At 35.1% G+C, this 133,439-nt stretch overlaps 12 protein-coding genes, 2 long non-coding RNA genes and 1 pseudogene across 27 annotated transcripts; 7 read left to right on the forward strand and 8 right to left on the reverse strand.

The window, feature by feature from the left end:
- Nucleotides 1–6,519: 6,519 nt before the first annotated feature.
- Nucleotides 6,520–8,472, forward strand: LOC125220431 (pentatricopeptide repeat-containing protein At2g03880, mitochondrial-like). The gene has a single exon (XM_048122599.2). It carries the CDS (start codon nt 6,601–6,603, stop codon nt 8,281–8,283), a length of 1,683 nt encoding a protein of 560 aa, XP_047978556.1. The 5' UTR covers nt 6,520–6,600; the 3' UTR covers nt 8,284–8,472.
- Nucleotides 8,473–8,587: 115 nt separating this feature from the next.
- On the reverse strand, nt 8,588–9,139 carry LOC125223507 (mitochondrial import receptor subunit TOM9-2 pseudogene; annotated as a pseudogene).
- A 1,115-nt stretch (nt 9,140–10,254) lies between these two features.
- LOC125219237 (6,7-dimethyl-8-ribityllumazine synthase, chloroplastic-like) lies at nt 10,255–13,053 on the reverse strand. Its single transcript, XM_048121151.2, has 8 exons — nt 12,796–13,053; nt 12,506–12,618; nt 12,147–12,242; nt 11,666–11,761; nt 11,390–11,468; nt 11,216–11,262; nt 10,943–11,002; nt 10,255–10,524 (listed from the first exon to the last, which is right to left on the reverse strand). Exons 1-8 carry the CDS (start codon nt 12,986–12,988, stop codon nt 10,483–10,485), a joined length of 726 nt encoding a protein of 241 aa, XP_047977108.1. The 5' UTR covers nt 12,989–13,053; the 3' UTR covers nt 10,255–10,482.
- A 1,915-nt stretch (nt 13,054–14,968) lies between these two features.
- On the reverse strand, nt 14,969–21,546 carry LOC125217773 (Tetratricopeptide repeat (TPR)-like superfamily protein). 7 transcript variants are annotated; one of them, XM_089064403.1, is made up of 15 exons: nt 21,465–21,546; nt 21,319–21,382; nt 20,994–21,051; nt 20,906–20,907; nt 20,642–20,854; nt 20,293–20,400; nt 19,951–20,133; nt 19,218–19,727; nt 18,853–18,948; nt 18,585–18,758; nt 18,016–18,243; nt 17,530–17,673; nt 17,260–17,448; nt 16,207–16,326; nt 14,969–15,797 (listed from the first exon to the last, which is right to left on the reverse strand). In XM_089064403.1, exons 1-15 carry the CDS (start codon nt 21,476–21,478, stop codon nt 15,399–15,401), a joined length of 2,502 nt encoding a protein of 833 aa, XP_088920529.1. In that variant the 5' UTR covers nt 21,479–21,546; the 3' UTR covers nt 14,969–15,398. The 7 variants fall into 7 exon arrangements, with proteins under 7 accessions (XP_088920529.1, XP_047975264.1, XP_047975263.1 ...); XM_048119307.2 differs by lacking the exon at nt 20,906–20,907 and having other exon boundaries at nt 20,642–20,823; XM_048119306.2 differs by lacking the exon at nt 20,906–20,907 and having other exon boundaries at nt 20,642–20,823; nt 20,994–21,054; nt 21,465–21,537.
- A 4,977-nt stretch (nt 21,547–26,523) lies between these two features.
- On the forward strand, nt 26,524–29,240 carry LOC125220430 (fatty acyl-CoA reductase 2, chloroplastic-like). The gene is made up of 9 exons (XM_048122598.2): nt 26,524–26,806; nt 26,888–26,988; nt 27,065–27,264; nt 27,367–27,467; nt 27,547–27,745; nt 27,825–27,986; nt 28,066–28,147; nt 28,230–28,582; nt 28,859–29,240. The coding sequence occupies exons 1-9, from the start codon at nt 26,524–26,526 to the stop codon at nt 29,022–29,024; spliced, it is 1,647 nt and encodes a 548-aa protein (XP_047978555.2). The 3' UTR covers nt 29,025–29,240.
- Nucleotides 29,241–42,234: 12,994 nt separating this feature from the next.
- Nucleotides 42,235–42,660, forward strand: LOC148934089 (uncharacterized). Its single transcript, XM_089062179.1, has one exon. The coding sequence runs from the start codon at nt 42,235–42,237 to the stop codon at nt 42,658–42,660; it is 426 nt and encodes a 141-aa protein (XP_088918305.1).
- Nucleotides 42,661–46,600: 3,940 nt separating this feature from the next.
- On the reverse strand, nt 46,601–51,795 carry LOC125217802 (la-related protein 6B-like). 2 transcript variants are annotated; one of them, XM_048119344.2, is made up of 11 exons: nt 51,179–51,795; nt 50,813–50,894; nt 49,939–50,033; nt 49,749–49,820; nt 49,474–49,553; nt 49,288–49,369; nt 48,249–48,296; nt 48,086–48,154; nt 47,793–47,831; nt 47,554–47,709; nt 46,601–47,202 (listed from the first exon to the last, which is right to left on the reverse strand). In XM_048119344.2, exons 1-11 carry the CDS (start codon nt 51,533–51,535, stop codon nt 46,924–46,926), a joined length of 1,359 nt encoding a protein of 452 aa, XP_047975301.2. In that variant the 5' UTR covers nt 51,536–51,795; the 3' UTR covers nt 46,601–46,923. The 2 variants fall into 2 exon arrangements, with proteins under 2 accessions (XP_047975301.2, XP_047975302.2); XM_048119345.2 differs by lacking the exon at nt 47,793–47,831 and having other exon boundaries at nt 51,179–51,793.
- A 2,002-nt stretch (nt 51,796–53,797) lies between these two features.
- LOC125220427 (arogenate dehydratase/prephenate dehydratase 1, chloroplastic-like) lies at nt 53,798–59,204 on the forward strand. The gene is made up of 10 exons (XM_089062180.1): nt 53,798–53,807; nt 54,929–55,101; nt 55,239–55,439; nt 55,499–55,579; nt 55,839–55,934; nt 56,925–57,005; nt 57,134–57,211; nt 57,335–57,402; nt 57,509–57,596; nt 59,023–59,204. The coding sequence occupies exons 1-10, from the start codon at nt 53,798–53,800 to the stop codon at nt 59,080–59,082; spliced, it is 936 nt and encodes a 311-aa protein (XP_088918306.1). The 3' UTR covers nt 59,083–59,204.
- Nucleotides 59,205–60,201: 997 nt separating this feature from the next.
- On the reverse strand, nt 60,202–64,307 carry LOC125219580 (aldehyde dehydrogenase 1-like). The gene is made up of 8 exons (XM_048121598.2): nt 64,058–64,307; nt 62,939–63,081; nt 61,923–62,306; nt 61,466–61,729; nt 61,261–61,398; nt 61,033–61,170; nt 60,716–60,777; nt 60,202–60,631 (listed from the first exon to the last, which is right to left on the reverse strand). Exons 1-8 carry the CDS (start codon nt 64,161–64,163, stop codon nt 60,358–60,360), a joined length of 1,509 nt encoding a protein of 502 aa, XP_047977555.1. The 5' UTR covers nt 64,164–64,307; the 3' UTR covers nt 60,202–60,357.
- A 12,901-nt stretch (nt 64,308–77,208) lies between these two features.
- On the reverse strand, nt 77,209–79,467 carry LOC125185408 (uncharacterized). 4 transcript variants are annotated; one of them, XR_016134418.1, is made up of 7 exons: nt 79,298–79,467; nt 79,136–79,189; nt 78,499–78,692; nt 78,393–78,418; nt 78,188–78,255; nt 77,663–77,768; nt 77,209–77,566 (listed from the first exon to the last, which is right to left on the reverse strand). It is a non-coding gene; the product is annotated as an uncharacterized LOC125185408 (long non-coding RNA). The 4 variants fall into 4 exon arrangements; XR_016134416.1 differs by having other exon boundaries at nt 78,499–78,728; XR_016134417.1 differs by having other exon boundaries at nt 79,136–79,467.
- A 2,649-nt stretch (nt 79,468–82,116) lies between these two features.
- LOC125223932 (aldehyde dehydrogenase family 2 member C4-like) lies at nt 82,117–86,807 on the reverse strand. Its single transcript, XM_048127242.2, has 8 exons — nt 86,551–86,807; nt 84,459–84,601; nt 83,892–84,275; nt 83,435–83,698; nt 83,230–83,367; nt 83,013–83,150; nt 82,638–82,699; nt 82,117–82,553 (listed from the first exon to the last, which is right to left on the reverse strand). Exons 1-8 carry the CDS (start codon nt 86,654–86,656, stop codon nt 82,277–82,279), a joined length of 1,512 nt encoding a protein of 503 aa, XP_047983199.2. The 5' UTR covers nt 86,657–86,807; the 3' UTR covers nt 82,117–82,276.
- Nucleotides 86,808–89,010: 2,203 nt separating this feature from the next.
- LOC125219543 (uncharacterized) lies at nt 89,011–91,985 on the forward strand. Of its 4 annotated transcripts, XR_007176159.2 has the most exons (5): nt 89,011–89,155; nt 89,873–90,085; nt 90,489–90,574; nt 91,319–91,364; nt 91,709–91,985. It is a non-coding gene; the product is annotated as an uncharacterized LOC125219543 (long non-coding RNA). The 4 variants fall into 4 exon arrangements; XR_016137281.1 differs by having other exon boundaries at nt 90,489–91,364; XR_016137283.1 differs by having other exon boundaries at nt 89,873–90,011; nt 90,489–91,364.
- A 2,946-nt stretch (nt 91,986–94,931) lies between these two features.
- On the forward strand, nt 94,932–95,555 carry LOC125220426 (uncharacterized). The gene has a single exon (XM_048122595.2). It carries the CDS (start codon nt 94,932–94,934, stop codon nt 95,553–95,555), a length of 624 nt encoding a protein of 207 aa, XP_047978552.2.
- A 2,106-nt stretch (nt 95,556–97,661) lies between these two features.
- LOC148934090 (protein FAR1-RELATED SEQUENCE 5-like) lies at nt 97,662–100,598 on the forward strand. Its single transcript, XM_089062181.1, has 5 exons — nt 97,662–97,671; nt 98,265–99,027; nt 99,144–99,216; nt 99,271–99,367; nt 99,430–100,598. The coding sequence occupies exons 1-5, from the start codon at nt 97,662–97,664 to the stop codon at nt 100,596–100,598; spliced, it is 2,112 nt and encodes a 703-aa protein (XP_088918307.1).
- A 3,026-nt stretch (nt 100,599–103,624) lies between these two features.
- Nucleotides 103,625–105,542, reverse strand: LOC148934091 (uncharacterized). The gene is made up of 3 exons (XM_089062182.1): nt 105,494–105,542; nt 104,178–104,989; nt 103,625–104,014 (listed from the first exon to the last, which is right to left on the reverse strand). The coding sequence occupies exons 1-3, from the start codon at nt 105,540–105,542 to the stop codon at nt 103,625–103,627; spliced, it is 1,251 nt and encodes a 416-aa protein (XP_088918308.1).
- Nucleotides 105,543–133,439: the final 27,897 nt, after the last annotated feature.

Below are 133,439 nucleotides of genomic sequence, written 5' to 3' on the forward strand. Positions count from 1 at the left end.
CAGGCCTAGGGCCAGAGGAATGATGTGTCGAACTATCCACCGCTGCCCTAGCTTGGACCATAAGGTCCTCTGTCGACTGAAGTTCAGTCAACAATTCAACAAAGGTGTAGTTCCTCTTGTTCATCTCAAAATTGAGCTTGAACTGCTGAAAGCTAGGTAGACTTTGAATGATAATAGTGACTTGGGACTCGAGATCGACGTCCCTCCCAAAACCTCAATTTGGAACGTGTTTTAATGTATTATAAGTAAAGTAAGAGAGAAAGAGAAAAAGTAGTTGAAATTGTGTAGTGGATGGTGGGGCCCATAAATGATAAAGTAAAAAGAAGGAGAAAAAAGTTACCATAATGGATATGGACAATTTGTATGGGACGGACGAAAAAAGAAATATGACCTATTTCTATGGGGCGAAGGGAGTATTTATTATTCATAGAGTAATCAAACTCCAACTAGCTAGGTTCCGAATAATAAAACCTTGTTTCGCGCTCCTCTTGAGGACATTATTAAATGAGACTCATCTCGCGCACGATTCGATATAATAGCAATCCTAGCACCCCTAGATATTAATCACCACTACCCAATATATCAAGATTATTGGGTTCCGAAAAACTCACACCATTTGATAAGTCAAAGTAGTGCATAATCAATACTTTATGTTCAATTCTAACGTACATTGATTAAGAAATACTCCTTCCGTCCGCCATTGGGAGTCCCATTTATGGGCGGCACGAGTTTTAAGTAATGTTACGAAAAGTGGGTGGAAAAAAGTTAGTGAAATAGATGTCCCACTTGTATATATTAGTTTTAAATAAAATGTGAGTGAAATGAGTTAATGGAAGGTGAGACCCTATTATCATTTATGGTAAAAGTGAACCGGGAATCCTATTTGCGAGTGGACTAAAATGGCAAAATGGAACCCCTATTCGTGGACAGAGGGAGTACACATTTATCAAGACCTCGTCTTTCAGTAGATAGCATAAAGACTCGTCTCGCTGTTAGATCTGTTCAGTACTCTACCACACCAATGTCATCTTATTTCAGTAAGGTTTAGAAATATGCAGACTGACATTGCAACCTTTCACGATAGGTAGTTAGGCCTATCAGGGTTGTGAAATTCTTCTTTTTCTTTGTTCAGAACTGGCCGTGTTACCTTAAAGTGGACGTCGCCCATAACCGATCTACCAAAACAAAGACTTAGACTTTGTTAAGTTCTTTATACATTTAAATATGCAAAAAACATACATTAAATGTAAAACACAACAATATTATGACAAAAATAATCAGTTTTATTCCTTGGAAAATAAAATAAGAATTTTTACAGTATTCAATCACTTGAAAGGTGATTTGTAGTATACAAACTCTAACAGGATGGAGTAATTAGGAGTTGGTTCAATTCATAACCCCTTCTTAGAGTTAGACACATAATCATATCGGTTCGCAAATACAATAATACTCCCTCTATCCGCGAATAGAAGTTCCATTTTTCCATTTTAGTCCGTCCATGAATATGAGTCCTGGTTCACTTTTATCATAAATGGTAATAGATTCCTACATTCCACTCACATTTCATTTAAAACTAATATATATACAAGTGAGACCTTTATTCCACTAACTTTTTTTCACTTACTTTTCTTAATAATTCTTAAAACCCGTGGCATCAAGGAATAAGACTCCTAATGACAAACATAGAGAGTATTAGTTAACATCACAAAATATAGTACTATCAATTTCTGTCTCGATATAAAAAAATATATACTAAATTGATATAATTTTTAATTCTCAAAAAATTTTCATTTAACAAAAAATTACCATCCCTTCATAACTATGCTTGAATATTTGGTTGGAGCAATAAAATTTCCCAATATATATCTCATACGTACCTTACAATTTCAAATTTGAAGAAAAGGTGTTGTGAGCAACACTAACTGCACCCCTATGCTTAATCTAATATACTAAGAAGGAACGAAATTAGTACAAAATGATGGTAATTTGATTAAGTAACGATAAAAAAAAGGTGAAATCTAGAGACATGTAGAGGGCATAAAAGCCAAGAAGAAGAGAAGGGCGAGAATGAGGATAGGCAGCAGCAGAAGCAGAAACGGCGGCGGAGGCAGCGGCGGCAGCACCACCGGCAGAATGAGCAACGATACCGTGAGGCAAGCGAGCATCACCACCGACTCCAAGGTGAAATACCGCCGCAATTTACCACTTTTGTAATCATCAGCTTCCACATTCACCACTTGCCCCCACATTCCCAATCTCGATCGCCTCCGCGCCGGACCACTCATTTATTCCTCTTCAATTCTACTATATGATCAATTTTTGTTAGATGATTTGAAGGTTTTATTGCTAATTGCTATGCCTATACAATATATATATATATATAGTATATACACAAATTTAATAAAAATGGTGGGATTCAGTGAATGGGCAGAAGACAAGGTGGGCTCCTGACAAGAAAATATATGATGGGTGAAAATATTTGAAAATCCCTTTTTTTCCTTAATTTTTTTGATTCTTCTCCCCTACCTCTCTCTCCATACTTTTTGGTTTGGTGTCACAATATTTACATATCAAAATGGAAAATCTTGTACGCAATATATTGACAAAACGTGAAAACAAAATGAATCATCAATTCATCATGAATCATGTTTCTTGCCTGAATTTCGTAATGAAACGTAATATTCAAATGAAGAAAATTCACATTCAAAAACGTAAGTAAAACCCATTAATTATTCTTTACATACTCTATTTGCATTTGACGTTTCAACTTTGTCCACCCAAATTATTTCAATACTTCCCATTTTTTTTTCAATTAAGTTCAGTGTATCATTCACACATGCCACATGCTTTCTGCCTTTTTCATCAAATCTTTCCCTCTTTGGGAATCCTCTCTTTCTTGTATGGTTAGATTGAATCATAGTAGTAGTATTCAATAAGTGGTTGCTTAGCTTTAAATTGAAATCATCAAATATGTGAAATGAAACCAAACCGTCCTCGAGTATGTATATTTTTTTTCCAAATGCCAATAGTATTTTTTTTTAATTAGTTTTTCGAAGTAATGTTTGACTTGATTGGAATTTTTAATATATGATTAGTTTTTGTGATATTTAATACTTCAGCTATGTTATATTAATACGTTACATCGACATTTGACTATTAATAACTGAACCAGATTAATATATAAAGTAAAGCTTTATGCCTTTAATGACTCCATTATAAAGCAAACATGACATTAGCTCAATGTTTGAATTTTATATATTCCTTAATCCATACGGATAAAATGCAATGAATATAATTTTCCCCCAAGTGCGATGTATAAAGGAGAGATATCATATCCATTCTCCTTTGCTCTTCATCATTCCTAATTAGAAAAATATTCCTTCTGTCTATGAATTGGCACAAAATTTAAGAAGATAGTTAAAGGGCATTGAGATTGTTTAGTATGGATGAGGGGTATTACTCTCTCGTCTCATTTTAGGAGTCCCGGTTGAGTTCGGCATGGTTATTAAGAAATGTAAAGGAAAGTTGGTGAAAAAAGATAGTGAAATGTGAGTTATACTATTTTATATTAATATTATAATAAAATGTGAGTGAAATAATGTTAGTGGAATGTGAGGCCTATGGAATATTCTAATCAGGACTCCTAAAATGGGACACTCAAAAATGGTAAACCAGGACTTCTAAAGTGGGATGGAGGGAGTACTATAGATCTTATTATGCAAATAAAATTAAATGAAGCAGGGTGCATAATCACATACTAAAATAGAAATGTATAGGAGTACTTTTTATATAAACACTAAAAAGTAAAATTATTATGTACTGTCTGTGAAGTAATAAACCTTCAAACAACAAATAAATAACTGATTTTGTTATCATAAAAATATCAAATTAGTAGTAATACGTTTGTGTAAATTGTCATGTAAAATGTGTCCTATTATCAAATTACTACAATCATAATAAAAATCTCTTCTCAAAATCTCGAATTTAAAATTTTATAAATATTCAGGCGTATCGAGTTTGATTTTCACCGACCACAGTAGATACATACGTGAATGGAGATGTGTGACATTGTGTTGGACCAAAGCAAATAATGAATTAATGAATAGAATAAAAATGGGCACATTGAGGAGCATCTCATGTGTGATGTTGTGTGCCCTCTCTTTATTCAATGCATACTCAATATTTCTAATCCTCGTACAAACTCTTCACCAACTCTATATAATTACCCTCCCATAATATTTACATACATACAAAAATATGGAGAAAAAATTTCTATTTCAAAATCATATATACTCTCTAAAACAAGTTGATTAACTTTTTCATCACAAGGCAAGCTAGTTCAACCCGACCTGATCAAATCTTAATTAGTAAATGAAAATATGTTAAAATAGATTTATTTTTATGGTTAACCAAACCAAAATTATCATGGACTCTTCTTAAATGTCAATTTCGTGATACATGGGTCTCATAAAACTAATCATTTTTTTTTTTGAAATAGTTCAAAATATAATGTAGTCTTTGTAGTATTTGTTATACTCTACTTAAATATTATTGTTTGTAAATGGCTTATCGAGCGATTGTAAACCTTTGAAGGTAAAATAAATCTCACATTCATCAGTCTAATCAACAGTATAAGATTCGATTAGATGAGTTATTGTGCCCCTCCACCAACTAATATAATAACCATGTGTACCCCTCGTATTGGAGTTGATGCCAACAAAATCACATTTCTTAGGAAATATTTCATTACTATTATTACCCTCAATTAAATGATCAGTTCCCTATTTTTCTGACACAATTAGACATTTCACCCTCCAAATAAGGTTCCAAATAATTGAAATGACTTGTATTAAATTAATGAGTTGCATTGGCCATTAGGGGCCTACTTCATTATCTCTCCACATATACACCATACACTGGTATTTTACATTTGTAGTCAATGAAAGGCATGTTACACTTGATCATGCGATTTACATTGTAACTTAGTGAGTTACTTGAAATTCCTTTCTTTTGTTAAAATTGAAAACTAAATCGTAATTACTTCGTATTTTTAGATTAGATGTAGTTGTTATTTTTTTAATTAATTGGTGTTTAGCATTTTTTCTAGTCTATATATATAAAGCTTTTTATTTTATTTTAGAGATAATTTTCATAATTTAGTCCATAAAGATTTTCTCGTTTTCTCTCATTTTCTTCTTCAGCGGATTTGTTTCTTTGCAACTTTCATCACCTATTTTCATTTTATTAAATAGTCTCATTTGTGGACGGCACGAGTTTTAATGAGAAATTAATATAGTAAAATATAGATGAGAAAAGATAAAATAAGAGAGAAGAAAAAGTGAGTAAAGTATGAGAAATATGAGAAAAATAAGGTAAAGTATGAGAGATATAAACTTTCTACTTACTTTTAAAAATAAGATTATTTTTTGTGGACATCCCAAAATGACTAAATGAGACTATTTTTGGTGAATCCAGACGAGTATACAGCAATCAAATTAAAATTTAAATGTCAACTAAAACTGATGAGGCAATGAATGTGATCAAATGCAAACCCTAAATATTATACAAACTCCAAACTATGATTCGGACCATTAAAAAATATCAACGGATGACTAAATAGTAGTAGCAACAGAAAATGTTAATACAATGTCAACGGTTGATGTTGTGTTGACATTTTCTGTTGCTACTATTTTGTCATTTGTTGATATTTTTTAATGGTCCAAATCATAATTTGGAATTTGCATAATATATGAGTTTGCATTATATCACTACCCGAGGAGGCAATCAGTCAAATTAGTTTTAAGTTTAAAATATTTTAAAATAAATTACATCCGATCATCTTCCACACCCTCTCTTCTATTTTCACTTTCTCTTTTTGAAATGTGGAGCTCTAAAAGCATTAAAAAATGATCCTTTCATGCCATGCCTGATACATTGGCTTAGTTTTGCTAAAATTTCAAAGCTCTTAAATTAATGTTGTACTATCGCCTTAATAATATTTTGTTTACTAATTCATCGCAGAGTGAAATAAATAGTCATGTTCTATTAAATATGAAATATTTGTTTTTCGGCACGAAATTTTATATTGTGTTGTATTGTGAGTTAATGAAAAAAGAATAAAGTATTAGAGTGAAAAAAATAGAAAAAGTGTCGTTTTTATTTAAAATACGTTTCATTTTTAATGGGACAGATGAGGAATAAAAAATTAATTGAATATTCGTTGATAGAAATCTGGGAAAAAACAATAAATAGAGTAAAAGAAAACGAAAGAGAAAGGGGAGAGTAACATATGAGAAGATGATAACATGGTATATTTAAAAAAAAATTAACATAAATAATCAAAATGAATTGCCACGAAAGTTGTAATTTGGCACATTAGTATTGATATTTTATTTTAGGAAAAAATAGAAAAAAATATTGAAAGTTCATATACTTATATACAAATAACCTTTTTATTTCTTTTTTAATTTCTTAATTAATACTAATATATACTCCATAGCAGCACAGCTTCTCCTAATTCTTGGCCCAATAGACAGGCCCAATTGAGACTTAATTGGGTGTGATAACTGAGAAGTGGCAGCGGAGAATGGAGAATGGAGAATGGCGAGAGCGATTGGAGATCCCCGCTGCGCACACGCACAAGCCATCAAGAAATTCGTGACGCCCACTCCCCAAAACATATCTTTCTTCAACAACCTCATCACTCTCTACTCCAAGTTCAACCTCCATTCCTCAGCTCTCCTCCTCTTCCACTCCATTCCCTCTCCCAACACCGTCACTTGGACTTCCATCATCTCCGCCTCCGCCTCCGCCTCCCCCCTCTCCTGCTTCCGCCTCTTCCTCTCCATGCTCCGCCACCCTCTCCGCCCCCGCCCCAACTCCCACACTCTCTCCACTCTCCTCAAAGCCTCCGCTTCCCTCTCCGACCACCCCATCGCCCCCCAGCTCCAATCCCTCTCTCTCAAGCTCTCATTTCACCGCCATCCCTTCGTCGCCTCCGCCTTCGTCTCCCTCTACTGCAAAACCCGCGATGTGGACTCCGCGCTCAAGGTGTTCGACGAAATGCCTCACCGGGACGAGGTGTGTTACGCCGCGCTCATCAACGGCCTGGCTCGGGCCGAGAGGCCCCTCGACGCGCTGCGCTGCTTTGTCGAGATGAAGAGGGAGGGTGTGGCTTCGACGTGTCACAGCGTCTCTGGCGCCATCTCGGCTGCTTCTAGGGTGGCCATGCTGGAGCAGTGCCTGATCATGCATTGCCACGCCCTGGTAGCCGGTTTTGACTCTCATGTGTACGTGGCGACAGCGTTGATTGATGGATATGGCAAGTGCGGGGTCGTGGAGGAGGCGAGGGTTGTGTTTGATGAGATGGGGACTGAGGTGAATTTGGTCGGGTGGAACGCCATGATGGCAGGGTACGCGCAGCAGGGGAGTCATGAGCATGCGGTTGAGCTCTTCGGGCTGATGGAGAGTCGAGGTATTGAGGCGGACGTGTTCAGTTTCTTGGCAATTCTCACAGCCTTCTACAATGCAGGGATGGTTGAGGAGATTGAGATTTGGTTGAATAGGATGAAACTAGAGTACGGATTGGAGCCATTGATTGAGCACTACACATGCTTGGTTGGAGCAATGGGGAAAGCAGGGAGGTTGGAGGAGGCAGAGAGGGTGGCTTTGACGATGCCAGACAAGCCCGACGCAGCTCTATGGCGCGTGCTGCTATCGATTTGTGCTGATCAAAGGAACCCTCGAGTGGCTCGGAGGATGAGCGAGAAGTTGCTGGAGATAAACCCCAATGACGACTCAGCCTATGTGATCTTGGCGAACGCATTTGCAGGTGCTGAGGAGGCGAAGAAGGTGTGGACGATGATGAGAGACAATGGGGTGAGGAAGGAGGCCGGGAATAGTTGGATCGAAGTGCGTGGGAGGACTCACGTGTTCTTTGCTGGGAGGGACGTGAGGCACCCGAGGAAGGATGAGATTGAGGCGAAGCTGGCAGAGTTGATATCGGAGAGTGAGAGACTAGGGTACGCGTTGAGCGAGGATGACGAGAGGAAGGAGATGCTTTGGTTCCATAGCGAGAAGTTGGCCGTTGCGTTTGGGCTATTGAGTGGAGTGACACCAGAGGGTAAGGCGGTGAGGATTGTGAAGAACTTGAGGATCTGTAGGGATTGTCATGAGTTTTTCAAGTGTATTAGCAGGGTGAGGAAGAGGGAGATCATAGTTAGAGATGCTCATAGGTATCATCGCTTTGTCAATGGAACTTGTAACTGTGGCGATTCATGGTGAAGAATACACTACACATCCATCCATCTCTTCCATAACAAAGAAGAGAAACAACTATTTCCATCTTCAACTACAGGAATTGGTTGGAAAGAGACTGTATACATACAATAAATTTATACTAGTATTATGCAAGAATCCCAAAATAAAACATTGCCAAAGTAAACTTCTAAGATGAACAAAGACCAATTATCTTGCATAACTGTCTTTATATGTTGCAACTTGGAGAGTGGAATCAAAACTGAGCTTATCAACTGGCAGAGGCTCAATCAAGCAACAAAAGATGAAAAACACAATGAAGGTCATAAGATGATAACAGAACATATTCTTCTGTTTAAGCAGAAAGCAACACAATATTTTTTACAAATCAAAGATAACAGAAAAAATTTCATAGAAAATAATATCTGGATCGCAATTAAAGCAACTCAATCAACAGAATCCAAATACAGTAAAACATAAAAGGCATTAAATTCAATTGGAAACCCTAGATCCATGAAGGAGGAATGAAATCACTGTGGTTGGTGCATAAAGGCAGGAGGGGCGCCGCCGAGGAGGGAGGCCTGCTGTAGCTCGGCCTCGTTGAACTGCGCCTCGCGATCCATCTCGATGATGAGGGGGATCCCTAGAATGATAACAGTGGTGCCGAGGATCCAGGCGGCCTTGCCGGTGCTCTTGAGGAGGCGCGTGGCCACGTACTTGGCGTCGGAGGCGGCGCTCTTGCCCTTCCTGACGAGGGAGTGATCGGAGATTCGCGATAGGATTCCGTCGTCGCTGGAGAGAGAGGGGCGTTTGGAAGCCATGTATGAATTTGGGGGGGCGGTGGAGGCTTCTCTTTCTCGCTGAATCTAAAACCCTTTTCGTCAATTTAAACCCTCCTCCTGCTCATATAATTTTAGCAATTAAACAAAATATTAAATTCACAATATATAGTAGATACAAAAAAATTAAATTCACCAATTTGCCTATCCAATGATAAGTTCATTCACAGCCCCCATTATTTAATCATTTATTCATTATATCATCATTTCTTATTTAAGAAACACACCTTTCATTCACTTTATTGTTTATGGGTTCTAACTTTTATTCTATCTTTTCTCCAATTTTTTCTATCTATACTAATTTCTTTATCATAATTTAATTAAAATGTTAAATATATTAAATCCTCAAATTACATTTATTGAATGACTAAAAATACATAATGTTCATCATAAGTTACATGTTATTGAAAGTGATAAAGTACATAACCCAAATTGTAATCACACATTATGGACAAAGTTTACTCCAATGTGTTCGACTAGCTCTTGTTGAAGTATATTGTGGTTGGCAAAATCGCGAGACAACTCATGATGGTGTAGGTAATTGCGGTATGGTGACGTTGCACCTTGACCTAAAACGATTACGAAACATGCTTGTAGGCATATTTCCCGGCAAAGAACGTGTTTGCGGTCTTGTGGGCAAGAAAATGATTTCACAAAGGTCGGACACTTCAAGTAGATACCATTGGCGAAATAGTGATTCGCGTTGTGGTGCCGATTGTTGGCCGTGAACATCATTACCGGAGCCTTAACATTTAAAGCATCGTTGAAGACGTTCGAGTGGTGGATATTCAAGAATGGTCCGCACAGATGGGAGAGGACTTGAGAAGAAGCTGAAGCGATGTTTGGAAGCTGAGAATATATTAATCCTTAAGTTAAGTAAAATGGAGTACTTATATGAGTCTATGACCATATTTCTGTCACAAAATTATGTGAAATCGATAACCAAGGCAAGTTATGCAAGACCAACTAATGGTGTATTTGTAGTTTTATCGATGCATAATTATATTTAGATCAGCATATAAAACCATAAATCAAAACCTCTCAAGTTTGAAACTCACCTAATATAACTAGGATTTTATGGTGCAATTTGTCTCTCTGTTGTGGTTTACTGAGTGTCCACAAATGTTAAACAGGGATAAAAATACAACATACTGTACAATTTATGTGGATAATCTCTCATTTATTATCAATTCCAAGCCTTGGGAACTTTCAGGTCTCAAAGAAATCAAATGGAAAAGTAGGGTAACATACTTGGATTATTATAGGTTCCTATCGATTCAAAGTTACCAAAAACTATTGTAACCGAAGCCTGCAAGTTGAAAGGTACTCCACAACACAACACAACACAACACAACAAAGCCTCCTTGGGCGCAACCAGGAGCGCCCCTCAAAACTTCAGATGATGCTCAAACAAAGATGCCATCTCAATCTGCCAATGGAGATAGATAATAGATGAGAAACGTGCAAATCCAAGACAATGCTCACTTTGTCGACAATGCATGTTCTATGGCTAAAACTAGAGAATGACAATAATACTCATGCTGAAATCCTTCCGATAGGGAGACTACATTGTGTTAGTAGAGTACAGAAACCAATGCCGGTGAAATATTTAGAGGTTTATGTGACTCGTGCCATGGCTGATAGCAGCCTCGTGAAATGGAATGCAACTCTCACAAGATATATATGCAGTTTACTTTATACCTTTGTGTTTAATATCTTATAAAAACAGAGAAGGCAGAGTTACTCCAGTATCAGTTATGATAATATCTTTACAAAGGATAGTGCCATTTCGAATACGAACACACCAACTGGAGAAAATTAAGAAATGATACGTATAGTGAACTTACAGCAGTCAATGCAGTTTCAGAGCCCTTGTTTCCTGCCTTACCACCGGCTCGGTTTAAAGCCTGCAATCATTGTGTTATTCCTGTGTATGTTAATGGCTTTGGCAATGCAAAAAAAAAAAAAATATAGATTTACATTTTAATGAACACAAAATTTCTAAACAAAGCCTGCTCAAAAGCATAGAGCATCCTGAAACCGTTATCTTTGATTCTTAATTAATGTATGAAAAATGAAGTAGTCGGAAAAACACAGGTCAAACGAATCTAATAATTTACCTGGTCCATGTCATCACACGTCAGAACACCAAATATGCAAGGGACACCTGCGAGAGTTATGAAACAAGATCCCATATTTAAGAACCAAATAGTTTGAAAGTTGAAATTATTAATATATTCCACATTTGGGTTAATTATTTAAACAATAGACAGGCCGAGCAGAGACTCGACTACCTGAACTTAGACCAGCAGACAATACTCCAGAAGCAGCCGAATTCGCAACAGCATCATAGTGGGATGTATCACCTCTAATCTGTCAGGCGAAAAACGGCATAATAAAAAAATCTTTCCTAATAGTGAGCACTACACACATTATTGACACAAAAAGGTGTTTAGAATTTGATAGCCTCCACACTCCATAATTTAATCATAACATATTAGCATGTACCGAAAACAGATTATGAGAATGCATTGAACTAGAGAAGCTATAATATGTGAAGAAAACCTTACCACAGCCCCAATACACAAGACCGCTTGATATTTTCTTGATTTCCCAAGCTTCTCAGCAACTAGGCCGATTTCAAAGCTACCAGGAACCCATACAACCTAGTGCAAGATAATCAGAAGAATACATTTTCTTTAGCATGAGAGTTTCTAATTGCAAAAAAAGGAAGAAATTTCTACTATGATAGATTTATCTTGACAGGTCAAATAAACAAAGAGCTATTCAATATTCTTCCTTTTTTTTACTCCAGGTTTATCCACTCGTATTTTCTCCTTTTCAATGCCTATGCATGCCATTATAGATAGGGAGACACTATATCTTGCAGATCGGCATTCTAGTTGTTTAAATGCAATTAGTAACCAAACTGTGCACGTAAGAAAACAAATATTTTCCATTTAGACAGCCTAAAATCTTCCTATTGACAAGCGGGAGCACATAAAACATAAAATTAAATCACAAAAAACGTAATGCAGCTAGATTACTAACATCAATATCTTCCTCTTTTACTGAGTATCTCTTGAAAGTATCCAAAGCTCCCTCCAAAAGTGGCCTGGTGACGATCTCATTGAAGCGTGCCACCACCTTCATACCCAAAGAAATCATCGTTGTTAGAAAGAGAACAAAAACACAAATGCTTCCCCTCAAATCCCAAATTGCAAACCAAAACAAGATGCCTTGATTTTGACAAAACACAGGAAAACAAATAAAAATACGCAGCATGAGCATGTGTAACTAGGAATTAAACCGCAAACAAGAAAATTCCTAGAAAATTGCATCCCCAAGAGACAAGTTTGCAAAACAATGAAAGCAAGACTCTAAATTTACAGTAGGGCAGCATCACAGACTATAGCAAAACGGAGCCCCTCAGCTGAGGTAAGCGATCCGGTCAAATGTCTAACAGCTGAAGTCTGTGAGAATGATTCTTTCTTTCCAGCCTTCTCACTCCATAATCCCAAACCTGTAAAAGATAAAAAAAAAAAAAATTAAAATAGCCAAAATTGAGAAACAAAGCATAATCTATTTGAAGAACTTCAATTGCATTTACAGTCAGGCAATCGGGTCAAACATTAATAGGAGTTGATAGAAAAGTAAAAAAGGAAGAAATTCTGTGTGTGAAGAAGAAGAAAAAAGAAACCTTCGTGAGTCTGGTGGGACGACGAAGAAAGGGGAAAAGCAGTAGTTGCAGCTAGATTTGTTGGTTTGTGGTTGTTGTAAAATGAAATGCAATTGCAGCGGAAGGGTGAAGAAGTGACAGAAGATTTTGCTGTAGTACGGAATGAATTCGGAGAGAGCAGGGATGAATTTGCAGCAAATGAAGCCATTTGCATTGAGAAACTGCAACAGCGGTAGTATCTGTTTTCGAAGTAGTTTAGGTTTTAGTTGAGAATTTTGCTGAATCATACACTTCTATTTACTTTTGTCCTTTTTAAATTTTGATTTGCTTTCTATATTAGGACATTAATTTTAACGTTGTGTGCCCAAATTATTGTTAAGAATTGTGGAGTACTTTTTGGTATCGTATTATAGCTATGGTATAAGCAATAGAGGTGGCTAGAAATGGATGATGATAAAAAAAATTATCAGTGGATAATCAATCTATATATATGTGTATATATAACAAAGGTCTTATTCTAATGCTTAAGCACCCTAATCCAAAATCAAGACTAAATCTCTACCCTTGGATTTTAAAATGAGTGGATGAGATTAAAGCTCACAAATCTCAATAAATAGTAGACAAAATATCAACAAAAGGGTAATATCGTCATTATGTTATCATATGATAATTTTCGTGGGTGTTTTTTTATATCAACATTGTGTATTACAAATATCAACAATATGATATAAGAATATCAACATTAGTACAAGAAAATATCAATACATATTTATTGAGATTTTTATATGGTTTTATTGAGATTTTTTGGTGTATTTGTTGATAAAAATCTGGGTATCAACATTTACGAAAACTAAAATAAAAAATATCAAATTTCATCATCCGAACGTCGTCAGAACATATGCAATTGAGATCTCGCTGGAATCCTTATTAAATTATCTTTAATTTGATATATTTTTTGCGAAAAAATAATTTAAATTGAGAGAGTTACGTAAATTTAAAGATTTGAGATGATTTGACATTAATACCCTTTTAATTTAATTAATAATTATTTAAATTTAAAATATATTACACTTGGCATTATATTAACCACAAGATCTTCTAATCTAATGGTTGAAAATTGGTCTCAATTTGGGATTGGTAATTAGTTAGCAATTGATTACATCCCTATATAACAATAAACATTGTGAAAAAAAGAAAAAATATTAAACATTAAAATAATCAACTTAGAGGCTAGAGCATTCCCAATGGGTGCCGATAGCGAAATAATTCATTTTTTTTAAAATGTATTTTTTTCCCTACCCCCATATGTACACCCCGTTCCTTTCCACTTGTATAATTTTTTTTAGTTATAGATTTGTGTTTTTTTAAGGAAATATGTTTGGTTTTTATCAATATTTTTTGCCTTCAATTTATTTTGCAATTGTTTGTTGTATTTAATAAACACTAATAATTAAAATAAATTATAAAGATAGTGATGTGAAAATTGAGATGTGTTGAGGATGGGCTAAGAATTGACTGAATGATAAAATGTTAACGTGATAGGAGGAAATTGGAGATGATTGGTCCACTACTGCAAATGGTCTTATGCCAGTGAATCATAGATGGAGCACGTAATAAATAGGTGAATTTAAAATAGATTTTATAAAAAAAAACATAGCTTTTAAAATTTAATTTGTTGATATTAATAAAGTTACACATTTAAGCGTTCTTGATATGAAACGGAATAAGGTAAATAGAGGGTAGAATGAAATCAAGACATTATATGATATGGAATTGAAATCAATAAACGACATTTTCATCTGAAAATAGTGAAAAATATTTGAAATTATATTTATGAACTATAAATATCAATTCTTTTACAAGACCACCGATGCACAAATAGAATAGTTTAGATGCTAAATGAAATTGAAATGTAATAAAGTTACGCATTTAAAAGCCTTCTTGAAATGAAACGGAATGAGGTTAAAATAGAGGGTAGAATGAAATGAAGACATCTAGAGTACATGATATGGAATTGAAAACAACAAACGAATTTTTAATCTGAAAATAGTGAAAAATAATTGAAATGATATTTAAGAACTATAAATATCAATTCTTTTACAATGACCACCGATGCACAAATAGAATAGTTTAGATGCTAAATGAAATTGAAATGTATAGCAAAACACATTTTTACTTTTCAAGTACTATAAGATTAAGAATAAATAGACTTGTATTAGAAAATAAATGTATCAAAATAGTAAACAAAGTGAGGCAACCATTTCGCCAGAAGGAAGCAAATGCTCATCTTGGCCTCTATGATATACAAAATGAGTTACAGAGCTGCAGAAACTACTTTTGCTTACTGCAGACATGTAGGTTTTGTTAGTTGAAGAGTCGAATGGTCTAAAACAGCACGGTCTTGTCTGTCGGGAAGATCAAGCATATCGGGAGTACCTAGTGCATCCACTCAATTCCCAGGAGCCTTATTTATCCTCTAATTCTACAGATGCAACTTGTATTATGTGTACCTGATTGTTCATCCAGCATCTCACCCAATGCAGAAAGATACAAATCCCCTTCTCAGTGATTAACAGAACGAGCCGGGCACACATATATTCACCAAAGAGAAGCTCAACATTCTGTTAGCCACTGAGCCTAGCTGTATAATTACTGGAAAGCCTCTTTGCCCAAGGACTTTGGTCTGGTAACCAAGATGGTGGCGACACAAGAATGGCGTACCATTTTAAATTCAGCAGGGAAACGACAAGATCGGGCGAGTCTTTGAAAACCGCAACTATTTCTGATTCAGCATCCGATTCCTCATCCAATATTAGATTCTCATACTTCAACCTGTACTCTTCGAGAATATCATCTTCTTCAGAAATCATTCTCAAACTCATGACTTGCAACGCTTCCATGGCAGTGCTGTGGAAGCCATTATCTGCATATGCAGAGAAGACATGGCGGCAGGTCGACGGATCTGGTCGGATTTTCAGCCGGTGCATCTTCTCTACAATCAGCTCAAGCACGCCAATTTTTCCCTGACAATTTAACTTTACAGGTTTAGAACAACCAATAAACAACTTGTTTTTTAGGTACTATTCAGCTTTTGAATTACTTCTAACTATCCAACTCATGCTTGGTTCAGAAATTCAGAAAGCTCCTCTTCTCTTAACAAATTATCATGCTGGCATTCTAAATATTACTGCAGGTGTTCATCAAGAACCCGCATGTATGGATGAAAATTCATGTTCCATAAAATTAGTAGGCCATGTTCCACGGCCACCAAGTTCAGCAACAATAATGTCATATTCAAACAAAAGCAACAGAAGAACATTCACTAGATATTGTTACGTGATATTCTTTATAGCCAGTCAATTCTTGATTACACCATATAAGTACTATTTCATCTATATGCTATAAAACCACAAACTGGCTCAAGTAAATTACCTTTTGACTAGCTATTTTTAGAATAGCATTGTACAGCAACAGATCGGGTTGAATTGCTTCTGTGATCGCCAGATCAAGTAGTCTAAATGCCTCATTGAATGCTTCACTCCTCGACAGGATCTGACACAAATAAGGGTTTTTTGTAAGATCGTAAACTATAATATTTCATCTGCCATTCACAGGTCCCACTTGCGCAAACGAGATGGTTCTACACAGACGATAAATGCCCATACTATATATGTCCTGTATACTCTACATTCTGGATAAAAAAATTAAGAATAAAAGCTTTTTGTCCAAATAATATGTAAGCCAGACCTAGCAGAAAAAACTGAGTCAGCACCAAAAGACCACCATCTGAAATTAAAAAAACCAAATGCTAGATCTGCTGCAACTAACAATAAGAACTGAAAGTGCGTAACGAAACTAATAAACGGGTTGCTTTCACGCCTTAAAATGGCTAATGCACGTTCAAGACCTCCCAATGGATACCTAGACCAAAATTGTATCAGAGTGCCGCATCTTGCTGTCAAGTTCAACGCACGAGATTCTTATTTAATACTCCCTCCATCCCATAATAGAAGTCACACTTTCCTTTTTAGTTTGTCCCATAAAAGATTTCACATTTCCTTTTTTGGAAAAAGTTCCCCCTCACATTAATATAAATATATTATTTTCTCTTTCCACCTAACACACAAAACAACATCTCCTAAAATCTCATGCCATTCCCCAAGTATGTCATCTATTATGGGACGGAGGGAGTATAAGAGATTGGTTTTTGATATCCATAACTCGCGATCAAAAATAATTGCATGGAATTAGTGGTCTCACAAAATACATAAGAGTATTCTCCCTATAGAAAGGAAATTTTTAAATGTAACAATGAATTATATGAGAATTCACCATAGAGAAAATGATGCCACCAAAAAGTGGAATACAAAAGTTTTGAAATGTAAAATTAGAATCAACAAGCGAAAGGGCAAAGTAATTCCAACACTTATATTTCAATACACATTCAACAAAACTTTTGGATGAAAATAGAGCATGGAAGAATACCTTCACCAGGCCTGTATAAATTACCACATTCATAGGTAAGCCATCACGGATCATCCTAGAGATCAGGGCACAAGCAGATGTATAGCAATTTATAATGCTACAACAGTCAATCATGATACCATAAGTTGAAAGATTTGGTGAGAGTCCACACGAAATCATTTTCTTGAATATCTCAATTGCCACGTGACTCTAAAAATGAAAATGAAAATCTATTATCAGTACTCTTGACACACATTTATATGAGAAAGCATCAAGCACTGACATACTTACTTCCTTAGCCTCAACAAGAGAGTGCAAAAAAGTGTTATAAATCTGTACTCCAAGATTTGTATTTCTATATACACACTGCTCCTCTGCAACGCGTATGTACTGGATCAGCTCATTGATCATTTTCTCCCTACCAAGAGCTTTCAGCTGCAGAAACCAGGAAATTGTAAATAGTAAGGAATTCCATAAGAGTCAGCAAAATTATGGTCCACAGATGCAACACTAGATCTACAGAAGGATAATTCTCTATTCTCAGTATTCAAGTTCAAAACTTGAAACTCCTAAACCGAAAACAGTAGCAGGGCAACCTGTCAGAATATACTTTTGAACTCTTATAACACCACAAACTTCTACTATAAACTTTGACGCTCTGAATATAGAGGATATGTCATTAAGTATTACTTATCCAATGTAGACTTTATAAACGTGGAAAATTGTACTTCAGAATTGTGCTGAAACTACCAAGAATCTTAATGATGCAATATTTACCAGGTTTTGCAGTGAAAAAAGATTGTGCTGGATGCCATGCCTTGTCATATCCATTTCTATAGCCTTTATCCTTTTAGCAGCATCAGCTTGGGATACAAGATTTGGATTGTCATAAGGTGCATTGACGCTGCCAAATAATGAAAACAACAGCTCATATGTTCTGATATCTGGCTTAAGATTCTTATCTTTCATTCGGGCCCATACCCTAATAGCTCGTTCAGGTTTATCCTGCAACATTATAGGCCACGTATAAGCAGAGGCAAGGTTTTGGCAGCCCAAAAATAGAAAATCTTCATCAGGATACTCCAAAACACATGAATTAAGGAAATAAATTAAGAATACAAGAGTAACTGATTTCCCTACAATCTACCTAGTATGGATTTTTCATTTTGAAAAATTCCCATTAGCTGGCTAAGAAACACTGAACAATGGGTATTTGTGTAATTGCATTGATGCAATCAATGTGATACTAAAACACATTCTACAATACTTTAATAATGTTAGATTCATAGGCCAGGTCAATTTCAATTGCATGATACTGATATGAATGCAGTACGGGGTCTACTCACCACTGTATCACATGCTTTCAGGAACTCATTGAAAATATTGACATGATTACATTTTGAAACTTGATCCAGGAATGTTTCAGCCAAGTCCAGTTGCAAACCCCTACTGCAGCTAACAGATAGTGCAGCAAGAGTAGAATCAGAAGGCTTCATATTTTTCTGTCGCATGATATTTAACTGCAAAAGGCATGAAAATGAATGTATAATCATAAATCAACTATAAATTCTACTACCCAGCCTCTAAAAGACATAACTGCAAAGATTATTTTACCACTTCCATGCCATCATGAAATGTCTTCACAGAAACCAATGCTCTTATGTAGCCATTATAAGTACGAGAAGATGGTTCCAAGCCAAGAACTCGCATCTGAAAAGAGGAAATAAGCGGAAACCATAGGTCAACTATCAACCATATTTCTTTTACTTTTTTCCTATTTACTACCACATTCGCTCCCTCCCTATCTCCTATGAGGAATGCTTCACAGCTGACAGCATTACGTACATATACTTAGAGAACCACTGGAGAATACTCTAAGTAATTCACACCATTCACTGTTTATTTCAAAAGATTACTCTCTTATACAACAAATTACATAAGACCTCTTGACTACAGATCAAGTAACAAACTTGTCATACCTGTAACATTAATTGCTCAGCAAACATAATATTCCGAGAATGAGCACAAGAGGAAATGATGTCATCGAAGGAGCACATTAATAATTTAATGACAGGTCCAGAGAAAGGCTGCTCTGACAAACTTATAGCAGCATGTGCAACTCCCGTCTCTTGCATTCCAAATCTAGCCCCCTTAGTCGAATCATTTTCTTTGTTATACACGGGACTATAAGATACAGAAGTACCACTACTCCTAGTGTATCGATCCCATGCCAAATCGCCGCTGAAAGGGATAGGAACATCCAATCTTGAAATACACAACATTTGCTCATAAGTTGCTGTGGTACTAAATTTATGCTGGGAAGCTGCAGCAACCATTTTCTGCAATGCCATATAAGCAGACTCTAAATCTTTCAATCTTGTGAAAGCCCATACGAACTTCCGAAGAGTTATAATGCTCAGAGAATAGTACTTAATACAGTCCTTCCAAATTTCATGAACTGCTGAGAGGTTCTGCTGCAAGACTGCAAGCTGATAAAAATACATATAAAAATAGTTTAAGCTTCTTACTTAATCACAATTGAATCCCAACATAATTTAGTTTATGTCCCTCCAATTAACATTTCAAACTAATAATATCCCAGCATAATAATCCCAACATAATAATGTTACTCAAAAAAATGATCCAGTAAATGTAGCAGTGCTTATGTTGTAAAGTACTTGCCAACAAATATAGTACTAGGATTCTGCATACCTTGAGAAGCTGAGAGTACGTAATAATGTCTTTGAGCATTCCTTCTTGCTCCATCAAATACAAGACTTCATTAGCATGATTTAAGCTATTCATTTGAACGGAGGCTTTTAACAAACAATTATACACTTGTAAAGTTGGACATATTTCCGCATGTGCCCTTTGAACGCCCAGTATACTGAATGCCTGATGTTTTGAAAAATAAGAAGATATTATCCAGCTCATCAAAGACAATTTCTATGACCTTACTACAATATAAAACTGATTAGATGATTCCTGCATGAAGTGAAACACAACCAAAAGATGGACATGAAACAATAGCAGAAGAGTACAACATGTAAATACCTCATCTAAATAACCACCTTTACAGAGAGCCTTAATTGTAAATAAATAACATTTTCCACTCAATTTCACATCCTTCTCCACCATAAGTTTCCAAGTTTCCATCGCAAACTGCAGAGGAAGATACATCAGTTATCAATATGTTGAAACCAGGTGATGATCCATATCACCATCCTCCCACCGTTCTGCATACACACAGGCATATAGTATTTCTTTCTATATACGAGATCTTTTTTATATTTAATCACTTTAAGGTCGTCACAGTGAGAGACAAAACAAATGTCTCAAAAACTTAAGAAAGTCAGAAATGAAGGTGATGGGCAACACAAAGCTTCAGAGAGAAGATTCCTACCAATGGATCAGGTGCACTCGCACAAAACTGAAGGATAGGAAGGAAAGAATGCACTTCCGATGCTCGATCTCCACTACCAAGCTCAGTCAGTAGATTAGAAGCTCTACTTCTTTGCCCCGAGTGAAGTGCATTAATTACTTCCTCCCCTAATTTTCTCGCAATCGGCTTTGTCAGCAGATATCCTTCACCGCCCAGATTTGCCATTAATAAAATCTTTTACTATACTTTCTGTAATGCAGTACAGCTGAGAAACGATAAAAAGACTTCTACTTTTGAGCATAGGTGAAATGCTCAACAACATATGTATTCATCTTTGCAATCGTTTAAAAAATCAAGTATAACCGTCTCTTACCATCATTAGAGGTCCCAAAAAACCTCCCTCCCTGGACAAAGACAGCCTCCTCCTTCCCCTGCTAATGATTACTTTATATAGTTAAGCAGTGTTGAACAAGATGATCACTGCAGTTACATTTCACTTTTAAATAAGCTAAACATCTTTCTTCAGCTATCAAGCTTCGATCAATCCACATTCTTGGCGTAGGATTGGATTTCTAAAAAAAAGACCAACTTATCTGAACTGAATTCTAACACAATAATCTTAATCGAATTAAAATTTTCCAATTTCTCTCAATAAAAAATACATAAGACTGCTAAAAATGTTAAATGAAAAAACGTACTATAGTATCAAATGCTTTCCATTCTCGAAACGAATTGTTCGTGCATTTTAGTCGGAAAAGCAGCCTGTTCAATTCAACTCCAGTAAGCATGAATTAGAAAAATCAATAGAAATAAATAGCAATGCGATTTTTGAACGACGGCTCACCTCTTGACCAACATCGCCGGAGCTTCTTCGGCCGAACCGCGTCAATACTTCAATTTTCGGAGAGAGATGTAGTCTGTATTCCATTTCCAGCTGGGCTGTGATTTTCTAAAGAAATGGGCCGTTAGGTGAAGGCCCATTATGTGGTGCGGACTAATTGGGTTTTTCCACTAAATTAACTTGGATATTGTCAAGTACCTCAAGATATCAATTTGAAACAAAAAAAAGAGAAAGACTTGGATATTGTAATGCTGATTGAATGCTGTTTCTAAAATGTGCGTTCAAAATGAAAAATGTACTTTCTGGTTAATTTTAATCATTTTAAATTCACAATGGATTATTTAACACCTAAACTGTATAGTAGTACAATTATATTACCGCTAGAGCAATATACTATTACTACTCTATCCGAGACATGAGACTTTTTTTTTTTCATTTTAGTACGTGTCATAAAAATAGTTTATTTTCTATAATTAATAATTTCTTCTCTCTAATAAATAAAATGACACAAAATTTATGTATTTGCAGATAAATATTTGTACTTAATTTCTTTTTTCAGTTTAACTACGTGTATATCGAATCCGTCTTTCACGAAATTCGACTAATCCTGCTCGACCAGGTTTTTGGATTTAGGCCCGAAAGTCTCCCAGTGGGTGGCAAATCCGTGACCTCAAGGTCACCACAGCCAGTGGCGGAGCCAGGAATTTTATCATGGGAGGTCCAAAATTAAACTTCAAAAAAAAAATTAAACTATAAGGTTCAAAATGTAAAAGTTAAATGTAATCACGTCATAACATTTGTCTTCTATTCTTCATCTTCTGGAATCGGTGCATAATAGTTTTATTAGTAATTAACTTTAACAAACACATCTTTTTCGATGTAAGGAACTAAGCAATCATTCAATAGTTGGTCTCCCATGCTATTACGTAGAGAAGTCTTTATGATCTTCATTGCTGAAAATGCTCTTTCTATTGATGCAGTGGCAACAGGTAAAGATCAATGACAACTTAACTAATAAATAAACCATTGAAAAATATTTGATATTTCTATACTAAGAATAGCAAAATATAAATTATACACAAAAAGGATAAAGTTTATATTATATACTTATCAACTAAAACAATAAAGAGTAACCGAAATATACAATCTGCTCAAATCTAAAAAGTTGCAATTACGAACAATAATTAATAAGAATAGTATAAAACTATTAACACATACACATCAAATAAAGAATTGGGGTTAAAGAATTCCAACGACAGAACCACCATAGCCATTGAATTACATAAGCTTATCTTCTTTCTCCTCCTTTGAATTTTATGTGTACCGATTTAGAGCTTGAAATATGATTATTTAGGCCTCAATTTACATAATTATTGCCACCGAACAAAGAAACAACATATGTAGAAAAATCAATTGAATTATATTTAGTTTTGAAATATACCTAGTTCTAGATAACCAGATTTCAGATTACAGACTTATAGAACGACAAAAGGAGAATTCAGATTGCACATAAAACGGCAAAAAGAGAAAGCTAAATTAAAAGGAAATGATTCATATAAATTTTGCTGAGAAGAAACAATTCATACAAATTTTGCTGAAATCTATATGTAATAATATATACTCCCTCCGTCCCACAAAAGATGTCAAACTTGTAGGACGACACGAGATTTTAGGAGGTTTTATTTTGTGTGTTAAATAGAGAGAGAAAATATAATTTTTATATTCATGTGAGAAAGAACTTTTTCCAAAAAGGGAAATGTGACATCTTTTGTGGGACAAACTAAAAAGGAAAGTGTGACATCTTTTGTGGGACGGAGGGAGTATATATTATAAATTATAATAAATATGAAATTACTAAAATACCCCTGGCTTTTTTTAAGAATTGGTGGGGGGACCATGGGTCCCCTGGCCCCACCCTCCCTCCGCCCCTGACCACAGCTCCACGCTGCCATATTTGTACTTATTTTAATTAAACAAAAAATTAAACAAATACCTCAATTAAAATACTCCATCCATCCTTGAAAATTTGTCACTTATTTCTATTTTCTTTCGTCCCTAAAAATTTGTCACTTTTCACTTTTACCATTTTTGGTAGTGAACACACTTTCCACTAACTAATTCTCACTCACATTTTAATGTATAAAATTAATATATAAAAGTAGGATTCATATTCTTAAAAGCTAGTGTCGGATCAAACGGTGACAAATTATAAGGAAAGGAGGGAGTCATTAAAATATACTCCCTCCGTTCCATAGTAATAGAAGCGTTTCGTTTTGAGCTCTCATTTTCAAAAAATGATAATAAATAGTTAAAGTGGAGAGAGAGTAAAGTAAGAAAGAGAATAATGTAGTGAAGAGTTTTATGTACAATATTCTTTCTGTCACTTTACTCTTTCTCCACTTTAACTATTTATTTTATGTTTTTAAAATAAGTGCTCAAAACGAAATGTCTCTATTACTGTGGAACGGAGGGAGTATATCGCAATAAATTCTATGGACCAACTACCTATAAAACATATTAATGATATAATTAAGATTTTAAGAGAAAAAGAAAGAAAACAAAAGAAGCAAACTAAAAATAATTTACGCTGTTTATTTATTTGACTTTTTTTTAGGAAAGATGATTTATGACTTTTTTCCGAGAATATCCACCAAAATAGATAAGTGCAAAATGCTTGTTGCAATAATGTGAACTTTCAATCAAACACGCGCTGGACAACCTTCTGCGTTGAGCTAACAATTGAAGTAATGTTTTTAACTTTTAAAGTTCCCTTTCACAATATATTTAAAGTACCCTTTCACAATATATTTATTTATAACTTTCATCAAGAGTGTCTTAATAATAAGTAGTTGTAATTTAATTACTCAAGTGTATTCCTCTTTAATAGAGTATAAAAAATTCGTGGTCCAGCATTAACGTTAACGGTATACTATTTTTTTTTTAAATTCCTAATTTGCTAATTCATCAATACAATATATTAAAAATGTGAATACAGTGTATTAAAATATTAATTAAGTTTATATTAACAGTTAATATATTTGTATTGATATTTTTAATATACTACTTTACCGAGCAAATAACTCAAAAAAAGTTAGTAGTAGATCACGCCTCCCCCTTCACCATATATTAGTTTAATGATTATAGTTTCTTCTTATACATATGTGTATACAATGTTTGAGTGAAAGTGGGTATATGAATGAAATTCTTTTTGCTCTATTAATCTATGCAATGTTTACACATATGAATGAAATTCTTTTTGTATATATACAATATTTTAAATATTTAATAAGATTAATTTACTTTTTTATCTCTTCTCACTTTAATACCGTATGCTGTGCGCTGTTAATTTATTTCTTCTCACTTTAGTAATGAAAACACAGATATGGAGATCGCCTTAATTTAGGGTCTGAAACGACATGGGAAAATTAGTCTTGTCTCTATCTCAGTTGGTGAGTTCAAATAATTTCATGGAATCATTCCCCAAGACTTAGTTTTGTAACTTGTGAGAAATATCCGGAAGACTGAGTTTCTTTCTTTTTATAAGCACAGAAGACTTGGTTTAAATTCTAGTTTGACGTTGTTATGCAGTTATAATAGTCGACAGAATTATATTTTTCCTCTATATACATTGCACTAATATCATCCACGGCTACCTTTATTCTTTAAAAATATTAATAGACGTTTATTGATATTGGTATAATATCGTTAAAATACTTTTTAACACTTTTTAAGACTTTTTTTACTAAAATATTACTCCACCCATCTACGATTTATAATCCCACTTTAATTCGATGCAAATTTTAAGAAACGTGAAGAAAAATGATGATAAGAGCATCCCCATCTGTACTCTTAAATAAGAGCACGAAGGTGGGCCCAACCCACTTTTACTCCTTGTCCTTAGGCAAGAGCACAACACCCACATCTGTGCTCTTCCGCAAAGACAAACTCATAGGTCACACCATTCTATTATTTAATTTAAATACTTCAATTACTAAAAACATTTCTACAATATTAAAATACATTAAAAAATAAAAGTTACATAATTAAAATCCTAAAAAATAAAAATTACATAAATAAAATCCTAAAACATAAAAATACATAATTAAAATCCTAAAAAATAAAAATACATAATCAAAATCCTAAAAAATAAAAATTACATAATTAAAATCCAACAAATTAAAAATTACATAATTTTTAATGTTGAAGTGAGAGTATTTATAGATGAAAATGTGAATTTTGGGGAAAAAATTGAAAAATAAATTAAAAGTGTGTAGAAAACGGATATATTTTATTGGGAAGTGGGAAAATATTTTTTTTTATTTAAAAATGATTTTTAAATTAAATTCGAATTTAAAAAAAAGAATTAAAAAAAAGAATTTCCAATTGCTAAGCCGTTGGCCAATCACAGCCCGCCACGTCGAGCTGCTCAGCGGCACAGATGTGCTCTTAGCTAAGAGCACCGCCCTGCCGCTGGCAAGGACGGACAAGCTGCATTGGCGGACGAGCGGTGTCCCCGCCGCTGGCACGGACGGACGGGGCACCAATGTGGATGCTCTAAAAGTTAATCGATTGTAAGTCCCAATTTTATCCTACAACTACTATTAATTTTATAATAGAATGTGATAGTAACTAAAACTATTGATCTCTTTATATTATAATAGGTGAGGCAACAGGCTCATATGCGAACCCAACTGGGAAACTTGTTAATACTCTATATACTACTCCTATGTAAATTAACCTGTCAACCCTTAAACATTCAAGACTAAGTTTAATGTATGAGACTAACAACTCTCCAATTAATAAGTAATCGTTAGCTAATGATTAATTAACATTTTCAGCTTCTAATGTCGTCGAATCCAACAGATAAATGCAAACGACACGCTTCTTCATCCTTCACTGTCTTGCAGTTGCATGTATTATTCATCATATCCACTTTCAACTATATATATAGTACTATAATTCATGAGTATATTAATTAATTTAGCTAAGTTTAATTTGGTTTCTGTAAAGAGGCCATCTCCGACCTTTTGCAAATTAATTCCACTTAAACACAACAAAAACCATGTCGCTCACTCAAAATGTATTTTTCAGCCCTTTAGTAGAATTTTCTCATACAAAACTTAGCAACAAAAGCAAACTTGGTAATCCAATGCTCAAGTCAAAGACTAGAAGAAGTGGTAAATTGGGTGTTAGCTATAATGGCTATCCCTTCTTCACCCGTCCCCACCATCCTCTTGAATCCGAACTGTCGTTTGAGACAGAGTCGGGTGGCGGGATAGGGATTGATAGCTTCTTCCAAGGGAAGAACATTTTCATTACCGGTGGAACTGGTCTTCTTGGAAAAAGTACGATACTCTTTCTTTTCAAATTAAATCGTTCCTTATCGAATATTTTTTAAAACTAAATGAAACATGATAATGATGCAGCTCTAATTGAAAAGCTATTGAGATCGACATCTCTGGGAAATATCTACGTACTAGTTAAGGCAAGTGATAACGAGGCTGCGCTTCATAGACTATTGAAAGAGGTATGTTTTCTCTTTAATTTGTTTATCCTTATATTATGATCATACTAATTAATATGCTGATTTTATTTTTTCTTAGATTATGAACTCGGAGTTATTTGTATGTTTACGAGAAAAATATGGGAGCACATACGAAGAATATGTGAAATCTAAGCTGATACCTGTGGTTGGAAATATTTGTGAACCAAATCTTGGAATGGATATAAATTCAGCAAACAAAATTATGGAGGAAGTGGATGTGATAGTTCAATCTGCAGCTAGCACAACATTTTTTGACAGGTTGTTAACATACATCCAAATTTTTTTAATAAAGTTACCTTTCTTGAAAAATTCTTATATTTAATTCTTTCTTTATATATATATATATATATATATATATAGGTATGATTTTCTACTTGATATAAACGTGAATGCGCCTCTACGGCTAATGAGGTTCGCCAAGAATTGCAAAAATCTCAAACTTTTTGTGCATATGTCCACTGGTATGTATGTGCCTAAATTTAATTAGAATACGATTATGCTATATATGAAAAATGTGGCTAAATTAGTAAGAATGTGCAGCATATGTTAATGGAAGAAGAGAAGGGATAATCTACGAGAAGCCGTTGATGATGGGAGAGAATGGGAGAAAGCATGATGAGATATGTTCCTCGTTGTTTTCTCTAGATCCGGCAGATGAGATGAACTTGGCTATGAAAGCCTGCATAGCCTCGACTGGTCGTGACACCACAAAAGAACTCAAGAGGCTCGGCCTAGAAAGGTACTTATGATGCAAAGAGAAAAAATAGTTTAAATAAAATTAAAAAAATTTATTGTTCTGGATCCGTCACCGCCTGCAGGGCTGCGTACTATGGATGGTACAATGCGTATCATATGACTAAGGCAATGGGAGAAATGGTCCTTAACGAAACTAGACAAGACGTCCCACTGCTTATATTGAGGCCATCCGTGATCGAGAGCTGCTATAAAGAGCCTGTTCCTGGATGGATACAAGGAAATAGGTCAGTGCATTTCTTGCCCTTTTATTCATGCTACAAGTTAAAATGATTGTGAGTTGATTAATTTAATTATGATTATCAGAATGTATGATCCGGTGATTATTTCTTATGGGAAAGGACAACTTCCTGCTTATCTGGCTGATCCTGCCTTACATACTGATATTGTAAGCAATACATATTCAAGTAATTTAAGACAATCTGATTGTATTTAATTATACTTGAATATAAATGTATAAATGCATATAGGTTCCAGTTGACATGGTGGCGAATACAACGATTGCAGCTATCGCTAAGCATGGCATTATGAACAGGGCAGGAGTGAATGTGTACCATGTGACAACTGGCTTTGTGAATCCTCTAAGATTCAATGAAATGTTCGAATATATTTATGAGCATTTTAATGCAAATCCTTTAGTTGAAACTGGAAATGTGAGTGAAATGAAGTTGTTCGACCAGTTTTGTAACTTGTCCGAATACTTGAGAGAGCAAAATTCAGTAGTTGGTGCGGAAGCAAAGGTTCGGAAACAAAACAAAGCAAGGGTTGCTTATGCAGAGCAACTTTGCAAGATGTACGAGTTTCTAGGATTCTTCAAAGCCAGGTATAGGATTAATATAAATACTTCCTCCTTCCGCCATTACTTGTCACGAGTTTTTTCTTTTTGTTTAGTTCATCAATACTTGTCAAATTTACTTTTTTAAGTAGTAATAACTTTTTTCTACTAACATTGTTCTACATTTTTAAATTCGGAGTCGGGTCAACATATGACACCTAATGGCGGATGGAGGGAGTAGTATGCAATTATTTATCGTGATAATATTTTATAGTATTAATTTGTGGTTGCATTACCAATGAGTGTGTTTTTATGTGGGTGCAGGTTCCATTGTGGCAATACACGGGTGTTGTTGGAGGAGATGTCGGAAGAGGAGCGAGTTGTGTTTGAAGTGGATGCAACAAAGATAGATTGGAATAAGTATTTTGTCGACATTCATATTCCGGGATTGAGAAAGCATGTGATCAACGACACAGCGCTGCCTGTCTAAGCAGAGACCATATTTTCGCCATTAGCGAGAATATTGGATTGCAGTTCTTTATTCCAAATTTCTTCAAGGATTCTTCTATGGACTTTTCTTGTGATATGTGTATTTCTTTTCCATATTGCTTCACTTGGATTCCAGGAAAATACTTTATGATTCTCAAATTTGTCATTTCAAATTCTTCTATAACTATTGTTTAAATTTTTTCCACTATCCACTTGTTATTACCCAAATACATAAGATTATCTGCATAAATGCAAACAATCATTATATTATGATTTTATTAAGTTGTTCAACAAATACCTCTTCCTTTTAGTTGATATATCAAGTTGAAATACTTGAAGCTCGAGCTATGTTGCAAGAGCAAGAGCAAGAACAACACAGCTTGTCTATATTCTCACAACTGAGCGTAACACATATGCAAAAGATTGTTAAGTATATCTCAAAGGCATTCAAGATCTGTCTCTTTATTAAACAACTTGTAGAGTTTTTCTTGTTGAATGTTAGTTAATTACCTCAAAATATTCATACAAATATCAAAGTTAGTTGTACCTTTGCTACAAGTTTCTTTTTCTGTTTTCCCCTTCAATCTTAATGAAATGTTCCACTCTCGATTTACTTCTCCATTCTTCTCTAATGAGCCAAAAACTCCGGCACATCTTGGTGCACACACATTTTAAATTAACAAAAATAGAGAAATATTTTCACAATAAAAATTGAGAAAACTACATAATTGATCCATAGCGATCAACAATATTCTTCAACTCCAGAGATACTAATTAAGCTTGAATCACACTCACATATGACACATCCAATAATTGAAAAACGAGTAGTGTAACGATTAATTAGTACTAGTACATAAGATCATTAAAAAGAAAAAAAACAAAGAAAACAGAGTACTTAACATTTACGCAGCACATGATAAACACGAAACCATTCTATAGCTCCGGAACCTCACGAGCCTCTTAGGCTCGCATGCGTCATCCACTGCATCAAAGCTCCTCGTGTGGTCGACCTTAAGAGAGCTACACCGCCTGTTCCGGCCCCCATCTAAATGATCATCGCGACGATCATGAATATGATCTTGATCATGATAATCGAAATCTTTGATGTTGTAGGCATGAGCTGCGCCCGACGATAAGCATTCGTAGCGTCGTCGGATTTTGTTCCTCTTGAGAGATCGGTAGACCACCGGAATCAGTCCTTCCATTTTTCTTCTCTCTTTTTTTTTTTTTTTTTTTTGTTTTTGTTTTTGTCTAATTTTTCTTGGAATGGTTTGAGAGCAAGTGACTTATTTGAAGACTTATGTGTAAAGTGGGTTTGGTGGGAAATTGATGTTTTTATTAATTTTTCAAACTTTTGGTTTGTGGTGGATGGGGTTGGAAAATTGGAATAGGTCGCGTCTACTTTGACTTGAATTATCAAACAAGATATTTCGACTTTAGCTGGTATGGTCCCTTCAACAAATTTACTTCTTTGTTGGATCAATTGTAATTTAAAGGTGGTACATATGAATTGAGATGCAATAAGTGTCGGATAAAGTTGAATGACGCGAAACAAAACAAAAATAAATACAATAAAGTAGCTGGAATTGAAATGTTATTGTGAAATTTTGAGATGTCATGAAAATGGATTTAAAAGTGAAATTTGAGAAGTGATCTACAGAAAGCGCAGTGGATTTGGAAGCGGCCGAGCCATATGCCTTCAAGTGGAGTTTTGAGTCTTTTTAATTTTTTTGCGTTTCTTTCTGGTAAAATGATTGTGAAAAAGTTGTAATTTTTTTTCTCTTTTTCTCTTTTTGTGATTTTGTATCTTAAATAAAACACTATTTTTACAAAAGATTGTTTTAAATTTACTTTAGTAAATTCAATTTTATAAAATCGCTGATTAAAACACAAGTTCGACTTGACGCGTTTGTATACGAATCTTTTTCACCTATGCATTGGCCCGCATTAATTATTGGCGACTAAATAAGCTGAGTTGACTCTATCAAAAACACGCGCACAAAACTCAACTCAGCTCAACTCGAATCATAACTCAACCTAGCACGAGTTAAACTCAACCTCAACCTCGCTTGAGTCAAGCTCAACTCATCGCGACTCGAATTGAATTATTTACTCTATTTAATGGCGCGATTCAAACTCAATATCGTTTAAGTCAAACTCAACTTAGCACGACTCGAATCAAATCATTTACTCTACTTAATGGTCCGATTCAAACTCAACCTCGCTTAAGTTAAACTAAACTCAGACCGTCTCGAATCGTATCTTATTTACTTCTTAATGCTATAATACTCTCCATCATCCATATCCCAAGTATTAACTTGTATATATAGAAATCAACCAGAAGATTATGTCACATATCATTTACAAGCATTTTGTCTATTCACCTCATTGTTCCATCATCTTCGGTGTTACAAATACATGTTTGTATAGTGAATCAATCATCTCAAACTTTGGAGATTGGGTTCACACATCCTCTATATATAGAGAAATGTTGTGTTACATATTAAATTCACTTGATATACACAAATGATTCTACATCTTTGCGTTTGAGAAAGAAAATGGAAAAAAATAAACATACACTACACAAAAGAGAAGACAATATCATACCATAAAATAGTGCATAATCGAGCGCAATTAGAGCGAATATCGATTCTTTTCGTGCATGAATCTAAATTAAACATCCATAAACATGACTTAACTCGGCCCAGTTAAACTCAAAATCAAATCAAGTTAGTTTTTAATAAATATGAATTAGTTAAATACTATATAAATTTGATAACTTGGGATAACTAATATGGAGATTGATCAATTAAACCAAAGATTTAATTAATAATCAAGCCAAACAGCTCATTAATGAAAGCTAAATGATAGCATGCTCATACTATCATTAATTCACATCTTCTGAATTCTTATTTTCTATATTATCATTAGAATTTGTATTCATTATTTAAAAATCTTATGTTCCGTGCTAGCACGGGTGTTAATACTAGTTTAAATAAAGTAAGACTAATTTGTTATGATTTGGTAGCATCATTAATTGCATATTTCTATGACTAATTTGACCCTTTTTATAATTGTAGAAGGAAAATTATTATTATTATTATTATTATTTTATTATTATTATTATTATTATTATTATTATTTCTATTTTCATTTATATTTTTAACAAATATATAATTGAATTATCTATCCTGACTTGTACAAAACAGGCCCACAGCTTCTTGGCGAAAACTAAATGATAGCATGCCCATACTATCATTAATTCACATCTTCTGAATTCTTATTTTCTATATTATCATTAGAATTTGTATTCATTATTTAAAAATCTTATGTTCCGTGCTAGCACGGGTGTTAATACTAGTTTAAATAAAGTAAGACTAATTTGTTATGATTTGGTAGCATCATTAATTGCATATTTCTATGACTAATTTGACCCTTTTTATAATTGTAGAAGGAAAATTATTATTATTATTATTATTATTATTATTATTTTATTATTATTATTATTATTTCTATTTTCATTTATATTTTTAACAAATATATAATTGAATTTATTCTCACTCTTATTACAAGATTCACAATAAAATTTTAGATAGAATAATTATTCATAGTATTTTTATGGAATACGTTTTTTATTATTTTATTTAAACTATCATAATGATATGAAGATAAATAAATTGTTCATGTTTACAAAGTAAAAATTGGAAAAATACACTTTTATTTGGAAATTCTCTCGTATTACGTTTTACTTATAATTTTTTTAACCTATCAGTACTTCCACTGTTTTCTTTTTTGTTCTTTTTTACTTCATTTACTCCCTACGTCCGCGAATAGGAGTCCCGGTTGAGTTGGGTGCGGGTTTTAAGAAAAGTTTGAGTGTAATAATTTAAGTGTGTGATAGTGGAATGTGGGATCCATTTATATTATTATTTGCTTTATTCATTGGAATAATGAAATCTAACATTAAGAGAGAGAGTGAGAAATTGCAATCAAAGTGGATTAAAATTAATTGCAGCTTCTAAATTAAGGGAAAAGTGTGGTCATTTTTTATACTCCCAAGATAAAATGTCTAATCGGGACTCCTAATGATGGACGGATGAAAATGGTCAACCGAGACTCCTATTCGCGGACGGAGGAGTAACTTATTTCAATATTTTTTGTTAAAACTTGGAAAAACATGATGTAATTTATTTTAAAATATCTGAAAATAAAATATTTTTAAAAAAATAATACAGTACACATTTTCTTTTTGAATTTTAGTTGCAAATATTATTTATTCTTTAATCCAGGGGCTATAATGTAAAATTAAAGTATAACTAAAATAGGTAATTTCCTTAACTTTTGCATAGGACTGAAAATGACTAAAATACCCCAAAATTGTATATATAATTTTGTTAATTTATCACTATTCTTAAAACAATGCCTCAATCATAAACCAATGTGTACGAACTTTTGAATATTATGAAAAATTAAATGGAAACAAAATTAAATTTGATATACAGTATTCAGTTGATAATTTCAAATGTTGTAAAGATTAGGGCCGGGTAAATATACCAAAAAAGGGTATATTGATCGTATCGTACTGAAAAATATCGAATTTTCGGTATATTGAAATTTTCGGTGCGATACAATACCGTATCGTAAGTTTTCGATACGATAACGATAAGGATTTTCTTATACCGCGATATACTGTTTTATATCGAATATACGAAATATATCGAAAATCAATACGTAATGAATTATCGATACATACTGTTTATACTGATTGTAATAATAATATACTCCATCCGTCCCACAAAAATTGTCTCACTTTAACCGGACACGTGTTTTAAAAAATATAATGAAAAGTGAGTTGAAAAAGTTAGTGGCATGTGGGTCCTACTTTTATAAATTAATTTTATAATAAAATGTGAGTAGGAATGAGTTAGTGGAATACGAGGTCCACTACCAAAATTGGTAAAAAGTGAAATGAGACAAATTTTGTGCCTTGTGGGACGGACGGAAATGAAAAAATCGGACAATCTTTGTGGGATGGAGGGAGTAATTTTTTTTTTAAGATTAAGAGTTTAAAATCATACATAGATATTCATTTAATTTATTTATATATTCAAAAAGTATTTATTGGAAACCCTAAAATCATAAATAGATATCCATTTAATTTTGATATACCATTCAGAATGGTATACCGAAGTTTGGTACGATATACCGAAATTTCGATATGGTAACGATATAGATATTATCCATATCGAAATTTCGGTATACCGAAACTTTCGATACGGTAATGATATGAAATTCTTTCATATCGATATTTTCGATACGATAATGATACAAAATTTTCGGTACAATATACTGGATTGACCCAGCTCTAATAAAGAATAGGGTAGCAAACAAAGGAGTTTTGCATAGTTTTTGATTTTTTGACGAATAACATTGATTTAATCTAGTTACATTTCTAATATGAAACAACGATTTATCTATCAACAAAACCTAAACAAGGAGAAATATAGCAAGCAAACAAATGAGAACTAAAAAACCAGCACACATCACTTCTTCTTCCCTCCACGTTTCTGACGAGCCTTGTTCACCGTCCACTCCTTGGAACTCCTTATCTCTGATCCAGAGACGAACCCGAGATCCATCTCTGAAAACAGTGGCGCGGCGATGGCACGAGGACGAGCGGCGGCGGTCGGAACGACGACCACCGCAGAATCCTCGTTGATGACCGCATCAGGAGCGACGTCAACGACTACCGCCGCAGGAGTATGAGCGACGTCGACGACCGACGCAGGAGGAGGAGCGACGTCGACGACCGCTGGTTAGAATATACTCCCTCCGTCCCATTAAATATGCAACATTTGGGAATCGGCACGGATTTTATGGAATGTTGTTTTGTGAGTTAATGAAGAGAGAGTAAAGTAAGAGAGATGAAAAAGTAAAAATGAAATGTTTCCATTTTAGGAAACGTTTCATTTTTAATGAGACAAAGTAAAAAGGAAAACGTTTAATTTCTAATGGGACGGAGGGAGTATAAGATATTTGTTAGAGGAGTAATTTAGATCGGAGGAAATTCTTGAGAGGGAAATGAGTGGAATATGTGGAAAAGGATTTAGGAGATGTTGCTAATGTGGGGAAACAAAGGAACATTTTTATTTCTCAAACTTTTCAAGTTCTCAACCAGTACAAAATGTTACAACTCCCCCTATTTATAGGCACTCCTTACTTATTCTATAATATTGTACTTAATTCTTTAATATTTTATATCTAGATTTTTTCTCCATAAAAATCTAGATATTTTTCTAACATTCTAGGGAATTCTACTAAAATATCTAGATATTTGTATCTTATCTATGATAATTCTATTACAAAAATCAATTTTATTTATTTTAATTCCAACACCTCCCTAAACTTGATTTGTCATTCCGAGCGACGTCCTGATCTTGATAAAGCCATCGTACTTGAGGGGCTTTGTGAAAATATTGGCAACTTTGATCCTGCGATTTCGCATACTCGACTTGAATCTCTTGATTTGCAACGCATTATCTGATGTAGTGGTAGCGGGTGTCGATATGCTCAACTATAGATGGTTTTCTCTTGATAATATAATCCGTAGTCCATGAGTTGTCATCTCCATATTTCTTTATGTACCATATTATAATTACATCATCATCTGTCATGAAATGCTTTATCCCGTCAAAGCATTCAAAGATGGCGGGATCTTACTCGCCTTGCATGTATCTGCTCGACTATTTTACTGCTTAGATATGACTAAAGTTACTTGAGAGATCAAGAAAGAGAGAAACCATGCTAGATCATTCATAGTCTGATTTTGTTTCACTCAAATTCTTGGTGAGGTTTAAGTTGCTTTAATTAGGATTTTATTATGGCCGTATAGTGTTTTGTTTGTTAGGATTTTATTTATATATTATTGTTTGTTAATTATTTCTCTTGATTATTAGAATTTTATTTATGGTTTCATAAATGTTTTTATGTTGGATTATTAGCACAAGTGTAATCCAGTACTTATTATAATAGACTATCTATTTTTTATGTTGTGTGAATGTAACGAATTAACATATTATTAATTTGATTGTGATGGATATGAATCCCAAAGAGAATAGAAATTGAGATGAGGTTGGAAATTTAAAGGTGCTACATATGAATTGAGATGCAATAAGTGTCGGATAAATTTGATTGACGCGAAACAAACCAAAAATAAATACAATAAAGTAGCTGGAATTGAAATTTTATTGTGAAATTTAGAGATGTCATGAAAATGGATTTAAAAGTGAAATTTGAGCTTCCAGCTGCTCCAAACGCTCGTCCGGCTTCTTCACCGGAGCAGCGTACATCGGCGGCAAGGAAGGAGCATTGTAAATCGGCCACAGTAGTAACGGTAATGACTAGCCTCATACTGTTTTCACTGTGTGTGCCATTGCCAACACCGCATAGGTACCACTTTCTTCCGGGGTTGCGAGGGTAATTTTGTCATTTCCACTTCTCAGAGACTCCCCCGGCTGGCACCGTGCATGATTTGAAGTCACTTCCGTTCACTTTGTACACATTATAATCTCTCACAACATATATGAAAGCTGAAGAAAAGTGGTACTAATATCCGTCTAGTATAAATTTCAAAATAACGTAGGCTGATGAATTTATTGTTAGGACATACTCGGTATTTACGAATAATCGCAATCATTTCCAACATTTATAAAGTAGACGTACTAATTGTGTCTCCGATATAGAACACTTTGTCTTGTGAATTACATAATGCGCAGTGGATTTGGAAGCCGCCGAGCCATGTTGCGCAACCCTCTCTGATGCCTTCAAGTGGAATTCCTGATAAAAGTTACAAGAGAGAATTAAACATGCAAGTAAGGTAGATAAAAAAATCTCTGTGCGTGTCATATCATAGACTCACTTGAAAAGTTGGTTCATGAGGGATGCATAAATTCTTCACTATGAACATATAAAACTGAACAATGCATCTGTTAACAGCCATAATTAATTAGTGACCGTTAAATCAAATAATAAATGTAAAATCTAAAAAAAGCGGAGCACACGCATAGCAGCACTCATACAATCAACAAAGAGAGAAACACTAATAATTTCCAATGTCAGATGGCAAAGCAAAAGGAACAAACAAATTAAGCATCAAGGCGCAGTTGATTACGAAAAAAAAAAAAATTAAACACGCAATTAACGCACAATAATATTTATTCCTCGATGACGAGATCGCTCAATTTCTGGCTGAATCATACGGCCTTGACGACGGTGGAGGAAACGGCGGAGGCTTCTGCGTAATCGGGGTTGAGAGGGGCACGAACGGCGGCGGCGGTGTCGATATCGTCATCTGGATCGTAATCGGGGTTGAGGTTGCGATCTATGGCTTCGCGCCCCTTCTCCAGATAGGGCTTGCACGCGATCTCGATCGTACACCATCCCAGCGCCACCGCCGTTATGGCTATCAACGCCGTGGTGTAATAATTGAGTGTACAATTACATAAAGCTCTCTATGATGATTAACCGAGAACGACGGAGAAGGAGAATAAACTGTAGAACGGAAGCGTACCTTGATCCATCTAGAAATTGAACGGTGGAATTGCTTTACAATGGCTATGATACAATACCGTATCGTAAATTTTCGATACGATAACAATATGGATTTTCTTATACCGCAATATAGTGGTATATATCGAATATACGATATATTATCGGTATACTGAAATATATCGAAAATCAATATGAATTGAATTATCGATACATACTGTTTATACTGATTATAATAATAGTATACTCACTCCATCCCACAAAAATTTTCTCACTTTGACCGGACACGTGTTTTAAGAAGTGTAATGAGAAGTGAGTTAAAAAAGATAGTGGAATGTGGATCCTACTTTTATAAATTAGTTATATAATAAAATGTGAGTAGGAATGAGTTAGTGGAATATGAGGTCCGCTACCAAAAATGGTAAAAAGTGAAATGAGACAAATTTTGTGCCTTGTGGGACGGACAGAAAGAGAAAAATGGGACAATCTTTATGGGATGAAGGGAGTAATTTTTTTTTAAGATTAAGAGTTTAAAATCATACATAGATATCCAATTAATTTATTTATATATTTAAAAAGTATTTATTGCAAACCCTAAAATCATAAATAAATATCCATTTAATTTTGGTATACCATTCTGAACGGTATACCGAAGTTCGGTACGATATACCGAAATTTCGATACGATAACGATATAGATATTATCCATATCAAAATTTCGTATACCGAAATTCGGTACACCGAAACTTTCGATACGGTAATGATATGAAACTCTTTCGTATCGATATTTTCGATACGATAATGATACAAATTTTTTGGTACAATATACCGGATCGACCCAGCTCTTAAAAGCAAACAAAGGAGTTTTGCATAGTACGGTAACGATATGAAATTCTTTCATATCGATATTTTTGATATGATAATGATACAAATTTTTCGGTACAATATACCGGATCGACCCAACTCTTAAAAGCAAACAAAGGAGTGTTGCATAGTTTTTGATTTTTTGATGAATAACATTGGTTTAATCTAGTTACATTTCTAATATGAAACAAGGATTTATCTATCAACAAAACCTAAATAAGGAGAAATATAGCAGTAACAAATAAACGAGAACTAAAAAACTAGCACATATCACTTCTTTTTCCCTCCACGTTTCTGGCAAGCCTTGTTCACCGCCCACTCCTTGGAATTCCTCATCTCAGATCCAGAGACGAACCTAAGATCCATGTCTGATAATAGTGGCGCCGCGATGGCAGGAGGACAAGCGGCGGCGGCGGCGGAAACGACGACCACTGCAGGAGCAACGTCGGCGACCACTGCAGGAGCAACGTCGACGATCGCCGCAGGAGCGATGTCGACATCCGCCGCTGGAGGAGGCTCGACGTCTACATCCGCCGCTGGAGGAGGCTCGACGTTGACATCCGCCGCTGGAAGAGGCTCGACGTCGACATCCGCCGCTGGAGTAGGATCGACGTCTGCTACCGCAACTGGTAAAGTGTTGATCAAAAAAATTATTTTTCTGAGATATTTCAGAGAGAGAAAGAGCAGCTTAGAGCATCCACAATAGCGGAAGTCCGACCGACGAGTGGTTTTAATAAGTTAGTGACATGTGAGGTTCACTACCAAAAATGATAAAAGTGAGAGGTGATTAATTTTTATGAACGGACAAAAACAGAAATGAGTGATAAATTTTCAGAGACGAAGGAATATTTGCGTTATTGAGAATAAAACTTTGAACGCATTATTTATTTTTTTCTTTACGTTTTGCGGTATACTGAAAATTTTTTTCGGTATGATACAATACCGTATCGTAAATTTTCGATACGATAACAATATGGATTTTCTTATACCGCAATATAGTGGTATATATCGAATATACGATATATTATCGGTATACTGAAATAGATCGAAAATCAATATGAATTGAATTATCGATACATACTGTTTATACTAATTATAATAATAATATACTCACTCAATCCCACAAAAATTTTCTCACTTTGACCGGACACGTGTTTTAAGAAGTGTAATGAGAAGTGAGTTAAAAAAGATAGTGGAATGTGGGTCCTACTTTTATAAATTAGTTTTATAATAAAATGTGAGTAGGAATGAGTTAGTGGAATATGAGGTCCGCTACCAAAAATGTTAAAAAGTGAAATGAGACAAATTTTGTGCCTTGTGGGACGGACAGAAAGAGAAAAATGGGACAATCTTTGTGGGATGAAGGGAGTAATTTTTTTTTTTTTTTTAAGATTAAGAGTTTAAAATCATACATAGATATTCATTTAATTTATTTATATAATTAAAAAGTATTTATTGCAAACCCTAAAATCATACATAGATATCCATTTAATTTTGGTATACCATTCTGAACGGTATACCGAAGTTCGGTACGATATACCGAAATTTCGATATGGTAACGATATAGATATTATCCATATCAAAATTTCGTATACCGAAATTCGGTACACCGAAACTTTCGATACGGTAATGATATGAAACTCTTTCGTATCGATATTTTCGATACGATAATGATACAAATTTTTTGGTACAATATACCGGATCGACCCAGCTCTTAAAAGCAAACAAAGGAGTTTTGCATAGTACGGTAACGATATGAAATTCTTTCATATCGATATTTTTGATATGATAATGATACAAATTTTTCGGTACAATATACCGGATCGACCCAACTCTTAAAAGCAAACAAAGGAGTGTTGCATAGTTTTTGATTTTTTGATGAATAGCATTGGTTTAATCTAGTTACATTTCTAATATGAAACAAGGATTTATCTATCAACAAAAACCTAAATAAGGAGAAATATAGCAGTAACAAATAAACGAGAACTAAAAAACTAGCACATATCACTTCTTTTTCTCTCCACGTTGCTGACAAGCCTTGTTCACCGCCCACTCCTTGGAATTCCTCATCTCAGATCCAGAGACGAACCTAAGATCCATGTCTGAAATAGTGGCGCCGCGATGGTAGGAGGACAAGCGGCGGCGGCGGCGGAAACGACGACCACTGCAGGAGCAACGTCGACGACCGCCGCAGGAGCGACGTCGACATCCGCCGCTGGAGGAGGCTCGACGTCGACATCCGCCGCTGGAAGAGGCTCGACGTCGACATCCGCCGCTTGAGTAGGATCGACGTCTGCTACCGCAACCGGTAAAGTGTTGATCAAAAAAATTATTTTTTTGAGATATTTCAGAGAGAGAAAGAGCTGCTTAGAGCATCCACAATAGCGGAAGTCCGACCGACGAGTGGTTTTAACAAGTTAGTGACATGTGAGGTTCACTACCAAAAATGGTAAAAGTGAGAGGTGATTAATTTTTATGAACGGACAAAAATAGAAATGAGTGATAAATTTTCAGAGACGAAGGAATAGTTGCGTTATTGAGAATAAAACTTTGAACGCATTATTTATTTTTTTCTTTACGTTTTGAGCTAATCATGTTTTAGAAATGATACCAACAATGAATTGTTAATTCTTAGCTAATCATATTTTAGAAATAATAATAATACTAATAATAATAATAATAATAATAAATTCCTAACTAATCATATTTTCGCTAATTTGTCCGTGAAAGAGGTCGGAGCGGAGTAAGAATTGTGGAGTAGGGAATCCGTTCTCGAAAGGAGGTGTTGTGGGCCCAATGGCAATGCAACAACGGTGGTGTGCGCGTGTGAGTTATTGTATAGAAAGAGAGCGAGAGAGTCTGAGTCAGAAAGAGGGAGACAAGGGCCCCACCTTGATCCTCAACCTATTCATCATTAGCAATTTCACTATTTGGTGGCATAAACTTTAAGAAATGTTAAGAAAGTAGGTGGAAAAATATTAGTGAATATGAATTCCACTTATATATTAATAGTTTTAAATTAAATGTGAATTGAATGAGTTAATAGAATATGAGACCCTATTACTATTTATGATAAAAGTAAACTAAGATTCCTATCTGCAGACAGACTAAAATGAAAAAAAAGGAACCCCTATTCAAGGACGGAGGGAATAGTAACTTGCTATTTTAAGAAAAACGGTATTTGAATGTTCAAAAGAAATTACTCTCTCCGTTGTCACTTTTCCAATTTTATCTGTTCCTAAAAGTTTCTCACCTTCTATTTTTACCATTACAAAATTTAGAATTACAACCTTAATCCTGTTCTATATGGAAATCGATGATCTTCCACAAGAAATCATCATCGACATCCTGTCAAGACTCCCTGTTCAAACCATAATGATCTCCAAGTGTGTTTGTAAGTCATGGCGCGATCTAGTGGAGTCCCATTACTATGTGTCGTTGCATTCTCATCATGCGGCCTTGAACTCCACCCGCCTCCCTGCCTTTGAAGACCTCAAATTCTCATGGGCTCATAGCCTCTCGGGGTTTATTGGTGGCAATCAAGTTATACAAAACCATCAAAAGGTTCGGTTCTCTACACTCACAATTTTCCGGAGCCTAATAAGCCATGCATACATAGCTCGGTTAATGGTTTGCTCTTCATGATCGACTTTGAATCCACATCCGAACTATTCATATGCAATCCCATCACTCGAGAGTACGTCACGATCTAGATGGGTCCTGATTGCTATTTATATCAATATGCATATGGGTTTGGAGTGAGCAAAAGTTGGGAGTACAAGCTTGTTAGGGTTTATGCTCATGGTGACTTTCCCCTTACCTGTTCAAGTATACAATCTAGGAATAGGGCACTGGAAAAGCATCATAATTGAGAGCCAAATGGCGTTCTGGTATCAAAGGGGGTATGTGCCTCCTTTGGTGAATGAGAATCTTCACTGGCTTCTACTTACTATTGATGATATTTTCTTATATCCTCATAGTGTTTATTGTCTTGATCTTGAAACCGAGCTATTTGAATCTTTTTCTTGTCCTCATGATATTATTGTTCTCAATCGCGGTAAAGGTTTGCATTATTCACTATCTGCTTTGAGCGGACGCTTGTGCTTCAGCGACAATGCAAATGATGATGTGATTATAATATGGTGCAGGAAGAAATATGGAGATGACAAATCATGGACTAAGGATTATGTTACTCAAGAGAAAACCACCTATGCTCAGACTTCCTGAACTTCTTCATAGCCATTCCGTAACTTATATTCGTTATGATTTATATAATGATTATATTTCGAATAGAGAAAATCTTGATTTACTTATATATTTCCAAAATCACTGTCATGAAATGCTTTATCCGTCAAAGCATTCAAAGATGGTGGGATCTTACTCGCCTTGCATGTATCTGCTCGACTATTTTATGATTCAGATACTACCTAAGTTATTCGAGAGATCAAGAAAGAGAGGAACCACACTAGATCCAACCTAGTTATTCATAGTCTGAATTTTGTTTCACTCAAATCCTTGGTGAGGGAGAATATGAGGGTTAAGTTGCTTTAATTATGATTTTATTATGGTTATATAGTGTTTTGTTTGTTAGGATTTTATTTTATACTACAATAATATATTATTGTTTGCTAATTATTTCTCTTAATTATTAGAATTTTATTTATGGTTTAATAAATGTTTTTATGTTGGATTATTAGCACAAGTGTAATCCAGTACTTATTATAATAGACTATCTATTTTTTATGTTGTGAAAATGGAACGAATTAACATATTACTCCCTCCGTCCGGCATTAGGAATCTCATTTATGGGCGGCACGGGTTTTAAGAAATGTTAAGAAAAGTTGGTAGAAAAAAGTTAGTGGAATCGGGGTCCCACTTATATATATTAGTTTTAAATGAAATGTAAGTGGAATGAGTTAGTGGAAGGTGAAACCATATTACCATTTATAGTAAAAGTGAACTGAGACTCCTATTCGCGAACGGACAAAAATGAAAAAAATGGGACTTATATTCACGGACAAAGGGAGTATTATTTTGATTGTGTATGGATATGAATCCCAAAGAGAAGTATAAATTGAGATGAAATCAAAAGAAAAGTTAAAATGGATGGATTGAATGCGCGGAAATATTATTTTATCAAAAGTTGTGAAAGAATCAACGGACCACAGCGTAGTTGGCAGTGTGGAGATATGGTGATTTTAAGGTTACGGGTTCAAACCCTGCCACATAGGAGATTTTCGGCCTTAATCTGTAAACTCGATTAAACAGGATTAGTCAGCTTCCGACAAAGGTTTATTCAGTAAATCTATGGTCAAACAAAAAAATAAATAAATTGTGAAAGAATATACTATAATTAATAAGATTAGATTCACATTTTGCAAAATGTGGCTTTGTAATCACAACTTTCACTATAGTATCTTAATAATGTTACAAGGTTGATCAGTTGATCTTACACAATCAATTTCAAAATTTTAAGTTTGTTTAAAACTTAGTGAACCTTTGGACGCTTAAGAAATGAGTCATCTTTCTTGAGACGGAAGGAGTAATAAATAATATTCCCTCCATTTCTTTATAGTTGAATCATTTTATTTTATTTTCATATCCCTCCGTACCTCTTTAGCCGAGTCGTATTTCTTTTTGGGTTGTCCTCTTTAGCTGAGTCGTATTCCTTTTTGGGTTGTCCCACTGTAGCTGAGTCATTTCCTCTTTTGGCAAAAAATACTTTTCTCTCTTACTTTTCTCTCTCTGTATCTCTCTACCTTTTTCCTTTCTATTTTATTCTCCTTATACTTAACTCATTTAAAACAATTTTTCTTAAATTTCATGCCGAAAAGAAATGCTTCTACTACAGAGGGACGGAGGGAGTACTCCCTTTTTCTTTTCTTTTTTACTCTCTCTTACTTTATTCTTTCTACTTTTTTCCCTCTCTTACTTTTTTATCTATTTCTTTCACACACTCAACATTTTTTTCTTAAACTCTTTACCGAAAAGTTTCGTCTCAATTGTGGTGAAACTTGTGATTGCACAATCAATTCAGCTTTGGTCATTCCACAATTCAGACGTCTGCGGGCTCTCTCCATCCAATTATCTTCAAAGTTCACTGGGAATATGGCTGCTTGGAGTAATTTCCCATTGAAAACTCATTCATCTTTGAATTCTATTTTCAGTATGATGTAACAAGAATTTCAATCACTGAATTTAGTTATCCTTACAACTTATAAGTACCTTTTTTTGCTCACATCTAAGTTCTTTAGGAAAGGACCAAATTGAGATGATGTAGATTGATTTTTTAAGTTATCGACTACCATACATACAGCCTAGAGGTACATAATATAGATTAGTATTGAACAGCAACAAAACCAAAAATTCTAATACATATTGACCGAAAAACTTTAGAAATTTATTTGAATTCCTATAATGATTTAACAAATACTAATGATTTAACAAATCTGTTTAAAATGAATAACTACAAATCGGGATTGTAAAAGAATATCTTTACAAAAATTGTTTCTATTCTAAGATAAATCTAATCAGCTTAAAACCATGAAGCGCCCGTGGCCTAAGACTATGTTTATCGGTGGGGTGGGTCGACCGCCACCTCACCCCACCTTTAAAAAAAAAATAAAAAATCAATAATATTGTCTCAATCTCAAGTAGACCACGGTCTCTCTCCACCCAAACACCAACCAGGCGGTCTCCATTCCATCATCCAATGAGATTGTGCCAAATGGCACAATCTCATTGGTTGATATATATATACTTTTAAATTAATATATCTTTAATATAAAATATTATAAAATTATAAAAATTATATCAAAATTCATAATTTTTCTTCCTCTATAAATAGAGACCACATTTGCTATAGTTTGCACACAAAAAAAAATATCTCTTTCCTCCTCCTATAATCTTCTTGTTTGATAAAATTTCATATTTTTAAGCTTACTTTGTTGCTAACTATGGATGATGATGAGAATAATATATTCTCCGATTCCCCAAATTTCTATCCTTCCCAAAACTACAACCCTTCCCAAAATTTTAATCCTTCTCAAGATTATTTCCCTAGTTTTGATGATTTTCCAAATTCTGATCAATTCCAAAATTCATTTCAAAACCAACATTCAAGCCAAGTCATATCACCAACCAACTTGAGTGCTTCAAACACTCCACATGATTGGAGTGAGCAAGAAGACATGAGCACCAATTATGTATTTTAAATTTTATATTTCAATTATTGTAATGTATATTTTTTTTTGTTTGTTTTTATAATTTTTAGTTTGTCATTTATTACGTTTTTCTATAAATTTACAATAATAAGTATTTCATGTATTAATAATATTATTAAAAAATAATATAAAAATAAATATATAATAGTGTGGTTGGGTGGTTGGGGTGGTCATTGATAAACCATGAAAATGTGGGTGGTTGGGTTGGATAAATATTGATGATGTGGAAGATGATGTGGAGGAGATAGAAATAAATTAAATATTGAAAAAGTGGCTGGTTGGGTTGGGTTGGGTGGTTGCTGATAAACATAGTCTAATGGATAAGGCGTTTGACTTCTAATCAAGCGATTGTGGGTTCGAGTCCCACCGGGCGTGTTTCTTTTTCTGCATTTTGTGTGTTTTGTATATGCTCCCTATGTCCCTCCAGTTCGTGTGGATTTCACTAAGTTCTCCCTTGGCTGGGGCTAAACACGATTTGGCGAGACAGATACGTTTCTTTCGACCTCATTTTAGAAAACCCTTCGCAACCACGACGGTTGTCTTGGGCCGAAATGTAGCCTCGGCGTGAGAAGAACCTATGCTTCAACTGTGATGAGCTCATACCGAACGACGATAGAGGACACGAGAGACTCGCCAGAATTAGAGAAGACGAGAGAGGAAGAAGGTAGAGATAAAAGTTGTATTGCTATTTGTTGATAAGATTGCACATTTGTAAATCTATAATGACTTAGCACCTCTAACTACTTCTTGGCAATTCGGTTATAGCTACTTCATTTCCAGTCATCAATCATCTTCCACCGATCATGGTCGTCCATAATCTTTCTTCATTGTCAGGCATCGTATCATAATCAAACGTGCGCTGAACTCGAGATATAATGCCAAAGGTAGTGCAAGCTGTTGAAGTGGAAGAGCTATCATAGTAGCAACTCAATTTAGTAAACATATCCACGAAGACACAATTCGATTTCATATAAAAACAACTGTTTGAATGTTGTGTTGGCGGTTGTCATTGAATACTGTTGTTCTCTCAAACAAACAAGTGGTAAAATCAATAGCTCGTCTACGGCTGTTGATTTATATATGGATGGAGAGGGGAAAGTTTGGCTATCTACAGTGAGGGCCCCTCTAAACCTGATTAGGGAAACACCAATGCTACTATAGCTCCTTTTCTAGGTCAGCAAATCATATTATTCTGTTACAAGCAAGGCATAGTCTGATCCAAATCAACAGACTACCTGTTAAGCCGATGACGATTAATCAGCTTGCATTAAGCAGTTTTTATGGCTAACGGCTTCCCTCGACCCATAGAGAATCCCTTTGTGCCGTCTGGCATACGAGGAACAGGAGGCGCCTTGGATGAGTTCAACACTGGAACATCTAATGATGCCGGTCCAAAACCACCTCCTCCATTAGCTGCGTGATGAGGGCGTCTACGTGCTTGTCCCTGTCCCTGCCCCTGCCCCTTCCCTTTTCCTCTGCCCCTGCCACCACCACTACCAGAATTGCGCCCCTTCTTCTGTCCATTGCCTTTTGTGTAATCCTCCAACTGCACACATGGAAGATATTACTATTATTTGCATGACAAAAACTTGCATACATTGGGTTGTACGGAGCATCTAGTATAATTAAATCCGATTAGGATTCATTAATCATCATTGGGGGGATGCAAGACTTAGACTGGGTTATCAAACATCTTCCAGAAAATAAGTAGGTAAAATTGGAAGTAGAAAAAGGTTATAACACTCCACCAACTTGGCCACTTAAGGCAAGGGTAACTTCATAGAATTTGAGAGATATCGAATTTCTCAACTGGATTTGAAAAACCATCAGCACTAGAATAATCAACTCTTGAGTTGAAACGGAAAAAAATGGTGATCATTTGAATTAGGCCCCTCACCTGAAGCTCATTATTTCGTGCATCACAGTTCCACACTGACTCTTCCAAGCGATTCTCCTTGAAACCCTGCGTCTCTCTAACGGTTGCCTCGTCTTTCTTACCAGAGGGCTGACCCTCGTGACCAGCTTTCTTTGTTCGTGCTTGAGTAGATTTTACCTGTAGATCTAAAAAATAAGCATACAGAAATAAAACTTATGCCAATATAGAATCAACAGAAATGGATGACAAAAAAACTTAACACAGTAAATTTGACATGTCGCTGGCCGGCTTAGGTATTGCTTTGAAAAGGAAATAGAGGACCATGACAGAAAAATAGAGGACAGAACAAACATAGGTTAGAGATCAACCATAACCAAATTCTACAATAAATATAGGCTCTGTCATCGATACATATTTATTATTTACAAATGCATCCCTGAAAAATTACCGATAACTATTTGACATATGAGCGGAATTTATATTTGAAGAGATTAGTTATTTTAACTTTACAGGAAAAATTGCTTGTGTAGATAAACAAAACTGGTAGACATACAGGACTATCAAGCAGCAATCGAACTTTCAGACCATTCCTCCAGTTGCTCTCATCTTGCAGTTCAGAGACCTGCATATAGAGCCAGCAAATATCAATCAGTTAAGAACTCAAGGTGTCAAGCCAGACAGGATTATACATAGTTTATGGATTCAAAATGTCATACCGCTTTCTCGGCATATTCAACAGATTCATACTCCACAAAAGCATGAAACTACATGAAAGTATTAAATTAAGAGGTTAGCAAGGTTTTCAAGTATGGGAATAAGTTATGCCATTAACAAAACTTACATAGAAGTATATTCATCAATTACAAGTAGGAAAATCTAGGAAAATCACGAGAAACATAATTTTATACTGTAATAGCTTATTTGATATTCAGAACTTGTTAAGAAACCCATTTCGAATGGATTTTCAACTACATGAGTATATTTTTGTTGGTCTTCCAAATAGAGAAATCCATTTGAAGGTGATCAATGAATGCAAATAGACTTTTGGAATAAATGATTTCTCTAAACCCATCTTGCAAAATGTTGTACCTTATAATTTCAGTAACAGTGCAAAATTCAACACGGAAAGGAAATATATAAAAGGGTACTAGAAATATATAAAAGGGTACTAGAGCGAGTTTTTCATTTAGCAGATATTAAGCTCATTTTCTCTTAACTAATACCAATTCTTCACATTACTGTCTAGTGTCCTTGTCAAAACCAAAAGGGCCAGATACTGAGGGACACAGAACTTTACATGTTCATCACAAAAATAGGATAATCTTAAGAATCAAGACAATTTCCTTTGACATTAGTTCTGGCGAGCAGAACATTATCATAAGAACCGCAATGTTGTAAGCTATTAAGAGCCAGAATTTCCTTCCAGAACCATCATTAATTCTTTAGTGTTCTCGTACACACTATTTAATCCATGTGAGATTGTGCAGAAATCTAACATCAAGGTTTTTTGTCAAACTTTTTCTTTGAAGCAATGAGCAGCTGGTGTAGATTTCCAAGTAAGTGAAGTGCTACATACAGAGTGAACAATAAATCTTAAATTCCCTTGACAAAGATCTATGTAGCACCATGAGGCATGAAATAAACGTTACCTTGAAAAACCAAGAAACAAGAAAATAGTTGCTTTAGGTGATAAGCATCTTCAAAGATCTAAGTAGCCTCACGAGGTATGAAATGAAACTTTAATTAAGTGAATACCTTGCCAGCACACTGTGATCTGTCACCTTTTCCTGTTTTTCCATTTAAATTCTGAGGTGCACAGGTACGGATTGACTTAACACTGGAAAGAAATATCATCAAAAAAGTGTATAAAAGATACAATAATGGAATAATATATTTTTTTGTAATTTGTATTAGTTGTGCAAAAACAGGGTAACCATGTACCTTCCTACAGATGAGAATATTTTCATGAGCTTCTGGTGGGAGTGATCCTCGGGCAAGTTTTCAGCAATGACTATACGAGACTGTAGAAAAAAAAGTGATATCATTGAGGATGAGACCAGAACAATGAAATTATATTTAACTTAAGGTAGAAATATAAAACCTCAAAATAATTAGAGCACAGCAATACAGCATAAAAGATGTCCGAATTTTGCAGTTTCTAAACTAGAATTATGTTGCAAACATAAGAAATGACAAATAAAAAATATAACACATACTTGCAGCTCTTCCATATCTGATTCAGTTAATGGATGCTGGCGTTTAACATTGTTTCCGTCTTCACTTACTAACTGGAGGCCAAAGGACACCACAAAAAAAGTAACTCCATAATGTAGTTAAAACCTGCAGAACTAGCAAATATTATAGAAATAGGTTGGGGGTTGGGGACTCTGGTGATTGCAAAATTACCAGTTTATTTGAGCTCCGCAGGATACTAGCAAGCTGTGTGATGTTGGTAATGGCACTTTTCACCTTCTTGAATGATGCAACAACAGAAAGTGGCACTGCATGACAAAATATTGGACCAACATTTAACAGCCGTAAATGGGTGTAGTAATAACATAACTATACTCCCTCCTCCTTAGTTTCTGATTAAGGTGTGGCTACAGAGTCCAAAAATGCTACCATAAATTTATTAGTAAAGGTCACAACAGTGTATTCACACATTTTTAATCATATGGTCAACATTATGATTTCTTTTCAGTCTTAGGAGCTTAATGCATAGTAATCTAAATCAACTTTGCTACACCTCCTACAAGTCATTCTAAGTCATAACCAGTAATAAGGTGACAATTTTCAAAAGGTCAAGTGACTCAAGACCTCAGCACTATTCTACAACAATCTGTTTCTCCTTTTAAATCAAAAACAAGAAATTGGCAAATAGGAACTCCCAGCGAATGGGAGGGTGTCTAAACGAAAATTCCATATCAAAGTTATGCCCCATATGTTACACAATGGTTAGGAGGTAAGTTTAAGACATCACCACCAAAGTTTCTACCACTCTTTATAGTTTAGAGACACAAGAGGGAGCATTAATTAGGTAGCAATAATTGTGTTTATACTCCTACATTACAAGATCTCTACAGATGGAAATGAGAATGTTTTTACTCCTACATTACCTGCTTCTACCCTTTCATTATACAGGCTTTACAAATGCCAAACCAAAAAACAAAATGAATGAAACACCATCAGACATCATATTTCTATAACACCAATAATTTCAATTAAGGAAGCAAAAGATTAACACATCATATAGAATAAACAGTGGTAAGAAGACCCTCACCATAACCTTCAGGATCTTTGCACATAAACCTAAATAACTGATCAGTTGTTGCCAAATTGATATCACTGAAATAGAACTCGACCTGCAGCAATTACATAATTTGGTGATGTTATTTATATTTACAATAAAACACAAACACTCGACAACTGATTAAATTTTTATGTAAATACTAAGCGACTGTTATATATGATCCACACTAATGTATTCATTTACAAATACAGTAAGAGAGAGCTGATAAAGAAGCCACTAGGAATCGTGCAGGCAAAAATAGCATCCATACTAGATCATCTAATACATACAATAGAAAGAATTTTAAATCGCGGATACAAATTGCAACTACAACGAAAGCGATACATAAAACCTAACCTGGCGGACTACTTTCTGGTGTGCATCGTACAATCCATTCTTCGCCGAAGAAGCCGCAGAGCTAGCAGTGTTGGCATCGGGCGATTGCTCTCCCCGGCCAACTGGATTCACGTTATACGCATAGAACGGCGCCGCATCTTGCTGGTAATAGGCCTCGTATCCATAGTAAGGCGGCGGCAGAGGCGATACAAAGGACGGCGGCCTCGTGTACACAGGTTGAAGCAGGCGCGGCGGCGGAGGTGGTGCGACGGCGGAGGAGGAGGTGCGGGGCACGAATTCAGCAGCCTTGGCGCTGAGCTTTTTGCCGATTGCAGCTGAAGGTGAATTTAGGGCATCAGAAGCTTGCTCCTGATCCATCAATGCGGAATAGGAGTATCGAGTTTTTCGAAATGATTGGATGATCTGCAGATCAAGTAAATTAAATTTGAGAATCTCTCTTCTTCTGTGGAGAGATGGAAGGCGGAGTAGAGTGAGAAGATGAGTAAAGTCTGCAGCTGAGAGAGACAAACAAGATTTCGGGTTTGGAAATGGAGGCCAAAATATGGAGGATTATTCTCAGAGAGATTTTAATTCTATCTTATTTGAAAATAATGTTTTCCGCGACACATTTCCTGCTTGGTTGGTTGGTCACTAAAATGAATGATATTGACGTCGAGTCAATTATTTAAATCCTCTATCCATTCACGATATTTATGATAGGAATCTCTTACTCCCTCCATCGCATAAAAGATGTCACATTTATGAGACGACACGAGATTTTAAGAGATTTTGTTTTGTGTGATAAATGGAGAGAGAAAATATAATTTTTATATTCATGAGAGAGAGGACTTTTTCCATAAAAGAAAATATGACATCTTTTGTGGGACAAACTAAAAAGGAAAGTGTGACATCTTTTGTGAGAAAAAGGGAGTATAACATTATTTAAAAAAATATAATTAACATTTAATATAAAATTCATACCGCCTATGTTCCCCTAAAAATAGAAGCTATTTCCATTTTTGATCGTCGAAACTTATGAACTTTAGTATTTTAGAGCATTCACAATAGTGGGTTAACTCCCGCCCTAGCCACCGGCTAGCGGCTCGGGCTTGGCGTTAGTCCACTATTGCGTTAGTTAACGCGACGGACGAGTGGACGACGGATGAGAGGTCGGGCATGGACTAATCGGCTAATCGATCATTGGCCGCCTATTGTGCGGCGAGCGATTGGCTAGTTGAATTTTTTATAATATTTTTAAATATTTTTTTATTTATACTCTATATTTACAACTCATTGCACTTCATTTTTTTTAATATTCGATAAACACCAACAATTAAAATGAATTAAATCGTATTAGCCAATTTATTTGTTGGCCTAAGGCATTACCTAGGCTGTTGTTCGATTAGGCTATTGCTAGGATGTGGGAATGACATGATGATGTGGCAGAGGAGTTTTTGGCTAGGCTATTGCTAGTCCGATGCTATTGTGGATGCTCTTAGGACGTGAACTTCACAATCCATTAACACTACCTCTACTATACTTTTTCTCTTATTCTATCTTACTATTTTTCTTTTCCTCTCTCTTACTTAACAACTAGTGTTAGTACCCGTGCTATGCACTGTACAAAAAAATTTCAAATAATGAAGATATATTTACCGCTAAATAGATTAACCTAAAGTATATAGAGTAAATAATATAAAAATATTGAATTTACTATTAAGAATATTAACTAATTAAAATAAATACTCATAACATTAAAAATGATTAAAAATATTATAAACAAACATAAACGCAAAAATAATTGAGTTCAAATAAAGAATAAAAAATACTAGTACATTAAAAATGAAAAATTTATATATAAATATAAATTATGAAAAAATAAATAAATATACCGGAATCATCGTCTATAATAATAAAACACTTAAACTTCCATCTACATCACCTACAACACAAAAATGAAATTTGTAATAGATAATATAATAATCATAAAAATCTATCAATATAAAAAAGATATAAGTATATAGACGGAAAACAACAAAAAATAATACAATTGATATAGATGAAAAAAATTAAATAATAATGGATATAAATATAGAAAACTAAACAAAGGAAAAAGACCATTCAACAGACCTAGATATTTTTCAAGTACAAAAATGAATGTCCATTACATTAGTCTAATTATTTCCCAAAAAAATACTCCCTCCGTCCCATTAAATATGCAACATTTGGGAATCGGCATGAGTTTTTATGTAATGTTGTTTTATGAGTTAATAAAGAGAGAGTAAAGTAAGAGAGATGAAAAGGTAGAGATGGAAATGTTTCCATTTTAGGAAACGTTTCATTTTTAATGGGACAAACTAAAAAGGAAAATATTTTATTTTTAATGGGACAAACTAAAAAGAAAAATGTTTCATTTCTAATGGGACAGAGTGAGTACACTTTATAGAACAATAAAAGACCTTCCATATCATAAATGATTTTTAAAAAGATTTAGGCTAAGATGAAATTAGTCATGTAGTAAAATATTTCAATTTAAATAATAATACCGTATATATGTGAAAAAAAGATTGATTATTTCAAAAATTCGGGAAACTAATATAACGTATAAAAATATGCAAAAAAAGAATTAACTTTCCTCAAATGAAAAAGGGTAAGTATTAAAATTGATCAAGAAAATTAACACCATTCCTCAATTTATGATTACTAATAGTTAAATAATTAAAATAAACAATAGCAAAATACTAAAAATGGATAAAGATAAATTTTCCCTCTTACTTTATCAATTATTCACTAAAACTCGTGATTTTCACCCAATTCTCTTTTCATTTTCCCATTTTCCTCCAAAAAGGGTAAAAGTGTCTTTTCACCCAATTGATCTTACTTTATCAATTTGCATTAAAACCCGTATTTTTTGCAATTGAGTCAGCAGACACCTTTTCCTTGCTTTTACTCCTTATTTTCCGCTTTCGTGCTACTATTTTCTTGGTAGATTTTTTACATTATTGCTTTTCCCAAGTTCTCTCGTAGATTAGTTCACCCAAAGCTAAAGCATGGCTGCGTAGCCAACCCCCTTAGCTTGGGCATGTGAAATCACCCAAACATCGCAATCACCATTCTCTGTGGGTTCGACATCCCAACATACCACGTATTATGTCTGTAATATATTGGAAAGAAGGGAACTTATAAATGTTACGATCAGGCGAAAGAGTTGGAACACGACACTCAGTCCAGAGCCTGTCACCTCCCAAATTAGGGGAGGACTAGTATAATACGAGTGATATGGAGTATAATGATGATCAGTTAGCAGATTTTACAATATAAAGTAGCATAACACATTATATTCATTATATACCATAACACCTGTACTATCTGCCCACCCCTAATTTGGGATTAGTGGGATATCTAGAACTGCTTATTTTGTCTCCAAAATTAAATTTTAAGGTGTGCTATTATTTTTAGGCGTACACGATAAATTTTTTGAATAGCTCATGATGATAACGTGCCTCTTTTTAGTTTTTACTATTCCTTAATCATATGTTTATGTATATCTATATGAAGAGGAAGGTGTATACAAATTTACACTTAATCAAAATATCATACCACTATAATATTGGTTGTCTTGTTTTAGAGTTTAGAATGTTAGCCGTGCAATTCGCATTCACCAAGAGGCTCTCTGATACCCCTCTACACAAAATTGCAATATTAAGCAGCCGCAGCCATAACAAAATTTCAATGATGTCTGGTCATCTCCAAAACCATTCCATTCCAAAGCTTCGAATAGCCTACCAGGTCGTCCCTACCTCTGGGTCTCGGTCTATATCTTGGTTTTGACGGCAAGTTGGGTGGTGCAGGGTGTCCCGGGAGCGTATGGAGAGGATGCAGCAGTGAAAGCCTACCCGAATTGCGAGACAATCCCGTGCCATGATTTTGTGGATGCCATACAAGTAATTATATTCCTTTCTCCGTTCGCCATTACTTGTAAAACTAATAAAATGCATATTTCATTAATTTTTTCCACCTATTTTTTTTAGACTTTCTTAAAACCTGAGTCAGATCAACTAGTGACATTACTTGTTTGCAGGCGGTGGAGAAGGGTTGCGCGGAGGAGGCAGTTATCCCAATAGAGAACTCGATTGGCGGCAGCGTACACACAAACTACGACTTGCTGCTCCGCCATACGCTTCACGTCGTTGGCGAGACACATCTCTTTGTCGACCACTGCCTTCTTGCACTGCCACTTGCTGCCAAACACCACCTCACCTGCGTCTTCAGCCATCCACAGGTCTCTCTCTCTTTCTCCATGATTTATGAATAGAGAAATAAATGATCATAAAATTGCAGGCACTTAGTCAGTGTGAACTGTCGATAAACATGTTGGGAGTGGATGCAATTCCTACTCAAAATACTGCTGTCGCGGCGCAGGTAAATATATTTTAACCAACAATTACGTTTTAACATCCAGAAAATCTATGTATAGTACTAAAATGAAATCATTTTGGAGACAAATTAATGTATCTAAGTTGGCGCGGATATTTTAAACAGTACTATATGTACTGTTGAGATCAATTCACCTTTTAATTTCATTTGCATATCTAAATAAATTGTGAATAGATTAGATATTTTCAGGTTAATTTTAGCATTAGTTAGACTAGGCGAAGCTAATTAACATCTCAAATTTAAGATGGTTGCCTCCCGAGGCGTGCGAGAGAACGGGGCTATTGCTAGTGCTCGTGCGGCGGAACTCTATGGCCTAAACGTACTTGCTCACAAATTTCAGGTAATTTTTTATGGTTATTCTTAATAAATTGCCTTAATTTTAATCCATTTAGTCTAAATTTACAATGATGGAAAATGTTTATGGTGTCTCCAAACATACACACAAAAAAAAAAAAAAACCTATTTTAAGACAATATAGAGATTGAAAAAAATAGCAAAAAATTGGGGGTGTGAAAAAAACCATTAAGAAGATTTTTTAATACAATTAAGGACGTTAATTTGTACGTCCTTATTGTTGGTGTCCCAACTAAAATTAGACGGTGCAAATGGAGCGTCCTGAAAAAACAAAAGATTAAGTTAATTTGTCCTTACTTTAGGAACGCTTAATTGTTATTATTTTTAAAAATTTTCCAATGCGATCGCGTCTCAATTTATGTCCTTAAAAGATAATTTTTTGTAGTGATGGATGGTCATATAAATCGATTGAATGGCTTGATCCATGACAGATTAACAGATATGACGGGAAAGCAGTAGTCCTTTCGTCCCACAATAAAAGTCCACATTTGATTCAGCAAGAATTTTTAAAATTTACAATTTACTAAAAATAACATGGAGCATACTTTTTTGCATTATTAATATTATTAATATTAATATTATTATTATTATTATTATTATTATTATTATTATTATTATTATTATTATTATTATTATTATTATTATTATTATTATTATTATTATTATACAAACCAAATAGATAACTGACCACACATGCATGATTCAAATTTATGGAGATGTCATTGAGATTGGAATTATATACTTATATGTCTGGTCTTATATTCACTAACTACACTTTGTTCACTTCAACAAATTTTTATCATACATGAGTTCTCCGTTCACTTGTACAATTAAAATCTTGGATATAGTGATCTTCTTTTCATTTCATGAGTTTTAAATTCACATCTATAAAAAAAAATCCATTTCTTAAACAAAATTGTAGTAGCATATAATTAAGTCGATATTTTTGTTTTAAAATTGCTTTATTTGTAAGCAGGACCGATCTAGTAACGTTACCCGTTTTGTAAAACTTGCAAGAGAACCTCTAACTATCCCAACAACATATACACGTTTTAAGGTACGTTTATTAATTGTGATCTTACTCACTTAACCATTTTTTTAACATAAAAAATTATAATAATAACTTTATTTTTGTTTTTAGACAAGCATAAATAATTATAATAATAACTTTATTTTTGTTTTTAGACGAGCATTGCATTAATTCTAGATGAACTGCACAAGGCTTTATCTGTGTTTGCTGAGACTGGGATTCACATTTTCAAGGTATATATAATTCATCTTATTAATTTTGGTAACACTGATTGAGTTCACTTTATAGCTGATTTCCATCCAATTTTTAGAATTTCATTAGGATAACTCCAACACTTTACTGAAACTTATTGTAAGATTGAGAGCAGACCATTGGAAAAGCATTCAACTATTGCTGTCATTGGATATAAACATGGGAGTAACATGTGAGTTCATTCTATTTATTGTTTAAATTCTTCTATTTATATTCATATGATTTTTCAAGTTCAAAACACTAAATCATTTCAGATTGCCTCCTAATATAATTATCAGACGCAGGTATTTTAGGTGCGTCTATTTCATCGACTTTGAAGCTTCTGTTATCGACCCCAGGGCTCAATGTGTTCTACAGCGTCTCCAGGTCAGTTTCAAGGGCTCTATTTGGTAACTATGTTTTAATAGGATAAAAAGAATTATGCCAGTTTTACATGTGTATGCTAAATAAATTAATCTACCAAACAAGAATTTAGTTTGTGCTACTTATTTAACATATCAAACACTCCTTATAAATTATATTAGTACAATCTAAAATTAAATAAATTAACTTGTTTATTAACTAACTAGGCAAATCCCAATCAAACTACCAAACTAGTAGTTTTGATGTACAAAGCGGAAAAATAATCTACTCCCTCCGACCTATAGAAATAGGTCATATTTTCTTTTTCGTCCGTCCGATAGAAATAGTCCATACCCATTTATGAAAATCTTTTTTTCCTTCTTTTTCATTTATCAGTTATGGGCTCCACAATCCACCACACAATTTCAACTATTTTTTTTTCCTTCTCTCTAACTTTACCAATTATATATTAAAACTCGTGCCGATCTCAAATGGCCTATTTTTATGGGACGGAGAGAGTATATAAAATTCACTTAAAAATCAGACGATGTGATTTACTTATTTTGTCAACAAATTTAAAATGTTTGGTATAAATCGAACATTATTTAAAGTTGAGACTGTTTTTCGAAAATGAAAATGTGAGTTGAAGATATTTAAAGGTAAGATGTTGAAAGTTGGCAACACAGGATTAGAGCATCCACAGCGCATCTTCAAGTTGTCTCTATCTCGTCTCTCAGAGACGAAACAGATAAGAGACAGCGATGCAAGCTCCGTCTCGTCCCTTATCTCTTCCGGAAGAGGAGGTTCGCGAGCTGTCTCTTGGCGACATGTGGCTCTCCCATTCGTCCGTGACGCCCACTCGCCGTTTATATCCGTTAAAATTAATTTTTTTTTTTTAAATTCAGAAAAAATTCAAAAATTAAAATTAAAATTAAAAAAAATCCCAAAAATTATACTACCGTTTATAGCCGTTTTTTTCAAATTTTTATTTTTTTTTCAATTTTTTTAAACCTCCAATCATTTCTATAAATATCAAATCATTCCCACAAATTATCTACCATAAAAAAACTCTCTATTCTCAATCAAACACTCTATTTTTTATTATGTATTTTTTATTTTTATTTTTTTGGATTTTAATTTATTCGTATTTTTATTTTTTTAGTATTTTAAATTGTAATTTTATTTTATTTAATGAAGTGTGTTTTTATTAATTGATTTTGTTGAAAATAAAAATAAAAAATGAAATTGAATGAATAGTTAAGGAATAAGATGGTTAAGAGATGGAGAGATGCAGGTGTTATCTCCTAGTTAAGAAATGAGGTAAAATGTATAATGGGATCCATGAATAGTGAGGAGATAAAAGTGTTAAGAGATTATAAGAGATAGCGTTGTGGATAACTAATTAGCAATGTGTCAGTATTATTGTTGAGATTTGACACTTAATTCTCAGGAATTGGCTACTTATGTTCGAGTTTTCGGTTGCTATCCTATGGACATCGCCACGTGGTAGAGACATTCTTATTTACTCCGTGTCATATAGTTTATTTGTTTTTTGGAATAATTCTAAACTTATGTAGTTGTAGTATTGCTAAGTAGATGTTTATTTCGAATTTGATAAAATTAAGAACTTTAACGGTTAATTATATTTGAACTTATTTGAATACTAATTAAGTGGAGTATTTTTTTATTTTTTATTTTATCAATTTATCATAGAGCTCAAAGCAAATATCTATAGATGCATCTATTTGTTAAAGATGCACTAGCTTCTTGAACTTCAAATTTGGATCCAAATTATTTAATTAAGAAAATAAGACTAAAATTCCATTTTTAAATATAAATATATGACCATTTTATGATTTTGATTCAAAATATTATATATTGATAACTTCGAAACCTCAACATTACTGAAAATGGTACGAATGGTTAAATTTTAACAGTCAACTCCCAATTAGTCCCCCTGACATTATAGTTTTAGTTAAATTGGTTTTCTACCACATCAACTTTTCCTGAACTATAATAACATATTAGAAATTGCTCACTCACCCCTTAAGTCGATGATGAATGGCTCCTTTCTAATATGGTATCAGAGCGGACTAAGTCGATGATGAATTTTATCTCTTTATCTCTTCTCTTGTCTACCGATGTGATGGAAGTCCGATGTGTCATTCTAGCCTACACGTGAAGGGGCGTGTTAAAACTCTTAAATCTTGTCCAACATCGACTTGGTGATGATCCTAGCTCATCTATATAAGTATGGATAACCCTCCCTCTTATAAAGCCTTTTAAGGGGTGAGTGTCTCATTTCTAATATAGCAAATAATGAAATAACTGTTTATAAAATATACTCCTCACTCCTAAGTCCTAATTCATAATTTTGAATATCTTGGGGGGAGTATATACAATACCAAATAAAGATGATGTTTTTTGGGCACATATACATTTTGGGTCGGGTGATGATGTAGAAAATTAAAAAATGCTACTTATAATCTAGTAGTAGTGAAAAAGTGAGGCTTGATTAGGATTCAAATTCTATTTCTCTCTCCTCTCATATGTAAATATCTTTCTAGACATTAGACCACAATCTCATTGAGGAAAGTGACAACAAAATTTGGCACGTGAAGACACATACTAAAATATAAACATGCAAGTTTTATCCCCCAGAAAAGGCACAACATACACACAGGACGTAGCATCAAGATTAATTACAAAAACAGATAGTGAAAATCAAGACATGAGATAGTGTGTTATATATGTCCCAAAAGCAAACCCAAAAACTGAAAAGAAATCAAAGCCATGGAGAATTATATATGGGAGTGGCAACAGATTTAACTTGAAGATATTTGTGAAGGCCGTTGATCCCCAAATCCTTCCCAAATCCACTCATTTTATAACCCCCAGCTGGTGCATCATTGTCAAACCCAAAATAACAATTGATCCATACTGAACCAGCTCTGATCGACCTCGAAACTGTGTTTGCAGTGTTAATGTTGTTGGTCATGATACCTGCTGCCAATCCATACTTTGTGTTGTTCGCCCTCATTATAACCTCTTCCATACTCCTGTTGTTTGGTAGACAAGATAGATAAGAAAAAACGTGAAAACAACACACATTGTAGGTCATATTAAGGCCGTAATACACTTACTTAAATTTCATGATTGACATAACAGGTCCAAAAATCTCGTCCTTGGCGATTGTCATATCATCCTACCACCCAACACAAAAACAAAGCTACATTGTTGTCTTTTGGATGGTAGAAACATTTACAATACAATATATACATATATATTTGTAGGCCGGATTGTATAAAGGTAAAATAGATAATCATGAGATATAATATAATATTGGCATATTGAAAAAATGAGCTAAGATAAATTTCAATGGGCCAAGCTTTTGAGAACATAAACTGATTAAACATGACCATTAGTCACAAGTAAACATAACAATTGAACTGCTTCATACCTTGACATCAGTGAATATAGTGGGCTCGATATAGTAGCCCTTCCGATCCAAAGGCTTTCCACCCGTCAACAACGTGGCTCCTTCCTTCTTGCCAAGCTCAATATACCACATAACTCTTTCGTATTGTTTCTTAGTAACCTGTTTATATAAAAAAAAGTCATTTACTTACTTAATTATATTCAAATCAATACATATATATGTACTAGAAGTAGAAGCTGCAAACCATACTTGTGGGCCTTGATTAACATGTGGATCAAAAGGGTCACCAACAACCCATGTTTTCAGCTCTTCCAACAATCTTCCGATAAATTTATCATATATCCCTTCTTGGACGAACACACGAGTCCCAGCCACACATATTTGGCCCTGATATTATTTTTGTGAGCACAAATTAAACAATGAAGACAAATTAAAGAAGAGATTGTTAGTATACCTGGTTAAAGAGACAAGCATTGAGAGCAAGAGGAGCAATCTTATCAACATCCACATCATCGAACACGATGAAGGGAGACTTGCCTCCCAATTCTAGGCAAACTTGCTTTAAGTTGCTTGTTGCTGCTGCCTCCATTATCCGGTGTCCCGTCACTGTCGACCCCGTGAAGCTCACCATGTCAATGTCCATATGTGAGCTGATTGCAGCACCAACCGTAGCTCCATAGCCCGTCACGACATTGATCACCCCATCGGGCACACCGGCCTAATCAACATATGATTAATGTTAAAAATCTTTTCAAATTTGTCCCACATTGACTTGATAATGATTCTGTTTCATCTATATAAGTATGAATATTTCCCCTTTTATGAGTTCTTTTGAAGGGGGTGAGTGACTCATTTCTAATAATATTAGTCAGAATAAATTTTCGACGTGATGGATGGGCATGCATGCCTACCAGTTTGGCCAAATGAGCATAAATGAGGGCGGAAAGGGGAGTTTGTTCGGCCGGCTTGACAACCATGGTGCAACCAGCGGCCAGCGCAGGTGCGACCTTCATGCAAAACATCTGAGTCGGAAAATTCCATGGGATTATGTGTCCAACCACGCCCACAGGCTCAAGCAGTGTGTAGCCGTGCAGCTCTCTCGACATTTTTAAGGTTTCACCGTGGATTTTGTCGGCCGCGCCAGCGTAGTAGCGGAACAGTTGGGCTCCACTGCTGATAGACATCATCTTCCCCAGACTATATAAGTTGCCAGCATCCATTGTGTCTATAGCAGCTAGTTCTTCTACATTTTCTTCGATAAGGTCCGCTAATTTCAGCATTATTTTCTGCCTTTCCTGCGTACGACATCAATATTTTACTCCCTCTATCCGTCATTAAGAGTCTTAGTTCACTTTTTACTATAAAGCACGAGTAGGCCATACATTCTTCACTAACTCATTTCACTCACATTGGATTACTTCCCCGTCCATCAATTAAAAAGTCATTTTGGCGTGTTTGTGAGTTGACCAAGCGGTAGAGAGGTTAATGCCTGAGGCCAAAGGGTATCAAATTTGAGTCCTCTGTGGCACAACCTTTAAATTTAAATTCATTTACCCATAAAAAAAAAGTCAATTTGACTCGGTTACGAATTTTAAGAAATTATTTGACTTTATGAAGAAAAGTGAATGACAAAAATTAGTGTAATGCAAGTCTCAATATTAATTTTATGATGAAATGTGAGTGAAAAAAAGTTAGTGGAATGTGAGGTCCGTATACCAAAAATGAAAAAAAGTAAATGATTCTTTAAGTTGTGAACCCACCAAAATGATAAAATGATTATTTAAAATCACGTGTTCAACTTAAAAAGGTGTCATCTTATTCAGGATATAGGAGGAATGCTATCTTTTTTTCCACCTATTTTACTTTTCTTATAACTCGTGTCAAACTCAATCGAGGCTGCTAATCGTGGATAAGGAATAGTGCTTACAGAACCGGGCAGTCTGGGCCATGAGCCATGATCAAACGCCTCACGAGCAGCCTTGACAGCTGAATCAACATCTTCCTTATCCCCTTCTGCAACCTTACCAATTACTTCTTCACTTCTTGGATCAATTGTCTCGAAAGTTTTCCCTATTTTTGTTTACAACAATTCATGCATCACATTTTCTCATATAAATGAAATATCATAATTTACGAATAAATCAGAATAACCAAATCATATTCTTGGAAAATCAGATTCGCAACACATACATATATATGTCCACGTCTTTCCGTTCAAAATTATATAGGTGGTCGGAAACAGAGCTAGGGTTTTTTATATTGAAATATTTGTAGATGTTATCATTGATTTTTTTAAAGCTTATTCCTTAATAATTAGCATATGTCTTAGTTACAAATTAAGGTTTAACTGCCTCCCTTATTTTAATTCCTCACGAATATTTTTTATTTTCAACGGGTAATCTCTCGCGTAATTAACGAGTTTCATATCAATTTGATAACGTGTACGGTGTATCATAGTTGTTTTACAAATTTCTTAATTGTATTCTTGTTGAGCATAAAATATTTTATGTATGTTTGACAACGACTATGTGTTTAATAAAATAGGATGGTGGGATTTATTTGATAAAATATGCATACCTAAATCATTTTGACTAAGTTATTACTCCCTCCATTTCTTAAGAATAAAAACTCTCTTTCTTGGTCCATTCTTAAGATTAAAAACTCTCCATTTAGAAAATAGATCTCACAATCTACTAACACTAATTCCATTATTTTTTTCTCTTCTTATGTCTCATTCTTTTCTTTTACTTTATCCATTTTTTTTCTCCATCTCTCTTACCTTATCAATTTTGCATTAAAACCCGTGTCGTTTACAAAGTTCTTGTTCTTAGAATACGGAGAGAGTATTTTTTTTTCTTGGAATTGAACGTTAATTTATGAAGATTAATTCAACGTGAAATTTTAACTCTAAATTGTGTTAAGATCATGACTCATGCCCTAACTAAGACACTATTGATATGCTTATTCAGTAAGAAAATGCTAACTGTTTCGTTAATGGGGAAAATGTTTTGATGTGATTAAAGGGTAGTTAAGTAGATATGCATACCTGATATAGAATCAACGAACTCCCCATTGATGAAGAGCTTTGTGAACTTCACTTGAGGAATCATGATCGTCGATTTCTCCACATCGCCATTTCTTTCCCCACTCATCTCTCTCCTCTCTACTCACCTATCTCTCTCTATATATACGTGTGTGTGTGCGTGTGTGAGTGTTCTTATTCCTTCCTCTGCTTGTTAATTCCAATATATAATGAAGAGTGAAGACATTATTGCAGACAACAACATTAATCAACTACTACTATTATCTTTCTTTCTACTTTTATTTACAACAATAGACTATCTTTCCTATATTCATTTTATTTTAAGAAATTGTTTAACTTTATAAATAAAAGTGGATAAACAAAATTATTGGAATATAAGTCCAAACTTTATAAATTAAATTTATGAGTGAGATAAAATATTTATTGGCTGACAAATAAAAAAAATACGTTTAAAGAGAGAACTATTTTTTAAGTTAAATGTTATTTTGAAATAAATTCCAAATTACACATGGAGTTCATTATAAAAAAGACATTTACTGTAGTCCGGAAATTACATACGGAATTATTTTCTTCTCCACGTGAGTGGATTGGAAAATATAAGGTTACAAATTACAATGGAGTTGGATATTTATGTTGTGGGTCATTTTACTTTATTGCATCGTTACGATGACCATTCCTTTTTTAACAATTATTTACAACCAAATTGAGGGTAAAAGTTGACGCCTCATGATCTAGATTCGTTTACTTTAATTAATTTGTTAAATTCCAAACCTGAAAAAATTAACTTAACTATTAAGAAATTCATGAATGTACTTAATAAAAAAAAATTCCTTCGTTCTATAAATATGTGTGCATTTTTCATTTTCGTCCGTCTCATAAAACTATATGCATTTCATTTATGGAAAGTTATCCCAATTTATAACTCTTATACATCAATTTATATACAACTTATATCATCATAAAACACTATTAATAATGTAGTCTCACTATCCACAAATCTTACTTTAATTACCATTTTTATTATTTCTCTTACTTTGCTAATTTTGTCTTAAATTATTTTTTGAGACGAACAAAGTATGTGGTGATAAAATAGAGTGATAATAGCATCTAATACTTTAAAATTCACACCAAATTTGGCATTTCCTGTAAACTTTAAAAACGGTAGCAAATATTATGAACTTCAATCGATGTACCAATCCCCACGACAATGATTTTTAACTCAATTTAGAAGTGACGTGACTCGTACGCTCTCCTACATGGACACACAGGATGGTGCAGGGAAACGACAACGTTTTCAGAACATTTAAACCACATTGTTTCAGCTGAAATTACACTTAAAAATGTTTTCATAAAAAAGGACCTTCAGAATATGGACCTTCAGAATATGAAGATTAATGACCAATTGCCACCACAAGAATAGTAGAACAATTTATTTGTATATAATTTCGTGCTAGAAAAATTTTATTTATAAAGAAACGTGGGCCTCCGAATTATTGTTAATCTTATTATTACTAATTAAACATGGCCCTCATAATTATTGTGTTGCCTAGTTGGCTACGTTAAATATTCCACAACGCATTAATTACGTAATTTTTCTTTTGTCGTATAAGGTATCTCATTAACATTGCTCTTGTGAAAATAGATTTACTAGGATAACTTTCTTTTCTTATTCATTTTCATCACGTACGTACATGACCTAAACAGGAAATAAAAAAGGCAACTTCCCCTTCTAATTATTTGATTCGCATTTTAAAAATAGTGATGGCAGGCCACCGACGAAAAAGTTTCAGTGTGATTGTTGGAAAAAACGTGTGGAAATAAGAAAGGTTTTTAGCCTTTCTTCTTCTAAGTCTTTTTGGCTTTTCAACTTACGTAACCTCCGAGTGGTTTATGAGGATCTTTAATGTCAAGATTTTTGAAGTGGTCCTCTTATATCTTATAAATAGGTGGATTTGAGAGATGAGAAATATACCAACAAAAATAATTCTCTCTCCTCTCTAGCTCTCCATATCATAGTGTGCATTCTAGGAGCATTGCATAGCTCGATTCTCGGAACTCCATCAAGTTCGCCGGTGTCTAGCGGGTTTGATGTGCTTTTACACGCTAGGAGGAAGTCATTTTATCTTTGGGGACAATACGTCATTCCGTGAGCACTAGCCGGGGTGTTATTTGTCTTGCGGAAATAGGGTTTTCCTCGACTTGACTTTTAGCTCAGTTTGCTTATTTTTCCGTTGTAATTTTCATTCCACTAATTGTTGTTATTTTCCTTTCGATTGTTATAGTCAGAGTACTGCTTGTACACATCTTGGGAATTTTATCTCATTATTTCTAACAATCGCAAGACAAATTAGTGTACTCTTCTAAGACAGGATTATGCTAATTGAAATTGAAGGAAACATGAGCTCCAAAGCTGGAATGAAGAAACAAACAATCGCAATGTTCATGGGCTACGAAATGGTTAGTTTCTTGAGATCCATTCTCTTGAGAATTGTGTTTATCGTTCGTCATTTGACAAGCAAGACCAATTTAGACTTGGTAGTAGTAATTGGGATGCATGGATTGTTGAATATGTCAATGCGCATATGGTTCAATATAATTGTGTACTTATTGTTGGAGACAATATTGTGCATATTATTTGAACGTGTTGTTATAAACAACAAAGATCACGAGGTGGTCGCAATGGTCTCCGACGTGAACCATGGTAATAATCCTAATGAATGGTTTATTGATACATATGCCACATGTCATGTGTGTTGTGAGAGAAGCGTTTTTTCTACTTACAAATCTGTTGGAGGTAGAAAAGTACGCATGTGAAACCAAACCTCTTTTAAGGTGGTTAGTGTGGGTAATGTGTTCCTAAAATTAGGATCTGCAAAGGTTCTTACCCTTAAGGATGTGCTGCATGTCCCTGACATCCGAAACAATTTGGTGTCAGGCTCACTTCTAGTAAATCATGGATTTTTTTCACTAGAATTTGAGTGTAAAAATATTATATTGACCAAGTATGAAGAGTTCATAGGTGAAGGCCACCTAGTGAATGGGCTTTTTGAGATGAATGTTATGGTCAATCATCGTAGAAAAGGAATACGCAATAAGGAAGATGACACATCCTCTTATTTGTTTGAGTGCTCTGATTTATGGCATAATAGATTAGTAAATCTTAATTTACTAAAAGTAGATAAATTTAACTCACAATAAATATGTAAAGTGTGTTGAAGCCAAAATGACTAAGCTGTCGTTCCATTCGGTAGAGCGGAGCACAAAACCTCTTGAGTTGATCTATCCAGACTATGTGATTTGAAATTTGTGCAAACTAGAGGTGGTAAAAGGTATTTCATCACGTTTATAGATGATTGCACAAGGTATCGTTACCTTTACTTATTAAGAAGTAAAGATGAGACAATTGAAGCGTTTAAAGACTTCAAAAATGAAGCCGAAAATCAACTTAATTGTCGAATTAAGTGTGTTCGAAGTGATAGAGGTGGTGAGTATGTAGTGCCGTTTGCAGAATTATGTCATGCAAGTGGTATAATTCACCAAACCACAACTCCATATTCTCCCCAGTCGAATGGTGTTGCTAAACACAAAAATCGAACACTTACAGAGATGATAAATGTGAAGGATCTGGCAGCGGAAGCGTTCAGAATTAAATCAAACAAATAAATCACATTATAATCAGATCTATTTAGCAGATTATTTAGACAAATTCTATTCGTGTAATTTTCACATGTATCATGCTCATAACTTGAATTAATCATGCTTTAAGCATAATTGAACCTAAAACATGCTTTTCTACGGAGCGGAAATAATACCTTGTTGATTCTCCAAAGAATCGACGATGGCTAGCGACTTCTTCTTTGAATACTAGACCACGGATCTTCACTCTGGTTCCCGAACTGTATTCCAATATCAGTGTGGGCTGACCTTACCAGAATACTAGGACTTAAATAAAAGAGACAGAAATTCGACTCCACGGAGGAGAGGAAAAATTCGACCAGCACTATTGGGGGGGGGGGGGAATTTTTGGAAAAATAATAATGTTATTTTTCTGTCTCCTTTATTCTCTTATTTATATTAAGTTTTTTTTGGGCCCACACAGAGATCTATGGAAGGTTTTGGATATGGGCTCATCCAATTTACTTTTTACTAATTAAATTGAACCCACAATTTAATACAAGCTTTAATTGGAATATTACGAGCAACCACTACAGAAGTAATATTGAACTCTTCCCATCCAAATCCGAAATTATAAGTAATCCGGGTTTCCGTTTTAACTTTCATTTCCCGCACTTAAGATGAAAATGTCCATTAATTAATTAATGTCTGCTATGCGCTTAATTAATTAACTTCTTATTAATTCCAAGAGTGGACTTAGCATGAAACGCTTATTTATTTTTCTTAGAGTAATCAAACTCCAACTAGCTAGGTTCCGAATAATAAAACCTTGTTTCACGCTTGAAAGTCGGTATTTGTTTCTCGGTGCGCACAAAAGGAAATAAACAGGTTCCCTTGGTCCAGCAAATCCACTAGATCACGCGGTCTAGGAACTCGTTGGTCGTAGGAAATCCTGGTCGTCGAACACACAGAGCACTCTTTCAAAAAAACCCTCAACCACTTTACTAAACCTAGTATAGGGAAGTAGGGATCGATCCCACAGAGATGGATGCGTAATGATCGTGTTCAAGGATTTGGACTTGTTTTTGGGGTTGGCTGCTGCCACGCATTTTTCTTGGGTTGAGGAAAAAATAAACTTGACTTGGAAATTTTAAAACGGCTACGCTAACAACTAGACCTAGGCGAAGCAACAAAGAAAACTATCCGATCTATCACTAGATCTAAGAAACTACTCTAATTACTTAGACTCGGGAAACAAACTGACTGTGGGGACCATGACTGAAAAAAAAACAGAGTACGGACGAAAAGCTGGCAGAATAACTAACTCTGGTACTAACGAACAGCGACATCATCTTCTTCAACCAAATTGCGTAAAAACTCATAAGAAAAAACAACAGGAACGAAATCAGAGCAGAGCAAACTAAATCTAAACCAATTTGATGCATAACAACAAGAACTAAACAGATCCAGAGATGCTAGACGAAGTAAAACAGGAAAACAAGCGGAAAACTCAAATCCATCCAACAACTCCCCTTACTCACTTTGGATCCAACCTCAGACGCTAAATCCACTCTGGATCCAAGCGTCCGACACAAACTCCAACCAACAGAAACATTTCATAACTTCAGATTTTAACGACAACCTCCAATAAATCAACAATCCACAGATCTATCACCAAATTCTCAGATCGAGTACCACATCATCAAAATAAAAACAGAGATCGACATAAAACTTGTTAAAATAAACTCTCAGCGGCAAGATCTACGTAAATCAACTTGAAATATCACAAATAAACGCAAACCAACAGAAGCGAAAGGATAACAAGTAACACCAACAGCCAAGTCGACTCCCAAAAGTGAAGTTCGACCGCAAAAATGCAAAAACAACTTAAATTTAAAGAGATTGTATCTTCGCCGACACGCGGACGGTGTTGCAACTGAAACTTCTGAAGAAATAAACCCCTTCGTGACCCAAACTACCCCAGATCTCCCATTTCCAAGTGTGTGTTGTGTGTATGAGCTAAGAGTGAGCGAAAAAAGTGATAGCGTCCTCCTTCGTGTATTGCACGCTCTTCTATTTATAGGCGTTGGAGTGGGGCCCAGCGAGGTATAGATAGACTTTGTTGCCCTCAGCTACCGACTCCCTCCGTCACGTCTTCTTTTCCTTTTAAGTCTGCTCATTCCACTTCATTCCTTCGCTAGATTGTTTCCTTCAGCATTCCCTCGATCTAGCGATTCTGTCACACACCTGGCTTAGAAAACGTGTTATACCCAGCAAAATGTAACGCTTTTCACCATATAACCGATGCATGAAATTAGCCTTATCAACGCTCCTCTTGAAGACATTGTCAAACGAGACTCACCTCGCGCACGATTCAATATAATAGCAATCCTAGCACCGCTAGATATTAATCACCACTACCCAATATATCAGAATTATTGGGTTACTGAAAAACCCGCACCATTTGATAAGTCAAAGTAATGCATAATCAATACCGTATGCTCAATGCTAACCTACATTGATTAAGAAACAAATATTTATCAAGACCTCGCCTTCAGTAGATAGCCCAAGGACAAGTATTGCTGTTAGATCCGTTCAGTGCTTTACCACACCAATGTCATCTTGTTTCAGTAAGGCTTTGAAATATGCGGACTGACATTGCAACCTTTCACGATGGATAGTCTAATTCCATCTAGGTCGTGAAATTCTTCTTTTTCTTTGTTTAGGACTGACCGTGTTATGTTAAAGTGGACGACGCCCACAACCGGTCTACTAAAACAAAGACTTAGACTTTGTTAAGTTAACTTATACATTTAAACATGCAATAACATCCATTAAATGTAAAACATAACAACATTATGACAAAAATAATCTATTTTATTCCTTGGAAAATAAAATAAGAGTTTTACAGTATTCAATCACTCGAAACGTGATTTCTAGTTTACAAACTCTAACAATCTCCCACTTATACTCAAAACACTTTCGAGTATACGAAAAAATGTGCTAACGTCTAATTCTCCCACTTATACTGAAAGTAGATTGAGGTCTTGTATTAGTCGAACTCCATTCCTTCAACATGGCTCTCAAACGGCTTGACCGCTAATGCCTTCGTGAAAGGATCTGCCAGGTTGTTTTCTGACTCAATCTTGACCACTTGTATGTCTCTTCTCTACACAATGATATGATACTTCTCTCTATTTGTTTACTCGCTTTATGAGCCCGCGGTTCCCTCGAATTTGCCACAACACCAGAATTGTCACAATAAATGGTGACTTGGGCAGATTCGTAGCCACACCTAATTCCAGAAGGAAGTTCTTAAGCCATAAAACCTCCTTTGCAGCCTCTGAAGCGGCCACATATTCGGCTTCCATGGTAGAGTCCGCAATGCATTTTTGCTTTACACTCTTCCAAATTACAGCTCCACCTCCTAAGGTAAACACATATCCGGAAGTAGATTTTCTCGAATCTACATCAGCTTGAAAGTCTGAATCTGTATATCCTAAAGGATAGAGTTCGACTGCATTGTAAACTAGAACATAGTCCTTAGTCCGATTAAGGTACTTGGGTATGTTCTTTACGGCAGTCCAATGTCCTTGGCCCGGATTTGACTGATATCGTGCTACCATGCCAACAGCAAAGCAAATATCAGGTCTAGTACAAAGCATATCATACATGAAACTACCTACTGCCGAGGCATATGGTATTCTTCTTATCTTTTATATCTCAGATGTTGTCTTAGGACACATCTCTTGAGATAAATGGATGTCGTGTCTGAAAGGTAAGAAACCTTTCTTGGCATCTTGCATGCTAAAGCGTTTAAGTACTGTATCGAAGTAAGATTCTTGGGATAAGCACAACGTTCTCTTTACACGGTCACGAAGGACCTTGATACCGAGAATGTGTCCCGCATCACCCATATCTTTCATCTCGAACTGGCTTAACAACCAAGTTCGTACTGATGACAACATCTTTTTATATCTACATATAAAACTAAGAACACAACATTTCCTTTTTCAACCTTCTTATACACGCAGCTCTCATTAGGGCATTTTTTGAATCCAAACTTTTGAACAGTTTGATCAAAACATTGGTTCCATGATCTAGATGTTTGCTTGAGGCCATAAATGGCCTTCTTAAGCTTCCAAACCATGTGTTCATTGCCCTTTACTACATAGCCTTCGGGTTGTTCCATGTAGATAGTCTCCTCAAGACTACCGTTTAAAAATACAGTCTTAACGTCCATCTGTCATATTTCACAATCCATGTAAGCTGCTATAGACAAAAGTATACGGATCGATTTGAGCATGGCTATTGGAGAGAAAGTCTCATCGTAATCAATGCCTTTGTTAGGTTTGGTATACTGAAAAGCATGTTTCGAGCAAGTTTCGCGCGAATAGAATCTTGGTTGTATACGTAAAACTCTACAATCCACTTTTAACTCGATTCAGTATTATTCGAGCAGTCTCGCACGAATAGAATCACTATTATTATTACATTGTGTTTGCTTGTGCATTTATAAGATGTTTTATAAACATTTAAATGTATACGAAGCAAACAAAGTCTAAGTCTTTTGCTTAGTAGACTGGTTGTGGGCGACATCCACTTTAAGGTAACACGGTCGGTTCTATGCAATGCTTTGCAAAAGAAAAAGAAGAATTTCACAACCCAGATAGGCTTAGACTATCTATTGTGAAAGGTTGCAATGCCAGTCCGATTATTTCTAAGCCTTACTGAAATAAGATGACATTGGTGTGGTATAACACTGATCTAACAGCAAGACGTGTCTTTATGCTATCTACTGGAAGACTAGGTATTGATAAAATACTATTTCTTAATCTACATACGTTAGCATTGAGCATACGGTATTAATTATGCGCTACTTTGACTTATCAAATGGTGCGGATTTTTCGCAACCAAATACAGCTTAGTAGACTAGTTGTGGGCGACGTCCACTTGAAGGTAACACGGTCGGTTCTACGCAATGCTTTGCAAAAGAAAAAAAAAATCACAATCCAGATAGGCTTAGACTATCTATCGTGAAAGGTTGCAATACCAGTCCGATTATTTCTAAGCCTTACTGAAATAAGATGACATTGGTGTGGTATAGCACTGATCTAACAGCAAGACGTGTCTTTATGTTATCTACTGGAAGACTAGGTATTGATAAAATACTATTTCTTAATGTACATACGTTAGCATTGAGCATACGGTATTGATTATGCGCTACTTTGACTTATCAAATGGTGCGGGTTTTTCGCAACCCAATAATCCTGATATATTGGGTAGTGGTGATTAATATCTAGCGGTGTTAGGATTGCTATTTTGTTGAATCGTGCGCGAGGTGAGTCTCGTTTGATAATGTCCTCAAGGGGAGCTTGAACCATGTTTTATTATTCAGAAAACTGGCCAGTTGGTGTTTTATTACTCTCTGAATAATAAATAAGTGTTTCTTGCTAAGTCTACTCTTGGAGTTAATAAGATATTAATTAATTAAGTCCATAGTAGACATTAATTAATTAATGGACATTTATATCTTAAGCGCGAGAAATAAATAATAAACAAAATGGAAACCCGGATTACTTGTAATTTCGGATTTGGATGGGGAGGTTAATATTATTTCTGTAGTGGTTGCTCGTAATATTCCAATATAAGCTTATATTAAATTGTGGGTTCAATTTAGTTAGTAAAAAGTTAATTGGGGTGAGACCATATCCAAAACCTTCCATATATCTTTGTCTGGGCCCAAAAGGAACTTAATATAAATAGGAGAATAAAGGAGACAGAATCGCACTTTTCTTTTGAAATTTTCGTTCCGGAAGACTAAATTTTCTTGATTTTCTCCTCCGTGAGTTTTTCAGCTCCTCTTCCGTGAGGAATTTTCTGTCTTCTGTATTCGAGTCCTAGTATTTTGATAAGATCAGCCCACACTGATATCAGAATACAGTTCGAGAACCAGAGAGAAGATCCGTGGTCTAGTATTGAAGATCATTACGTGGAGAAGGCGCGAGCAATCGACGATTCTTTGGAGAATCAAAATCGGTAACCCTAAACCGTAGAAATCATGTTTTAGGATTTATATTTTCTTAGCATGAATTATTTGCGTTCTAGCATGCAATTATCTGTTTAACATGTGAATTGATTAATCGCATAATCGGTCAAATAGATCCGTATCAGATTTATTTGTTTTGTACAAGTCTTCCGCTGTGCAAGGGGCACCAAACCCCAGCAGCCTTCCCGTTGGGTATACCCCTTAGCCACTAGTCTTGCCTTGAAGACTTTAACTCGTCCATCGGGTCCATGTTTACATTTGTATATCCACTTGCTCCCAGTGGCAGTACAACCTTCGGATAGGACAAACAAATTATAAACGTCTTTGTCTACCATTGATTGTAGTTCCGAATCCATTGCTTTCACCCATTCGCTATCTGAGGAGTGATCAAGTACATTCGCGCTTCTGCAAGATTCCAGGGATCAAGTACATTGCTGTCCGAGGAGTGATCCATGCACTCTCCCAAACCAATGTATCTTTCGGGCTCATGTGAGACCCTCCCACTGTGGCGCGGCACTACAACATTTGGTGTAGAAGTTGAATTTTCTGGAATTGTTTGTACACTAGGTACTTGTTCTTGGTTAATGGAACTTGTGACTAAAGTCAGCTCATGTAGAGCCATTTCACTGCTGGACTTATGATTCATTACAAAGTCTTATTCTAAGAATGTGGCATGAGTGCTCACACTGACTTTCTTATCTCGGAGACTATAGAATTCATAAGCTTTCGATCCTCTAGGGTAACCTATAAACACACATACCTCCGTCCTTGATTCCAGCTTAGTTGGATCCTTTTTCAATACATGAACCGGACACCCCCACACTTTGAGTTGTTCCAGATTAGGCTTACGCCCAGTCCACAACTCATATGGGGTAGTAAGAACTAATTTTGAAGGTAAATTGTCTAATATATGGCTCGGAGATAGCAAGGCATGTCCCCAAAATGAAATTGGTAACCGTGCATAACTGATCATCGAACGGACCATGTTTAACAAGGTCATATTCCTTTTTTCAGCTACGCCATTCTGCTGGGGTGTGCCCGGAGCAGTCAATTGGGATTGATTTCGCAACACTAATAAGTAGTCCAAAAACTCGGTACTTAGGTATTCGCCTCCGCGATCAGATCGCAGGCATTTGATACTCTTGCCATGATACGTCTCTACATAAGCCTTAAACTCCTTGAACTTGTCAAAAGTTTCAGACTTGTAGCGCATCAAATAGACGTATCCAATTTTTGAGAAGTCATCAATGAAGGTGATGAAGTATCGAAAACCTCCCCTTGCCTCGGTTGACATTGGTCCACACACATCAGTATGAACGAGCTCAAGTACTTCCTTGGCCCTATTACCCTTTGACCTAAAAGGTCTCTTAGTCATCTTGCCTTCTAAACATGATTCACATGTTGAAAACGACTGCTTCTCAAGACCTTCAATAAGATCTTGATCAACCATAGCATGGATCCTGCTTTCGTTGGCATGACCAAGTCTAAGGTACCATAAGTACGTTTCGTTCATTGAACTTGAAGGTTCTTTTCTCTTATTTGAAACTCTCGATGTTGTATTGAGTTCTGATTTACGTTGATTAAACTGTGTAGAAGTGATTGTGTACAGATTGTTTTCCATGATACCACGACAGATATAAGAACCATCTTTCTTAATAATTCAATTGTCATTAAAAGAAATCGAATATCCATCAAAAGATAATTTAGAAACTGAAATTAAATTTTTTCTAAAAGAAGGTATCAACAAAACATTCTTCAAAATAAAAAATCTATCACTACTAAAACGTAAATAAACGTCTCCCACTGCAACGGCCGCCACTTTTGTAGCGTCGCCCACCTGGACCTCGATCTCACGATCATGTAACCATGTTGTCACCTGCATTAAGTCAGGATCAAAACATATATGACCAGTAGCTCTCGTATCAATAACCCATGAATGAGTACTTGTCGAAGCCAAACAAGATTCGATGTAGCTCCAGACCAATAACCCATAGGTTAGCTGTGCCTGGTGTGGCTGAAGGAACAACAATTGAGTCAAGGAATGCTACATTCTTTGAGAATGATCACCCTTGCAAGAGGCAGGAGGATCGTTCTAGTGAAAGAATAATGGTTGAATTCACTAGTTCTAATCCTCCAAAAAGGACGAGGTTAAGTCCAGGGGACGTAGAACCAAGACGTGGTAAAAGAGTTAAAGTTGCTAAGACATTTGGTCCCGACTTCATAACTTTTATGTTGGATGATGAACCAAAGTCGTTGGCGGAAGCGTTGTCTGGCACACATGCGTCATTCTGGCTATAAGACCTTAGGGTGCAAGTGGATCAATAGTGAAATTGAATCAATTATGAGAAATAACATATGAGTGTTAGTAGACTCGCCAGAAGGCTGTAAGACCTTATGGTGCAAGTGGATCCTGAGAAGGATATATAAAACTGATGGTACTATTAAAAAGTACAAAGCTCGCTTAGTTGTGAAAGACTTTAAGCAGCAAGAATGATATGACTTCTTCGACACATATTCACCCGTTACGAGAATCACTTCTATTCGGATGCTTCATGCAATTGCCGTTGTGCACAATCTTGAGATTCACCAATTGGATGTGAAAATCGCATTTCTGAATTGTGAATTAGAGGAAGAAATTTATATGGAGCAATCTGAAAGGTTTGTAGTATCTGGCCAAGAAAGGAAGGTATGCAAGCTAGTAAGGTCCCTATATTAATTGTTCCGCCTTAAACCACAAAGTCACAACAAGATCAATTATTACTGAAAATTCCAATGAATTTTTGTTTAACCCAAAAAAGAAAAATTGAATTCAATTTTAAAACTTATTTTTAAAAAAATTGCTAAATTTTAGAACTCATTTTTTTTTATAAAAGAATCACCAACATAAACTAGTCTGACCTAATACACTTGGCATCACTCTTACCCATATATGAATATTATTGTAGTGTTGGTTTGTATTTTTTATGTATTTATTTGATTTTTTAGGTATAATTGTTATATTTCCAAATATTAGATTATTATTTTATTAGTATAGAATTATTTAAAATTATAAATAAATTTGTATTAAAACTACACAATGATTCTAGTTCTGAACTGGAATCGACCGGTTCTTTAATTACAAGAAAAATAACACTTAAGGACGCTTTTTTATTCCATTAGGGACGCTAATATGTATTGCTAAATACATCACCGACGATTCTAAAAGCGTCCTAATTGGTGGTGTGCCAAAGAAAAATAAGGACGCAAAAGGGAAGCGTCGGTGAATTAATCAATGTAGGGATATTATTAAAAAGCGTCTCTAAATATGCAATTTAGAGACACTATTTAAAATCATCCTAAATGAACTTAGAGACACTGCTAAAAAGTGTCCCTAAATGAATTTAGAGACACTATTAAAAATTCTCCTAAATGCAAATAAAAAGTGTCCCTAAATGCAAAATATAGAAGCTATCTATTCCAAACATTAGCAAGCATAGTAAGAAGCATCAAATTACGAATGAAGTAATTTAAATTGGACAAAAAATTCTTTACAATCTGATTCAAACCAAGTTCAAAAACCAAAATTCTAGTAAAACTGTTATTTCTAGCTGAGATGTTCTACACATAAACTGCCCTAAATTAACAAGATCAAATCACCTTGTATCTAACAATAATAAAGAAACATAGCTCTGCTGCAATGTACTTCAAGCTATCAACCTTTTTCAATGCTTAAAAGTCTTGAGAGGCAGCTTAAAAGTCTTGAGAGGCAGGGAGAATTCAGTCTCTAACTCTTCAACGACTGATCAATGAATTTCATTACTTTCAAGCCAAATCCACATCAAGGAAGTTCTGGCACGTTTTCTTTAATCCTGCAGATTCAACATAAAATAATTAACACCAATTCTTCATATCCTCAGTTATTTACATCTATGTTACAGAAGCTTGGGAAAACTCAAGAGTCTTACATGCTCAAAAATGTTCTTCAATGGGATATCAAAAGTCCCAACTAAATGGACTTGTTTGCCATTCATTGCTATTATCCATGCAGGAATGTTCAGGTTGATAATCCACCTACATACAAACATATTGATAATCAGATTGATAATTATACTCCAGCAAAAACTTATACGAGTATAGATTCACGTATTGATAATCCACTCACATACACACTTCAGAAACAAAAAAGAAACAATCTTGTTTTCATTCAAACAAAGTTTCACATTTAATCTCAAATTAGTTTTTTATCTTACAACTTGTAGTATGCACAACTAATACACTACCAAGTTATGGACTTCATTATCATATATATAAAGCAAAACAAGTTATGCATTTCCTTATCCATCCACTACTAATATCAATATCAATATCAAGTATATTTGAAAATTTTAATTTCACTTCAGGCAGAGATCATTTTAATATTCAGAAAAGGTCACCTGGTATATTTATTTGGGAGCATCAGATTTAGACATATGAGTAGTCAAATAACATACCTAACAATAATTCTTTTCAAGCTCTGTTATATTATGGCTGGCAGAGAGTTACGCAACCCTACAGTCCACTGCGATAAGGTTGAATTTTATGAAGCTATAAGTAAAATTCAGTACTCTACAATATATTTATGTATGCAACAATATTGAGCTTCTATAAACAATGAATTCCTAGCTCAGGCTATCTAGAGAAAGAGCTTGTTCTTACATAAGTAGACTTGCTTGCCACAATCCCTGCAAGAAAATGCCAAGATTCAGTAATATGGCAACAAAATCATTGCACAAAAAAGGGGTTTTTGCTGCAGAGGACTCACTCAAATTTATGAAAGCAGAACTCCCCTACCAAAAAAGTCCAAGTTTAATTGAAAAGTGTCATCTTTACATTGTGGCTTGGCAGTAAGTAGAATTCTTTTGTTTTGCTTCATCGTCTTAGCAGCCTTGGCAAGAGCACAGCAGTAAAGGCCTTCTCAACCGTGAATTCATTGCCATCTGCTTGCTTCAGATACAACTGTTCCATCTTTCAACTTATCAGAAACTCTCAATCCTAATCAAATAATAAAATTAATAATTAAATTTGCAAGAAGAATAGGTGTTGAATAAACATTTTCCAGAATCAAAACACTATACACAAACAAGTACAGAAGCATTCTATTTGTGAGAAACATTTGTAAGCCCCACAATACATCATTTGATCCCCTGAATCTGTCACTTAGTTTATCAGTGTACAACAACAAAATATTTATATGCAAATACATTCATATTCAATACACTCCAGATATAATGACTACTGAACTTATCATCTTCCAGAGTTGTTTCGTTATTTCAACCTGTTGATGATCATTGTCTCAGACTCTAAGTTATAAAAAAAATAATAAACTTCTAATCTATCTTTCTACCATCTTAATGTTATGCATAGAATAGGGTTGAGACATACAAAAACTATTCACTCACTTTGCCATTCAACCAGTGCCACTCCAATTTCCATCTTAGAAAGAGCTTATAATGCTGTAGAGAGGAATACCAATAACTAAATCATCCTTATGAAACACCAACAAGATGAGGCTAAAGAACAAGAGCTTATAATTTTGTGTGCATGAATATATTGTAACATACCTTATGGAATCAATGCCCGAAGCGCAGAGCAAGAGCAAGTGCAGAAAGTATAAGTAGCTAAAAACATGGATATCCTCAAACACTACGATGTACAGTAGATTAAATCATAGTAACAGTAAATGTAGAAATTCATCTCGGTTAAAAACAATATATATATATATATATATATATATATATATATATATATATATATATATATATATATAGGGGTGCACTAGGGTGCCACCATAGATATGATAACACCATACCACCAATATAGTCCGTTAGATCTCGTTTATGGACGCCTAGGATTAAGTTTCGTGAAAAAACACGGGTTTGCAGTGTACTGTATTAAATATTGCAGTCTACTGTATTAGATATTGCAGTAGTGATACTGCAATATTGCTGTGTTAAGACTGCAATATTTAATGAACAGCACTGCAATTTGGTAACATAAAATTAGAAATTTCCTATTTTACCCCTCCGTGTTTTTACACGTGGCAGCATGACAAGCACACGATTTTCAGATCCAATGGCCTAAAATGGTGGTATGGTGTTACAATAAAGAGGGTTGTCATCTTAATACATCCCTATATATATATATAGGGTTGCGTTAGTGTGCTAACTAATTTACAGTAATAACTAATAACTTTCAATATTGTGTATTAAAATTATCAACACTAAGACATAATTATATCAATACAACATGTAAATTTAAAATGTCAACACAAAGACATAAGTTTATCAGCACAAGAAGATTGATAAATTTATGTCTTTGTGTTGATGTTTTTAACATACAAAATTGATATTAGTTATTAGTTATTACCATAACTTAGTTAGTATTTGATCACACACCTATATATATATATATATATATATATATATATACTAGACCGATTCAAGAGCACGGAGATTCATAAATACCTGAAGAAGAAATTGCAGAGAAAGAAAGAGACTCGAGCCTGATTTGCCGAATTGAATCTGATTATTATCATCAAACGAAATCAATTACAAGCACGGAACAACAGAAGAATTTTATCATCAAACAAAATCAATTATAAGCACGGAACTCATGTTTTTCCGATTTGGACCTGATTCATCTCACTACAGTTACAATTACGAAGCGAATCAATCATTTTAACAACTATACTAATAAAAACAACAAAAAAAGACCTCAGCATACCAATCCAATTCGAATCGGAGAGAAATTCCACCTCTTTCTCCATGAGCTTAGTGAAGAAGCATTCGACATGAGTGGCGGAGATGTTTGTACGATAGTGTGCGTACAGAGCGTGAATGGATCGATTGGATAGTGACAGGAAACGTCAACCGTTGCCTACGGTGGAGGAATTGTGGCGGAGCCCGGCGGAGAGGCGGCGATGGGTGAAAAGGGGAAAGGGAGAACGATGGAGATGGGGAAATTTAATTCTTTATGCCATTTCTACTTACTTTTGTTATTTTATTGTTTTATTCCTAATGACTTTTTGTTAATTACAAAATCTGGGACGCAAAATGTTAATGTATCTAAATTAATCTAATTAAGGACACTTTATTGGATGCGTCCTAAATTTTGATAATTTATAAAATTTTCCAATGCAACGTCTCTAATTCTGCGTCCCTACGAGATAACTTTGTTGTAGTTTTTACTAGCTGGTTCCAAACCGGAATCGAAGGGTTCCGATTCTAGGATTTATGAAAAATTGAAACTGGTTAACCGTTCAATCGGTCTAATTAGAACTCCGAAACCGATTGAATAAGCAGGTCCAGGCTAGGTTAAATATTCCACAACGTTCTAATTGCTTATTTTTTCCTTTGTCGTATAAGGGTGTCTCATTAACATTGGCATTGCTCTTGTGAAAATAGAAATACTAGGATAACTCATCACATAGTTTTGCTAAACAGGATATAAAAAAGGCAACTTCCCCTTCTAATTATTTGATTTGCATCATAAATTTATAAAAATAGTGATGGCAGCCCACCGACAAGGAAGTTAAAATTTTTAAATAATTATAGTCGAAGTTAAATTGGTCCTCAACCACATCAACTTTTCATGAACTATATTAACAAATAATGAAATAACTGTTTATAAAATATACTCCTAAGTCTTAATCCATAATTTTGAATATCTTGGGGTATATTATATATACAATACCAAATGAAGATGATGTTGTTTGGGCACATAAACATTTTGGGTCGAGCCTCTCGGATGATGTAGAAAATTTAAAAATGGTACTCTTATTGTACTAATAAAAAAGTGAGGCTTAATTATATAGACCAGACGTGAGAGTTTATCTTAAAAGACTAGTCTATTAGGAGAGAGAACTCATTCAGCCTATATACTCCACACCAGTTGTTCTCACAACCGATGTGGTGGGAATTGAGTTTGTAACATTCGACCCTCCTTTAAAGGCCAACGTCCTTATTGGTCACAGTTGGTTCTTTGCCAGGCCACCACTCCGAGTCGGCCCCAAACGTAATCGTTGGTCACGACGAGTTTGTTCTCCGGCCACCACTCCGAGCCGTTTGGGCTTCATGAAAGCACCAATTGATACAGGCCCAACATGAGAGCTCATCCCAAAAAATTAGTCTGTTAGGAGAGAGAGTCCATTTAGCCTATATACCCCACACCACTTGTTCTCTCATCTAATGTGGAAATTGAGTCCGTAACGCTTGATTAGGATTCAAATTTTATTACTCTCTCCTCTCATTTTCATATATACTATACCCATACGGTAAGGATTCAAATTCTATTTCTCTCTCCTCTCATATACGTGCATGTAAATATATTTCTAGATATTAGTCCACAATCTCACTGAGGAAAGTGACAACAATATTTGGCATGTGAAGAAACATCGAAAAAATTAATACATGCAAGTTTTGTTCCCCAGAAAAGGCACAACATACACGCAGCATTAATATTACAAAAGCAAATATTGAAAATCAAGATAGGAGATAGGTGTTGTATATGTCCCAAAAGCAAACACATAAAGTGAAAATAAATCAAAGCCATGGAGAATTATATATGGGAGTACTGGCAATAGATTTAACTTGAAGATACTTGTGAAGGCCGTTGATCCCCAAATCCTTCCCAAATCCACTCATTTTATAACCCCCAGCTGGTGCATCGTTGTCAAAGCCAAAATAACAATTGATCCATACTGAACCAGCTCTGATCGACCTTGAAACCGTGTTTGCAGTGTTAATGTTGTTGGTCATAATCCCTGCTGCCAATCCGTACTTTGTGTTGTTCGCCCTCTTTATAACCTCTTCCATACTCCTACCGTTTGGTAGACAAGATAGATAAGACAAAACATGTAAACAACATACATTCTAGGACATTTTAAGGTCACGATACACTTACTCAAATTTCATGATTGACATAACAGGTCCAAAAATCTCGTCCTTGGCAATTGTCATATCATCCTACCACCCCACACAAAACAAAAACAATGTTGTCTTTTGGAAGGTAGAAACATTCACAATTCAATATATACCTATGGCCAAGCTGTATATAGCTAAACTTGAGTTTTTTTATAAGTGACGTTCAATTCATTAGATATGATAATAGGATAAAGGTGAGATAGATAATCATGAGATATAATATAATATGTGCATTGTAAAACGAGCTAAAATACATTATAGTGGGTCGAGCTTTTGAGAAAATAAACTGAACAAGAGTTAAGATTAAACATGACATGTAGTCACAAGTAAATATGACAACCGAGCTGCATCATACCTTGACATCAGTGAATATAGTGGGCTCGATGTAGTAGCCCTTCCTATCCAAAGGCTTTCCACCAGTCAACAATGTGGCTCCTTCCTTCTTGCCAAGCTCAATATACCACAGAACTCTTTCATATTGTTTCTTAGTAACCTGTTTATAAAAAAAATCATGTACTAACTTATATTCAAATCAATATATATGTACTAGAAGTAGAAGTTGCAAACCATACTTGCGGGCCTTGATTAACATGTGGATCAAAAGGGTCACCAACAACCCATGCTTTCAACTCTTCCAACAATCTTTCTACAAATTTATCATATATCCCTTCTTGGACGAATACACGAGTCCCAGCCACACATATTTGGCCCTGAAATTATTTTCGTGAGCACAAATTAAATAATGAAGACAAATCAAAGAAGAGATTGTTAGTATACCTGGTTAAAGAGACAAGCATTGAGAGCAAGAGGAGCAATTTTATCAACATCCACATCATCGAACACGATGAAGGGAGACTTGCCTCCCAATTCTAGGCAAACTTGCTTTAAGTTGCTTGTTGCTGCTGCCTCCATTATCCGGTGTCCCGTCACTGTCGACCCCGTGAAGCTCACCATGTCAATGTCCATATGTGAGCTGATTGCAGCACCAACTGTAGGTCCATAGCCCGTCACGACATTGATCACCCCATCGGGCACACCGGCCTAATCAACAGATGGTTAATGCTAAAAATCTTTTTAATTTTGTCCCTCGTCTATTTGATAATGATTCTGTCTCATCTATATTAGTATTAATATTTCCCCTTTAATGAACCCTTTTGAAGGGGATGAGTGACTCATTTCTAATAATATTTGTCAGAATAAATTTTCGACATGACAGATGGGCATGCATGCCTACCAGTTTGGCCAAATGAGCATAAAAGAGGGCAGAAAGGGGAGTTTGTTCGGCCGGCTTGACAACCATGGTGCAACCCGCAGCCAGAGCCGGTGCGACCTTCATGCAGAACATCTGAGTCGGAAAATTCCATGGGATTATGTGTCCTACCACACCCACAGGCTCAAGCAGTGTATAGCCGTGCAACTCTCTCGACATTTTCAAAGTTTCAACATGGATTTTGTCGGCTGCGCCAGCATAGTAGCGGAACACTTGGGCTCCATCGTTGACAAACATCATCTTCCCCAGACTATACAAGTTACCAGCATCCATTGTCTCTATAGCGGCTAGTTCTTCTATATTTTCTTTGATTAGGTCAGCTAATTTTAGCATTATTCTCCCCCTTTCCTGCACACCACATGGCACATCACTGATTCAATGCACAATTGATAAAATAAACACAATGTGGTTGGAGTATAGTTAGTACTAGAAAATGCAGTCTATTTCAAATTTGGTTAATTTTAAGACACCGACAAAAATAACAAAAATAGTCTATTTCTATAGATATTTACGGATCGAAATAGTGCTTACAGATCCGGGGAGTCTCGGCCATGGGCCATGATCAAACGCCTCACGGGCAGCCTTGACCGCTGAATCAACATCAGCCCTATCCCCTTCAGCAACCTTAGCAATTACTTCTTCACTTCTTGGATCAATTGTCTCAAATGTTTTCCCTATTTTTGTTTACAACAATCCATGCATAATTTATCATACAGAATAATTAAAATAAATCAGAATACCAAAATTGTTTTCATTGTTGGTTTGTGGTACGGTTCTTTTGGATGTATTATACTTCATCCGTCCCACAATAAGTGTCATATTTCATTTTTACCATAAATGGTAAATAGATCTCATATTCACATTTAATTATAAAAGCAATATAAAAAAGAGGACATCATATTCGACCAACTTTTCCAGCCCACTATTCTGTACATTTCTTAAAAATCATGCCCACACCAAATGTGGCTCCTATTGTGGGAATGAGGGAGTATTATTATAGTGCTTCATCTGTCCCCAAAAATAGACAACATTTGAAACGACATAGGTTTTTATGCATAATTGGTAAATATAAAGTTAGAAAGAAAATGTAATTGGAGTATTATTAGTGGAAAATGAGACCTGCCTCATTGAAAGAAAAGATTTCCTTAAATAGAATTGGTCTATTTTTATGTGGCATTCTAAAATGGCAAATATTGTCTATTTTTAAAGAAATAGAAGTAGTATATCATACTCATCTATATATAGGAGTATGGATTTTAAGTGTGACAATGGAGAAAATATTCACTAGTCCTTCCATACTAAATGACACTTTGAGTTGGTATGTTCAACTAATAATTCTTTGACAAATAGAAAAATCCACATTCAATTACACCACTACTATTTACGGTAAATTGCTTAATAGGTATTTATGTATGGTTAATTGGGACTGCTAAAGTGAGACATCCAAAAATAGTAAATCTGGACTCCTAAATGAGACAGAGGGAGTATTATTGAATAATTAGATTCGTACATGTACATATGTTTGTCATCGTCTTCCTATTAGAAATGAGTTACTCGCCCCATAAAAGGCGGGGGTTGGGGGGGGGGGTTATCCACGCTTATATAGATTAGATTGGATCATCACCAACACTTATATAGATTAGATTGGATCATCACCAAGCCGATGTGGGACAAGATATTAGAATTTTAACACGCCCCCTCACGTGTGGGCCGGAATTACACATCGGACTTCCATCACGTGGGTAGACAAGAGAAGAAATAAAGAAATAAATCCATCATCGGCTTGGGCCCGCTCTGATACCATATTAGAAATGAGCCACTCACCCCTTAAAAGGCCTCATAAGGGGGAGGGTTATCCACACTTATATAGATTAAATTGGATCATCACCAAGCCGATGTGGGACAAGATATTAGAATTTTAACACTTTGATTGGAAAAAATTATTTGTAGAGATACATGTTATCATTGATTTATCTTTTGTAACGTGTATAGTTGGTTGTTTTACAATAGTCATAGTTTCTTAAAACTAATTTTGTATTCTTGTTGAGGATAAAATATCCTTTTTTATTCATGACAACTAGTATGTTTTTGTCTCCTTTAAAATCGCTTCGTCAATGAAATATAAAGACACCTTAACGTTTATGTTTCCTTTTTGATGGTGGGGTTTATTTGAAAAAGTATGCTTTTCTAAATTATTTAGATTTTAAGTTGATATATTTAATTACTTTAAAATATGTTAAGATCATAACTCATGCCCGAACTAAATAGAAATCAAGTAATCAACAACAGAATCTGAACAGAAGTATTTCATTTTAATTTAGAACTCTAATAAGGGAATTGAGGTGAACCGATATCCAATTTATACCTATAGCTATATATTCAAGGTCGAGATTGACCTCGCTATTTTCATGTGTGGTGATCAAGCTTTTGGTATTTTTATTTTGACTTATTGCTGGACTATAATAATTCCACACCATACCGTATAACTATGTGATTAGTAAAAGCAATAGCAGTATCTAATCCATGTGCAACATATATAATCAATAAATTTGGGTGTTGAACTAATGAGGGAATGCTTTGAATGATAAGGAATAAAAGGTAGTAGTTAAGTAGATATACAAACCTGATATAGAATCAACGAACTCTCCATTGATGAAGAGCTTTGTGAACTTCACTTGAGGAATCATGATCGTCGTTTTCTCCACATCCCCATTTCTTTCCCCACCCATCTCTCTCTCTCTCTGTGTGTGTGTGTGTGAGTGTTCAGTATTCCTCCGCTTTTTAATTCCAATATATAGCGAAGAGCTGAAGACATTGTGGTAGTTTAATTTCTTTCTCGTGTATCACGCAGACAACAACAATCATTATTTTCTTTTTCTTTTTTTTCCGCCAAATATTCATTTTATTTTAATAGGATACTATACTTAATCTCATCGGGTATTTAATGGATGCATTTAACTACTTGCTACTCTTTTCATTTTGCAATGGATGTCCATTCTACGATTGATGTCATACTTTCATTTAAAAAGATGTTGTAATATTTATTTTTTGCAAGAAATTTTTCTCTTAGATTATTAAATACTCCATCTATCCATCATTTAAAGAACTATTTTGACTTGGCACAGATTTCTTGAAATTATTTGTCATTGTTAAGAAAAGTAAATAGAGAAAATGAGTGGAATGAGAGATCCATTTTTAGTACTCCCTCGTCTGTGAATAGGAATTTCGTTTTTCCATTTTAGTCCGTACATTAATAGGAGTCACGGTTCATTTATACTACAAATGATAATAGGCCCCACATTCCATTAACTCATTCCACTCATATCTTATTTAAAACTAATAAATACAAGTGAGACTCATATAGTACTAACTTCTTTCCACTTATTTTTTTTCTTAATATTTCTTAAAACTCATGCCAGAAATAAATGAGACTTCTATTCGGAGATGAGTGTAGTATTAGTTTTATAATGGATTGGGAGTATAGAAAATTAGTGAAATGTGGAATCCGCGTACCAAAAATAGAATAAAGTAAGAGTTTTATAAATCTTGAATAATTCAAAATGACAAAATAGATCTTAAAATGATGGACAAAGAGGGTATATTATTTTCTCAATCAACTTAACACATAAAATAATATTTTCTAAAAAAATTTGTGTTACTTGCAAAGTGCAATAACTATTATGGGACGAAGAGATTACTACCATTCCACAATTAAATAAGAAGTTAACTAGTTTGTTGAGCTAACGTTGACTCTTATTTTGAAATAAATATCGAGCTATGGGTGGAGTTTTTATTGTGCAAAAAAAGACATTTACTATAGTCTGGAAATTACACATCGAATTTTTTTCTTCTCCAAGTTTTGTGGAATAGAAATTTGTAAGGTGATAGTGGAGCGGGATAGTAATGTTTTGGGTAGGGCTGGGGAAAAATACCGAAAAAATGATATATCGCTCGTATCGTATTGAAAAATATCGAAAAATTATCGAATTTTCGATATATCGTAATTTTCGATACGATACGATATCGTATCGTAAGTTTTCGATACGATAACGATATGAATTTCCTTATATCGCGATATATCGTTTTATATCGGAAATACGATATATATCGAAAATTTTCGATATATCGATATTTTCGATATATATCGATATTTTCGATATATATCGATATTTAACGATATATCGAATTTCGGTACGATATATCGAAATATCGATACGATAACGATATGAAATTTTTTTATATCGAAAGTTTCGATATATCGAAATTCGATATATCGAAACTTTCGAAACGATATGAAATTCTTTCATATCGATATTTTCGATACGATACACGATACAATGTTTTCGATACGATATATCGTATCGACCCACCCCTAGTTTTGGGTGTCAATTTCCTCGTTGACCAGTCCAATTGTACAATTTTTCCATTAGTTTTGGGGTTAAAAGTTGACGCCTTAATATGGCATGATCGATAGTCGTTTACTCAATTATAATACTTTCTTCGTCCCACAAGAATATACATTTTTTTATTTTTAGTCTGTCTCACAAAAATATATACTTTCTAATTTTAAAAGTCTTTTCTCTATAATGAAGTAGGACCAATTTTTCACTAATAATACATTAACTATTTTTTTCTCTCTTACTTTACCAATTTTACATTAAAACTCGTGCCGAATCCAAAGTGCATATTCTTTCAAAGGAGGGGGTATCAAACTTCAATTTTGCAAATTGACTCTAGAGGAAAATAATACTCCCTCTTTCCCATAACACTACAAAAAAACGCTAATTACCAAGGGATTTACTGACAACAAAACATCCATCGGTATTTAAACATGGATTACCAAGGGATAAGCCGTTGGTAATTTTACCGACATACTTTCCAACGAGGTTGCGACGGTGTTTGACAGATTATTTTACCAACGGAGAATTCCGTGGGTAAAACTATTATTTTTAAATAATTATTATTTTATATATAAATTACCGAGGGAGTGTTGCGTTGGAAATTACCGAGGGGTACGTGCCATCGGTAATCATAAATTAAATTACCCTGACCAATTTCACTTTTTACTTTACTTTTCAACCTGGCCCTTACTTTTACTGCGCTCACTCTTTCTCTTCTGATGAAATCCGACGCCGACATCTCCTCCAATCTATGAAATCCGACGCCGATTGAGAAGGATTCATGGAGCATCTCCGGTGGAAGAGATCTCTGGCGAAAGATTCGTGGAGGTAAGATATTTTTCAGTTGTTCTTTTTGGACTAAGGTTGATGATCTTTGTTGAAGACGATTTGGGGAAAATTGGAATCGGAACCCTTGTTGATGCATGTCAAAACTTTAAGATATTCATTTGGCTCTAAAATATTGTGATGTTTTCACTTCCATTTCCACTTGGATTTATCAGTTGCAAATGCTGCTATTAATAGATGAGCTAAATAACAAAAAATGTGTTTATATTCTCACGATTTGATCTTCATCAAGGCTTTAAATCTTCACTCTCATAACTGAATCAGCAAGGCAAATTCATCTCTGACTTTTTCTAATCGAATCTCAACCTCATAATCTTATTTTTTTTAATCAAACCAGCAGCCTGACCACTGTCTACATTTGTGTTCCATACATTCTGCATATAAAAATGGCTTCAAACTCTTGGAGCTTGAATGCAACATCTTAATAGGTGAGTTGTGGAAGTTATTGTCTCTGGTAGATTTGATTAAGCAAAATTATGTAAAAGCTGGTAAAATTATTAACTATTACTACTATATTTTAATAGATTAGTAGAGAGCATGTATAATGAATTGAGCTAAAAGGAAACTAAGGTTTGATTATTTTCATCCGCAGATTAGTTTGTCTGATATGGAGTGAGTCAATATTTGTATGCTTGACTTCAGATTGGTTTCAAGTTGGTGTTGTTATTAACTCTGTTTTTCTTCATCTGATTTTTGTAGTTCTTGAATGAGTTTGGCTTGATTTGTTGTTTATCTGTCTGATAACTCGCTGCACTAACAATAAGACGAAGCTAGATGAAGAACTAACAAGAGCATCCTGCAGAATCCGTGTTAGCTTTGAATCACGATAATGTATGTGGTGAGCTTAATGCATTTATCACATTACCAAGTGTCAACAATGACCTGTTGATGTTAATGGATGAACCTCAAATGGTATCTTTCGCCTCTTCACTTCGAGACTTTCACCTAGTTGATGTTTAGTAGAAAATCACTTGTGTTCATTTTGCACCTTGAAAACTTTTGCAATATCAAAATGATGTTGTAAAAGCTACGTAGTTGAATGTGATTCAGTATTGATTTGAAAATGCTTTAAGATCAGAAGCATTTTTAGAGTTTCAGTGCTTTCCTTATCAAAGCTATATTTGAATGTGACCATTCCTTTAATTGAATAGTTCTTGATTTTGGCTTTCGGTATAAAAAATAATTACTCACAGGTTCAGAGATCGATCCAGTTTCACTATTGATTAGTTATCATTCATCTGAGACCTATGTTGAATTCTCTTCTTATTAACATTACATTGCTTCACTTAAATCTCTACTCTGCATGAATGTATAGGTTTTCAACTGTCTACTGTCAAAGTCAGATTAGTAGCATTCAAGATTACGAAGCCAAGTGTTAACAGAGCTAAGTTCTCACTCGGGGTTAGCGTTTCATTGGTTTGCTGCCCTCTGTTAGTTTTTTTTACTCCATATTAGTTATGACTAATTGTGTCTTCATAGTTTTGATGCTCGACGTGTAGCTCAAATTTTGCGTGCTCTTTTTGCTCAGCTTTTATGATTTCCTTTCATCGATGAGTAATATTCTAGATTCAATATACTGTCTTCTCTATGCATGCATTTTGGTATATATATATATATATATATATGGACATGATAGAGGAATGTGGAGATATGGAGATGAAGGAGAAGATATTTAGGATAAGAGATACAAATAAGCAACTAGTGGAATTTAGTTTGCAATCTTAGATGTGGAAATGGAAAAAATAGTTTTGGTTTATCTACCACTTTAATGTTTCTTCTGATGTTCATTTTCCTCTAATGAGTAGTGAAAGGGCTGAGATTGTAATCTTTTCAGATTGATTAGTCTGGCAACTTACTACCAAAATGTCGGTTTCTGACTCTTGTGGACCTTTGGATTTAGGTTGGCTCTATCCCAGTCAGGAGACATATTTGAGCTCTCAACAAGATTTAATTAGGCTTGAATACATGAAATATGGACAGACTATTGCATTTCTATTTTTCAGATCATGTGCCATTAAACTTTTTCTACTGTTACCAGAAAAGATCTGTATCAACCGTTTACATGTAGGATCAATTGTGGAGCAGATTTGGGGATATCAAAACATATTTCCGTTTGGAAGTTAACTGGGTGAATTAACTTTGCAGGAGTAGTAGGAGCTGAAGAATCGAAGTTAAGTGCTGAGTAACACATGTGAGAAACAATGTAACCTTTGCTTTATGGTATTTTTGGATTCTATTAGCTCCTAACACGTTTTTGAATATATTATTTATGCGGCTGAGTTTTTATTAGTATTTGTTTCATAGGTTGCAATACTGTTACTATTTGATTAAACTTTGTTTTCTGGCAGAAAAATGACTACATTCAGTGAGTGAGCCATCATTTCTATTGAGAGTTCCATTCATAGAAATGTGTCTCTCATTGTATCTGAAATTTGTTTGTATTGGCAGAGACTCAAGAACTTAATATGAGACTTGTTTGTTTGACTATAAAATATTTCGAGGGAGCTTAACTTTCACATATATGTTGATTTGCAGCTTTGAATACGAGATGAATTGCGCCAAGAATTGTGGCGTGAAATGCATCAAAAACTACACGAGCAAAAAAGGGAGATGGAAGAAATGATGAAGTAGTTTATGACGTCCAAGCAACCCCAACAATCAAGTCACACTCGTATTTATGATGATGAGTTGATATATCTCATGAACTCACTTGGAAACTCATACACTTCATGTTTATTTTACTTAGAATGTTGGTTGTATTTTGACTAATAATTTTGAGGCTTATCAATGATGATTTTCATTTTGTTGGTCATTATTTATTTTTTATTGATTGATTGTATGGTGTAGCTAGAACATGATATTGTATATAGGTTTTGAGAAAAAAATAAAATTATGCTGATACGATTCTGAAAATTTACCAACGGAGGAATGCCGTTGGCAAATTTGCAAAAAATTATCTAGAATTACCGACAGAAATGCCGTTGGTAATTATCCAAAACCTAATAGACAATTGCCAACGGATTTGCCGTTGGAAATTTTACCAAGGGATAATATCCCTGGGTAAAAAAATTAGCGTCGTGTCTTTTACTCATGGCTACTATCCCTTGGTAATCCCTTGGTAATACTGTTTTCCAACGAATAATTTGATTTTACCCACGGATTTTGCTATTGGTAATTAGCGCGTTTTTTGTAGTGTAAAAATATGGGCAATGAATATAACACGAGAATTAAGACAAAATTGGTAAAGTAAGAGAGAGAAGGAGAATGATACGGTAAAGTAAGAGAGAGAAGGAGAATGATACGGTAAAGTAAGAGAGAGAAGGAAAATGATAGTTAAAGTAGTGATAGTGGATAGTGGGATCTACATTATTAAATCGATATCTTTTCAAAAATGGAATGCACATATTTTTGTGGGCAAACGAAAACGGAAAGTGCACATATTTTTATGGGACGGGGGGAGTATAGAAGTTCTTACTAACACGTTTTTTGGAAATAATGTCAAACTTTTAATATCAAACTTCAATTTTACTAATTCTTTTCAGAGTTTTTGGCATATTATTGGTAGAGATGTTGTCGAATCTTGTGTTCAAATCCTTAATTCTGAATCTTTACCAAGAGATCTTAATAACAGGTTTGTTACGCTGATTCCCAAAAATGGAAGGCCAGAGACATAGCAGATTTTAGGCCAGTTGCTTTATGTAATATCCTATACAAGATCATTTCGAAGGTGTTGGCTAACAGGCTGAAAAAGATCCTTGACAAAGTGGTTTCAGACTCACAAAACGCTTTCATTACCAATAGGTTGATTACAGATAATGCTCTTATTGCTTTTGAATCAATGCACTGGATGCGTAGGAAATCAAAAGGTGAGACGGGTTGTGCGTCTCTTAAGCTTGATATGAGGAAGGCATATGATCGCATTGAATGAAGGTCTTTACAACAGATGCTTTGTCGTATGGGCTTCAATGATCGATTTATTCGGTGGTTAATGATGTGTGTATCATCTGTGAAATATTTCTTGGTGAATAACAACAACAAAATAGGCCCAATCACAGCGAGTTGAGGACTAAGGCAAGGGACCCTTTATCCCCCTATCTTTTCATCCTCTGTGCGGAAGGCTTCTCAACTATACTAAGGAGGGAGGAGAGGTTGGGGCGACTGCACGGGTGTCGCATATCAAGAGGGGCACCTACTGTTTCTCACTTTGCAGATGATAGCTTACATTTCTTCCATGCATATCAACTAGTGGGAAAAGTGGTGAAAGGGTGTATTAAAGAATATGAAGAAGCTTCTGGTCAGTTGATAAATTATACTCCCTTCGTCCCACAAAAGATGTCACACTTGTGGAATGGCACGGGATTTTAGGAGGTTTTGTTTTGTGTGTTAAATGGAGAGAGAAAATATAATTTTTATATTAATGTGAGAGAGAACTTTTTCTAAAAATGGAAGTGTGACATCATTTGTGGAATAAACTAAAAAGGAAAGTGTGACATCTTTTGTGGGACGGAGGGAGTAATAAATCAAAGGCTTTCTTCGGCTCCAATACTTCCACCAATGCTATGACTGAGGTATGCGAGTTACTAGGTGTAAATTTGTCAAATGGACGCGGTATTTGTTTGGGGATGCCTAGGTTTGTTGGGAGAGACAAAAAAGTTGTCATTTGGTTCCTTAAAGAGAAAGAGTGGACAAAGCTGGCAGGGTGGAATAAATCTCTACTGTCTATAGTGGGGAAAGAAGTACTAATTAAAAGTGTGGCGCAGGCTCAACCCACCTACTGGATTAATATGTTCCTAAAATCAGACAACATTTGTGCGCTTACCTTGGTAAAATGCTAAATGTTTACTGGTGGGGAGATACAGAAAATATGAAGAAAATTCATCCGGTGGCTTGGAATAGACTTTGTGTTCCAAAATGTAAAGGATGATGGGTTTCCAAACATTGAAAGAATTTAATATCTTTGTTAGGAAAACAACTATGGAGATTGAATGAGAATCCTGACTCGTTACTTGGACGAATTCTTAAATCTCAATATTTATCTTGACATGGGATTCTTGATATTGGAAAGGTTGGTAATCAAAGTTTATTTAGGAGTGGGTTAGTGGCAACCAAAGATCGTATGAAGGCAGGCTTTAGACAACACAATGGCGATGAAAGAGAGACGCTCATTTATGGGGGATATTGGTGGCAGAGTGTCGATTAACTCCATCCAATCTCGTGTATAAATGATTGATTTCGTGATGCTACGGTGTCAAAGTTGTTCTTTGAGGGGGCACATGTGTGGAATGAAGTGGTTGTGAGAGTTGTGTTTAATGAAGAAGAAGTTGAGCAGCTGCTGAGCTGCGCATCCCGTTGGCCCGGAGCTCTAGAGAGGGTGCATTATTTTGGTGTCCGGAGCAGAAAGGATCTTTCTCTGTACGCGTAGCATATAAGTTTTTGTGCGAAGGCATCTTTGAAGTGGAGACAAACTCGATGGTGTGGAGTAGGCTGTGGAAACTAAAAGTGTCACCTAAAGTGAAAACCTTTTTTATGGAAGGCATGCATAAATTTCTTCCCAACGAGGGACCAATTGCGACAATGCCAGATGCAGGTCCCAGAGATTTGCTAGGTACGCAACTTTGAGACGGAAATTGTTATCCATTGCCTTATTTCTTCTGGCCTTGCGTGTGATTGTTGGCATAGGTTTAGGGTGCCGTTAATCTCGCCGGGTGAGAGGAGGTTTATTGTATGGTTAGAAAAAATAGTGAGTGGTGAATTAGGGATGGAAGTTGAAGAAGTGGTTGTTTTGCTATGGCATCTATGGTTTAATGAAAATAAAATTATATGGCGGAATGAGAACGTGTCAGCTGCAGGAATTATTGGTGCAGCCTGTAGCTGTCTAACGGCTTGGAGAGAAGCTCAGGTACAAAATGACATTGGTGCGCCAGGTGGGAGACTTCACTTGGAGGGAAAATGGGTGAAGCCGTGGAATGGTGTGCTAAAATTCAATATAGATACCGTTGTGTTCGAGAGCCAAAGAAAAATTGGTTGTCGGGCGGTCGTTCGAGATTTTGAAGGGATAGTGGTAGCGGCGATGTGCGGAAAGGTGGGAAGGGTGGCTGGCCCATCTATGGTCGATCTCCTTAGCTTGAGAGATGTGTTGAGTTGGGTCAAAAGAAAGGGTTGGAAGGAGATGGAGTTTGAAATGGATGTCCAAACGGTAGTACTCGTGGTGACAGGTTTACAGAAGGATGATTCTATCTTTGGGGCAGTAGTAGAAGATTATCGTCAGCTTTTGAAAGAGGCCTCTGGATCCTCTATGAGGTTCGTAAGACGATCAACGAATCAAGTTGTTAACACGCTAGCTCGGGCATCAAGTTCTATAGCTGAGAGCAAGTTTTGTTGAATTGAATTCTAATTTTTATTCGTGATGTAATCATTACTGATTTGTTTGAATAATAAACTTTCTTACAATGTATATCCATTTCTATAGGCAAGCACAAATATATATAGGTACTAGACCCCTTCTCCGAAGAATTGCGCCTATTCACCCAATAACTAATTCTTCATTAACCGACTCCTCAAGTCAAAAGACACGTAAGTTGAAATGGTAAGTTATCAAACTACAAAGTAACTGCTTACTATAGATAACACACGTCACACATGCACAGCCAATTCATGATATATATATATATATATAGAGAGAGTTGTGATCAATGTCGAACCCTTCTTAAAAACCGAACTAGAGATTAAATTTGGGCCACTCATTTTTCTTTATCTTATGATTATGATAAATTTAGAATTAATTTAATATTTTATTAAATAAAAACATTTTTAATTTTTTTTTAATTTATTTTTTTAAAAAAAATTTTAATTTTTTTAAAAAAAATTTAGAATTTTTTTTTATTCGATAAAAACTTGCTGGAGTAAATAATGAACTATATTCACTGCATAATGAACTAAATGAATGTATGTTATGAAGTAATTTTTCGCATTCATTATATATTGAATTTACTTCAACTGAAAGATAATTATGTCATAACACATTATGAAGTAATAAAATAATAAAATGAAGTAATAAACTAATAAAATGAAGTAATAAACTAATAAAATGAAGTTGTAAACTAATGAAATAAAGTAATAACATAACCGAATGAAGTAATAAACTAACGGAATGAAGTAATAGCATGACTGAATGAAGTAATAAACTAACGGAATGAAGTACTAAACTAATAGAATGAAGTAATAACATGATTGAATGAAGTGATAAACTAAAGAAATGAAGTAATAACCCTAAACCCAACTGAAAGATAATTATGTCATAACACATTATGAAGTAATAAACTAATGGAATGGAGTAATAATATGACTAAATGAAGTAATAAACTAATGGAATGAAGTAATAAACTAACAGAATGAAGTAATAGCATGAATAAATGAAGTAATAAACTAACGGAATGAAGTAATAGCACGACTGAATGAAGTAATAAGCTCATAACAATAACATGACTGAATGAAGTAATAAACTAACAGAATGAAGTAATAACCCTAAACCCAACTGAAAGATAATTATGTCATAACACATTATGAAGTAATAATAAACTAATGGAATAAAGTAATAGCATGACTGAATGAAATAATAAACTAACGGAATGAAGTAATAAACTAATAGAATGAAGTAATAGCATGAATAAATGAAGTAATAAACTAACGGAATGAAGTAATAGCACGACTGAATGAAGTAATAAGTTTATAACATACATTCATTTAGTTCATTATGTAGTGAATATAGTTCATTATTTACTCCAGCAAGTTTTTATCGAATAAAAAAAAATAAATAAAATTTAAAAAAAAACTAAAAAAAATTAAAAAAATTTAAAAAAATTAAAAAAAATTTAAAAAAAATCTATAAAAAATAAAAATTAAAAAAACATTTTTATTTAATAAAATATTAAATTAATTGTAAATTAATCATAACCATAAGATTAAGAAAAATGAGTGGCCCTAATTTGGTCTCTAGTTCGGTCTTTACGGGGGAATTTGTGGTTAATAGGACTATATATATATATATATATATAGGGATGTATTCATATACTTTTCCCATCTTTTATACTTTTTACTTTCTCAATCTATACCATCCATAATCAAGATCCTAAGGCCGAAATTAGAGCCTCATTTAATCATTTTTAACCATTAAAAAATTGAGAAAATGGCGTTTAGGGAAGTACACATGCACGTCTGTTATGATAACCCCTTGATTCACTCCATCTTAAAATATTGCATGAAATCTGCTCAAATATATCTCTTCTTCACCGTCAAATTTCTCATTATTCTCCATTGAAGACAATTCTTGTTCTAAATAGTCTGACGAAAATTTGATATTTATATTTAGTCGTTGCGTTTTAGGGAGACAATTCTTGTTGATAATTTTATTTAGTCGTAGCGTCCCGTAATTTCTTCTACACTGCAAGAAGGTTGTTCGTCTCCAATGGAAGAAGATTATTCTTCAACAATGGAAGAAGGTAATCTTTCCAGAAAACTGTATGAATATTCTCTCCATGTTTCATTCATTGCAAAGGAGAGACACAATCGTTGTTGCTTGTATGTAGTCTGTAGGGATTTGTGCGACCTTTTCCTAATCGTATCTGTTTTTATTTGGTTCTTGGGCCACAATCGTGTACTAGGAGCAAGAGTTTAGTTTTGGTCTCGGCTAGGGTTTAGAAATCAGGGCGGTCAGGTTGTTATTTTAGTAGATAAGAGTAATGTAGACTTTGTACTGTGTAATTTAAAATTTAAATTATATAATGCACGTTTTATAATTAGTAATGCGTATGTCAGCTGAGACTTGTTTTTTTGTGATTGTATACAGTGGTTGTTGTTCATGTTTGTTCTTCAGAATTAACGCCCGTGGTTGGGCTTTTTTATTGTTGCTACTACCACAACCGTGTACTAGGAGCAAGAGTTTAGTTTTGGTCTCGGCTAGGGTGTTATTTGAGTAGCTAAAATTAATGTAGATTTATTACTGTGTAATTTCAAATTTCAATTATATAATGCACGTTTTATAAGTCGTAATGCGTACGTTAGCTGAGACTTTGTTTTTTGTGATTGTATACAGTGGTTGTTGTTCCTGATTGCTCTTCAGATTTGAAGCCTGTGGTTGGGCAGAAGTTCAAATCATTAGATTTTGGTTTCGCGTTCTATGACGTGTATGCACATGCTGTTGGTCTTGATACGCGTAAATCACAAATGAGGAAAATAGATGGTGTTACTACTTGGTATAGTGTGGTATGCAATAGGCAAGGCAGCAAGAAGTCGAGCGAGGATGACCAAGCGAATGCACGGTCTGGTTTTTCGATCAAGCGCCGACGGTTATCCAAGCGGTGTGGATGTAAAGCGAGGATATCTTTCAAGTTCTTCTCGGAAGGAGGAGTTCCAGGTTATTTTATCGAGGAGTTCACCGAGGTTCATAACCATTATATGGTTGAGTCAGAGCATCAACATTTTATGTCACTCAATCGAAACTTGGAGGACGTACATCACCAATTTATTTTGGATTGTTCGAAGGCTAATATAGGCCCCACACTTACGTTCAGTGTTTTGAAGGAAATACTTGGTGGTTTTCAGCTAGTTGGTTGCAACGTTGGGGACATCAGGAATGCTTCACGAGACATCAAAGCATACGCAAATGGTATTGACGTGCAAATGGTTTTGGATGATATGGCTAAGAAGAAGGAGATGTCTGAGGCATTCACATACGAGTACGAGGTTAATGCTAGTAACCAATTGGTTGCTCTGTTTTGGTGTGATGGTTTGATGAAGAGGAATTATCATATGTTTGGTGATATAGTCGCTTTTGACACCACCTATAACACCAATAGGTATACATGTCTTGCATTATAACATTTGGATATGTACATTATTACCTGCAGTACTATTTCTGTTATTATGCATTATATGTGTCGAAGTATGAATTATGTTTGCCTTTGCTACGCAGGTATTGTATGATCTTCGCGCCATTCACGGGAAAGGACAATCATGGTCGACCAGTAACTTTCGCTGCTGGTTTGGTAAGCAGCGATAAAACAGGCGCTTTTGCATGGTTGTTTAGAAATTTTATCCAGTGCATTGGGGTTGCTCCGAAGATGATCGTTACAGATCAAGATTTGGGCATAAGGTCGGCTATTGAAGAGATTCTTGTCGGGACACGCCACAGATGGTGTATGTGGCATATCATGCATAATTGGCCAATAAAGTTCCTGGTCGGTTGTTGCGAGACGAAGATTTCAAGAAAGAGTTCAATGCCTGCGTCTGGTCGGATCTGCTTGAACCCGACGAGTTCGAAGAAGAGTGGAACGGAGTACTTGAACGTTACGACCTGGAAGACCATGGTTGGTTGAAGACATTGTACGACTACAGGCAATTATGGATACCTGCATACTTCAGAGATTTCCCACTTGGGTCGATGATTAGGACCACCTTGATATCTGAGTCGGAGAACAGCTTCTACAAAAACTTTTTGAAGCCACGCAACAATATTGCCGAATTCTACTTGAATTTCAACCAAGCTTTGGAATTTCAGCGGGATAGTAGAACAAAGTTGGACTACCAAGACGCTAATGCCTTGCCTATATTAGCCACTACCTTGCCGTTTGAGAAACATGCTTCAACGATGTACACAGATAGTATGTTCAAGAAAATACAAGAGGAAATTGTTGAGGGTAATGACAGATGCCGCGTGTTGGGGTTCTCCTCTGAAGACCTGGTCGACACCTACAAACTTGGGGACAGCCTTCGCAATTCTTACTTTGTTAGACATGATAAGAGTGACGCGTCATACTCTTGCGATTGCAAACTTTTTGGTAGGCAGGGATATCTGTGCAGTCATATCTTCTTTTTGTTCAGGAACAATGAAGTGAAAAAGATTCCGGATCAATACTGCGCAAGTAGATGGATGAAGACTCCGTTAGCCAAGGTTGTCCATGGTCAGTTTGATGACACTTTACCTACCAAGTCCATCGTTGATGAAAAGCAAAACGTTTCAAAGCAAGGGATCTCACTGTTCTATGGTTTTCTTCGTCGATTTGAGACGGACATTGATGTGCTTCGTGCATTCGTAGGTGGACTGGAGGAACTTGGTAATTCACTTCAAGCGGGAACTCCTACAACATCCGCCTCTGAGAAGAGGCGAATGATTGAACAGTTTTATGGAATGGAAAGGCCGGAAGTCGTTGAGGTCCATCCTCCGGATGTTGTAAAGACAAAGGGCCACGCGAGCAGTTCCGCAAGCCGTCTGATTTCCAAGAGAGAAAAAGCTATCAAGGACGCTACTAGGCCCCTTAGACGGTGTAAGCCATGCGATGAGTTGGGCCATCACGACTCCAGAAATTATCCAATGCTTAAAGAGCTGGAAAAAGAGAAGGAGCAACATAAGGGAAAGAGGAAATGTTGATGAATTTTGTATCTCACGACTCTAGGAATTGTTTTTTTTTTTCGGTTTGTGCTTATTACTGAACTGGACCACTTTCCACTACCCACAATTTTTGGGTAATCAATTTTCATTTGAATACATTTGTCGTGAATTACTACTACATTATATGTCCATTATTTGTCCTAATCATGCATTATTACAATGTCACAATTTCTGGGAAGTAGAATAATATTGTTTAAAGTTCCTTTTCTGACTACGCATTATTATTCGAGTAAAGTACATTATCAAATATATTAATTACATTATATGTACAATATTGTAAAATTAGGTTATCTTCTTCTACATTATATCCCTAATATTTTACATTAATACGCAATATAGTAACATTATTTGGTCTTTATATCGGTTTTAGTTCGGTGCTCGTGAAATAATTCAGTAGAACCAACAGATCTATCTTCTTGCAACAAGTTCAACACAATACAAATTGTTCCAAAACATTCAAATCCACAAAACGGCTACTACGCCTTCCAGCATGAGTTATAGTGACAAACACAAGAAGTTCAAACCAGAATACATATTGTTTTCAAACACCAATCAGATGATCAGCTGAGCCCGTAATTCTCCACCCACCTTTCGAAGTTGAACTTTGAAGGCCTATCTATCCAATGCTTGGTGGCTTGAGTTTGGTTGCTTCCACCTTTGGAGTTAAGTGGAGAGGTAAGCAGAGCCGTTGCAAACTTTATGCGCAACATTTCCAAGCCCTTTGTCCCTTTAGCGCTGAGTCCGCACTCCCACTCTTTCTCCCTCTCACCAAAGTACGTCTCCATATGCCGCATCACATAGACCCATGTGTCTATCGTGTTGTTGTTATTCCTCCAGGGCATTGACACGACATTTGTACTGCAGTTTCAGAGCTGGGCAGCCATTTTTGGAACCCTGGACTTAACAAGTGCATCGACCAAGAACTTTTTCTACACCAATCAAAACAAAAAAAACGTTCATCAAGAATTATAGATAATGCACATTTTATTCAACATAATGCAATGTAGATATACACCCTTTTACGTACCAGCAAGGAGATTGTGTTTCCATATTTTTCGACAAATGACCCGTGTGGTTCGGCCAAGCTGTGGTCAATTATGTTCGTCTTACCATTGGGCAGATCGAAACATACCACGTACTGATAGGTCGTCCCACAAATTGGGAAGAACAACTGCACAATGCAATGGTACATTACAAGACTTCTACTATACGCATTATGTCTGAATATGAGGTACATTAATACACTGTCACTCACCAAGTCAAATTTGTCCCATCGGAAGTTCCCGGTTCCAAGCACTTCCTCAAAAAGCCGAGTCCAGAACGTATCAAACCTCTGTTTTTCTATCCATTCTGGAACTGTGTCGACCACGGTTTGACGCTATAGGTTTTTTGAGTAATTAGTTATGAAATGGTAATCGGTAGAGTACTTTGTAAAGAACACTAAACCATGGTACACTCACGCATGGATTTGTAGAGAAAAACAGCCGTGAAACACTCTCTGGCGCCTTGCTCTTTTCCATTGTATAGAGGTATGAGCTCCAGGTATCTATCAAAGCATGGCTCACTGGCTTGAACGGCGCTAGTGACTCGAACTCCTTCTGGACAGTTTTCTTAAACGTGTCTTGATAGACAACACAATCCCTGAACATGTTTAAACAGTTTAATTAATAATAAATGTGCAAACCACAACAACGGGTAAAGTACAAAATTTACTTCTTCATTTCGGCTGTGTCAAGAACCCAGTAGTAGAATTGCTTGTCAACTGTGTTCGCCTTTGCCGTAACTCTAACCGCTCTCTCGTGGAAGGGTGACCTGGCTGCCAGACTGGGTTTCTTCATTCTTGATGTTGCAGCCGCTGCAGGCTTCTTCACAAATGAAAGATAATTTTCAGATATCATACCCAATACTGTAATGGTTTAGCTAAATAATCAATTCCATACCGCATCTCCAGCCGCTTCTTGTTGGATCTGTTTCCCTTTTTCTTTTCCTTCAGAAACCACCTTTTCACTGGCTAGCTCTTTTCCCCTACCACCTTTTCCATCTGCAAGGTTTGAAGGTTGCCCGGTTTTGGCAGCACCAATCTCAATGGCCTTATGATGTGCTGTTCCAAGTGCCTGATTCCAACATAATAACACTATAATGCATGAAAGTAACATAATAATGTAGTAATTTAAATATGTAATGCATATAATCAACTGCATGTGGAAAGTCAAACTGTTTGTCCATCTGTACCTTTGAAGCGGCCTCCCTAATGGGCTGCTTTCTCTTGGTAGCCGGATCAACTCCACGTTTCCCCTTACTTGTCTGATTTCATAAAATACATCCCATTACACAAAAAAAATATATAATGCAAAGAACCACAGATATTAAGTAATGCTTTAAACATTGTCTCAGCTTTCTTTTTAAAACGTATTTACCTTGTTAGTCTCCTGTGCATCTGCACTCTTTGATGGGGCTTGCTTTGTCTGAACTACTGTATTAGCTCCTGAATCCTCCCCATCTTTTCCCACAACATCCTGCACCATGGTTTTAGAATCCTTCACACAGTTAATAAAACAAGTTCAAAAGTCTACAAATTTACATAATTAGGAAAACTTAAGTCTTTAGTTTATTAGTCCATACCTCAGCTGCTCTTGCTGAAGTATGCATCATTAATGGCTTGTCATATCTGGCACCACCATCACCTTCTGTTATGATACCCGTCATATCAGTGCCTATCGGCTCAGCAATGGGAATGTCACCTCCCTGATCATCAACTACCGGATGATCCCCAACAACACCCTCTGTCTCAGTTGTTTGCTGTGTAGCAAATGGGTCAGGACACTCTAACCCATCCAACACAAATGAGGGCCTATCGAAGCTTCTGATAATGGTCTTCTTTTTGTCATAGGCTGCCATCATCTTCTCCATCTCTTGTATCCATTCTTGGCTGTACTCCTCTTCATCTTCTCTTGCTTGCGTCAATCTTGAAACAATGTCTGCTTCTTCAACCACAACGTCTTCCTCTAATCCCAACAACTTTTTCCCATTTGACTACCTACTCGGACGCATTCATCCTCTAGCAACTCAACAGGAATCATCCTAAAATCATCTACCCACGTCGAAATTGCATGTCCCAGCAGCACGCTTGACGAGACAAACTTATCTCGAATGCGTTTCGCTCTATGCCTGCTTGGTGTTGCACCACCTCCTCTGGCTAAAGCTTCAACCCTCCTTGCTTCAGCATCCAGCAAATACTTCTGTTTGTCTATCGGGCCCTCCAACCTACCAGTTCCAAACTGGTCACGCTCCGCATCCTCCCTTTGTTTGAAGGTCTCTGTTGTCCAGCCTTTTATAGTGGGCCAGGCACGGTCGACTCTCCTCCTTATGTGAACCACGCGGTCCACATATGCACACTGACATTAGCAAAAGATTCCACATGGTCAATAATGAATGGAATCATATAAATAATGCGTGAATATTACCAATACAATATTCCAAAATGAAAAAATTCACTTATGCCCTAATATAAAGTAGACTCAATAATGCATGTTTTCAGTCGGAATAAAAAGTCAGTACGTTAGCTTCTATTGCAATAATTGTTTCCCTCACCACTAAGAAGTGGAGTGGCCCCGTGAAATACACAGAATCCCCTCCGTCCCAAGTCGGAAAGGTGGCCTCCAACACGGATAAGACGTACCCACACCAATTTAAGTTCCCAATCTCATCAACGTCGTCAATGAAATGTAGAATCTTTGGCTTCAATTGTCCGTCGGCCGGAGTCTCAATAATATCATTTTCTAACAAGAACATGAATAAACGTTTGAAGTCTGGTCCGCCATTGACCTCCTCTGTAATCATCTTTGCAATGTCTCCTGCGGTCATTTTGTACCTACTCTTTTTACAACGATCTGCAGCATAGTCGTTAAACTGGAAGTTGCTTTGCTTATCTGCTGGACGTGAGATGCGGGTCGGTCCTCTAGGAAAGCCTAACGTCAGGTGCACGTCCTCCTCATCTAGAGTCAAGCTAACACCCCTAGACAATGGTATCTCGCACCGAGCTAGATTAAATGACTTTAGCACCCAATATGCAATGTAACCAGGTACCTCCTTGACGCTAAAGTTAAGGATAGCGCTAAACCCCAGTTCATGCACGGCTTCCTTCTGCCGCGGAGTTAGGCCATTCAAACAGTTTAAAAATTCTGTTGTGCTCCGACTGTATAGGTGGTTGACCTTTTTCCCCCTCTGCCTCCTCCTCTCCGCCTCTTGAGTAGAGGTACTACCTTCGACCATATTTTGTTCCTTCAATCTGTTCCTGAACTTTTGAGCAATTGCTAGTGGAAGAAGATCATCCACTGCGTCGTCCACAATCAACCGTGGATGTTTGGATCCTGAAAAACATAGGAGTACGGAATTGGATTAATGGATAAAAAATAAATATGTAATGTACAAACTGATGTTATACCAATGCAGATAAAGTACATTATAATGCATTCTAAAATGATTAATAATGTACATGTATGATACCCACAAACAACAGACATTAGTCACTTACAAATGCATCAATAAGGTCATCCACAAACCCAATACTGCAGTATTTAAGGAGGACATAAATTATAATTTGAAGAATTTGATGACATACATCAATCACCTATTGTCCAACGCTACAAAATCCAAACGCAATAACCTGGCCACTAATGTACAACAAAGCATAAATAATGCATAAGGACTGCAGTAAACGCTTTAATTTACTCACACACTGCCAAATACATCAGGACTCAACAAAACAGACAATACTCAACTCTGTAAAATAATTTCATAATGCAAGAACAGTGAGCAATAATGTAATATAGAAAACGATTAATGCATCAGAACAGGGGAAATAATTTCTTCACCTTCAGCTGGTGTTGGTTGACTGCCCCGAGGTCTCCCTCTCTTAGACATTGAGTACAATTCTTCACCTTCACCTTCACCTTCAGCTGGTGTTGGTTGACTTCACCTTCACCAACGAAATGAGTACAATTCTTTCCTCCAAAAAATGTATTTCATAGACTAATGCATAATATCAAAAAAATAATGCAATGTCCTAGACACACCAAATAATGCAAAGATTAAACAGAATTCAAGTACAGTACAATTGCCTATAATGTACAACCAAGCTTAGATAATGCAACAAATACAACCATTGGTTACTACAATGAATGCACTACACATTATACACGTTTAACCAATAATGTCAAATTTCAGAAACAAAAAAATGGAACATATACCACATACAAGTCAACAACAAAATCAAGGAATAACTATTGGGAAGAACCCTAGTTCAAAAGATAACACATTCAGTGTTTGCAGAAAGGTTCACAACCAAAATTGTGCATTATTTCCGAAACGAACACAAATCGACACAACCAAGAGTTTTATACCCAAAATTGGACAAAAAATGGAACACAAACCACATACAATTCAACAACAAAATCAAAGAATAACTATTGGGAAGAACCCTAGTTCACAAGATAACAAATTCAATGTTTCCAGAGACGTTCACAAACCAAAATTGTGCATTATTTCCGAAACGAACACAAATCGACGCTACCAAGAGTTTTATACCCAAAATCGGGACTTTAGAAACCCACCGTCACTACCCAAAATCGGAAATTGAACACTTCAATCGGCGCGCCAAACAGAAAATCGTTACTTTAGGCCTTCCAATCGGCGACCGACGTCGAGTTTTGCGGCGACAATCGACGGTGTAGGTGTTTCTGGAGTTTTGAAGTGGTGGAGAATGAGGTTGATCGTGGGTTGATAGGATTGAATGAGAGAGAGAGTGAGAAGACAGAAGGTTGAGGAAAATCCCGCTAAATTATCAGGACCTTCCGTTTTGAAACGCGTGGAAGCATTATGTTATTACTCTTATATCCCCATAATGCACACATTATAATCAATAATGCAACACGGGCTTAGAATTCCCTTCTCCCCTATATATATATATATATATATATAGTCCCATTATCCACAAATCCACTCTTAAAGACCGAACCACCGAACCCTACCAAATTAGGGCTTTTAGATCTAGTTTTTTATGGATAAGATACAGAAATTTATAAATTATTTTCGCCTTCATCACGAGCCTATTTTAATTCATCCGAAGGTAAATAAGTCATACTAACATGTTACGAAGATTTAACTTCGTTCCAGAATATAATACTTCATTCTAGTAGGTTTTTACTTCATTCTAGTACGTAAATGTGGTTTCGCCGTCGCGTGCCGTTCTTTCTCTCTACAATATCTATCACCACCGCCATGGCGCTAATATGGTTTAATAAACGCATGAAATAATGTAATAAATTATTGGAATGAAGTATGTGTAGAAGCATTTGAATTCCTACTGGAATGAAGTAAAAATCTTATCCAATGAAGTAATAACGTTTCTGAATGAAGTAATAAACTCACTTGAAAAAATTGCATTTTTAAATGTTAATCAAGCAAAAATCCACGTCAATGAATTTGAATGAAGTATATGTTGAATCATTTCAAAACTTACTGGAAACAAGTAAAAACATGTTGTGGTTTCAAGGTATTACGTACAGAATGAAGTAATAAACCTATACAATGAAGTAAAATGGGCTAGTAATGAAGCCGAAAAATTTTTCACAGCAGCACATCTCATCAAAAAAACTAGATCTAGTGGCCCAGATTTGGTCTCTAGTTCGGTCTTTAAAATTGGTTCGACATTGATCACAACTCTCTCTCTCTCTCTCTCTCTCTATATATATATATATATAGAGTCTCATTATCCACAAATTCACTCTTAAAGACCGAACCACCGAATCCTACCAAATTAGGGCTTTTAGATCTAGTTTTTTATGGATAAGATATAGAAATTTATAAATTATTTTCGCCTTCATCACGAGCCTATTTTAATTCATCCGAAAGTAAATAAGTCATACTAACATGTTACGAAGATTTAACTTCGTTCCAGAATACATTACTTCATTCTAGTAGGTTTTTACTTCATTCCAGTAGGTTTTTACTTCATTCCAGCACGTAAATGTGGTTTCGCCGTCGCATGCCGTTCTTTCTCTCTACAATATCTATCACCACCGCCATGGCGCTAATATGGTTTAATACACACATGGAATAATGTAATAAATTATTGGAATGAAGTATGTGTAGAAGCATTTGAAGTCCTACTGGAATGAAGTAAAAATCTTATCCAATGAAGTAAAAATCTTATCAACACAAAGACAAAACTTTCTCAATAGATTTGTGTTGATAAAATTATATCTTTGTGTTGAGATTTAAATTTACATGTTATGTTGATAAAGTTATATCTATATGTTGAGAAATTTCCAACATAATGTTGAAGTTCTGGGTTCTAGATTGGGAATTAGTTAGCATTTGATTACCCCCTATATATATATATATAGGGATGTACTAGTATAACAACTAATTTTAAAGTTACAACGTACATCCAACCACGTGCTGCCATGTGGCACGAAAAATGCAATATTGTGTACAGAAAAATGCAATACACATTTGTAGAAGCTATAAATGAATTTCGGCGGATTGCATTTTTGTTATATGCAGATTGCATTTTTTATCATTGAGTTTTGCATTTTTGATATTGACTGTTTAATTTGCATTTTATATATAGACGAATTGCATTTTTATATGTGAAAATGCAACTTAACAATAAAAAATGCAATTTATGTGAAAATGCAAAACTCAACACTATAAAATGCAATTTACATACAACTAAAATGCAATCTGCGAAAATGCATATACAACTAGATTGCATTTTTGTGTTTAAAATATTGCATGTTTTGTGCCACATGGCAGCACTAGATTGGATATACGTTGTGACTCTAAATAAGGGGGCACCCCAGTGCTCCCCTATATATATATATATATATATATATATATAGGGATGTATTCAGGTCAGAACGCTAAGTATAAGTAAAACTCAAAACACTTGCAGTCCATTGGATCATATGATCTAATGGTTAGATTAATGCCACGTGTCATCTAATAATGTAGAATTTTAGACTAATAATGTAGCTCGGATAATAATGTAGCATTTTAGTTTAATAATGTAGCATTTTAGTTTAGAAATGTACAGTTTTAGTCTTACAATGTACATTTCTAGTCTAATAATGTACCTCGCCTAATAATGTAGATTTTTAGTATCATAATGTAACAAATCACAGCCATCCAATCTAATGATCCAAGGGCTGTGATTTGTGCTGTGTTTTACGCTAAGATGCTGTAAGGACCCTAACACACCCCTATATATATATATATATATATATAGGGGCACACTATGGTGCCACCTTAATTAAAGTGACAACTTAACTCTATTTATAGCCATCCGATCTCCTAATTAGATGGTTGAGATTGATTTGTAGAATCAGAGCATGGATTGCTTGGTTAGTAACATATTATTGCTTATAAGGATAATTCTGTCTTTTGCTGAAATTGAAACTAATACGGGAATTGAAAATCCCGATAAATTTGGGCGATGATTCATGATATTTTTCTCCCACTCCGCAATAACTCTTTCCCACTAACTTGAAAACAGAATCACCATTCTCTCTCCCCAATCGACCTTTCTCTCTTTCCCTCTTTTATTCAATTACCGATTTCATTCCTAATTCACAATAAACCCATTACTAATTTACAATAAACCCTAGGTCAGTGGCGCATTCTGCTAGGCATCTCGCGACGAAGCTCCGAAATTCACCACGTTGGGCCAGTCATCGCTGGTTGTTCATCGCCCGATGCTTCGGCCTCATGCTCGTGATCTTTGGGTCCGATTTCCAATTAATTATTGCTTAGTCTGACTGTTAGTGGTTGTTTAGATTCTATTGCTTATTTTTGAATTGCTTATTGCTTATTTTTGAATTGCTCATTGCTTATTGCTACATCACGTTGCCCTAAGCAATCCTAAATTTCCAATTCACCACCATGAGTCGAAAATTCGGATTGCTTATTGCTTCTGTTTATTTGTTGTTGCTTATATCGAATTGTTCATTGCTAATTGCCTACACGGGTTGTTGTTGCTTTGCACAATAATGTAGATTTTCGATTGATTATTGCTTAGTCTGATTGCGTAGTGCTTATTTAGGTTTTATTGCTTATTGATTATTGTTCTATTGCTTATTTTCGAACTGCTTATTGCTTATTGTATATGTTGATTGGTTATTGCTTGTATTGCGTCGTTAGTTGCTAATTGCCAGAACGGGTTGTTGTTGCTTTGCATAATAATGTGTTTGTAATTGCTTATTTGTACCTAATATTTGCTTTGTTTGTGGTGGCTCCATTTAGGATCTATAATTGATGACTTCCTGGAATGCATTGTATGACTTGGTGCTTGCTTGTTACGTCTTTGAAATTGCTTGATAAAGGGATTGATATTTATTATGGTTGCTACATTTAAAACTTATTCTTCTTGGCTTGGATTCATATGTTGTGAATCTGGTTAGGTGTGGTTTGCTATCGGATATATGTCCTTTTTTTTAAATACGGGATGACGTTGGGTGTGGTTCCTCGAAACCAATGACGCATGATTGAGCCTTAGTAATTGCTTGGTTCTATTATATTGTTGGCTTGGTTGGAAACTGATTTTTTTTGCTTACTAATGACTGGAAATTTGCTTGTTCACAATATATTATCTGATTAGAATAATGATGTTTGTGTGCGTAATAATGGATGGGTCATTGTTTGTTTCTGCCATATGAGTTGCTTGCTTAACAATTAGTTTTGTAAATGCTCAAAAGAAGTATTAGTTTTGTTTGTATTTATTTTGGTCGTGCAACACAGGACGCAATTATACAATGCTGAGAAAGAGAGGAAGACAACCGAAGAGCTTGAGATAGAAGAGGAATGCGAAAGACAATTTGCAGAAGCTCAAAGTCGGTCTGAAAATGAGGGTTGATCAGGGAAAAATTCTGATAAAGACAAATAATTATGAATGGTGAATGATATTTTTTGAATGTTGAAAAGATGGCGGCAGAGTACCCCAAACATTGAATAGTGAATGCTATTGTTTTAGAAAAATGACAATAACTTTGTTTTGTTTTGTTTTGTTAGGAATATTGGTTTATTTTGGTGTAGTCACGGGTGGTTTCAGAATTTCTTTTGTGGTTGTACTGTTTGCATATGACATGCATAGAAAAATACGTTAGAACACTGTGATATAGGCAAACAAAATAAACTAATGATTTTCAAACCAAGCAAATTCTAAAACATAGACAATAAAAAATACTTATAAAATCAAGCAAGTTGCGATACAAATCCAATGTTGATTATGAAAGTACATCAAGGGCTAGTCGAATTCAATTAATTATAAATTGACATGTTATATATGATGTGCAATTTGGAAAGAATAACCAAGCATTAAAATAAATGTTACCAAGCAAGATGATATGTAACAACTTCTTCTAATAAAACTTTTCTCACGGACAAATTTCCTTAATCACAAAGCGAAATGAAGCAAAGGCATATTAAACCAAATTAATGGCTCATCGATTTGTATTGATAGGGTGTAAAAGAACGTTAGTAAAAAGCAATATAGTATATATTGACATGCAATATGTGATCAATCATTTTGAACATTATTGATGAATCCGGAATACATGCCACTGATAAGCAATTTTAAACTAGGAATCAAGCAATATTAAACATCTAACCAACACGTTGATATTCTACATCCGAAGTCAAATAAGAAAGCAAAAAACTAATGTAATATTCAATCTATCACAATGATATGCAACTGCAGATTCAGTGGCCAGCAATAAAAGTAAAGTATAGAAGATTTGGTTCCACGTTTCCGAGTGTCGAAACCAGCTTCATGAGCATAAGCGTCGTAGAAAGCAATTCCGTCGTCCAAGCTGTTGAATTTCTTGCCAATGAATGATTTTACTTTGTTAGGGCAGTCGGGCACACAAGTAACTGCATATGGTATAGAATAAGCAATTTCTATAAAAGAGGAAAGCAATACAAGGTACTAAATCAAGCAACCATAACTACATATAAAATAGAATAAGCAATTTCTATAAAAGAGGAAAGCAATACAAGGCACTAAATCAAGCAACCATAACTGCATATGATATAGAATAAGCAATTTCTATAAAAGAGGAAAGCAATACAAGGTACTAAATCAAGCAACCATAACTGCATATGATATAGAATAAGCAATTTCTATAAAAGAGGAAAGCAATACAAGGTACGAAATCAAGCAAATATGCGATTCAAAATCAGTGTTAAATAAAAGCACAACAAGCACTTCTATGCAAGCACAGACAATATTTAAAGCGATAGAATTGGTCGTCGATTATTAATTTGAGACAGCAACCAGAGATATTTTAACAACTAACATATGCAATTTCAGCCCAATAAGTAAGCAACCGAACATATTTAACCAAGCAATCTGACTTACGAATTCTGTATGGTGTAATAGAACTGCTCATTTACGAATTCAACTAGGAAGATACAAATATGAACTCTGTGAGATTTAATCACAAATTCAAAAACTTCATTTATGAATTCAACTAGAAAGATACAAATTCAGTAGTTACATATCAAATTCGTGAAATTGATTTAACATATCAAAATTTACAACTACACGATTACATAAAATAGAATCACATATCGAAAACCAACAAACTGAAACCACACAATTACACGATTACACGATCAGAATTGCTTCTTACCGTCTACAAAATCAGTGAAATGGAAGTCATCGGGAACATCATTCTCCATGGATTGACTACTGATCGTAGATTGAAGGAAGAATTACAGATAACAAAATGAAAATAGCGCCGGAGATTAAAAGATTTGCAGAGACTGAAAATACCGATTGCGGTTTTTGCTAAAGATTTGATAGATTAATGTCAAAAATAGAAGAAGGAGAGAAGGAGGAAAGACCGTGTTTTATGTTTAGAGAGAAACGGCTGGAACTGAGCTTTCCAATTATAGCCTTTTGCATATTTTAATTCATTTTTTCAAAAAAATCGAAAACTGGCAAGTGGCCTATTAAAATTGCATCTCCATCAAAATCTAACGGCTCAGATTGGTGGCACAGTGTCACCCAAAATACCGTTGTCATTTTAGCATTTCCCTATATATATATATATATATATATATATATATATATAGGGGAGCACTAGGGCACATCCTTAATTAGAGTGCTAACGTACATCCAACCACGTGCTGCCACGTGGCACGAAAAATGCAATATTGTATATATAAAAATGCAATACACATTTGTGAAGTTGTTCATGCATTTCCGCAGATTGCATTTTAGTTATAGAAAAATTGCATTTTTTATGGTTAAGTTTTGCATTTTCACATAATTGCATTTTATATTGTTAGGTTTTGCATTTTTACATATATAAATGCAATCCGTATAGATATAAAATGCAAATTAAACAGTCAATATCGAAAATGCAAAACTCAACAATAAAAAATGCAATCTGCATATAACAAAAATGCAATCTGTCGAAATTCAATTATAACTTTTATAAATGCATATTGCATTTTTCTATATATAATATTGCATTTTTCGTGCCACGTGGCAGCACGTGATTGGATGTACGTTAGCACTTTAAAATTAGTTAGCATATTAGTACATCCCTATATATATATATATATATATCATTACCTTCGTTCATATATAAAATTATAAGTATAATATATGTTTATGGTAATGAAACTTTTCGTATGTATATATACATATACATTATATTATACCATTAGAGGTAAGAGAAGAGGGTTATCAACTTTTAACTTTTATATATATACGAATTCTAATTCATTAATTGAAATCGATCCATCACGGTATCATCTCTAATATTAGAATTCCTTTTAACTTTTAATATTATGAACTTGAACCTTAATTTTCTACCAATAAATACATAGGTCACATAAGAATATAAATAGTCTTGCAGCTTCACCTAAACATATGATATATAAACCTTATCTTAGTTTTGTTTCTTTAGAAAACCCACAATTATGTTTAAATGCATCATTTTTGCAGGTTTGGCGTATGACACGAATACGTGATAAAGAATGAATGGTTTGTATAAGTAATAAGAAACTCTTGTTTCTTTAAAACAAAAGGACTAGTTTTAGAGAAATATTATCCATTAGAACTGTTATATAATCTATAAATTAATTGAGCATTTGACACCTAGATTCTAAAAGTTTCTGCATTCACTATGTGAATGATAAGACACAATATAATTAAGCGTGGAATGTGAAATATTGGGAAGTGAAAAGGTTTATAGGATTATTTGAAGTATAACTATATGGCACTGGACTGTAGTTCTTCCCCAATATTTGGTTATAGAATTATGTTAAGATGACAATCCTTCTTACAGTGACACCGTACCATCAATCCTGTGTTGCCACGTGTCACGTTATCCAACAATATTAGAGGTGTATCCAACAATATTCATTTAGTATGCGTTTACAGATTGGATGATAGTAATAGGTGGATTGCAGTGTAGATTGTTGAGTGTTGCAGTATAGGCATAGAATGTTTCAGTCGTAGTATATATAGAGAGAGATTGCTTTTTTATACCGTTATTTTGCTCTATAGACAATATTGCAATACTCATCACTCTACAATGCAATCCACGTAGTGCTATCATGCAATCTGTATAAATCCATCTAAAAAAGTTACTATGATATTGTTGGATAAGCCCCTAATATTGCTGGATAGCGTGCCACGTGGCAACACGAGGTTGGTGGTACGTTGTCACTCTAACTATGATGGCACCCTAATGCTCCCCTCTGTTTATACTCGGACTTAGATTTGTATTGGAGTAGTAATGCTTCTTTGTTATTATGAGATTGAGTAAGTGTTTAACTATTGGCAGAAAAAGTTGGCAATATTCAAGTTGGACCTAATTAGATACTTCCTCTGTCCATGTTAAATGTCTCATATCTTATCGGCACGAGTTTTAAAAAATTGTTGGGACTTTATAATGTAAAGTAGGTAGAAAAAATTAGTGTAATGTGGTGTCTACTTTTATATATTGATTTTATAATAAAATATGAGTGAAATGAGTTAGAGGAATATAAGGTCCACTTACCAAATGTAATAAAAGTGAAATGAGACATTTATTGGCGGACGGATGAAAAATAAAAAATGGAACAGTTAATGGCGGACGGAGGAAGTATTTGTAACCATATTTGTTATCATAATAAATGAGTATAATAAACTATGTAACTATAATTACAATTATATTATTATATATTCTAAAAGGACAACTCATATTTTAACTACCATCATAATAATAAATACAATAATATAATTATTATTATTTATAATTAATTATTTATTAAAATATTTATATATTTATTCTTTTTTATAAATAAAATAATAATAAGTACTCCCTCCGTCCCAGAGAAGTTGGCATACTTTGAAAATGACACAAGATTTTAGGAGGTTTTGTTTTGTGTGTTAAATGGAGAGAGAAAATATAATTTTTATATTCATGTGAGAGAGAACTTTTTCCAAAAAGGAAAATGTGACATCTTTTGTGGGACAAACTAAAAAGGAAAGTGTGTCAACTTCTCTGGGACGGAGGGAGTATATTTTTAGTTTGGAATTTAAATTAAATATAAATTTAAAATCTTGATATTTTCCAAAACACAAGAAAATAAAGTTACTAGGAATCATATTCCTGGGATTCATTTTCCCAAGAATCATTATCCTTGTCAACTCTATTTTCCTGTCAACCAAACATGGCCTAAAAGTGAAATACTATTCCTATTTTTCGATTTTCCCCGCGAACTAAATTTTTTTCCAGCGGACATGTCTCTTTAAGCTGACGTGGTTGCTGAGTGTGTACTGACGTGTTAAACTTATGCTTACTCGATCTCGGATTTTAACCCAAAATCCCCAAATTTTCCCTAATGCAATCTCCATTCTTACCCTAAATTCCCACCCCCAAATTCTCTTCACTTCACTCCCAAATCGGCATCGCGAAGACGAGCACGGCGGCGACAGGGGGGGCTTATGCGCGGCAGTGGAGGAGTCGCTTTCTTGATTCTTGAACTCCACCACGTCGATTAACCGCGACTTCTGTTGGAAATAGTGTAGCCTTTACACGGGCAAACTCTTGCTATTTCAAAAGAACCAAAACTAGAAGGTAAATAAAACAAAGTAAATACAATAAAAGGAACAAGATGCAAACTATAGTCTTCTTCAAGTGGAGTCGAGGTATCCCTCTCTCCGCAAGACGAGATACGCCGCGGCTAGTGCTCACGGATTGGCGCAACGTCCCCAAAGATGAAACGACTTTTCTACTACCAAGTTGAAGCACCTCAAACTCGTAGGCTCCGACGAACTTGAATTGGAGGCGAGAACCAAGCTATGCAATGCTCCTTAAGATGCGAACTAAAATGCTTGAGAGCTAGAGAGAATAGAGAATGATTTGTTGGTGTGTATTCATCTATCAAATCCACACCTTAGGTGAAAAGCCAAAAGACTTGGTCATATGAAAAGCTTGAGACTTTTCTATTTCCCTCATATTTTTCTTACAATCCCCCATATTGGTTAGAGCGCTGCAAGCTCAAACCAACACTAGACATAAATTAATGTAACAGACTCTTTGCTCAGTTCTCGAGAAACGATACTGTCTTTCGAGAGGTAACTTGAGATTTTTAACCTTCCATAGTCAACACTATCGGACATACCGGCGGGCTAGTGGACGCGATGCCTTGAACAGTTCCTCCTTGGTGTATGCCTAGTCAATAGCATCAACACAATATTGTCTCAACTCCATCAATTCTCACGTCTGTGTCTGTTTCGGCCGTGGAACACCTCTTTGGAATTCATAAGTGACTCACACACATGAAGCGGCCCCACTTCTCACTTACATAGGTGATTTTTTCATGAGTAACCTGTCATTCTTCATCTCCTTGAGATTTCAAGAATCATTAAAAGTCAAAGGACTTAACCTCCTACCACGTGCAGGTTACAACACTCAATGCTTTCTAAAGAATGGGCGAAGATTAAAATCTTCTGAGTGTTACAACTAGATTTGTATAGCTTTGTTTCCCATTGAACCAATCCCATGGGATCTCCAATCATATGGTTGGGTTACCACTATACTCATCTTTTAAGATGTGCTTTTCAGTCCCATTCCTTTTAGCAATTTCTGCATTTGATCACGGTTTAAACCTTTTGTTAATGGATCCGCTATGTTATCTATTGACTTAACATAGTCAACTGCGATAACACCACTTGTGATCAACTACCTTACGGTATTATGTCGTCGACGAATGTGTCGAGACTTACCATTATAGAAGCCATTGTGTGCTCTACCTATAGCTGCTTTGCTATCACAGTGTATCACTACTGTGGGCACTGGCTTCTCCAACATGGAATACATTCTAGGAAATTTATGAGCCACTCGGCTTCTTCCCATGCTTTATCCAATGCGATAAACTCAGATTCCTTGGTGGAGCGAGCAATACACGCCTGTTTTGCTGACTTCCATGAAACAGCACCACCCCCCACAGTGAACACATACCCACTCGTCGAAAATGAGTCTTTTGAATCAGAGATCCAATTTGTGTCACAGTACTCTTCAAGTACTTGGGGATATCTTGTGTAGTGCAGTCCAAAGTTAATAGTATACTTCAAGTATCTCAAAACTCTGCACAGAGCTTTCCAATGTTCCTTGGGTTGCTCGTGAATCAGCTCAAACATCAAACTTCATATAAGCTTTGCATACTCTTCTTGAGCAACAGGCTCACCCATATTCTTGCTTAGATGGAATTGAGCTCCAAAGGAGTCTTTGCTGGCTTACAATCAAACGAGCTGAATTTCTTAAGCATTTTCTCAACATAATGAGATTGCGTTAAAGCAATTCCCTCATTAGTCCTCACTATTTTGATTCCGAGAATCACATCAGCTAGACCCATATCTTTCATATCGAAATTTCTTTTCAACATGCTCTTTGTCTCGTTAATAATGGCACTATTGCTGCCCATTATCAACATGTCATCAACATACAGACACACAATAACAAACCCGTTATCTGTGTTCTTAATGTAAACACACTTATCACACTCGTTGATAGTGAATCCATTTGACAACATCACATTGTCGAACTTCAAGTGTCATTGCAACGGCGCTTGCTTCAATCCATAAAGAGACTTTACCAATTTGCATACCTTGCGCTCTTGCTCGGGCACAACAAACCCTTCAGGTTGCTCCATGTATATCTCTTCTTCCAAATCACCATTCAGAAACGCAGTTTTCACATCCATTTGGTGAATCTCAAGATTGTGCAATGAAGCAGTCGCAAGAAGCACCCGGATGGAAGCTATTCTCGTAACAGGTGCGTAAGTATCAAAGAAGTCAAGCCCTTCTTTTTGTTTAAAGCCTTTGACCGCAAGGCGAGCTTTGTACTTGTCTACAGTACCATCGGGTTTATATTTCTTTTTTCAGAATCCACTTGCATCCTAAGGCCTTACAGCCTTCCAACAAGTCTACTAACACCCATGTGTTATTTAGCATGATGGATTCCATTTCACTGTTGATAGCTTCTAGCCACCACACCGCGTCTGGGCCTGACGGTGCTTCTGATAGTGACTCTGGTTCACCATCCAACATAAAAGTTATGAGGTTGGACCAAAAGTCTTAGCAACTCTAACTCTTTTACCACGTCTTGGTTCTACATCCTCAGGACTTATCCTCGTCACTCTTGGAGAATTAGAACTAGTGGTTTCATCCACCATTCTTTCACTAGAACGATCATCTTGCTTCTTTCAAGGAAACACATTTTCAAATAATACAACATTCCTTGACTCAATTATTGTTCCTTCAGCTACATCGGGAATAGCTGACTTATGAACTAAGAAGCGACATGAACTGCTGTTCAATGCATATCCAATAAAGATAGAATCGACTGTTTTAGGGCCAATTGCAACTTGTTTTGCAGGCGGCACTTGTACCTTTGCTAAACAATCCCACACTTAAAGGTATGTATATGAAGGTTTCTTTCCCTTCCACAATTCATAAGGAGTCACATCCCTATATTTGAGTGGAATCTTGTTCAAGATGTAATTTGCGGTTAGCAAAGCTTCCCCCTACATGTTCTGGGGTAAACCTGAATTAATGAACAGAGCATTCATCATCTCTTTCAGTGTTCGATTTTTGCGTTCAGCAATACCATTTGATTGAGGAGAATATGCAGTCGTGGTTTGGTGAATTATACCACTTGCATGACATAATTCTGCAAACGGCGCCACATATTCACCACCTCTATCACTTCAAACACACTCAATTCGACAATTAAGTTGATTTTCGGCTTCATTTTTGAAGTCTTTAAACGCTTCAATTGCCTCATCTTTACTTCTTAATAAGTAAATGTAACAGTACCTTGTGCAATCATCAATGAATGTGATGACATACTTTTTACCACCTCTAGTCTGCACAAATTTTAAATCACATATATGTATGGATCAACTCTAGAGGTTTGGTGCTCCGTTCTACCGAGCGGAACGGCAACTTGGTTATTTTTGCTTCAACACAAACTTCACATTTCTTTTGTGAATTAAACTCATTAACTTTTAGTAAATCAAGATTTACTAATCTTTTTATAGCATTTAAATTCACATGTCCTAATCTACAATGCCATAAATTGGCGCACTCAAGCAAGTAAGACGAAGAAGCATTCTTATTATCATTCACTTGATTCGGTACACAGCCAGTGGCCATTACATTAAGTTTGAACAAGCCATTGGAAATATAATTTCCAAGGAAAGTACCAAACTTGGATAACATAAACTTGTCAGAATCAAACACTAGCTTAAAGCCATGACTAACAAGCAAACTACCAGAAACAAGATTTTTGCGGATGTCTGGGACATGCAGCACATCCTTCAGCTTCAGCTCACGACCAGATGTCATTAAGAGCTTCAACTCCCATGCCAACGCCTTCAGACGAGTCTTGGTTTCCCATGTGGAGCTTCTTCCCTTCGACTTGCTTATAGGTTGAAAATTGGCTACGATCAGAGCATACATGTACAGTAGCTCCAGTATCAATAAACCAAGCCTTCGGATTGTCAATATGGTTCACTTCAGAAACCACAGCAGCCAAGTCATCATCATTGAAGTCTCTCTCGACCATGTGAGCATTCCTCTTGAATTTCATCTTCTTGGGCTTTCGGCATTCCTTCGCCATGTGGCCCGACTTATCACAGTTGAAGCAGTTGTCTTCAAACTTTCGGATAGCAGCTACCTTCCCTTTGCCCTTGTCATTTTCCCTTGGGCGAGGACATTTGGAAGATCCTCCCTTCTCCATCAGATTTGCCTTACTATGTTCAGGCCCTCCTGACTTCTGATGGTACCGCCTATTATCCTCTTCTACAAGAAGACGGACAATCAGGTCTTCTGGCTTCATCTCCTTTCTCTTGTGCTTTAGGTAGTTCTTGAAATCCGTCCAGCACGGAGGAAGCTTCTCGATCATTGATGCAACAACAAACTGGTCTGGCAAGGCCATCCCTTCAGCGTGGACATCATGGATAATGATTTGCAATTCTTCAGCTTGCTCTACCACTGAGCGAGAGTCCACCATCATGTAGTCCAGAAATTTTGTGACTACAAATTTCTTTGTAACGGCGTCCTCGACGCGATACTTCTTGTCAAGAGCCTCCCACAAAGCTTTGGAGCTCTTAGCCCCGACAAAGATGGAATAGAGACTATCCCTCAAGCCGTTCAAGATATAGTTCTTGCACAACAAATCTCCTTGATGCCAAACATCATAGGCAGCCCGGACATTAAAGTCCGTCTCCTCCTCAGGTACAGTTGGATCATCCTCCTTGAGGAAATTAGCAACACCCAACGTAGTTAGGTAAAACAACATCTTTTGTTTCCAACGCTTGAAATCCAAGCCCTTGAATTTTTCAGGCTTATCAGCTTGAGCCATGACCCTTGAGGTTGAAACAGGTGCCATCGTTGAGGAGCCAGCTGCAGCAGAAGATGATCCAATGAAGTTGTTTCCGTTCCCTCCAGCTTCGGTCGACATGATTTCAGCAAGAGTACACTATCTCGTCTTGCGATTGTTGGAAATAATGTAGCCTTTACACGGGCAAACTCTTGCTATTACAAAAGAACCAAAACTAGAAGGTAAATAAAACAAAGTAAATACAATAAAAGGAACAAGATGCAAACTATAGTCTTCTTCAAGTCGAGTCGAGGTATCCCTCTCTCCGCAAGACGAGATACGCCCCGGCTAGTGCTCACGGATTGGCGCAACGTCCCCAAAGATAAAACGACTTTCCTCCTACCGAGTTGAAGCACCTCAAACTCGTAGGCTCCGACGAACTTGAATTGGAGGCGAGAACCGAGCTATGCAATGCTCCTTAAGATGCGAACTAAAATGCTTGAGAGCTGGAGAGAAGAGAGAATGATTTGTTGGTGTGTATTCATCTCTCAAATCCACACCTTAGGTGAAAAGCCAAAAGACTTGGACATATGAAAAGCTTGAGACTTTTCTATTTCCCTCACATTTTTCTTACAACTTCTTCCCGGTCCGCTTCGTACACGGGATAACTAGTAGTAACAGTAAGAGAAGCAAGCAGTCCTAGAACATATAATCCCCACAATGGCGTCGCGAAAGAGATTCTTCTTTCCTCCGCCACCGCGTGACTCGTGGCTCCACCGGCAGCAATACCCGGAGTTTCGGCGCACACGCTTTCAAATGGCTTCCCACAAAGAGAAGTGTCGAGATATTAATCATTTGATTTCCTCACACGGCCTTTCGGAATGGAGCCATTTAAATTGTTGAAATATATGTTAAATTGGTCATGATTTGGGAGATGAATCTCCGAGACATTACCGATGAAATGATTATTCTAAAAAAATGAAATTGATATCCAAGCCACACATTCAAACTAGACATGTCGATTGAATAGAACAAATAAAAAAATTGCATATTCAATCGAAATTAACAAAAAATCGATCATTTGTATTACGGAAGAAATCGCGACGAGAGGGAGAAGAAATTGCGATGTGAAAATGGGAAAAGTTCGTGGGAAAAATAAAAAAAAAAGGGAAAAGTTTTTACTTTTAGGGTTAATAAATTTTCGGTGTTCTCCACGTCAGATTGCAAGCTTGCCATGTACGCAAGATTTCAACCGGGAAACTCCAAGGTTGGGTCAAATGGGATATTATTCTAGCAACTCGGTAAAGTTCATGACATTATACACTAATTTTTTAACTCCGTGAGAAAAACCAGAAAATAGAAAAAGTTTGTGAGTTTTAGGACAGTTCGCCTTTAGATTAAAGGTGGTAAAGAAGTTGGTCATCAATCGTCAATATTTTGCACTAATTATGTCTAAATTTATAAAATATACTCCCTCCGTTCCAGAGAAGTTGGCACACTTTCCTTTTTAGTTTGTCCCACAAAAGATGTCACATTTCCCTTTTTGGAAAAAGTTCTCTCTCACATGAATATAAAAATTATATTTTCTCTCTCCATTTAACACACAAAACAAAACCTCCTAAAATCCCGTGTCATTTTCAAAGTATGTCAACTTCTTTGGGACGGAGGGAGTAATTGATGTTTTGTTTTTTTATCTTATACATGCAAATTATATAATCTACATTTGTTTTCTGCTAAAATTTTACATTTTATCACGATTAAACCGACTAACTGATTGATTAATAAACTAACCGATCAACAAATTGGTTCAATTACTGTTAAACATTTTACATAAATTTTAGTTGATTAACCGATTAATGAGTTCGGTTATTAACCGAACCGAAAAATATCGACATTATCAAGAGCCCCCTTTTAAAAACATTGAGAACGACCTTCACAATATGAAATTATGTATATTCACGGGCAGGCCGACCGCCGACTGCCATATAATTGGTTACACCACCATAAGGAGCAGAACAATTTATTTGAATATGATTTCGTGCTAAAAAACATTTAATTTATAAAGAAACTGGGTCCCCAAAATATTATTAGTAATATTGTTTTTATTATTTCATAATCTTGTTATATTAATTAAACATGGCTCTCAAAATTATTGTGTGGTCTGGTTGGCCAGGTTAAATATTCGACAATGCATTAATTGCTTAATTTTTCCTTTGTCGTATAAGGTGTCTCATTTAGGATGTCAATCGGGTCAGCCCATCAGGTTTCGGGCCACCCCTATTCAGGTTGCGGGTCAATCGGGTGTGGACTAATGGGGTTGTGATTTTTTCAGGTTATAAAAGTTTAACCCTAACCCTAAAAGCTCAAGTTTCGGGCTAGCCCAGTGGGCTAATCGGGTTGATACCGATAAAATTAACATGCGATCCATACAATAAATAATGGTGAAAATTAGTTACAATTATAAAATGTAAAATATTTAATTATGCTAAATTTGACATATATGCTTAAACTCAAACATAAACATGATCAAACACTAATATTTGAGATTCACGCAAAATAAAACATAAATATCAAGAAATTTTAAACTTGTTTTAGAAATTTAAATATATTTTTAGTGAATTTGAAGTTTCTAATTTATATATCTATTATTATGTTAATAAAAATTTAATATATAATTAATATATTTAATATATAAAATTGAAAGTTATTTTTTAGTAATCTATATTATAAAATAACCAATGAAGTGTCGAATTAGAGTCAACCAAATAGAACGATAGAAATATTATTGGGTTTCCGGGCCAGTCCATCGGGTTTTCGAGTCCGGCCCTAACGGGTTGCGAGTTAATCAGGTGCGGCCTAATCCGACTGTAATTTTATCGGATTAGAAATTTTCAACCCTAACCTTGTAAATTTGGCGGGCTATTCGGACCGGCCCACGGGTTACGGGCTACATTGACATCCCTAATCTCATTCATGGGCGGACCCAAGTAGTAGTAGGGAGGGGCTTAAGCCCTCATTAAAATTAATTTTTCAACTTTTTTTAATTAAATTTTGTTAAAATTTATTCGAATTTAATGTAAATTATGTGTAAAAGCCCCTATAATTAATCTAAATCACCTAAAAAGTACTTTGAAATAAAATTTTATAAATTATAGCCCCTATTAATATTTATTTCTGCGTCCGCTCATGGTCTATTATTAAAAAAGTATTTTTAGCACTATTCATCACTAGGAAGCGAGGAAGTCTCTGTTACGACAAATAGCAAGCGTTTCTATGACCGGCATTTGGATTTTGAATCGGTGTATCTCGTAATCCACGCATTTGAATTGATTAGTATATCATTCATAGTACTAGAGCATTTTTTCCGTCATTTATTTAGTAAAAAGTACTCCCGCACAGAATTTAAAAAAAATTGTTTTAAATAAATGAAGTAAAAAGAAAATAAAATAGGAAGAAAAAAGGTAGAGAGATGAATAAAGAGTAAAGTATTTTTTATCAAAAAGCGAAATGACTCAGCTACGGTGGGACAATCCAAAAAAGAATACGGCTAAGCTACAGAGGGACGGAGTCGGTGGGAGTAATATATTTTGTTTACTTTTACTTTTTTTCTCTATTAATTTATTTTCTCTACTTTTTCATCTCTCCTATTTTATTATTTTCTTATTTACTACATCCGTCCACCAAAATTTGTCCCACTTTGATCTAGCACGGGTTTTAAGAAATGTAATGGAAAGTGAGTTGAAAAGGTTAGTGGATTGTGCGTCCTACTTTTATATATTAGTTTTATAATAAAATGTGAGTAGAAATGAGTTAGTGGAATATGGGGTTCACTACCAAAAATGATAAAAGTGAAATGAGACAAATTTTGGGGGACGGACGGAAATGAAAAAATGGGACAATTTTTGGTGGACGGAGATAGTAATACATTACACCTTTTTTTCTAATCTCCGTGCCAGAAAAAAATATCTCCACTACTATCAAACGAAGGGAGTAGTATTTCCACCTATGCTATGCACATGTCATTAGATTTTCACTTACCAAATACAAATTTTAAATAATTCCACCTAAATACTCCCTAGTCCCTCCGTCTGCGAATAGGAATCTCATTTTGCCATTTTGGTTTGTATGCGAATAGGAGTCCCGGTACATTATTTCTATAAATGGTAAAAGATCGTACATTCCACCAACTGTTTCCACTCACATATCATTTAAAACTAATATATACAAGTGGAGTCTATATTCCACTAACTTTCTTTCACCAACTTGTCTTAATATTTTTTAAAACTCATGTCGAAAAGAAATGAGACTCCTATTCGCGGGTGGAAGGAGTAATAACTACTTCTTTAGTCCCACTCAAGATGAACAGAGTAATATAATTATTTACACATTAAAAATAAATACTACTTCTTCCACAATAGATATAATATGTTACTCCCTTCGTCCCACTCAAGATGATCACATTCTTGAGTGGCACAGAGTTTTAATTGGAATAATTATTTATAATAAAATAGAATAGAAAAAGTAATTGAATATATTAACCATGAGAGGAAATTGAGATTTAATTCTAAATATTGAAAAAATAATTACATCAGGGGAAAAGTCGAGAAGCAGCCATATCCCTCTGGTAAATACACTTCTGCTTCTCCTTTGGATTACGTTCACAGTGATTTGTAGGGCCCAAAATTTGTTAATACTATTCGTGGTGGTAAATACTCCGTGTCACTAATTATGTTGAAAACTGGATCTTATAAATAATCTCCTATTTCCATCCATGAGACCTCCCAACATGCAGCAGCATGAACATCATCTTTGGTTAATACGAGCTTTGTAAATTGGGTGAATTTTTGGATTGATTTGAGAAAATTAATCAACAAGAAACAAGTGCGGAAGGAAGTGCTAATTGATGTGGATTTGGGGATTGAGAATCTGAGATGAGAGGAAGACTGGTGATAGAAAATAATTTGTGAATTTGTACTAAAATAAAATATATTCTAACAAAGTATGTTTTCTTTAAAAAAAATCAATTATAAACAGAAAATAAATTGTACTAGTACATCTATTTTACATCAAATCAAATTTTGAATTATAAAAATTATAAGTAAAGGTCAATTTTGATCCTAAACATATGCTCAAAATACCAATTTGGTCCAAAACATTCACTTTTTGGAAAACGAGTTCTAAACATTTGAAATCTTTAACGAAGTGATCCTAATTTGACGGAACCGTTAATTTCTGACGGTCAACACTCAATTAACGATTTTTTAACTTAATTAGGAGTATAATGATGCATAATAATTTAATAAAATAAAATTAAAATATTTTAAAAAAATTAAAATAGAAATTCTCACATCTCTCTTCCTCTCCTTTCTCTCTCACCGGCGACACTCAATTCATCACTCTCCATCATCAATTCTAAAGGGTTACCTCCTGCAAAATTGACTCCTCCATCTCCACATCCGATTCTCATCCCCACCCCATCAAAATCCAAGAATTCACCTACAAAGACCTCCAATTAGCCACCGCCAACTTCTCCGACTCAAAGAAGCCCTCCGCCAACGACCTCGACAACGAGATCGACATCCTCTCCACCCTCTACAACCCCTCCCTCGTCAACCTTCTCGGCTTCTCCACCAACTCCCACGGTCGCCGCCTCCTCGCCAAATTCATGAGCAATGACAATTTGTACGATTTCCTCCACACCAATCCTCGCCCCCCAACCTGGCCCCACCGCCTCAGATTAACTCTGCAGACCGCCAGAGCTCGATATGGTGAATTCGTCGTCGTCGGTGGTGGATTGAGCGATTCCGTTGATAAGAAAGCGGAAATTCATGAGCAAGTATGATCCTAGGGCTCCGGCGCCCAGGGATGCGAGGGTGAGTAATATGGTGTCGGCGAAATGCGTGAGGTCGTGCAGAGAGAAGAGGTTGTCGATGAAGGAGGTGGCGAGGTATTTGGGTGAGCTGCTGAATTCGTGGAATGGAGTATCGAATCCTTGCATTATGGGGAAGGATGTGGAAATCGTTGAAACACCATTGAAGAATCAACAACTAGAGTTGGGGGTTTGAAGCAATTTGATGGAATCAATGGTTTAGGCCTACAACTACAAATCTCAGATTTTAGAATTGATGAGGGAGAGTGATGTATTGGGTGTCGCCGGAGAGAGAGGGGGCGAGGAAGAGAGATGTGGGAGAGATTTTATTTTAGAATTTTTTTTAATTTAAATTAAATTAAATTTTAATTAATTACTAATCTGGTCAAAAAATTTGCTAATTCACGGCTGACCGTCAGAAAATTGATGAAATCGTTAAAAAAAGACCAAATCGACAACGTTTTCGTATGTTAGGATCAAACTGACAACGTTTTCATATGTTATGGACCTGTTTTTCAAAAAGTGAATGTGTTGAATCAAATTGGTATTTTGAGCATATGTTTAGGACCAAAATTAACATGTTTTTCACCATGTTTGGTATAATCGAATGGAATGATGGTGGAATAGAATGGAGGTTGGAATGGAATGAAGATAGGAATGAAATGTCAATTTCCTTGGATTTCCTTTACATCTTCATTCATTCACTCATTCAACCCATCACACCAAGCAAATGAATAGAATGGAAGTAGAAATCACATTATTTCATTCCATCATTTCATTCAATCATACCAAGACGCTCCTTAAATTATTACTTACTTCCCATCTTTCGAGAATATATTGAGCATTATATTTTGTCTTATAGTTGGAGCCACAATTGCATCAAATTCAAAATGCCAGCTCTATTCAATACTTCGATAATAGTACAAAATATAGCCAGTTAATACTATAAGCTAGATTCACATTTTGTGGAAGCTAGTGCAGTCAAAATGTACATTGGAATTAAGTTAGGGTGCACAGAACTCAATATTAAGGTCAGACTGATTAGGAGTATATAGGCCCGAAACAATTTATACTCGACCCGAAATTATTGACCAATTCGAAGGTATCTATCGATTAGGCCATATATTTTCGGTCCACTTAGTTATTTACTACTTTCTCCGTCTTAGAACATCCTCATCGGTGCTCTTTTCTCCATCTTAGAACATCCTCATCGGTGCTCTTAGCTAAGAGCATGTATCGTGCCGTCGGTAAGGTGAGACCCCTGCTCGCTGCTGTGCTCTTACCAACGCCACGGCCCTGCTCTTAGCTAAGAGCACTGTCCGATCGAAGAGCAGGGCGACGTGGGGGGCTCTGATTCGCCAACAGAATTTCCGTTGGAATTTCTTTTTTTTTAATCGAAAATAATCCCAAAAATTTAAAAAAAAATCGGATTCCCAAAAGTATAGCCGTTTTATTACCGTATTTTGAATTTTTTATTTAATTTTATGAATTTAATTATGTAATTTATAATTTTTTTGGATTTTAATTATGTACTAATTTTTAATTTTTTAGTAATTTGTAATATTATTTTGGGTATTTTTAATGCATTTTAATATTGTGGAAATGTTTTATTTAAATAGAATGGTGGGACCCTTGAACATGCTCTTGCGGAAGAACATGGATGTGGGTGTTGTGCTCTTGCAGAATAGCATGGAGTAAAAAATGAATAAAAGTGGGTTCGGGCCCACTTCCATACTCTTAGCTAAGAGCATGGATGGAGATGCTCTTATTACATGTGACACATTTCTTTTGAGCACAAGTTTTAGACAGTGGCTGAGTGATACGGTCATATTATTATATAATCGTATCTCTATTATTTAGTCTATTAGTACTCCCTCCATCCCATAAAAAGACTGACAATGAGTATGGCACAAGAATTAAGATAAAATTGGTCAAGTAAGAGAGATGAGGAAAATGGTATGGTAAAGTAAGAGAGAAGAGGAGAATGATAGTTAAAATAGTGTTAGTAGATAATATGACCTACATTATTAATTTGATATAACTTTCCAAAAATGGAATGCACATATTTTTATGGGACGGAAGGAGTATTTTTCCAAATATTTTTTTCTTTTTCATTAAGTTATGACTGGTATTATAAATAGGAGACAAGGGTGTGATCAATTGCTAACTTTGCTAACTCATCAATGCAGTATAATAAAAATGTCAACACGATGACATTAAAATGTCAACACATAATTTTGTTGATATTTCAATATATTGTGTTGACATTTTACACTGCGCTGATGAGTTAACAGAGTTAGTAACTTAAAAAGTTAGCAATATAACGCACCACATAGGAGACATTGTTATTCTTTTAAATCAAGCCAGAAATACAATTATGAATTATCCTTATTTTATTTCCACGCATTTATTTTAATTATGTACTGTTATTGGTTGATATATGAGCAAGCTCCCGCGACTGTCGTTTATCCCTCCGCCGATCGCAATTGCAACTGCCGTTTATCTCTCCGCCGATCGCAATCGCGACGTCAGAATCTTGTTAAAGGAAATTATCTCTTAACAATTGGTGCTTTCATCGTGATCTCATCCTTCATCCACGAATTCCAACGAGGAAATCATTATGTCTTATGTATTAGATCGCATCAACAAGAAGTTGGACGAGTTTAACCATAGATTGGACAAGGGCGAACAGGAGCACACCCATCGTCAACACGACCTCCCTCAGCTTGTGCAGCCATTCAATACCTACCAGCAACCACCGCTGCCCTACACGTTCTCGCAGGCAAAACCCAAATTCTTGTTGGGACCCACCATGGGCACGCCTGCCCACCGCCTATCAGCAGCTACAATATGAAAGCACCAGTTGATAAGGGTAATTCCTTTATTAAGATGCTGGAGACGGTAAAAGAGAAGTCCGGGGAGGTGGAATCTCATCGACAACTAGGATTTATGATAATTAGCGTAAAAAGAAAAGTAATAGACATAAATTCTGGTATTCATTCATTGATTGCTAATTATGATTCCCACATATTTATAATATGTGGGGATACTTGATACGAGTCATATCTTCTATATTTATCATATATTACTCTCTATGTTCCATATTAATCGAGTCATTTTTTTCTGTTTTGTGAAATTTCAAGATAATCAACTCATTTCTATTTTTGGCAAAAAAAAATCATCTATCTTACTTTATTCTTTCTTACTTTATTCTTTATCCACTTAACACATTATTGTTATTATTATTATTATGAGTGAACTACAAATTTGGGACCTATGTATTGGGGTTCGAACGCTAGACACCCCTATGTTTTAAAAATATCACCACACACCTCTATGTATACACTTAATATTATATGAAGGACTTTTTCATTGTTCACGGACTTTTGGACCCTTTTTTCACTTGAATTTAACCAAAATGCCACTAAGGGCATTCTGGCCTTCCAAAACTAAGGAGTACCCCAAATGAAATTTTAATATTTTATTGATACATGAAACGATATAAAATTAAACACATCAATTTTCAAAGAAATAACTTGTCTTCATTTTCTACACGTTTCACATGAATGATATTATTATTATTATCTATCTATATATATATAAAAGGGAAGTTTTGGATAGTTTTGGAGAAAATAACAAGATTGCCATTATATTTTTTTTTAATAAAATTAGAAAAATGAAAAGGTTTTTATTTATTTATTTATTTATTTATTTATGTAGTAATTAGAGAGACCAAAAGTTTTCATTTATACAAATAAATGAAAATACAAGCCGACACTATAATAAATATTCCGTTTCCGTATCCATCACTAATATTACGTTACAATTATATAGATCCCAAGTATGCAAAGAAATTAAGAAAGCAATTAAATGTGGGAATAATGGCGTGTGTATGGGAAGGTGATCATAGCCATGAGAAGACTTTTGGCTTTTCATTTCATATAAGTAACATTATTTATCTTAATTTTGTGGTCTATAGTGTATTAATTTCATGACTTTTCATATCCTTATTCTGTGGCTATAAAAGTTATAGATTTGCGGATGAGTTACACACCAACGAAAGCATTTACAGTTTGGTACATATATTAGGTTATTGGATTCTCGAAGCTCAATCAATTTCGTCGGTGCCTAGCGGGCTTGTGGTGCTTCTATATGCTAGGAAAGTCGTTTTATCTTTAGAATAATGCGTCAATTCAAGAATACTAGCCGCGACATAATTTGTCTTGCTGAAAGAGTAATGTCCTCGACTTGACTAATTATAGTAGTTCTATTTGTTTTATTATTTCATTGTAATTTCATATTCTAAAATTATAGTTCTATTTGTTTTATTATTTTCATTGTAATTTTATATTCCACTTATTGTTGTTTTTTTTCTTTGATTGTAATAGTTAGAATACTGAAAATTTTTACAATCAAGGCATTCCGTTGTGGATAGGATCTGAGGGCTGTTGTAGATTAGAAAACGGAATCAGGAATGTAGTTGGATTATTGTACTCATGTACTACTATTTAAAAATTACATTTTAAAAATGTTAAAGTTGTTATGTGATTTATTGTACTCCTTAAATAAATAAGTAATTTAAATTATAATTTATATTTTTCTCTATTTTATTGATTGGCAATTATTATTGTGTTTATAAATTTACTTTATATGTATATGTAAATATTGTTTTATAATAAATCTAAACTTTCAATAATGGATAATGCATACTTTTATTTAATTTTAGGATTATTATCAAATAATTAAAGGTATTGAGTATTGTTTGTGAATTTAAACAATTTGTTACTCTATTATATTGTACGAAGCTAAATTATATATTATTTTATGCCATGTAGATATTACTTAATTTTAACAAATTTAAATTACGGGTGTTTTGAAAAAATTAACATAAAGTCATATAATTGCTATAAAATCATGTCATAAGTGAGAGAAATCAAAAAAATTCTTATTATGATAAATAAATGAAGGAAGTGAAAATATTTTAAAAGTAGATTGATAGACGTTAAAAAGGTTTTTAAAATTATAATGATATGAGTTTAGAATTTAAGGTTAAGGGATTAGGGTTTTATATTTTATTATAAATTTAACAATATATGGTTTTTGTGGTAATAATCTAATTGTAAAAAATTAAATGAATAGAACAAAATTATCAATTTGATAATCTCGGCATACAATTGTAGTACTAAACTAGATAATAAATTAAACTACAATTTATATTTTCTCTCTTCTATTAATGACCAATTGTTATATTGATAAATTCACTTTTATAGTGTCTCATATTATTTGTGAATATATATACTTTATCATTATTTTGTATAAGGCTAAATTGTTGTTGCACACATATCTATTTATATTATTTTATAATATATAGATATTACTTATTTTTTAAAATTTAAATTAATATAAAATAAATTAATTTCCGAGCATCGCATGGGTGTTTGCTCAATTTTACTGAAGTTTTAGTCGTTACTTTCCTTTGAGAAATCATCATATTTGGTGTCTAGATTCTTTTTTCTCATTAAGACTTTTAAGTGACTAACTACACGGATCAATACTACTTATATAATTTTTCTTCTAATTTTCTGAAAACCTGACATTTAAAAAGCCCTTTCACCGATAGAGATCTCAATCACAACCTTAGCAGCCCAAGAATTATCAAGTTAGTTCACCCAGTGTAAGATATAAATACAGATCTATTTGGCTCATTTGTTGATCATGATGAATATATTTTAAAGTTAAGGGTTTAAGATTTAGGCTTCAAGGTTTGTGTTTTTAGTATTTAGGATCACTATATTGCAATTAAAATAATGTTTTGAAAGATGATTGAGGGAAGTTAAAAAATATAATGAAACAAAGCAAAATCTTTATAAATACTTATCACATGTTGAAATTTTAGGAGATACAATTCATGTCTAATTTGCATGTCCGGGTTTAGTCTTTTTTGACATTTATGTGGTGTTCGTTTTCCAAGATAAAATAATACCAAGATACAGTTTAAGATTGGGTTGTGAGATTATTTTAGTCATAGGCGGTTAGCTATGGCTAACTATCCCATAATTATCCATCTGGGATTGAGTTGTGGGGTTGAATCTCATGAACCAAACACACTACAAATTTAATCTCGAATACAATTATGCAAACCGAACAACCCCTTAAATTATTACTATTAGTTTGGTTAATTGTATATTAGAGTTATTCTTTTAGTTATAAGGAAGGGAGGGAATATGTTTTAGTTGTATATTTCATAGTCATTTTGTTTACAATTTTTAATATAATAATATTGTTTTTAATTTTATTTAATTAATTTACAATCTAAAATTAATATTTTAAAATATTTTAATCTGTGCATCGCACAGGCGTGATACTAGTTTTTTTATAAAAGTTGAGTCTTCTTCATCCTCTCCAATGAGGACATACATTTTTTACCTCTACGATTTGATAAGAAAATGCAGTTCAACCCCTTCAACCATTCTAATTTTGATTATTTACTCTCTAGCAATATTAACTTGGTGAAGGTTGAAGAAAGTTTTTGATAATTTCCAAAAACTTGAAGTAGAAAAAACGAAAAAAAGTTCTCAAGATGAGAAGGAGAGAGAAGAGAAGAAGTGAACGGTCTTTTTTATTGAGTGTGAAGTTCAAATAGAAAAGGTCAGGCTAAACACTAAAAAGCCCTTCTAGTGACATTTTGATTAAATTCGAGTACAAGCGTTTTGAAAGTCTGTGAATAGTGAAAAAATCTTTCAAATGATATTAAGTCCATATATAGAGGTGTGTGGCGATATTTTTGAAACATAGGGGTGTCTAGCGTTCGAACCCTTGTATATAGGTCCCAAATTTGTAGTTCGCTCTATTATTATATTGTTTGTTTCGATTAATCCTGTTCGACCGGATTTTCGGATTAAGGTCGAAAGTCTCCCAGCAGATGGCGGAGTTTGAACCTGTAATCTCAAGGCCACCATAGCTCCACGCTGCCAACTGCGATGTGACCCATAGGTTTAACATGTTATTTTAAAAGTGTCTCTGTTAATTAGGAACATAGGAGTATTAATTAGTATCTTTATAGTA

The sequence above is a fragment of the Salvia hispanica genome, chromosome 1 (genome assembly GCF_029641045.1).
Source record: "Salvia hispanica isolate PSC_SH4W2 chromosome 1, Shi_PSC_v1, whole genome shotgun sequence".
Taxonomy (NCBI): Eukaryota; Viridiplantae; Streptophyta; class Magnoliopsida; order Lamiales; family Lamiaceae; genus Salvia; species Salvia hispanica.

What these genes read in the sequence shown, in the direction of transcription:
- LOC125220431 (XM_048122599.2), top strand. Translation starts at nt 6,601, where the DNA reads ATGGCGAGAGCGATTGGAGATCCCCGCTGCGCACACGCACAAGCCATC.
- LOC125217802 (XM_048119344.2), bottom strand. Translation starts at nt 51,535, where the DNA reads ATGGATCAGGAGCAAGCTTCTGATGCCCTAAATTCACCTTCAGCTGCA. An exon ending in TTGAATATGCCGAGAAAGCG is followed by an intron (nt 48,155 to 48,248) that starts GTATGACATTTT and finishes CTCTATATGCAG; the next exon opens with GTCTCTGAACTGCAAGATGA. An exon ending in CGACATGTCAAATTTACTGT is followed by an intron (nt 47,710 to 47,792) that starts GTTAAGTTTTTT and finishes TTAGATCTACAG; the next exon opens with GTAAAATCTACTCAAGCACG.
- LOC125220427 (XM_089062180.1), top strand. An exon ending in ATACTGCTGTCGCGGCGCAG is followed by an intron (nt 55,580 to 55,838) that starts GTAAATATATTT and finishes CTCAAATTTAAG; the next exon opens with ATGGTTGCCTCCCGAGGCGT. An exon ending in CTGGGATTCACATTTTCAAG is followed by an intron (nt 57,212 to 57,334) that starts GTATATATAATT and finishes ACTTATTGTAAG; the next exon opens with ATTGAGAGCAGACCATTGGA.
- LOC125220426 (XM_048122595.2), top strand. Translation starts at nt 94,932, where the DNA reads ATGGAAGTTGAAGAAGTGGTTGTTTTGCTATGGCATCTATGGTTTAAT.
- LOC125219237 (XM_048121151.2), bottom strand. Translation starts at nt 12,988, where the DNA reads ATGCAAATGGCTTCATTTGCTGCAAATTCATCCCTGCTCTCTCCGAAT. An exon ending in TCTTGTGTATTGGGGCTGTG is followed by an intron (nt 11,469 to 11,665) that starts GTAAGGTTTTCT and finishes TTCGCCTGACAG; the next exon opens with ATTAGAGGTGATACATCCCA. An exon ending in CTGAAACTGCATTGACTGCT is followed by an intron (nt 10,525 to 10,942) that starts GTAAGTTCACTA and finishes CTCCATTGGCAG; the next exon opens with ATTGAGATGGCATCTTTGTT.
- LOC125219580 (XM_048121598.2), bottom strand. Translation starts at nt 64,163, where the DNA reads ATGAGTGGGGAAAGAAATGGCGATGTGGAGAAATCGACGATCATGATT. An exon ending in ATGCTTGTCTCTTTAACCAG is followed by an intron (nt 61,399 to 61,465) that starts GTATACTAACAA and finishes AAATAATATCAG; the next exon opens with GGCCAAATATGTGTGGCTGG. An exon ending in ATGTTAATCAAGGCCCACAA is followed by an intron (nt 61,171 to 61,260) that starts GTATGGTTTGCA and finishes TTATATAAACAG; the next exon opens with GTTACTAAGAAACAATACGA.
- LOC125223932 (XM_048127242.2), bottom strand. Translation starts at nt 86,656, where the DNA reads ATGGGTGGGGAAAGAAATGGGGATGTGGAGAAAACGACGATCATGATT. An exon ending in GGCCGAGACTCCCCGGATCT is followed by an intron (nt 84,276 to 84,458) that starts GTAAGCACTATT and finishes TGTGGTGTGCAG; the next exon opens with GAAAGGGGGAGAATAATGCT. An exon ending in CTATATTCACTGATGTCAAG is followed by an intron (nt 82,700 to 83,012) that starts GTATGATGCAGC and finishes GTGGGGTGGTAG; the next exon opens with GATGATATGACAATTGCCAA.
- LOC148934091 (XM_089062182.1), bottom strand. Translation starts at nt 105,542, where the DNA reads ATGTCTAAGAGAGGGAGACCTCGGGGCAGTCAACCAACACCAGCTGAA. An exon ending in TCAACCAACACCAGCTGAAG is followed by an intron (nt 104,990 to 105,493) that starts GTGAAGAAATTA and finishes TATGTTTTTCAG; the next exon opens with GATCCAAACATCCACGGTTG. An exon ending in TTATTGCAATAGAAGCTAAC is followed by an intron (nt 104,015 to 104,177) that starts GTACTGACTTTT and finishes TGCTAATGTCAG; the next exon opens with TGTGCATATGTGGACCGCGT.
- LOC148934089 (XM_089062179.1), top strand. Translation starts at nt 42,235, where the DNA reads ATGGTGACTTTCCCCTTACCTGTTCAAGTATACAATCTAGGAATAGGG.
- LOC148934090 (XM_089062181.1), top strand. An exon ending in TAACTTTCGCTGCTGGTTTG is followed by an intron (nt 99,217 to 99,270) that starts GTAAGCAGCGAT and finishes AATTTTATCCAG; the next exon opens with TGCATTGGGGTTGCTCCGAA. An exon ending in CGGGACACGCCACAGATGGT is followed by an intron (nt 99,368 to 99,429) that starts GTATGTGGCATA and finishes TGCGAGACGAAG; the next exon opens with ATTTCAAGAAAGAGTTCAAT.
- LOC125220430 (XM_048122598.2), top strand. Translation starts at nt 26,524, where the DNA reads ATGTCGCTCACTCAAAATGTATTTTTCAGCCCTTTAGTAGAATTTTCT. An exon ending in TTCATAGACTATTGAAAGAG is followed by an intron (nt 26,989 to 27,064) that starts GTATGTTTTCTC and finishes ATTTTTTCTTAG; the next exon opens with ATTATGAACTCGGAGTTATT. An exon ending in CTGCCTTACATACTGATATT is followed by an intron (nt 28,148 to 28,229) that starts GTAAGCAATACA and finishes AAATGCATATAG; the next exon opens with GTTCCAGTTGACATGGTGGC.
- LOC125217773 (XM_089064403.1), bottom strand. An exon ending in CGAGTGCACCTGATCCATTG is followed by an intron (nt 20,401 to 20,641) that starts GTAGGAATCTTC and finishes CTTCCTCTGCAG; the next exon opens with TTTGCGATGGAAACTTGGAA. An exon ending in AAGGTGGTTATTTAGATGAG is followed by an intron (nt 20,134 to 20,292) that starts GTATTTACATGT and finishes TCAAAACATCAG; the next exon opens with GCATTCAGTATACTGGGCGT.